Source organism: Trachurus trachurus (assembly GCF_905171665.1).
Source record: "Trachurus trachurus genome assembly, chromosome: 16".
Lineage (NCBI taxonomy): Eukaryota > Metazoa > Chordata > Actinopteri > Carangiformes > Carangidae > Trachurus > Trachurus trachurus.
Genome location: NC_139902.1, coordinates 17113332 through 17235524, shown reverse-complemented (window position 1 = coordinate 17235524; position 122193 = coordinate 17113332). Strand labels below are relative to the sequence as shown.

Sequence of the window (122193 nt, the reverse complement as noted above, 5' to 3'; positions counted from 1 at the left end):
GATGTCTTTTGACATTAAATGATTTCTAATGCAAGGTCATCATCCTTTTCACCTTGCATTTTGTAATGCATGACTCAAACAAATGCAAAAAAAATGTATTTGCGAAATAAAAGGAAATTTTCCTTAAACTTTGTTCTGGGTTCTTTGTAATGGTTATTTTAATGACGCCATGTAACTTGATGAAATCATGTGAGGTGTGGTCTTGGATAAAGCAGATGGCAAATTGATGCATTTAGACATCTGTATCAACTGCCATGAAGAAAAAACAGTCTCTTGTGTTATGTGCTGTCTTTATATAATCAGCTAAGATATTCACCTCTATGATATGCTGTTTCTTATCATATAATCTGACCAGTGCCGGCAAGAAAGAGTCTGAGTCACCAATTAATGATGAATTTCACATATTTTTTTTGAAATTGATGTAAACTTAGGGAGTTTTCAGTTTTCCTGTGTTTACATTGTTAATGGACAGATTATATCTGTATTATATACAGATGTATCACGCCTGCCTGGTTCCAAACTAAGTCCCTCTTCCTATTAAACACCACCATTAATTGAAAGAAGCTGTTGGTCAGATTCCTTTATTTAGATCAAATAAAACCTGAAAAACTACTTTAAACCTAAAACTTTGAATATCCCTGCAATATAAATCCTGCTATGTTTCTATTTTAAATGCAAAAACTGAATTTGCCAGAGCAACATCATGGCTGTCCTGTGTAGCTGAAATGTGCACTCATCTCAGAGATCGCTGCACCCTGCAGCTCGCTGCTTTGTTCACCTGTTTTTAAACAGTCCCCACCACTCAAGTCTCTGTAGACTACAGCTGTGACAAAGAGTGTGACAGGAAGGATCAGAAAGGCAGTTGCATGGTCTTTTATTCAAAGACAGATCCATTTGAAACAAATGTTGTCTTGGTGACTCTTCCTGGCTACTCTCTCTTTCTTCTCAGTAAAGCTGTGAACTCCTGACACCTGCTGGTTCACGAAGGCCACTTCTCCCTGACAAATACAGTGAGGCACCTTGATGGTGCTTTTGTTTGTGGGGGAGGAGGATGGGCCTTTTTTCCACAGAAGCTTCTGTAGAAAGTAGCCTAGGTTACTTTCGATTTTAGTTGAGCAATCGACCACAGACAATAGTGCCGTGTTCAGGAATTATCGGAGTTTTAGCAATTGCCAATTGCAATTGTTTACAACCCCCTAAAATGTGTTTGTCGAAAATCACAGATGAATATTATTTGGAGTGTTGGACATGATTAAAACTCCCTTATGTTCAAATTGGCCTCTAAAGGAAGAAAAGTTCCTGAAATCAAGGGCCTCGGGTCTCTCAGTGTAAATACACGCAAAATTAAGCGGAAACAGCTGCGATATTGTTATTGTTATTTATATTGTTAATATTAATGTTAATGTTAACGTGCACTATTTATCCAGCCAGGGGGAAAAAATCATAATCAGTCAGACGTGAAGTAGGAGTTGTCAGATGAAGTGAGTGCTCTCAAGTGGTTCCCAAGTCAAACATCCACTCCGCGTGACGTGAACGCAGCATCACATTCCACCGCAGCACGGGGGGCGAAGGGGCGGTTATTTCCTCGCAATTTCCAGTCAAGGACGGGAGAAAAAAATATATCAAAGTAGAAGTGAGCCTGCACAGAAATAAACTGGAGTGGAAACCTGTATCGTGAGCATTGTGAGTAACCCTTTGAAGACTTCAGCTATCCTTCGCCGACATTGTCCATCTTTTGTTGCATTTTCATTAGCCCTGCCGTTTGGTTGTTGTGACGTTTACGTCGTTTATTGTTCTGGTTCTCACCCATAAAGAAATCATAACAAACGTAACATCTGTGCTAGTTTTGACTCGTGTTAACCAGTTGGGTAGGCTATGTATGATGTGGGCTAAATGACCTGTTTGTTTGCTGTGAGTGAAATTTGTGGCCTAAAATTAGTAGCGAATCAGTCGCGAGCGCCGCGGAACCTCTGGGAAATTTGAAAAGCTAAACTAATCAATTGACTTTTATCGGCTGGCGTCGATAGAGATATGTGGACAGGATTAAGGTAAAAGTGGTGTCTGGTTAAGCATCTTTAAACACGAATGATAGGGATTAGGATTGAAGCAAGGCTCACGGAAGGCTAAGAGGAACTGAACCACATCGAAGGAGAAACAGGCTTCACTTCCTATTGAATCTACTCCTGGCTGGGTGTTTGAATGTAAAAGTGTTGTTGATTTGTATCTTCAATGAAGCACAACCATTGCTTTTTCAATTTTACTATTTATTTATCGTGGCGGCCGTACACACAGCACGTGAATCTAAACAATGTTCATCAATTTTCGATATTTACCGGAAGGCAGTATTGTCATGTGACCACATTGACGTCACATCGTGTGGTGTTGTATATTTGTGGTATCCGCCTGCGTCTTGAAAACCATCGCTGTTTTCATTTCAGGTTAACTTTTCACACGACTGCTCCTTTTTTATTTTCTATTGTGCAGCTGATCCAAACCAGAGATGAACACCGAGAAGACTGATTTCTTGACCGGGGATGTGGGACCCCCTCCTCCTTACCTCCCTGGACAGGCAGCATATCCTCCTCCCTATGATATGAACATGGCAGGTCCAGCTATGTTTGGAGGCCCTGCTCCTGGTCCAGCAATGTTTGGAGGCCCTGCTCCTGGTCCAGCTATGTTTGGAGGCCCTGCTCCAGGTCCAGCTATGTTTGGAGGCCCTGCTCCAGGTCCAGCTATGTTTGGAGGCCCTGCTCCTGGTGGTCTCCCTTTCCCTCCACCGACTGCCTTTGCACCAGGTGTTGCTGGAGCCTTTGGGACCCCCATGAGCCCCCAAGGCGGTGTAGGATATGGTGCCAATCCATCTACCACACCATATTCTCCACCCACTACCACACCATATTCCCCACCCAACCTGGGCCCCACTGGGGATTTAAGCCGTTAGTATTTCTAATATTTTTGGCATTTGATCTTATGTGGAATACGAGTCGAAGGATAATTCAATCAGTCTAATGCTACTGGTTGGTGTCATTTCAGATGATACCTACCCCAACCAGGATGACCCGCCCGCCTTCAATGACAATGAAGACTTCGGTTTTGGATTGGATTACAAGCACATAAGAACAGCCTTTATCCGAAAGGTACGGAAACAGAGTGGTTAGAGGAAAAGGTGAAACTATATATGCAGTGAGTTACATAGGTGTAAGAGCCCTTTAAATTTGCTATATTAAAAAATCCACGGTTTTTACATGCATAGGGATTTCCATCTAGAATGTGTGTGATTTTATTGTCTTAAAAAAAATACAATTTACATCAAGATCATTCTCGGCAAGTCAACATACTTGCCCCCAGATTTCATTACATCGAGCTTTCAGCATGTCCTGCTGACAAATAAGCAGACAACATAAAATAAATACCCTATTATTTGACCTTCTTGGTACAGTTATCACTGAAGTAAATTATTACAACTTGAGATATACCTTTAAAAAAATTATCTGTGTCTGTTGCCTCACACTCTTCATTCCAGGTATTCTTGGTGTTAACTGCTCAACTGCTGGTGACATTTGCCTTTGTGGCTGTTTTCACCTTTGTGGAAGAAGTCAAGCGGTTTGTCCTGGTGAATTACTGGACCTACTTGGTGTCCTATGCTGTGTTCTTTGTGTCCGTGTGTGTGATCAGCTGCTGTGGAGATCTTCGCCGAAGACATCCTTGGAACCTGGTTGCATTGGTAAGCCAGCTCACACTTTGTTTTTGTTTTTCCCCAAATGCTAAGCAGAGTTATAGCTTAGAAAGTACTATGCTATCTCATAGAGAATATTGTTGTCATTAGGATATTTACAAACGTTTTATATTCTTTTTCATTCTAAAAACCTAAAAAAGATTGAGCCTCAAAAATCTGTGTTGTAACCAGAAAGTGGCTTGCCATATGTGTACCTTGAAATCTCACTTTGCCCAAACATGTGCTACAGTGCTGATGTATTACTGTATGCATGTCTTGTTTTTAGTCTGTCCTGACTCTCAGCATGTCCTACATGGTGGGAATGGTTGCCAGCTTCCATGAGACTGAGTCGGTGATCATGGCAGTGGGCATCACAGCATTTGTCTGCTTCGCAGTGGTCCTCTTCTCTATGCAGGTCTGTATCTGCTCATTCCCTGTATGTGTGCCGTATTCTCTGATCACACCATGATTTGGAGGTAACCATAATGTCACATTGGCTTTTTCCTACAGACCAAGTACGACTTCACTTCCTGTCATGGCGTGCTTTTCGTATGTTTAATTGTCCTGATCTTCGTCGGCATCCTCTGCATCTTCATCCGTGACAGAATTCTGCACATTGTCTATGCCGGACTAGGAGCGTTGCTCTTCACCTGTGTAAGTCCTTGGACAAACTGTTTTCTCCCTCCTTTACTGTACGATGATAATGGTAGCAGTGAATATTATCAGTGTGATTCTGACACCCACGCATAGAAAAATCTGTGGATTTGATGGGGGTTGAGGTTTCAAATCAGACCCATCGCTCCTGTTGGGACTCGATAGAACAGGATGTTTGTGATTGAAGGCTGTAACAGCTGCATCAGTGGTTTTTCACTGAGTTTGGATGATTTGTGTAAAACCAGACTTTCAGTTTTAAACACCGTACAGTAGGAAACCCAGGTAAAAACTGCACAGACAGCTCTTTCTATAGTGCTCATCATCACGCCTAGTAATACACTGAAGGTGGCCTGTGGGCTGCGTCTTTTTTCAAGCTGTGTGGCAGCGTTGTATACAAAAACATATCAAAATGTGCATAACAGGCTAATAAAACAAAACACTTTATGAGGTGACATGTTACCTGAAAGAAAGTTAAAAAAAAAGATATAAAATTAGATTTGCTTTTATATAAACTTTAAAGTAAAACTAAGTAGGCTGTTGGTCATATGTTTTCTCTGACTACCTAAATCATTCTCTACAATAAATATCATGGAAATTACACCTGCAGAGATTTTCAGTTCCAGCTCCACAGCATTGAAAATTCTGTTTAAAACATTCAGCAGCAATGTGCTTTTCAAAACAATGTTTGATCAATGTTGAACATCCACACATTTACAGCAGTTTACATTTTGGCTACTTTCTGCCCACAAAATGGTCACTGTGTAACCATGTGTAAACATGTTTCTGGAAACACAAACTGCTGTTTTCAAGCTTAATCTTTGACTGCTAGAAGGACCACAAATTGAATTCCATTCTTCTCGACTGTATTATAAGGCCGAGATGTTACCCATTATGTAGAAACCTGGACAAACAAAACAAATATGTTAACTAAACTAATTTGAGTAACGCACCCCTCGAAGTGGAGACCACGTGACAAAATCAGATACTGGTTGGTTTTCTTCACAGTAGACTGATCATGATTTTTGTCTGTATTGCAGTTCTTGGCGGTCGACACACAGATGCTGCTTGGCAACAAGGAACTGGCCCTTAGCCCAGAAGAATACGTCTTTGCTGCTCTTACTCTCTACACAGATATCATCAACGTCTTCCTTTATATTCTTGCCATCGTTGGAAGAGCAAGGGGAGGCTGAGCTGATAGAAGTTCTGATTCTTGTATAAAAAAGAAAAGTGGATTCCCATAACCTTGATCTTTTTTTATTTTATTTTGTCTTGTAGTTTGTGTTAATCACATAGATCAAGATTGCTTTGCTTCACCCTGTGAAAATGTTTTTTATGATAATATATGGTGTCTATGTTGTAGTTTGGGGCTTTTATGAGGTGTATGTCCTGTGGTACAAAACTTCATCTTGGTTTGGAAAAAGGTTTCTTGCTACAAGGAAATTGACAAAACAGAACTCAAAGTCCACTTCTATGCTTTTTTCTTACAGGCCTTTCACCTGTATTACACAGTCTTCATCAGAAGCTTATTAAATGCAAGCCTGATGGCTGTTAGGATTTCATCCATTTCACCTTTAGAGCTTCTTATCCAGGCTGGCTGCTTCAGCGGAGTAGAGTTTAAAGGTGAGGGACAGTAAGTGGACCTTGAGTGGGGATCATCTTGTCAAACAACTGATTCCAGGGTCAAGAATGAACTTTAATGCTTAGCCAATAAAGTCATCAGACTTGTGAATGGCCAAAAAGTGCAGTGGATGAAATGACAACTACTGAGCTTGAATGTCAACAGGCTTGTGTCTATGACAACCAAACAAAGACGATTGGAAAAAAGTGCACTTTGAGTTCAAATTGAGATTTTTGTTAAACTATTATTTCCAGTGTAATGAAAACATTTTAATATGTAAATATAAAGGTCATTTTCAAAACCTGTCTTTTTTTATGAAGTGATAGAATCTTGACAGTGTCGCATCCCGGCAGAGAATTCTGTTTTGTTGTGATTTGATACGATTCTGTCAGCATCCAGAAACTTTTTAGGTGTTTGTGGCTCAGCTGTGAAACTGGGAGCCTCAGAATGGACCTGGAGGAAACCATTCGTGCCTTGCTGTCAAACAATGATCAACTCAGGCAGCAAAATGATCACTTGAGGTCCATGCTAAGTGTAGTCAAGGAAAACATAGACCTGAGAGCCAGGATGCAGAGCTTCGGCAACAGTACACTAGAGGAGTTACCAGGTATTGTTTTTCTTTACCACTAGGTGGCAGCTATGGTGCAGTGCCAAAGATGTGTAATTCACAGGAGCTAGAATTGGGTGTAAAAACATAATTTTGAGCTTTATGAGCTGAGATCGATGTTGTATTTGTGGATGCCTTTGTTTTAAAGTAATGTTTGCATTTTATAATGTGATTTCCACAGATGCATGTACAAGCGCAAGCAGCCTTTTACAGATCCATCTTTATGTAATTGCAGCTTTTCATAACACTGGACTAGAGAAATAAACAACCTTAAATTGTTTCCTAGCAACACAATTCCAAAGAAATATTAGATCTCCAACAGTGTATCTTTGTAAAGATGAAATTTTACATTTTCTACCTAGTTTGTATGTTTCTAATCATACACACATGAAGGTGGGTTGTGAGCAAGCAGCAATTTCTATATTTAAACTGGATATTGTAACCAAAACAAATTATCCTCAAGTTCTATGTTGAATAAAATATAAGACTTTTACCGATGTAAATAAATATTCAAATCATACTGTTAGTGGGAGACATTTTTTTCAACATAGTCATGCTATTTTCAATATCCTACAGTGCATTTAGTATGGTAAAGGTATAGGAATAGGTATATTTTCTTTTACTTGCTCATAGGATCTTTTATTTCATGAGTAGCCTGCCTTAAGGATTTATACAATTGGGATTACTGTATCGCATTTTCAGTTATCAGAAATAATTCTAATCTCTACAGAGCATATTTCAAAACCCAACTTGCAACGTGCTCAACACAAGGGAGCAGATTAACATCAATAAGCTATACAAACTTCTCTGATGAAATTGTGACACAAGACATGAAAATGGTCAACAATTGATGAAATAATGAGTAAAAAATAGAATTGAAAAAAGTCCTGACAAAGGTGTTTTAATAAGAGAAAAAAAAATATCCTTGATTTTCTGTGTCTTCTCTGTTTTGAAGCTGTGGTTTTGTGACATTTGCCACAAGATCTCAAAGTATGTAGAGACAAGCAATGTGACCAAAAGACCAGAAACCAGAAATGTAGCAAGGACAAGTTCCATGGTCCTCCATCAAAGTAATCAATAATGGGTGTATGGGTTAAACAGATGTGTCTGTGTCATGATATGCAGTAGCCTAAATGATGAGTAGCCTATAATGTCTGGTTGTTCTTGTCATCAGTTTGCTCACCATCAGGGAGAAAACCATCCAGTCTGTGGCAACCCACCATTGATGAGACACACTTTAGAAAAGACCTGCAACAAACCAAAGTCCAGCGTGAGCACCGAACCTCATCTCCTGTCGACTTCAAGTCTTTTGTACAAAACTCGGTGCACGCGGACACAATAAGTGAGAAAGAAGAATCTCAGAGTACCCAGAGTGATCTTTCTCAAGAGGGCAAACGTGAGTTATGCCCTACATACATGCATGGAGACACATTTGAAACGCCATAGTTGTGTTGTTTATGAATATTTACTTGAGTTAAATTATTTAATTGCACTTCCAGACAGGCTGCTGGGAGAGATTGCCTACCAGCTGGATGGGAGGATTCTGTCTCATGTCTTCCAGGGCCATAAGAGGCTCTACGGTTTCACATTACTCAACATACCAGACAAGATCATAGAGGTAAGAAAGCTCTCATTGATATCTGAGGCATTTAAAAGACAGCCTTTGTTTACATTTGGAGCCTACTTGTGGACAGTCCGAGAAAAAAGTTGTTGTTTTTTTGACATTGATGATCAAATCTGAACAAAACTTCAACTGTAACTTGTCCCATCATTAGCTGATTGAGGAAAACAATACAGACCATAACTTAGAGACTCCCAAACCAATCTTCCTGTCTTATAGGTCAGCACACATCCACTGACCGGGCAGGTGGATGATGGCTATCGGTTTCATCTCACGCAGAGGTACACTGACCTCATGGAGCAGTTGAAGCAGATCGGCTACAGAATAACTCTTCACCCTCATTTCACTGAATTTATTGTCAACACTTATGGGATCCTGAAGGAAAGGCCTGCTGAGAACAGCACGCAAGCAAGAGACTACAATAATTCAGACTACCTGAAAAACCTGATAGTGACCACAGCACCCAGAAAACTTCAGAAGGACATGCTGCTTGTACTCACCTGCCTCTGCCATGTGGCCAAGAGGGATAGAAAGCCTATTCTTCTCTCCAAGTGACTGCATTTAAAGACATATTGATTCATTTTACAAGCTATCATATTGGAAATAAACATTTTCATGGTGAATGATGTGGCACATTTGTGTTGCTGTGTAGAGTGAGAACAAGAGTGTGAACTTTCACTTTTGCTCACGTTCCCAATCCCTATTGAACTGATGTAGAAAGAAACCATGGACCACTTCTTACTGTAATATAGGCCTACTCATATATCTAAGTCATGTAGCTACACACATACATCGTACATACATACATACGTACGTACATACGTACATACATACATACATACATACATACATACATACATATATATATATGAACTGATTTCCATGTCCAGTTTTGTCTCTTGCTCTTATGTACTCAACTGAAAAGTGACTTCCCTTTTCCAGAGAATACACTTTCCTAGAAAAGAGAAATGTATTTCACCCTTAAAATACAGTAGATATCAGAACTTTAGAGCACAAATGTACATGTTTGTGATAAGATAGTACGATTATCTCTTTCCTTTTTCTTTGCCATTTTCTTATCTATTTTATTTATTTATTTATTTGGATTGGATGCACTATGACACATTAACACCATCCTCAGTCTCTTATTCACTCTTTATATTCAATATTCCAGCGAAGGATAATTTCACACTCTGTGGAAGAAATCATACTGATGCCTGCTAAGCATATGATGTATGGTGTGTCCCACATTGTGGATCATGAGGTACAGCACCATGAGTGAATTTCTCATGGACTTATGGTAATCACTGATTTAAATGCCTTTTTGTCTCAGTACGCGTTGAACAATTCAGAGGCCTGGGACCAGGCTGTTATGGGCCATTTGGAAAAATGCTGTTGAATAATGACGAGTCTGATGTGACTCAGTCCTTCATGGTTGAATTGCTACAAAGAAACCACTACTGAGGGAAGCCAACAAGAAGAGGGGAACTGCATGGGGAAAGAAGCACAAGCAATGCCAACCACCATGTTTTTATGGTATCTGCTAGTATCTGCACAAGTGTTTTGTTTGTTTGTTTGTTTGTTTTACAGTGAAACATGCAGGAGGAAGTGTGGTCCTGTGGAGGTGACCCACAGCTTATGAAACAAGAAGCAGAGTGAGTGCTGCATCAGATGACCTGACCACCACGTTTAGCTGACCGAGATGACCTGTGATTAGTTGCGCTACAGCCAACAAAAACTGCTTCGACCTGTAAACTGTTGGCAAGTCTTTCCAGCTGACTACCTAATTAACCTGACAGACATGATACATTATTTTGTTTACCATAACCCTGTGTTATTATACAGTTTTGATGCCTTGAACATTGTTTTACAATGTATGAAATTGTAAAAAACAAACAAACAAAAAAAACAACAACATTGAATTAGAAGGGGTGTGCAAACATTTGATAGGCTGCATGCTCCATAGCTTGCTCCACAATGTTCTTGATATTTCACTGTTATCATGCAGGGCATATCTTGTCACCACAAACTGCCCCTATATTGATAATAAACTCCAATTGCATCTTATTTGCAAGAGATGAATGAGAACATATTGCCAAAACAAATGTAAATGGGCTTAATGTAAACATTGGCTATTCATTGTTTGCATCCATGATAATGTGACATGAAGTAGCCTAAACCAATCCAAAACTGATGGGGGGTGGGGTATTTTATCCAAATTGTTTTCAACGGTGCTATTTGGTAGAAGGTTTCCACAAATAATTACTTGCTTAGTTGAGTAAGTAAAAAAAAAAAAAAAAAAAAAACAGAAACAACAACTGAACAAATACCTGCTATCAGTAGTTTCAACAGAGCTAAGGTCGCCGGTCGCCGCAGGTATGGAAACATGTTGGACGGGCTCGACTCGACACCATGACAACGCCGTGGGGGCGTGGCTTAATAATGCCAGTATGATAACGCCGAGGAGGATTGCAGGGTGGGCTTGTACTACTACTGATCCGGTTATTTATTATTTCAAGACCAAAAAAACGTTCGGTTTCATATGAACATGTGACATACAAGAGAACAGATGCAATGAATATATTAGTATGGTGCTCGTTGTTGCATGTGTTCATCGGACGTGTTGCCCCGGTTTACATACTAAGGTAAGACCGTTGGCACTAACCACGTTAGCAGAGTGTGGTAAGCAGCTAGCTACGCAGCCAGCCGGGCAGTTGACAGCCTTCATGTGTGATGATAAAACAGCGTGTGCATAGACTGCAGAGTAGAGAATGTACAAACCGTGGGAGTTCATTGAACAAATGCTGCAAATGACACGTCGACGTGGCACGCTCATTCACACCGACGTTCATGTAAAGTCTTTCTTTTTCATTAATGAAAGGGCTAGCTTAGCATACCTGGGCACGGACGTTAGGAGTGCCCGTACCTGGACCTGCACGGTACCTACCTACCTGTATGAGTATCGACCATAGACTGTATAGGTATCGACTGGACACACACAGCGATACAGACAAACCTACTTCCCCTGACAACCAAAGCTTTCGTGATGATAGGCTATTTTGAATGGGGTCTCTTCATCTTAGTGTTTTGATTTTTTCCAACTTCCTGGTTGTGTTGTGTGAATGACTTTATGTGAAGCATTAGAGACCATTGACTCAAATGGAGGGGGCACTTGAATGCAACACACTGACAAAAGGGCAAATTAACTCTAAAAAAGACTTTACGGCGTTATTTGTTACAGTACAAAACTGTATAAAACGTCAACACCAAGGTAGTATCCACCTACTTGAATTGATGAACCACAGTCTGTAAATGTATTCAAGTTGCGATATTAGAAGTACAAGATTGAAGCTATTTCAACTTATCTTTATTTTTGACACACCCAGTGACTGGGCATGGTATAATTACTACGTAAATGCACATAAAGGTGTGTTATAGGCGCTTTTCATTTTAGTCCTGTGTTACCACAGTGGTTAGCGACACGGTGCAGATGGTGACAGCAGGATTATACACACAGTGTTTTTCTCTTTGCCTCCCTTAAAAGTGATCATGGTGCATTGCATAAGCCCACAGTAAGCCAGACTGATCTTCCCACTGCCTCTTAACTATTGCATTCATGCTAACACAGCTCTAAATTTCCTCATGTTTCCACAACTGCATGTACAGGCAAGTTAGTGTGAGATAAAAACCAGTTGTTCTGACAATGCTCACTGTGAACGGGTTGCAAGAACGCAGCCAAGTCCTAACCTTTTGATCTCTTCCCCTTGTCTTAGTGCCCAGTGGAGCCTATGAGGGAGAAACTTTCCACAGAACTCGTCTCCTGATCGGTGCTTAGAGAAGGGGCAGAGGCATGGCCCTGCGGGAGTCTCCCTTTCCCAATGACTTTGTTGCAGGCCTCCATGCTGTGGGATGGGCATTCATCTTCCCTTGTTTCTGGTTTCTTGATCGCCTCATTGCTGTGTGGAAGCCCACCACCTTGGAGCAAAAGGAACAGAAATGCTTCCTCTTCGGCCTCAAGGTCTTTTTCGGTACCATTGTCTTCTTTGTTCTTTTTCTCATTGCATCCCCCTTTGCCCTCCTGGGCTTTCTGCTCTGGGCTCCTCTTCAAGCCTGCCGCAGACCATTTTGCTACCACAAAGCAGCACCGTCCTCACCAGAGAAGGAGACACACAAGGGCTTTGAGCTAGAAGGAAAAGCTACGTTTGGTTTTGCCACAGCCAATCTGTGTCTTTTGCCTGATTCCTTGGCTCGCTTTAACAACCTGGGGCACACCCAGCTGAGGGCTGCCACAATTGGTCAGCGCATTGTGCAAGGTGTGTGTCGACCGCACATCCGCATCTTTGTCGACTCCCCCAGCAGCTGTGGTACTCTCAGCCCCTCCAACAGCATACTCCCCACTGCTCACACAGCCACGTATGGGGCAACAGATAGACAGGCCCAGCCCCCAGCAAGTAACGATTCAGACATAGCCCAAGGAAATGTTTCAATCCAAAACTCCAACAGCAGAGTGGTTTGTGTGCCCTGTGATGATACAGAGGAGTCCTCCTCATCAGAGTCACCCTCTCTCAATTCCTACCAGAACGTCAACCAGCCGGGGCGAACAAGTCACCGGAGAGCTCCTCGACCGTTGTTCTCCCACGGTCTCCGCCGACAGGATGATGACCCCTTGGAGGTGTCATCACTGTTTCCAGCCAATGTGGATATACTGTGCCTACAGGAGGTGTTTGATAAGAGGGCTGCATGGAAACTCACCCAAACACTAAAACCCATTTTTGGACACATCTTGTATGACATTGGTGTGTATGCCTGCCAACCACCATGCAGATGCTCCTCTTTCAAGTTCATGAACAGTGGTCTGTTCCTCGCCAGTCGGTTCCCATTGCTCGAGGCCCAGTACCACCTTTTTCCCAACGGTATTGGGGAAGATGCTCTGGCTGCTAAGGGCCTACTTTGTGCTAAGGTACCTATCATAATATCATGAATTAAACCACTGTTACTCACCAATGTTATCTTTTTTGATTTGCAGAATTCATAATAGTTTTTCAGCATTGTGTAAAATAGACATAATGTGCAAAGTGTGATACAATGATGATTGTTTTTATATATACATATTTTTTTAGGTGCTAATTGGAAAGAATCAGAAACAGAAGAAATTGGTTGGCTATTTTAACTGCACACACCTCCATGCACCAGAGGGCAAGTGACTTTTTATGATATGAGTTGTGACATGATTAACTTTTATTTAAATGGGGAAACATGTTTATTATTTTGTTTTTGCTTTCTGTGTTTTCTTCTCAGATGATGCTGAAATTCGCTGTGAGCAGTTGACCATGGTGACCACTTGGATTGGTGAATTTCAAACTGTCAACAGAAAGCCTGATGAGGAGGTTGTTTTCGATGTGCTCTGTGGTGATTTAAACTTTGACAACTGCTCACCAAGTATGTCTGCATGTCTTATACCGTTCTATTTTTTTGTTAATATTTTTTCCTGAAAGCATCTCCATTGTTTCTCCACACAGTTTTTTATTGAAGTCCTCATAAATGTATGTTTTTATTTATCTAGATGACCGCTTGGAACAGAATCACTGCCTGTTTGATCTATACACAGATCCTTGCAGGGCAGGGCCTGGCATAGAGAAGCCCTGGGTCATTGGTTTGTAATATAACATTAAAGTAGAACATTAAAAGAGAGTAAATTGTGCATATTTAGATTATATGTTGACATTAATAGACTATTACTATGGTTTGCCTCCAAAGGAACTCTACTAGAGCAGCCTCCGTTGTATGAAGATGACATCATTACACCGGAAAACCTTCAAAGGTACACTCATTTTCATTGTCGTCAACACAGCACCATTAACAGAACCTCAGTCACTAAAATGACATGTAGATCAGCTCTGTGTTGTTGTTTTTTTGTTTCCATGTAGAACTCTGGAAACAGAAGAGCTGAGGAAGAAGTATATCTCTCACCCTGTTCCTGAACACGGCCAACCATTAGAATACCCTGACCCCGACCAGCCATGGGTTGGAAGACGACTCGACTACATCCTGTACTGCAAAAGCTCCATTTCAAAACACTGCCGAACAGTATGTATCCTCTGTGTGTTTTTTCTTTCAGTTTGCTGTCCTCTCGGATGCATCTTTCTCATTGAAGTTATGAGTCAGTCAGTACTTATACAACAGTTCTTAAAATACAAGCTTCATGGAAGAAGAAGACACATCACTTTAACTACATGCTCTTTTTCTCTCAATCTAGGAAATCGAAGAGGTGACCTTTATAACGCAACTGGCTGGCCTTGCAGACCATATTCCTGTGGGCTTGAGGCTGAATGTTATCATGGACTCTGACTGTGCTCAAAACGAATGAGGATTGATGTGGGCAAAGCTTCAAGTTCAAACAAAGGGAACAAAATGTACAAAAATGTACATTGCTCTGAATGTGTTATCTCAATGACAGTATCCTGACCAATTAGATTATACCTCAGGTGTAATTAAATTGATTTTTTGACATTTTATAATGTATACACAATGTATACAATTTTATGCAAGTATTGCTCAGGGACCAGATGTATTGCTTTTGTAAAACAATATATTTTTAAGATTTTTCATTTTGAAATATTTCATACAGAAATAAATGCAAAGAATGAATTTTACATCTTGTATCTCGCTTGCAATTTGTGATCAGTTCAGAAGGTGCATAATTTACCCATCCGATAAACATGAGAGAGTGTAATTTTTACTTCACTATTATTCAGTCACTCACTAGGTACTTTGCAGATTCAGATTTAGAGTATAAGATGTAACCAACAAATAAATTATCTTGTATTATTGTACTGTAGAAAATGTAAGGCAGGACTCTTATTACTACATTGACTGAATCATATTTCAACTGATAAAGAGGTTTATGTTTAACCTCCATAAAGCAGTATCATCAGACCAAGGCAAAGTCTAAATCACAGGGCAATTTACTGTATGTGCCTTGTAAAATGCAGTGCACTGATTTTTAAGGTCAATTACTTCTGTAACCGATAGGGTGTGCTCCTCCTTTTATTTCAGGCAAAGTCCAGAGACCAACAAAGAAGCCGAGCGAGCCAATCAGAAGCCGAGAACGAGGGTCGCTTCCTGTTTTTAGTTTAAGCCCTTGACAGACGCGTGCGTTAGCCCTTAAGACCAAAACAGATGAGATACACATGTTGAAATCATGAGTTTCCTCAACCGTTGTACGAAACTGGTGTCACCGGTGTTTAAAAGAAGCATTTTACTCGAACAAACCGGTGTTTTCAGAGGCGCCTGTTCGAGTCCCAGAGCTCACTGTCACAGCCCTTGTGCATCACCCCGACTGGTTACTCCGAGTTCAGCCTCATGTCAGCGGCGTCCTCGAGGTTTCAGCGGTCACACAGACACAGTAAGATGTTATTCAGATGTGTGTTGTGAAAGCAGTAGTTCACAGAGAGGTACCGGCCTGTCTCAGGAGGAATCACATGAGGAGATGGACAGCAGGAGCAGAGCCCCGAGTCAAAGTGAGTAGGTGCTTTGTTGTCACCAATATCAGTCAACAAACGAGACAATGCCTAGAGCTACGATAAAATAGTTTTCCATTGTTTTCTGCCATTATATAGATAAAGTTATGATGATAATGAAAAAGGTTTTTAGTTAATCACTGAGTGTTTTGCAGCTGCAACTACTGATCATGATTAGACTACTACTACCATTCCCCCCCTCCAATTCCTCAGTTAATTGTTAAGAGTTGAAATTCATCAGTCACAATTTCCCAGTAAGAGGCGACTTCTTTAAACTATATTTTTCCCCAACCAACAATAGCATCTTGAAAATATATCAAGTGCAGATCAATTCACTAGTATTTCCAGATTAAGGAGTCATGAGAATCAATTCAATGGAAACCGTTGAGCCACATTTATACTTGAATGATGTCAGACAAAATGTTTCCTTCTCTTTTTCTTCAGGATTCCCAGAGACCTTCACTCTAGATGTGCTTGTGTCTCTGCTCCGCCAGGAAAATGCAGTGGACATCTGTGTGATTAAAGTCCCAGACCAGATCAAATATGCAGACTACTTCATCGTTGTCAGTGGTGTGTCATCGCGACATCTCCGTGCGATGGCACTCTATGCTATCAAAGTGGTAAGTAACTAATGCTCATACTCTTTGTCATGTTAATAAGTGTAAACTGAGCTTGTTTTTAAAATGTCCACAAATGTGCTTTTCCCACAGTACAAGTTTCTGAAGAAAGACAATGATCCAAATGTGAAGATAGAGGGAAAGGATACAGAGGACTGGATGTGTATCGACTTTGGTAAGCAAAGTCTATAGTGTCCACTTTTATTTAGATACAGTGGCGTTTGTTATGAATGCCACGGGGGTTTGCTGACACATTGACCTCAATTGCTATGAAATAGATTCAATTTAAACTCTAGACAAATAGTCTAGTACGAAGAGGGGGGTATCATGCACCCCCCGGAAATATACTTCTAACCAGTGTTTCTAGATTGGAAAAAATGTGTAGAAAATGATGAGCTATGTTAAAAAGTTGTCAGAATGTCCCATGTATCATTTTTATGCAAATTAGTGCCGCCATTATCGAAAAAACCTAATTTCACTATATCTCAGCCAATACTGCAGATATCTGAACAAATAAGGTGTCTAGACCCATGTTTTGGGGGTCAGAGATCACAATAAAACTATTCATAAAGTGATCACATGTTGGTGCCATGCTAGTAAGCAAACCTAACCCTTTTACCAATTACAAGACGCCAATATTGGAGATACCAAATAAGGTGTCTAGACAGAGGTTGTTGTGTGTTTAACCAAGGTTTATTTGGATCAAACATCACAATAGAACTCTTCTTGATGTGACCACTCTTCTCTTTCCCATGCCAGATAAACAGTCAAGTAAATGGTTCTCCAATATGCATCACTCATCATCGTTTTCACTGAAATCATCAGAGTTAAACTCATCCTCTCCTTCCTCTTTCTCCTCCTCTTCCTGTTCATGCTCTCCAGTGTTATGGGGATCAACCAGTGAAGTTGGTAGGATCGGACCACAGGACCACACCGGTTTCAACACTCCTTCATCAGTCTTCATCCATCCCTGCCCCTCATCATAGGGTTTTGGTTTTTCCAGAATAGGTTCATCAGCTCGCTTGTACAAGGCGACACGGTAGTTCACACGTCGGGCATGTGGCTTCAGAGCAGAGTGGCATGGAGGAAGGCGAGCCAGGTCAACCTTAGACTTGCAAGTGAATTAATTGTCCTCCCCCACCATGTTGCGTAGCAACTTGGCACGGACAACATCCACTGAAGACTAGAGTTGTCTGAATACGTGAAACCTGGGATTCTTCTTCAAGGGCCCCAACTTCCTTCTCCCTTTGATGGCACTGGTACAGTCTTCTCCACTGAACACATAGAACCCAAGAAGAGTGGTGCGGTGGTCTTCTCCCAGGGATTCTGCAATACTACTACTGCCTGGCTTCTGGTGCACCTGTCCCCACTGATGTTGAGATGGACGTGTTACAGTACGAGCAGAAGCTGTGGGCAAGGCTGCTAAAGCTGACTTCATCAGACCCCTACAGTGTGAAGATCCAGGAAGCTTCTCAACATCTGCAAAACACTTGCCCGTTTCAGGACAATAAAGGAATTTACTTACTTATCTCTGAGCTTGCAGAATCCCTGGGAGAAGACCACCACGCCACTCTTCTTGGGTTCTATGTGTTCATATCAGTGGAGAAGACTGTACCAGTGCCATGTATATATTTTTGGCTTTTTCATGCCTGCCATGCATGTCAGTACAGTTAAGAGAGACAGGAAATAGGGAGGCAGAGAGGGGGGGAATGACATGCAGGAAAGGGCCGTCCGATGTGGGATTCAAACCAGGGCCGCCTGCACGAGGACTATAGCCTCAATATATGGGGCGCCTGCTTAACCCACTGCGCCACTCGACGCCCCGGAAGGTGGGGCCCTTGAAGAAGAATCCCCAATTTCACGTATTCAGACAACTCAGTGACTGCTAGAGTGTCAAGCCTGAGATGCTGAGGCAGTTGGAGCAATTCACCTGTCTGATGTCTGGACAGAGTTGTGAGTCTTCAGTGGATGTTGTCCCTGCCAAGTTGCTACGCAACATGGTGGGGGAGGACAAGAAACTCACTTGCAAGTCTAAGGTTGACCTGGTTCGCCTTCCTCCATGCCACTCTGCTCTGAAGCCACATGCCCGACGTGTGAACTACCGTGTCGCCTTGTACAAGCGAGCTGATGAACCTATTCTGGAAAAACCAAAACCCTATGATGAGGGGCAGGGATGGATGAAGACTGATGAAGGAGTGTTGAAACCGGTGTGGTCCTGTGGTCCGATCCTACCAACTTCACTGGTTGATCCCCATGACACTGGAGAGCATGAACAGGAAGAGGAGGAGAAAGAGGAAGGAGAGGATGAGTTTAACTCTGATGATTTCAGTGAAAACGATGATGAGTGATGCATATTGGAGAACCATTTACTTGACTGTTTATCTGGCATGGGAAAGAGAAGAGTGGTCACATCAAGAAGAGTTCTATTATGATGTTTGATCCAAATAAACCTTGGTTAAACACACAACAACCTCTGTCTAGACACCTTATTTGGTATCTCCAATATTGGCGTCTTGTAATTGGTAAAAGGGTTAGGTTTGCTTACTAGCATGGCACCAACATGTGATCACTTTATGAATAGTTTTATTGTGATCTCTGACCCTCAAAACATGGGTCTAGACACCTTATTTGTTCAGATATCTGCAATATTGGCTGAGATATAGTGAAATTAGGTTTTTTCGATAATGGCGGCACTAATTTGCATAAAAATGATACATGGGACATTCTGACAACTTTTTAACATAGCTCATCATTTTCTACACATTTTTTCCAATCTAGAAACACTGGTTAGAAGTATATTTCCGGGGGGTGCATGATACCCCCCTCTTCGTACTAGACTAAAAAGTCTAGTCTTGTTATGTGGTTTTCAACATTTTGATTCGTTCAATTATCAGGATCATTTTTGGAGTAAATCACCCTCTTTCTCTGCTTTTGTTTGAGACATTGGTCTGTGGTGCGTTGTCATTGTTTTCTACTGCACCTCTCTCTGACCCAATGTGTCGGAGGACAAGGCAGCGGTTTACAAGTTATTGATTCTAGTCTCTGTTTACCTCACCACAGGTAATATGGTCGTTCACTTCATGCTGCCAGAGACCAGAGATGTGTATGAACTAGAGAAACTGTGGACTCTCCGCAACTATGATGAGCAGCTGAGCAGCATACCTGCTGAGAAGCTACCAGAAGACTTCATATATGATGCTGACATGACAAAGTGACAAAACAAGACAAATCATCCATTCTGTTCACAGACTTTACTATTTCACTATAATGTTGGATTCATCCTTTCCTATCCCTGTGAGTAAATGTACTACACTTTATCGATGGAAAACAGGATTGATATGCAATAGCTCTGTTGTAGGAATTGCTGCCTCATCTATTGTATACACCTATTTTTTCATCATTGATAATACGTTATTTGTATATTGTTTGTTTTTTGAGTCTGCTAAAGAGAAAAATGTTTCAACAAATTATGATCGTTAAAAAATAAATTATTTTAAAATTGTTCTATTTATTTACTTGTACAGTGAATTTTATGCACATTTAGTGGAAAGTGAGTACATACAGTAATTGCTCTGGCAAGTTGAAAGAAAAGCATGTGAATGTGTTAATTATCAACAGGTGAACTTTCTGATGTGGTGATTTTATATGACAATGATGTAATTAAAGCAGAAGTAAGCGGAATTTTTGTGTTAATATAAGTCTTAAATAGTTATATCTTCCGACGGCAATCATTTACATAGAGTGTTTGGTCCGAAACACGGGTCTGTCAGTCACTCTGCTCTGCTGTAAGCCGAGGAGAAAACTTCTTGTATACTTCCTTGTATCCTACAAGCTTTATCCAATGAGGAGAGAGAACGGCATGAAGGGCTGTGTGTGCAGCCAAGGGATGCGCGTGAATGTGGTGACATAGGGACGAGGACCAATAGATCCATGACGAGGGCGGGGACTGCTAACTCCGTCGGCTGACAAGACGTTACCCAAAACGACCGGATCGCTTAATTATGCTTTAACAAATATGGCTATAGTCTCTATAAACCACATTCAAATGTCTCAAGTGGAGCATATTATCTATTTGTCTATAAATTAGTGGCAACTACTAGGAGTTGCGCACAGATATATTTTTATTAACTATAAATGTACCTTTATTTATATTGATACTGTCATTGGGATACAGGGTCTCATTTGTAAGAGACCTGTTTTTGAGGTTCGCTCTAGATACAGTGGCATGCAAAAGTTTGGGCACCCCTGTTTAAAATTTCTGTTAATGTGAACAGTTAAGCAAGTGGGAGATGCAATGAAAAGGCATAAAGTTACAGATGACCTTTCCCTTTACATTTTTTTTATTTTTTATTTTTTTTTAATCTTTTACATTTTCAAAATGACAGAAAAGGAAAAGGGTCTGCAGCAAAGGTTTGTGCACCCTGCATAGTTAGTACTGTACGTAGAACTAACCTCTAAATTTGTAGAAAACTAAAATAATACACTGATATGGCTTAAACTATTGCAAGTTTGCAATGCATGTTTACCTTTACCTTCAACTAACTTTACCTTTTGGAGATCATTTAATCTTCCACTTGCTTAACTGTTCACATTAACAGAAATTTTGAACAGGGGTGCCCAAACGTTTGCATGCCACTGTATCTAGAGCAAACCTCAGAAACAGGTCTCTCTTATAAATGAGACCCTGTGTCCCAATGACACTGTGTGTGAGAACTTCTGCTGCAGTCTGCTTGCAGTCCCCGCAAATAACGTTCAGTCCCAGAGTATTGAAAATGAACCTCATTAACCTTTGAGCCAAAAAGCACAGTTGCAAAAACACACATAGTACACAGTAAACATCAATTGTAGTTAAAGACACCTTTCCACATAAATGCAGTGGAACCAAAGAATAAACCATTTTACATGACTCACTGAGTATTTTGCTGTCTGCAAAAAATGATGGTTTTAAAAAAAGTGAATAAATGATTGTGTGGGATTATCAAAACCTTTATTCCAGACAAGTGAAAAGATTGTTGCTCCCAAGAAAATGGAAGTTATTGGCCAAGTTGTCATTCGCTCAGCACTTAGGTGGGCCAAAAGTTCAGTCGTGAATTGGTAACACACTGGTAGGTCGGTTAGCACTTGTGTAACTCAAAGAGGCTCTACAGTCTATAGTTTAAAAATATACATTTTCTCTTATCCAAATACCTGGAGCATTTTTGTGGGGAATCGGAAACACCACACACACAACCCTCATAACGTCCTGCGTCCTGGAGTGACCATTCTGTGTCATTGACTTGCTGAAGTCATGCTGGATCAGAACATTAGCTAAATGTAAAAATGTAATGAAGCAGAAGACGCCCACACACAGTCTGGTGTCACCTGGTGTTTGAGCGTTTTTGTGCCTGTTGATAGAAGTGTTTATACCTACTTTGTCCGAAAATGAAGAATGTTACTTTCATTAATGTTCAGCACATGGATGAACAGGCTTGTGAATATCCGTGGCTTCAGATAACAGAAGGTCCAGCAGGAAACCCATCAAAAGTCCACTGAAACGTAACAATGAGGATTTGAAATTGTTGGTCATACTTAAATATTTTAGAATTTAACCAAGGGGAGACTGTCAAATGAACATTTTAATAGTATCACTTCCATGTTGTTTACAGATAATGATGAGATATTGTACAAAACTAATTGATGCAACCATTTGCTAAGCCTTTTGGACTTGTTATGCCATGTAGGACATGTATGGGTTAATATACTGTATGATGGAGACTGCAAGGCAACAACAGAGAGGTTAGGTAACTTTTGGAAAAAGCCGTAAACAAGCATTTGCCTAAGGTGGCACAAAATGGATGGTTTGTTTTTTCTTGTACTAATACCCAGAATGCAGAAAGTGTGGACTAGTGAAGAGGAGAGGATTTATTCATAAAACTCAACCGAGTCTTCCAGCTTTGATCCTCTGCTCTCTGTGCTATTAGCAGTACAAAACAAGTACAAATGAGTATTTACAGTAGGTACATGTATTTTTCTCTTGATCCGGATGATGATGATCAGATGTGAAACCCAAGTGGTTCTGTAATTTAATTTAGGAAGCTGTCCCTCACCTTTCAGAAAGGTACTGTGTCAGCTGATACGTTCTCAAATGATTATTCAGAAGTTCACAGTTATTTATCAAGTAAAACACCAATGACACTAAAACTAAACTAAAGACAACTTTTTATTGTTCCAAGCAAGTCGCTCGTGTTTGAAAGAGGAGTTGACTGCTGTAGAGTCATGATATTCTTCACTGGATATCCAATTGATCTCTTATTTGGATTGTGTTTTATAGCTTTGGCTTCCAGGTAATTTGAAACATTCTTGTTGTGACTAATTTGGAATAGATGGAGTATCAGTGGGATAGATAGATTTATCTATCAAAATCATTTTATTTTAAAAGCAAACACTTTTTGCAGGAAAAAATATGACTTTTTTCATACAACATCTGGATATTAAGTGTATAAAACCGAAAGTTTACCAATCTTTTAGTTCCTCGTTTGTTAAGTGCTTTTCCTGCACAGACTGTGCCACTGCCCTGGAACCAGAGTTCTGCCACGACTGACATACGAAACAACAGCTCCAGTCTACTGTCAAATTTCAGAAGTAGAGTGCTCTTTAAAGAAAATGGTTGTCATCAAAGTCATTTTACCATTTAGAGGATGAAAGCCTTCTATCAACTGCAACTGAAATTTTACAGATTTGTTCAATTTGCTGCCCTCTCTTGTATGGTCTGTACTTTGGAGCTTTGCTCAAAATGGTCCAGTTATTGTCTTAAGACAACCATGTGTCAGTCAGCATTAGTTCAAGCAGAGTTGCAGCTCCACTGTTTTGCAGTCAAGTCTATTGGAGACATGATAAGTGAGGTATAACAAAAACAGATTTGCCTTTGATGAAATCTGATGGAGAAAAAAAAAGCAAAACAAACAACAACAACAAAAACCCACAGACACTATCATGTGATAACAAGGTAGCTACTTTTTATTTCATTTCTAACAATATATATTTCAGAGTATCCATGCATAACTCTGCATATCTCTTTAAAGTCAATCATCATCTTTCCAAACACCCAGGGCATCAGGACATTTTTCAAATTAATGTGAAAACAGCAGACCATCATCAACCACTTCCACTTGCGCATCATTGGTTTTAATGAAACTTGTTATGCTGGTTAGGACTCTTAAGTGGTCTCTCTAAATTAATAAAGGTTTTGACTTTCTGCTTGAACATTTCTTTTTGAACAAATGGGCAAAATATGCTGTGATCAAGTATTATCTTCTCTATCCTCCAAATAAATGTTGAAAAGACGATAATCCAACTGGCATGAATCAATTCTGTGTGCCTCTGTAAGATGATATGTAATTAAACCTGTTGATCAAGTAAATCTGTTACACACTTAATTTTATATATTAAAATAGTCAACATTTTCACAAATTTAATATTGTAAAAAGAAAAAAAAAAAGCAGTCCTACAGTATGTTTCATTGCATGTGATTCAGCAGTAAACATAAGGATAAGAGTTTTTTTTTATGCCCTACATGTTTAGGCTTTAGTATCTCCATTTATTTCACTGCCTTGCCTTTCAAGGACTACTAACCTACTGAAGAAAAGGAAATTTCTCAGGAGTGCCCTAAAAGTGAAAGAAATGACCCTCCCTCCCCACACGACACACACTATAAAACGGGCGAATGTTGGGAATCTGACAGACGTGTCTTCACCAGAGAGAAAACCGACAACAGCAGTGTCACGTTATAATGTAAGCCAATTTTTTTGTCACTTTTTTGATTGAAATCTGACTTTTCCTTTTAAAGTCAGTGAGTATTTGCACGGCGTTTGTAGTTTACAAACTTCTAGCTTTGATTTCTGATTTGACACAGTGACCTTACTGGATAATTATAGTTTATTTTGACTAATATTTTTTTTCTGTGATCCAGGACTCGCGCCGCTGCTGGGATGCTGCTGGGTATGTTTGCTCTCTGCCTGCTGTCTTGTATTCATTCTGGCATAAATGCATATCCAGCCAAGCCTGCCAATCCCCGGGAAGGTGCACCACCTGAAGAGCTCGCCAAATATTATTCTGCACTAAGACACTACATCAACCTCATCACAAGACAGAGGTAAGTTCTTAAAATTGCATAAAATTCTCAGAAATGTTAAAGTCAACATACATGCAAAGGTGTACTGATGTGTTGCTTGTCTATTTTATGCACAGGTATGGGAAAAGAGACACTCCAGATACTGTGTTTTCAGATGTATTGGTGCGGGAGAGCACAGAGAGTATTCCAGGACCTAACTATGTGAGGTAACTGTTTTCAAAACTAGGCTGGCTTGTACACATCTGTAAAGCTGCTTCCTGCATTAATATCAGCTTCATTTTTTTCCCTACTTATTTACATTTTCTGTCATTTTTATGCAATATAACCCATGATAGAAATGTAAAGATACTTGAAAAATACTATAATCAATATTATTTAGTAATAATTAATGTAGATTAATTCTTGTGAAGCTGTTAAGCTGATGATGTCCAGTTATTCACACCATGTCAGAGAAGTGTTGACTATAGCTACTTCATAAGGTTGTAGTAAGTGGTGGGTGTTCCTCTTGTACCTGTATGTATATAAGTACAAAAGTACAAAACACACTTTTTACTGACTTATGTTACAGATATGATGGGGTGTCACTGTGGTGATGCTGTTGGAGCTGTCACATCGAGGCTGACTAATTCAAAGCTGGTGCCATGTGTGTTAGGATACTGAAATGAATTAAACTTTTGTTGCATGGAATAAACATTGCATAATGCACCTACTTTCGTCTGTATTCCCATCATTTCATAAAGTATCGAGCAGTACTATCTAGCCACTGTTGTATCTCTATTTGCTGTGCAATGTCTTGTGTTTCCTGAGCAACAGTGCTCTCTACTGGTGCACTGACATCAAAACATTTTGAGAATTTTTAAATTGGGAGAAATACCCTATAATCCATGTCTGCTGCTAATATTCAATTTAGGCAGGAGAAAAAAACAAAAAACTAATCATAAATTGTGTAGGCTACACTACAGTGTAGCATTTACTTGTTAGAGCAAACCTACTGCGGTGTACCTACACTCTGCCTGAAAACAGATTAACAGTTTAATCCCATCAAGTGACCTGGATACATCAAAAGCGAATCACATAACATTGAAAATTTGCCTGACTCGGTTGTGACACCTGGTCCAAGCTACTGGTCCAGTAAAACTATGCCAGCTGGCAAAACTGGTTCTCTTTGAAGAGGCTTCATTGCAGCTGAATTACTTGATTTGGTGAATGGGGTAATGCTTCATTTTGTCCTTCTGATGTGTGGTAAAAATGAAATTACTTATTGGACAGATGTGGGAATATTATTGGTGTCATTGACAGCTGCAACATCTACAGCATGTCTTCTTTATGTGGTAAGTGTAGTCAAAAAGTTTAATATTTAAATATCTGCATGCACAATATAGCCTCTTATGTTTTGCTCCATAAACAGTGAATGGGAAATCATATTAATCAATTAAATCCAAATATTTTTTAATTTAAGACGATTGGATATGTATTCTGAAATTGGCTGCAGTGAGCAGTCAACTCAATATTGCAATGTTATAGGCGACAGTCTACAAACAAAAGGAGCAAAGAGGTTTTTTTTTTTTAAGTGTGGGGCTAATTGATTGGATGGGGAAACAATAACTACATAAAGGCAGTTTACCTCGACATAGCTTCTAGTCTAGACTCCTGGTATTCAATATTGGAGTAGTGTTTACAGTAAATTACATGGGTGGGTAGCAGTGCAGGAATTCACCAGGCTAGATATAACTTGTACGGCATTGGATGTCATTAGCAGCACGGCACAATCTGTGTGGACGGGGGGGAACCGAGGGAAGGGACGCAGGGCAAGAAGGCAAGGCAAGCCTCACTGGAAATGCACTAACAAGTTACTACTATTGCGCAAGTGGTCTGCGAAACTTTGAAATGAAGGGAACCACGACAGCGTGACCGGATGATAGCTACTGATTAAATTAGGTAAAGTATCATTAAATACTTCCCTCCAGACGGGTTAAGCGACTGTCTCATCACGGGACCCCTATGGTTTCTCTCTCGGCTCTCACTACTGGACCAGCAGCGGCTATAACCGCGGCTAGCTGGTTTGGAGCCACATGATATTACACTGTTAGCTGCTAACTGGCTAAAGACCGGACTTGTGACCGACTCTACCTTTCTAGTACCACGTTACACGAAAACACGAACGAGTGGAGTTGTTGTTGTTGTTTTCACAGACTCGACTGTTAGTTTGAGGTAACATTATTAGGTGACAGTCTGAAATGTGTCTTACACGTGTTAAGCGCACGCTAGTGTTTGAGAAGGAGTCATTAGCATTGCTAACTTGCCCTAACGAGCCATCTAACCCAGCGGCGGCTCACACTAACTTGTAACGGGACAGGCAGCGGTGGATTTACCGATAACGGACCGTGACGTGTTGTAGCTGCAGTGTAATTGATTTTTAAAATGTCCAGTCGTTGTGTATTAACACTTAAGTGTCGATTCAGCGCTGCTAATTAGCTGCCAGTGGCTAGTGTATTCATATTAGCTGAGGTAGTTCATGTCGGAGGTGCAGCTTCAGCAGCTTAACAAGTGTCACACTCGCTGCAGTGCGAGCGTGTTGGTGTTGAAAATACTAGTTTTGGTTGGAAGTTGTTGTAACTTTGTGACTTTTGTTAACGTTATAAGTACGAGTCGTTACGGACCTATCCACGAGCACCGAGCCGCTCACCTCCCACTGTGGGCTGGCTGCCCCTCCTCACGTGTCTCTGTAGTACGGGACGGGTGGGTGGAGGAGGAGGCGGTGTCCTGCGTGCTCATGGTCCCATCTGAGCCCCATTCAACACGACCGTCTTTAAATCCCCGAGGACTGTGAATGAAGTGGCTCATACTCTTTATCTTGTATCTTCTTGAAACTTTAGTGTCACTTAGTTTGTTGTTGCCTTATAGGTCAGACTTTTAGTTTACATGTAAGTAATGCCTCGTCGTGCTAGGTTATGTCATGAATCTGATGCCATACATTGATGTTGCCCCAAATATAAAACGTTATGAGACAAATGCACATAATGCACATAAGTCTTCTAATGTCCTGTTTTTGCCTGACCAAAAGTTCAAATAACCCAAAAATATATTGCATTTTTACACCATCACCAGCAAGGCATGGACAGGCTTAGTAACATCTAGGCTATACACCTTCTTTTTACAGTCTATGCTATACACCTGTCCAAGATATGTAAAAAAAAAAAAAAAAAAAAAAAAAATCAGATTCAGAAATTGCTTTAATATTCCAGCATTATTTTAAAGTCAGCATTATTCCTTTATTGTTAGGAATATTTAGTATATGAAACACCATTAATTGTTCTTGATGTATTCCAGCATTTTGAAACATACATGTGTATTAATTGTCCGCATACAGATGAAATGTCCCATGTAGGTACAGGTACAGCTTCAGCTTCAGCTTCGGAGCTTTTAACATTTTTAAATCCATAGAGCACTATTAATACCGAGTCACACTGAGTCACACTCTTTAGGAGTTTGATATGACATGGTGCCAATTGCTATGATTGTCTTGTACATTTGGAGAACCAGAAAGTCTGCGCCCTGAACAGGAAATTCCTGGCCAATGAAGGCCCCCCTGGGGTAGAGAGGAGCTTACGTACCAGCGTGTGGTGATTTTATCAGGACCCAAGAGGCCTTTGGCTGTCTGGGACAATTCAATACTAAGTAATGTGATTTGTTTCCCTCCCCTTTCTCTTTAGCCCGGAGGAACCAGATGAGTGTTTTGTAGAAAACGTGTGGCTCCGTGTCGGAGTGCTGCACTGATGATTTGAACATAGCTCGTAGGTGAGTTTATGCCATTCATGGTCTTCCTTTTGGCTCAATCTGATCATCTGTCTGTTTGCTGTCTTTGTTGACATGAACTACAATGCTTCATTTATGATGTTTATACAGTTTAATGTGTGGTGGTCTGTACTTGTTTGTCCACCTACCTATGAGGCAGGGGCAGATCTGTTTTTGCCTCACTCTGTTGGGACACTGTGTTTGTACAGTCCCAGTCCCAGGGGCCTCCCTGTGTGTGGTTGGCACAACCTTTAGCCTGACAGATGGGAGACCCATTTTCATTCAATAGCTTTCTTTGTCATCCCCTTAATTCATAAATGCTCATTGCTCACTGTATTAACATGTGCAGAAACACTGAGACATTTTTTCTGTGCTATTTCTCATGCATCATCATTCCCATGAGCTCTACAGAAATACATATTGGCAAATGTCTCTCTTTTGACATGGCTTGTGGGGATTTTAGTGAACGTTATACTGACTTGAGCAGGTTTCCTACCTTCTGCAGCACTCCAGTTGCACTGGTTTCTATAAGCGGGCAGTTGGGTGGCTTTTGACCGTGCTAGAGAGTTTCAACGTCCTGAGCTGAGGAATAATAATCATGACTGTGGCCAATGCAAAGTCTGGCTCAGGTAAGCTGTCACAGACAAAGTTCTTTTGCACAGGACTGTTATAATGCTGTGTGCAAATTTTTTTTTATAGTTGACATTCAATTAACATTTGAAGAAACGGTGCGTATTGCCCAGAGATAGTTGTGTGGGTGTGTTTGCTGCTGCCTCTGAATATTCACATTTGTCCCCTACGTGAAATAAAGCAGAATCACATATTACAAAACAGACAAATGTTGTACTAGTTTGTTTTATAGTGGCTACATTCATTTTTAAGGATATCCTGTCAGACCTTAATTTTTTTGTCTACTTAAGTACAAACTGTCTGACAAAAACTGATGAAGACAAATGGTTTGCTTATTGCTCTCAGGGTGTATGATAAATCCTATTTTAATGGACAGATAAGTACTGGAAATTATAAAATGATGCATTAATTTTGTTGTGTCAAATTGACTGGTTAATAATAGCTAGTTTGGCATTAGTGTCTTGCTACGTGCTTTCAGTCCCTACAAGGCAGACCTATTAGTAGAATAATTCCTTTGTGACTCATGGAAATGAGGGACGTTCTCAGTGAATTGGCCCATTGACTGACAGTCCACTTATTGTTCTTGCCTTATAAGCTCTTATTATAGTCACACTGTTTTGTTGTTTTTTTCCATCTGTCTTTTCATTGGCTCAGAATTTTAATTATTACTGGCAATAAGCTTTGTGTGTCACAGACAGTTTTGCCTGTATTCACAAAGCAGCGTCGTTGGAATTTATTTTTTAAAATTTAGACCAATTTTGACGTGCACTCTTTTTCCTCTTCAGTAATGCAGCAGGTACTAGACAACCTTAAAGACCTGCCATCAGGAGGAGCCAAAGATATTGACCTCATCTTCCTCAAAGGCATCATGGAGAGTCCCATCGTCCGCTCCCTTGCCAAGGTAACACCCTGCAGCTACACACAGATATGCATGCATGCATACACAGAGCGGTAATCTCATTAGCTGGTCATCAAGCTCTAGCTATAGTAGAGAGGAGGAGCAAATGTAGTAAGTGTCACGTGTCCCTCCAGAGGATGGTTAACTCTTCCTGACAGTTAGACCAAATGGAGCTCACCAACCTATTTTAAATCCTGAAGCACAATTTGCAATGCTTTTTGAGCAAGGATGTGTATCTGTAAACAAACTGTGTCTTGTAATGTTATACCTCATGACATGTCATGAACTAATCTTGCTTGCTGTGTGCCCACTTTTCCGGTGTCAAGGTTAAATTACACGCAGGAAATATCTCACATTTAGGGCGCAGTGTAACGCTTCCCATCATTAGAAGAACAAACAAGCATCAAATGTACTATGAGCATGGTCGCACAGTACAACTCCTGTAGTTATTGAACAATTGAATGGAAGCATAACATTCAAAAGGTTTTTTTTTTATTGTTAAAATAGACAGCAAATGTATCTTTTAACCTCAGTTAAAGTGTAAAAATTTTGTCATGCTAAAAGAAGATGACAGCATGACGAATGAATGGCTTACATAACAGGAAAAAAATCTCCAATGCAGATTGAGGTCATCAGGTTCAACTACTGCATCTATAAATAGAATGATTTCTATAGAAAACCTGTCACAAAGGCAAGCTCTTGTCCTAATTTCTAGCAAACATAGCTCCGCTCTCCTTAGATACTAGAAAATTTCCTGGTAGATGGAACCACATTTAATTTCTAATGTTTAACTGTTCATTTCCTTTTTCTGCCTCTGTATCTCAGTGATAGTTTGATGAAGAATATTGCCGTTTTGATGGCATCTCACTGTAACTTGATGTGTGTGAGCACAAGAGAAACGTTAGAGACAATATAGTGTTTTATCAGAGGAGATGGAACAATATGTCATTATGTATTAACTCTGAGATGCACAATTAGCAACACAGAACGACGTATGTAATTACTGCTCTCATCTGTCTACCAATTAGGGCTTTTTGGTTAAACTAGTTCAAAGAAGAGTTCTTTTTTTTCTTATTTCTTTGCCTTGCTATTTTGTTCATGTGTAGGTGGGTCAATTAAGCTTGTGACAGAGATATTTTTCATATTTCCAATGTCCAAACAATAATAAAAATGTAATGAATTGCAGTCGCTGGGATGGTAGCTGTCTTAAGAAAAGCAAATACAGTATATTTGAAGGGAATAGACTGAATGGACAAAATATCCTGTGAATAGGGTTTGTGAAAGGCTCAGCACCAGAGCTGTTTTACTAAAACAACAAAAAAATACTAAGCCAAAAATGTAGATGTGGTTGTTCTGATCCCTGAAAACCATGACATTCTGCAACATTTCTTTCCTCAAATTGGTAAAAGAAAAAAGAAATCCCTTTTTATTGGCACAAATATCTTTCAACAGAGTTCTTGTGTTTTCTGTGTAGGCTCATGAGCGTCTTGAGGAAGTGAAGTTACAAGCTGTGCGGGACAATAATGTTCAGCTGGTCACAGAGATCCTGGATTCCCTCAACAACCTGCCAGAAAAAGATGCTGTCGCTGCAGAGCTTGCCAAAATCCTTCAGGAGCCTCACTTTAAGGTATCTTAGGCCTCGTTCCTCTGGTACACAATTGTTGCTGGGTTCAAATGGGGATGAATAGACCGGAGATTTATAGGATGAATGGTCGAGCTTGTGTTTTGTGTGTGTGTGGGAATGGGATGTTTGAGCTTTTTACTCCAACCATTGCCTAATTTTCTCTGAAGTGCCTGTTAAACAGCTCTTTTTCTTTGTCGCCCTTTATATTCTCGACCACTTGCTAGCTGCAGCATGGGAGGGTGGGGGTGTATTTCCTCGGGCCAATAGCAGGCTGAGTTATGTGAGTAAAGTGAGGGGGAGAAGGCCGTGTCACCTTCTCTTTCAGTAAATCCTCACATTTGCTGATGCAGTTAGTGGTTTCTGACTAATGCTAACTCTATGTTGAGGCTGCAACGGGTAAGAAAAAATATGGTTCATCTTCTTTATTTAATAGTTAATCCTGTCAATGCAGGCATGGGAATGTCTTTTTAGAAAGGGTTGTGTCAAAGGAATGTGTACAGCCAAGTGATTGATGCTTTTACGTTTTGATGTTTTAGTGTTAAATGCCTGTTGCAATGCCTGCCACTGTAGCTTTTTGTATTCTCGTAGAAGCTACCACATAGTAGCACAATCGCAGCTGTGATTGCTGTCTTTTTTTCAGAAAAAGATGTTGAAAATGTACTTGAAGCTACAGAGATTGTGAGCTAGATGTATTTTTCATTTCTCTCTCTCTCTCTCTCTCTCTCTCTCTCTCTCTCTCTCTCTCTCTCTCTCTCTCTCTCTCTTCCTCCAATCTTTCTGTCTCAGTCTTTGATAGAGGCTCATGACAAAGTGGCTGCAAAGTGCTATGAAATGCCCCACACTGCAGTGAACAGCGATGCTGTGATGACCAGCTCACTCATGCCAGCTGATGCTGTCAGGATGATTGGCATCCAGAAGAAAGCTGGGGAGCCCCTGGTAAGTCTTTCAGGCATGTACACCGACCACAACTCGAGGTAACATGAACTACTCCTGTAAAGCTGTGAAGCACTTAACACCTCCTCTTTTATTGACCATCAGTGAGAACAGTGAGACAGTTTCATGTAATCTCTCAAGACGAGTGAGTCCTTTTACTGCAGCTACACTGACCAACCCATGAAATTGGCCTCCGTAGTGATTTCTGAAGTGCGGACGTATGAAACTGAATGAGTGCTACTCTCTTTCAGGGAGTGACGTTCCGTGTGGAGCAAGGAGAAATGGTGATCGCACGGATCCTGCACGGCAGCTCGATTGACAGGCAGGGCATGCTGCACGCCGGGGACATAATCCGCGAGGTGAACGGTCGCGAGGTCGGCAGCAACCCCCATGAACTCCAGGAGCTGCTGAGGGACTGCAGTGGGAGCATCACACTCAAAGTCCTGCCAAGCTACAAAGACACACCGGCACCGCCACAGGTGAGGAAGGGAGGGAGATGCTGCAAATGATGTTTCCTGTTTTAGCATCTCAGAATATTTTTTTCTTTACATCTGCTCATGTAACATTTCTTGAAATCACAGCTGTAAATGCACAGGGATACAGCGGCAGTGATGGGTATGTGGTGGTGCACTGGAGGCTGGTCAGGGGTTATACTGTACCTGTCAGGGATTGGGCGAGGGCTGCCTGACCTGGCCGATCTTAGAATGCCAGGCTTCTGAAAATGGAGCCCGCTGAGGGTCTATTAATATCACTCCACACTATCTGGGACATACAGCACACTATTCACTGGAGCCCCCCCCCCCCTCTCCCCTCTCCTCTTCTTCTTACTGTAACAGGCACACACAGCAGCTGATACTGAGGAGCAGTATGTGGGGTTATGTCAGACACTGACCTTTGTGCCTGGGAGGATCGGATGACCTCATTCTACTGTTTACTTATGTATTTGTTGGGTTTCAGTCACGGTTGAAGATTTGACTTGTGAATTATGCCACCAAAGCGGGAAAAAAACATGCTTGTGATAAATCTATCAGCGACCCTGAAAAATTAAAATCTCCTTGACTGCTCTGTCTGATCTGATCTCATGAGTGAATCTTTAATAGTTGCAAGGAAAATGTTCAAAACAGAGGAAGCACAACCAACTCTCTAAGAACTACTTAATTTAATTTGAGTGTTTAGTAAAAACAAAAGTGGGCATGCACTCAACAGTTTTAAATAAGAGGTATATCATTAGTTTATTCTACAGCCATGTTACTGGCTCTAAGACGTGTCATTGTTGTATTTGCTCTTGGTGTGACTGAACTCTCTGATTTCTTGTTCACACCCTAAAACTGTAGGTTTATCTGAAGCCACACTTCAACTATAACCCGACCACAGACAACCTGATCCCTTGTAAAGAGGCTGGTCTGGCCTTCTCCAAGGGAGAGATTCTCCATGTAGTAAACAAGCAGGACCCCAACTGGTGGCAGGTGAGCTCCGTGGTGGTGAACAACAGCGCTACTTTGACCAGAGCAGCATGGCTGGTTGGGAGCTGTATATGAGGTATTATCGTCTCTCAACTATTCTGATTTCCATTCAGGCACGCAAAGTTGTCGGTGGAGCCACTGGCCTCATCCCCAGTCAGTTCCTGGAGGAGAAGAGGAAAGCTTTTGTGAGAAGAGACTGGGACGCTTCTGGTAGTGGTCAGTACAAATTGTGCTCTGTCCTTCACGCCATGATAACCAGTTACTCTTATTTGTTTTATCGTGATAGTCAAACATCTCTTGGCTTTAGCACCACCTTGTGGTGACCTGACACTCTCTGTATGTGGCTCAGGGATGCTCTGTGGAACTCGAACTGCAAAGAAAAAGAAGAAAAAGATGATGTACCTCACTGCCAAGAACGCTGGTGGGTGTCACTTCTTGTTATCCTTTGTACATACAAGAGATTTTAACAGTGTGGAGAAACACAGAACTAATTCAGCCCCTTGTCTTGCTTTGAACAGAGTTTGACCGTTTTGAGCTGCAGATCTATGAGGAGGTAGCAAAGATGCCACCGTTCCAGAGGAAAACGCTTGTTTTGATTGGAGCCCAGGGAGTTGGCAGACGCAGCCTGAAGAACAGACTTATTCTCTTGAATCCTCTGAGATATGGAACCACTGTACCCTGTGAGTGTGCGAGACAGACAGCCGAGGCAGTTCAATTGTCTTTACTCGGACTAGATTTCCTGCCAGGGCGCATGTCACACCTTTCCCCCCCTTTTCACCTTCAGTCACGTCACGGCATCCCCGAGAAGAGGAGAAAGATGGACAGAACTACTGTTTTGTAACAAGGGAAGAGATGGAGAAGGACATCAAGGAGAGCCGGTACCTGGAGCACGGCGAGTACGATGGCAACCTTTATGGCACCAAGATCGATTCGATCCATGAAGTGGTGGCTATGGGTCGCACCTGCATCCTGGACGTCAACCCTCAGGTTAATTTCAGGCACGCACACTCAGTGTGTAGATTTTCTTTCCCCTCAAGCTTTGGTTGTGACAATCTGTTTTTTGTTCAGGCTCTGAAAGTGTTGAAGACTGCTGAGTTTATACCATTCGTGGTGTTTATTGCTGCTCCTGAGCTGGACACACTAAGAGCTATGCACAAAGCTGTAGTAGATGCTGGACTTACTACCAAACTACTCACAGTAAGTTTTGTGTGGATTTAAAGGGGAACTATGCAGGATTTGTAGATGAACTATGCTACATTTTACCTTAATTAAACAGCTTTGGAGTAACCTGTAATCTCTTGTTTATGAAAGATTAAACTACATAAATATACACGTTGTAATATATATATAATGTTATCTATCGCTCTATTGATTTTCTCAAAGGCTTTGTTGTAAACAAATGCACATGGCCAGGAGGAGGGTTAGCAAAACAGCGGAAAAGCGACCGGACTTGCATAGTTCCTCTTTAAGCTTCTCTGAATACATATTGGTTATAATGGGAGTTGCTTATAAGTGGTTGATGCCTCCATTATTGTAATGATCTGAATCTCTCTCTGTACTAGGAGAACGATTTGAAGAAGACTGTGGACGAGAGCGCAAGGATCCGCCGGGCGTACAGCCACTACTTTGATCTGACTATTGTCAATGACAATCTGGACAAGGCCTTTGACAAGCTGCAGGAGGCGGTGGAGCGATTATTCGTAGAGCCACAGTGGGTTCCAGTCAGCTGGGTCTACTGATGCTTGACCCCCGCTGGATGGATGGAGCTGTTCAGAGCTGCTGGGCCTGGGATGAATGGGGACACAACCCTGTACTGCACACAAACAAAACGTTTTGGACATCAGCCCTGTGTGAATTTGGGTCTTGCACAAAGCTGCATCAGAGTCACCTTGATCTGAATTGCCAGATTCCTTAAGAGCACACTATGCAACTGACAACACACAGGAAGTGTACTTATTGGCAAAAAAAACATTTTTTTAAACTAAGCTTTCTATTGAAATGGATCATAAGAGATTACTGGCCTGTGTGTCAGGATGTTTTAAAAAACAAAAGCAGCTTTTGCCATGTCCTGTTATTTTAATTTTACATCTGTATGTAAGATAGGTAACGTGTATTTATTCTACAAAAACAAGGAGGGCTTGCTCATTGAAAAGGACAATACCTCAGTGTTACAGTTTACAGTGCTTCTGCCTCCAGTACGTCATCTCATTTGTCACTAAGAACCTGTCGTCATTCACGTAGAGTAGTGTCATTTTTTGAGACCTTATGAAGGTTACGTCTAGGCCCTGGCGTCTTTGCAGTTTAACCTTAATAAAAGGAACATGTCATGCCAGTCACTGTTTGATGTTGTACAGGAAGAAGAGTAATACTGTAGTGTTTACCATTATCTCTCTTTCACTCAAGCACAACAAACATTAATTATGTTGATTGATTGTCAGACATTTGGATCATGTATGTGTTATGGACTGTTAGACCAGTTGACACGGTGCTGTTTGTTTGTCTGGAAGAAAGAAAAAAAAAAAAAACTTTCCACAGCAGGGTACTGCATCTCAGTGAACCATCCCTTTTGATGTGATATTACTAAAAACAACTTAACTGTTTTAAATAAAGTTCATATTTACTTATAAAAGGTATATTTTACAAGATTTCAGATGTATTTTCAGATGTAAAATAAATAACTGGTGTTTTCTAATGATCTGCTTTGGTTTTGTTTTTTTCTCCTGGCAGAATCACTCAGTGAACATGTTGAGTATGTGTAGATGAGCAGGAAAAGAAAGAAATTGTCCCAACAACCATAGTTTTTTTTTTTTTTTTTAGCACCATAGACATTAATATACAAGAAGGATACAAATAAAAAGGTGAAACAACTTCCAACACCATTAACTATGTTTCCTAACAGGGTCAAAATATAAAAGATGAACTTAGACAAAAGCTGAAAGACGTGTGCAATCAAACGGCATGACGTTTGAATATTCAACAACTAATTTGTTCAAGTGCTTCAGAATGAGGTTTGTGGTTGGCATGTTAAAAACACCTTCAGAGAACAGTGTCTTTGGAGCAGTTTTGTGTGGACGTGTCAGAAAATTTCAACTAGTGGTTATTTGATCTAACAAAACATAATGGTGGAAAGGCCATTAAGACTGAAGTACACAGATCTCCTTTAGCTTAATAATTGGTGTTTATCTTACAAACCAGAGCCACTGAGAACTTATGGACAATCGCCAATTATTTACTGAATAATCTAAAATATAGACATTTTAAAAATCAATCTTTCTTTCCCTATAAAATTACAAATCTATCAAAAATGTCCCTTACAAACTCCCAACAGCTTAAAAAGTTTGTAAGTCGAGTTGCTTATCAAAATCTGCAATGACTTTTCAATGATCCATGATTATCAGTTCACTGACAATTTTTTTTTGGTTCTACACTGGTACATGAATGTATGAAATCAACCGAGAGTAAAATGCCATAGGGTCTTGACATAAAGAAAAAAAAACAGCTGATAAATAAAACCAAACATACACATGGTCCCCTTTACCACACTCCAGTGTGGTATTTAAAGTTTCTAGCTGATATAAAGACATCTTTGGTTCAAGCTCAGGGAGCCAATGAGGCCAGACCTCTGATGGCTATACACAGCACCAGAGGAAGGTTTCCTGGCTTTTGCTTTATCTCCATCTTCACTGTGTCCTCGTCTCTCTTCAGGGACACATTACAGGAAGCAAACATTTGTTCAGCCTTTTCGTAAACGTCCCCCGTAAGTGCAGTCAGACGACATTCTCCTTTCCCAGATACCATCTGCACCTGGAGTTGGTGAGATAGACAGTCAACAGAAAGCTCAACGATGCATCACTTCAGATTAAAAAAAAGAAACATTTAGTAAAATCTGACTTTACTGACCAGTAGCTCCATTGTCTGTAAGACTGTGGGGCTACAGCACATCCCCAAGACACCAAGACAACTACTGGTCATCTCTGCAAAGACAAAAGACCCAGAAACAGGAAAACACAACTGAATAAAATGAGCTTTCCGGTACATTGTGCACACAGTGGGAACTATACAACTCCACATCATTTTCCACCCAAGTTTAAAATTATGAATATTTTCGCAGATTGAAGACATTTAGCAGTATTTCACTGAACGCTGCACACAGCACGGCTTTTCTCACCGTCCAAGGCGCTGCTGACGAGGTTCAGGGCTGTGAGGACTGACGTGGACCGGTCCGTCTGCTCTGACTCCACAAGCCCCAGAATTGTTTGGATATTCTGTTTTTGAGACTCTGTCGTTGTAACATCAGGTCGGACGGGAGTCTCACCCAGGCACATCTGTTCCAGCTGAGACAGAGGAAGACACCCATATTTAAAAACCAGCACAAAAAGTTCACAACTCAAATCCACCATCGAGGCCTCTTCTCTGTCCGTATCCTTACCGTATCCTGGAGTGCACTGACTGCTGTTTGGTCCTGCATTATGTCTGTGAGCTGCTGGAGCAGAGAAGACCTGGTGGCAACAGGAAGAGACGACAGCAGCTGGAAGTGCTCATTGAGTTGCTCCAGGTCTGGTCGTGGATAGAACAACAACAAAAAAACATCTTTATCATTCTCTCCAAAGACAGAAACCATGCGCCATGCAGCAGGTCAGTAAAACCTAAGACTGAACCAGATGTGGGAATAAAATAAAATAAAAAACTACCCCAACACCAAATAACCACTTAAATTCTTCAAATTGCTTGACATAATCCGTTCACAGCACATGTTCACAAACACACATGTTTATCACACTACTCTGATAAGACAGAGATGGCCTCCACCCTCTCAAGGCCCTTTATGGCCTAACACACATTTACTGAGCATGTCATCAACAATGACCCCGAGTCACATGTTTTATAGCTGCAGAAAGAAAACAGTAATGTACCTTGTCGAAGACGACTACTGTGAGAGTCAAGACCTCCTGAGACACCCGACAGCTGAGCACCGCCGTCTACTTCAAAACCTCCAGTGGTGTCTGACATTAGACACAACTCTGAGGAACAAACAGCATGTTACTTTACTAATAACAACAGATTCTAATTAAGGTTCATCATTTGTTCTGATCAAATCTACAGAGTACATAATAACTTCTCACCAAAGGATCCATTGTGTTTGATCTCCAGCTCTATGAGGGAATAGGCAAGGGTGGTATTGATGGGAATCTCCATGGTAACGTTACTGTCTAAACTCAGGCTCCCATTCTCTTTCAGTGAAACCTGCAGAAACAACAACAATAAAGCACATATTTGAGATCAAACATACCAATGTCAGCACCTGGTGGCCAGTTTTAAAGAAAATATGCACTTTAAACAATAACCTGCTGCTAATACATTGTACATTTATGGATTTTTTTGTTTTGAGGTGCGTCTCATCTGTCTACTGTATTACTAGACACGAGCAGTAAATTAGTTTTCAGCCTCAGAATAATCGAGCAAAGGCGTCTATCTAGACTGAACAATTTACAACTATTGACAAAACCACCCAGCTTTACTACAGCTGGCAAACGGTACCAACTATATAGAGCTCCACATATTTAAGTTTCATGGAGAACTGAAATCACATTCTGAGCTAGAAGAGGAAATATAAAACAGCTTTTAGGGAATGTAGGCACTAGGCTGATCAAAAAAGAGGAAATTATTATTTCATTCATACTCACTTCTCAAATATCACATAGCAGCAAGTGGCTGAATTCTCACAACCATGTAGAATATTATGACAATGAGTGTTTCAATGCTACTACTCTACCTTAGAGCTTGTGGGGCTACAGAGGCTGAGTTGTCCTCCACACTGCCCAGCCTGCTGCACCTCCTCTATGACCGAACAGGGTGTTGTGGTCCAAATTCGCTCCTTCACGATCCCAAACACTCGCTTGTTCTTCTCCTTTGTCTGCTGGATCAGAGAGTGGGACATGTCCAGCACCCTGAGACAGTGAAATTACAAAAACATCAGTCAGTGTTTAAGACCAATTCTTAAGGTTTGATAGTGACTTTCTGATGAAAAAGAAAAAGACTATATATGACACGAATACAGACTAGTAAATCTGATGACTACGATTTTTTTTTAACAAAAACAAATTACATGTGAGCATATTAAAGTTCAACTGAGCCTTGTGTTTTGAGTGCAACTTTATGAGTGGTCAAAGATCACTGCTGCTGTTTGCACATCTCTAACAGAGTGCTGTTTCTGCAGTTTTTTTTAAATTTTCTATTATTGTCAGACAGAGTCTGTTTCAAAACAGACAGCACAGTGGATACAGGTTGGGCACTAACCTGCCTTTGGAGTCTTTCAGCAACTTCTTCACATTCACTTCCTCTTTCTTCAAACTACCAAAGGACGACTGGAGTTTTGAAGTGTCTTTTCCCTCCAGGTTCACGTTGGAGTGGACAAAACTTGCATCTAAGTTTCCCTGAAGGCTGTCACTGTATGTCCCGTTAAATTTGATGAAGTCTGACTCTTTGTTCTCTGTGGACAGGGAAACATTCACAGTACTGATATAGATATTTAGCAGGGGGCACTATGCAAATGAAGACGGCTGGTGCATGTATAGACTAGTACACAGGGCTTTGGTATCTACCTGGAGTTATAGTGGTGTCTCCTACGAGAAGATCACTGAAGTGGAAATCAGTGGGAAAGTACTTGGACCTTTGCCAGAACCAGAAACGTCTGCGCTTCACCACCACCACCGTCAGGATGTCTATGGTGTCATTCAGGCTGGACACCGGGATCAAGAGACCTCCACGGTCCACCTCCTCCACAAAGTTTTTGGTGGCTGTGGCAAACATCCCCGAGCTGGATCAAACCTATGAGGAAGATAATACTATTAATGATAATAGTGGTATTAATAATTATAATGATAGTAATAGTAAAAGTGAAAACTTGTTTGACTAGAGATGGCAGTACCATTTAAATACCACACCCCATCAGGGTTATCTGACCTCAAACAATCTTTTTCACCATCCTTTTCTTTTTTTAAAAACTTCACTATAACAATAACACAACAAAAACTTCTTCCATTTTATATCCTTTCTTTCAAGAAAGCATATCAAGCTAAACAAAGCTTAAAGAAGCAGCTTGTCGCGCGCACAGCTCTGCACAGCGGCTAACATGCTAACTTAGTAGTAGCATCAGCAAACGCATCACTTTTAACTTACGACACTTCACCTGCTCGTAAACTGAAGTCAAACAAATGCAGAGGCTGCAGTTTGTTTCCACCGGAGCTCCTGTTGTCAGTAAAGCACCAGACACAAAGTTTGTCCTTGTGCAGAGACTCTCAGCAGCACAGACAAGTCAACAGCGGCGCTGCTCAGACCGGGGAGGCTTCCTCTGTTTTTGTTACTCTGAGGCTCCGCCCCTCCAGCTGCGGAGAGGACACTGTCAGAACACATCAATAACACATCAATAACACATCAGTTACACATCAGTAACATTCATGATAGTACATTTATATATATATATTACTTATTTATAGTCTGAATTCCCCTTACAAGTTAGTGTGAATCTGAAAACCAAAAGTCAAACAGATTTAATGTTTTTGTTCATTGCAGTGTTTTGTCTCAACTTGCTGTCAGACAGATGTGTGCATGTCAGTGATGAATTTGCACTGTAGGTATGTAAGGTATGTACACATACTGTAGCCTACTGGTGGTGGTGGTACACTGGTGGGCATTTATTGCCACCTAGTGGCTTGTTCACGTTGACCAGACATGACTGTGTTCATTAACAAAAGTTCATCTTCAGCAGTAATTTTACTTCTACAATCATGAGCGTCCCATCTGACACTTCTGGCCTACAGGATCTACCGTATGTTTACAGTCCTTCAATCACTGCTTACAAGTAGAGAGGATTCAACAAGAACCGGTTAATGCATCTGTGGGAAAAGAGTGAAAACAATAAAATGACATACAGCTCCCATGTCACAAAATCACCAAGCTGTAATTAGCGTAACAGTTGCCATAATGGGAGGAGCCAACAAAATCACACACTGTTCCCACGCCAAACCCAGTGGTTGATATTCTGTACATATAGCCATATACTGTATAGCTGCTTCATCAGATAATATTTGTGTAGAGTTGTGTATAATAAACAAGGCAATCACAGTGACTCTCCCAAGAGTAGAGAGCGGAAAGAACATAACTCAGCTTTTATTGTGTGTTCCTATTTCTACAATATATTGGCACTGAGAATAAGAATGGAGCTGCTGCCAGAGCACTGAATGAACTTCCTCCTCTTCTGGGGAAATGTGATTTAAAACTGACGATTCAGTTGTTTTTCTCTTTTCCTGTTGGTACATTTATGACCAAGTGGCTTATCTGACCAGTCAGCATCTACAGTCACTGACAAGTTGTAGCAGCACAGTTGCTGTCAGTGGTTTGAACAAACAGCTCCCCAAAAAACACTTACACAAAAAGAAAGCATCAGAGATTTTATTTGAGCTCATGGAGCATCGTTCCGGACACTTTTTGGTCCCAAAGCCCAGGGTCCGTACAGACAATGATGCGATGGATAAAGTGAAAAAAAGAAGGGAAAAAAAAAGGCTGGATTGGACGTTTGCTACTGCTGCTCATTGTTGCACAAATCGTTCACACTGTCATAGCAAAAAGCATGTTGTGAGACAGAAAGAAAAAAATCAGTGGACTATACATCATGTGAACAACTTAAGAATTCAATACAAAACATAATCTTTTAAAAACATATTAGAGATGCAACAAAAATAAATTAACCAATATGAGTACAACCAGTAAGGCATCAGGCAGGTACAGAATAAATATTAGATGTATACACTTAATCAATGGCATATCAAGGCTAGTTTATCTCAGAGGTAGAGAATGTCCATGATAAGACGACAGCTAAAGTGACCGGTTGTTCAGCAAATCTTAAACAAGAGTAGACCAGTAATGAAAAGCATCTAGTCGTTTGCTGACACCAAATATTTTTTTTCCTTTTCTCAGTTTCAGTTGTACAGTGTAACATTAGAGGTGGAAACATGGGCAAAAGTTACTGAAATCGATCAACATTCTCATAATAATACGCTTGCATAAACATGTTTACACAACTCAGATAAGCACTTGCTATTAAGGCAATAACTTTGATGAACTGCAATAAAGAAGACAGTACTGAATGTGGACGGCGAGACTGGGGCGCGGACGTCACCAGAACCAGCCTGGATCACGGTAGAGGCTGTGCGGGTTGAGATGTGTGTGTGTGTGATGTGTAGTTCGGGGGGGGGGCGGTCACCACAGCGTAGGAAAATCTATGTGGGTGAAGCCGGGGTCCTTCCTCAGCTCCCAGTACGTGTTGTTGCTCACCCAGGTTTCGTCCTTCAACTTCCTGAGGAGACCGAGAAAAAAACAGACAGTAATGAATACGGTGAAAGACAGGAGAGAGTGTGGAGAAACTGAACCTATGCCACAGTTGACTGCTGCCGCGACAAGCTGCAAGCGAGGCTATTAGGGGCTGAGATAGGCTCACTTGATAAGTCACTTCCTTAGTGGGGAGCAGATAAATCTGGGTACTTGGGTTACCTAAAAAATTTAGGTTGATGTGTTTCGTTGTTGTCCTCCAGGACTCGCCGTCTTTCTCTCTGCATCTGTTCAATCCTCTGTTTCTGCTCCTCTGCAGCCTCCGAGTTCCCCTCCTCCAGCAGTCTGCAGGCCAGACACAGACACATTCATTATACAAACAGAGCCAAACATTCATCCTCAATATTCAATTTTAATCTTCATTTAGGATTTTTTGGCTCTAAGATAACTTAATTATGGATAAACACAAACACATAAGTCAGGATACTGAAGGGCTAGAGGTAGCCTAGTGATGTTTGTTTTTTTGTTTTTCACTTTGGTGCCAAAGTGAAGAGAGTGCTTCATATTTCTGTGGCAGCAGCGTGCAGTTTAGACTGAGACTTTTAAACCTTAAAAATGTGAGCTAAAATTAGTTTGATGGCTCTGAAAGCCTCTGCAGCTTCTTTCTATTCTTACCATGAGTATCAACGCGCCTATTTTGGGGCTATTTTTGATCACTGGATACGGTGTACATTTTTCAAGACAGCCTGTCAAGACCGTGACTAAGATGCATGATGTAAGATTATAAAAGATGTGCTGCTTAAGTATTCACTGGGCTGTTTTTATATCAATTTTCTTCTATAACATTCTTGTAGAACTCTCACACTTTTCACCATAACAGAGCTTTTTTTTCGCGCTTTCTATTCAGTTTTTGCTCTTACCTTTGGTCTACACGTAGTCTGGTGTCTGTGGGCGGTAGCAGCAGCTTCAGAGATGGGTCCAACTCATTCAGCTCAATTGCGAACTTTGTAAAACCGTAGTACTGCTCATGGTCTACTGGCATTGCATCTGAATTACAAACAAATGACACCCGCTGCCTTAGCTGCTGTAACAGGGAGAGCATACATTATAAAACAGGTAGAGACTTGTCATACTTGCTCTCCAGATGCATGTGGCTGCAGGCGGGTCTCCACAGAAAACTGCTTCGTGCCACTTTCCAAAAAGTTTGCGGACGACCTTCCCTTTCTGGTCGGTGATAGTTCCCTCCACCTCATTCACACTTGAGTTCCAGTATTTGGCCTGGTAAGACAATTGATGAGTTGAAGAGCAACATAACACTCAACAGTGGGTGTGTGCTTGTCTCAAAGCATTTAACCGTCTCCTCTCAGTGAAGACTTCCATAAATCACGCTGAGGAGTTCCTGCTGGCTTGCAGGTGGAGAGCACCATCTGCGTATAGACGGGGTTTATGTACTCACGTAGGAACTATGGCACTAACTGTGGCGATGGTTGACTTATGTACAGTATATGGAAATATGCCTTTTCACTGCTCAGAGGTTATTTCGATCAAGCCTCCTGGGCTCACAGAGGGATGTCTAACAACACAAGCACAACACAAACGAGAGAAAGAGCTATGGCCATATCACTGTGGCTTATAAATCAATGTATTCTACAGTTTACAAGTGGAGACTTGACTGTAAATGATGCACAGGTGTGACATCAATCTTAAAGACTTAGACTTTGTGCTACCTATGTTTTCACCCTCATATTTCCAGAGCCACACTGGTTGTTGTTAGTGAAATATACATGGACAAAGTTAGTGCAAAATGGTTGTTAGAGGTGGTGCGGGTCAGACTAAATTGATTTTGTCTTTTTGCATGTGAGCCTCACCTTAACAAAAGTGATCTTGCACTGGCAAATATCGCTGCTGGAGTTTCTGATGCAGATCTCTCCGTAGTGCTCAATCCAGCGCTGTCCACTGAGAATGTTGTGGATGCAGGACGTCACCTTGTTCCACTCATAGTGATCTCCAGATCTAGAGAAAAAGATCAATTTTAAAAGTGCTCCGTTTGCCTGTAGACGTGGCTTTTAATTGACATACAGTACTCATTGGTTTGTGCAGTCTGTGAATGTGTGTGTATGTGCATAAGGTAGAGACTCACTCTGGCAGAGTTACATGAGTGGTACCCACAGGAACAATCTCCATTGACTTGCCCCAGAACTTGTTCTTACACCTCACGTCTGCATAAATCAGAGGAAAGCATCGCACACATTAAAATTCAACCTAGACAACCGGCTCCCATTGTAATATTTACAATTAATTCATATATTCCTCTACCTTGCCAGAACACAAAGTTTTTTGACTCCACATGGCAAGCTGAGATAGGTGGGTGGTGGCTGACCTGCCATTGTAAAGGGAAACAAAGAGAAGCTTTAGTACATCAATTTAAATAATGCTTTCAATGAATTGTTATCAGAATACTGAGGTTGTAGGCACAGATATTGGGTTTCATGCATACTTGCTCTGCAACAAATCGAAAGCCTTTATCTGGCCGGTCACATTCATACGTCTCTCCCAAGAGAGGGTTGAAAGGCTTTCCCCCAGTTCTGTAGTAGCTGGATGCATAGCCCGATACGACAAACGTAGCTATGTACACCTATACAAAGATGAAACAATTGTTAGTGATGCTTTATTCACATTTGAGGTAGAACAAAAAGCATAAATGAGACTTAGAAATTAGCTTGTGAAAACCTTGAGGATTTAAAATAAGCTTCGAGGCTCGCAGAACACAGTATCACAGCGGTGTCAGATATTATTGGTTCATAATGAATGTCAAATCCCATTTCGATTCTGAGCAGTTTCAATTTCCATTTTCCATTTTACTGTAATGAGCGAGGTATCTGTCTGAGTACGCCTCCGACTGCTGCACTGAGTCCAGAGATCACTGAACTACTCCCACGTCATAACGGACGGCCACAGACTGGTGATGACACTGACTTCAACTGCTTTTCAGTAGCACATTTACACACACTGTGCATGTTTGTCCTTTATTACAGGGAAACTCCACAGGCAGATCTCCCACACAAAAATGAACAAGTGTAAGCTCATGAACCGCATCGCTCCAAAGTCTGTAAGTGCAAATGAGAGCAGTGAGTACGACACGGAAAGAAATGTATGTTTCTCACAGAGAAATCATTTTATAAGCAGGGCTAGCAAATACTGCTGCTGTCAAGCAATAGGTAATTACTAGCTCTCAAAACAGCGCTTGATATTCTGCTGCACACACTCTGTTAAATTGATAGAGCTTCCAGGCCTCTGGTATTGTTATTAGAGAAGAGTGTGATTAGCTGACAGGACTCTAGTGTATATGTGCTAGATATGAAGCCAAAGGGAGGGGAAACAACTGACCCGATTCTATCCAAAGTGAGAAAAATAACAATTTAAAATGTAAACTGGTAAGTCTCAGATGTGCTATTAAAACTTTTTCAAACTTAGACGCCGCTCACACACTCAACAGCCAAAGGTGAAATTGCCATCTCACCATACGTTCAAAAGGATCCTGGGTAATAGCAGCTCTGTCTAGCAGCTCGCTGTACTCCAGCTCTTCACACAGTCTCTGCAGGGTGTTGAGAGGCTCATTAAGCTGCACAGGCATGGCCACTTTGGACAAGTCCTTGCCGATGTTGTTCCTGAGGATGTTCCACAGGCTGATGGTGCTGTTGTTGGGACTGGGAGACGGCAGACAGGATCTACGCTGACACAGGACAGTGCCTTCTTCTACAGACCCTGGGAACAGATGTGGTATGAGGTCAGGTGAGACACTGACAGCTCTCTGTGTACTAGTGAAGAAGCGAAGCCTGAATGACATTTGTAATCTGGGCGAGGCAATTATTGTAGCGCTTTGTTCCACATTTTACCTGAGATTGGTCTCTCACTTTCTGTCCCATTGCTGAAGTTATCCATGGAAATGTTGTCACTGATGTCACTGATGTATGAATCATCCTCTGACGCCTGAAAAAAAAAATCCAAACTTTAGCTATTAGATAAAAAGATACATTTTTAATACCACCTGCAGCAAGGAAGAGGGCAGGTCTCTTTCAACATCCTGTCATGTCAAACTGCAGATCTGAGGCGCAGGAGATGAATGGTCCCTTAGGACCTGGTGACAAATTTGCACCTCGACTTGCTGTATTTTTAGATGAAAGTAATTAACTTCCATTTTCACATTGCTTCCGCTCCAGCTGCTATCTTACAGTAGTTGTGTGAACACTGAAGGAAGAGGAGACCGAAGCAACAAAGAGAAGACGAGTTTCATGGCACGCATCATGAAAACTTAGACTGAAGACTGTAAGATGCCTCCTATCATCATGTTGTTGAGGTGAAAAGCATGATTTTCTCTCTGTAGTAAACAATACACTGAATTCTCATAATAGAGACAGAACTGATGAAACACTGTGTGAGAGGCAATAAATTAATTAATTAATAAAGAACCTGTGGTGATAATTTACTTTTAGACCCAGCTGCCCTGATTCATTTCTCTCTCTGTTGCATCATGCTGGTCTTCTCATCAAAAAACAGTTGCAAGAGCAGAGCTGGTAATAACATTTTGGTTGTGAACAAGAATAATCACTCCACACATTACCAGTCGTGATGGTTTAGTTAGTTTAGTTTTATTATGGATCCCCATTAGCCCACACCTTGGTGAGGACTGTTCTTCCTGGGGTCCAGCCACTCATACACAACAAATCAAAGCATAATATAATAATGGTACCATTACACAGCCCTAAACGTCAATGTTGAAAGTTTAATACCGCTGAGTAAAACACACCTCGGAGCGGTTTGTTGATGGAAACAACTTAACACCTAGCCTATACACTTACCTCATTTTCAGAGGAGCTAGCAGACAGCAGAACTTCCTGTGCATCAAAGAACTCAGACAAAGACTCTGCTATCGAAGCTCTGCTCTCATTGGACACTTGGTGCACAAGGGGACGGGATTCATCTGCAGAGTCCTGTTTCTAGAAGACAAAATGTCCACAGCTATAATTAAGAAGAAGAAAAGGGCGACGTCACTGTAGCCAGGGAGGGTGGGATAATCACGGGGTGTTTGAGGTTACAACGTGACCACAGTGAGGAGATAATGAAGGTTCCTCAACACAAAAATGTGTTTTAAGTTATATATTGAAAAACAGTCATCTGTAATACAATACAGTGAATCACCTTGTGTAGTGAATGTAACTGAAGCATGAACCTGAGGTTTCCTCTAGAAACAGCAATCGGCGATGTGGTGAACTAATAATATTCACTGCAATACAACAGGCTTTCAGTTTCATGGAGGTGTATCTATATTTTAGACTCTGTTGTTTAAACCCACAGTGACATATTCATGCGTACCATCATTTGAAATCCAGATACTGGCTAAATGATGAGCCTCTAAAATGTTTGTGTACAGTAAAGGAAGAATTCAGATATAGATACAGACTCATTTATAATATAATATAAATAAAGTACTGTATCAATCCAATGCATTACTAGAGACTGTATCACAATATATTACTGTATTAATCATTGAGAGGCAGTCTGACATGCAAGTTTGCAGTGTGCAATATCGCAAACTCTCTGGCAAAGCTGAGGTTGCTCACATACAACAAGATGCACATTTAGAATGGATTTAAACATTTGCATAATTATCCATAAAAAAAAAATTAAAAAAAAACAAATAAACATGCAACCAGTTAGAAAGACAGAGGATTTTACACACATGAAAGAGAGCACGGCCGTCTATCCTGTTTCAGCAGGAGATTATCTCAGAGACAGCGCATTAGTTTTACGCTGCGTGTTAAACACATTTCTAGGGAGACAATTAAGCAGATCAGCTCACTCGCTGGTCAGCAAATCTGATTAGGTGAGCAAAGAGCTTCTTTTAGGAGACAATCGTGTGGCAGTCTTCCTCTGAGCCGTGTGCATGTGTGTGTATGTGTGTGAGCTTAACCACAGGACTGAGAGGAAGCACTTTGTCATTGAAAAGATTAACTTATTCCCCAGGAAGCGAGAGTTTCCTGGCAAGTGTGTGGTAAAGAAACTTTTGTTGACTTTTTATAATAGTCACTGTCATCGTAACACAGAGTGAGTCGAGTGAGGGGGTGAGAGGAGCGCAACATTTGTTGAATCTGGAAGAGGAGAGGGAAAGGACAGCTCATTCATTCTGTGGCAAATTCTAAACCGTGTGGGATGAAAAAAAAAAAGAAGAAGATGGAGATAATAATAATCATCATGTTGGTAGGGGGAGGGAGGGAGTATAGTCACTGCATTCCTGCACCCACCTGCACAGGGGCAGTGAGATTTATTAGTGTGGGCTCTACGATGTGGGACTCAGCATGAATCTTGCACAGGCGCTCTCTCAGCTCAGAGTTCTGGGCTAAAGCCTGGAAAAACAATCAGTGTAAACATGGTTTAAAGCACACACCCAACCAGTACTGAAAGCTGAATTGAATTCCTTGTTTTAAGTCATTTACCTTTATGTGTTATCACAACAGACATCAGACAGGAAGCCCTAAACTACATTACTCACCCCGTGCCAACCCTGTGTGAGGTGGAGTAGGTAGAGGCTGAGTAAGGTAAAAAACCTGACACCCAGCAGGGTATTTAAAGAGAGAGAAATGTGTTGGCGTAAGAGAGCACAGGAGTTGTAATGTGTGGCGAAAGATGTCAGCATGACAATGTGTGTAGAAAAAGGCAGAAGATAGAAAGCGGCTCCTGGTGGGAGGCAGCGGCCGCTGGATACATGACTGTTGAGGATGATTTCGTTCAGGTATACACACGTCACACCGGCAGCGAGTGATTCCTCTAAAAGGCTCATCAATGTGTCAAGCCTGATGAGTGGCATGAGGGCAGCGTGTTGTGATGTATTGCTACTGGCTGAGTAAGATTCCCGTGTCTGCACATGAGCACTCGCTGTTCCACGTACCGCTGCCAGTGCGTTCTTCAAGCCGACGACCTGCGGCGAGGTAGGAGGACACGTTTCGTGGTCCAGAGATTGCTTTAATCTCTCTCTCTCAGATGTTAGAGAACTCAAGGCTGACTTCATGGTCACATGCACTGTGGAAAGAAGAAGAACAGTTTGCATCCACTACAAATAAATAAAATGGAGCAGAAGCGAAATTTCGATCATCTCATATTACTTGGCAAGCTCTGTTTGATGACATTTCACCACGCACTTCATAATCGCTGTTTAAGAAGCCACATAAATGAAAATGCTGGCAATATTAATGCATCACTGTAGTGCATTAGGCCCATGACACATCCTTAGCTTCATAATTTTCAAGGTACATAGATTTTGGCGATTTGAACACCAGCAGCATTGACAGCTATCCCCCGGAGCTTCTTGAAAATCATGATACCATTATGCAAAACACAAATCATCCTCATTATTCCGAGTCAAGCATCAGGTAGCTGATTATAAATTTCAGTGAAGGGTAGCAGGAAACTTAATCAGACCCTTGTGGGGCAACACTGTGTTTACAAAGTAGATCTTCCAAGCTTTGTGGTTTAGAGAGCAAGAAATCTCTCGCTTTTAGTAACAGCTAGGGGGAAATGCTGATTGGAAACAACATCAAAATTCTAATGAATAAAAACTGAGGGAGTTTATCAGTAATTAACAGATGCTGTGGCTGCACCATTGTCACTTCTGTTTGTTCAAAACAACAACACTGCACCAGCCCTATCTTACTTACAAATAAAAATGCAGCCAGGCAGATTCATGGGCTTTAAACAGGGCATCTGAGAAATGATTGAGTTGCTCTCAGTTTAAAAAAAAAAATCTTTAGTCTCCTGAATTTATCTGAGATACTCATCAAAATCAACCCACTGATTCAAAATAATTGACTTACAGTTGGTGGCAACACGGCAGAAGTCCTCCTGCAGCTTGGCCACATCAAAAGCAGAATCCAGTGATTCGGGGTCGGTCTTGTCATTGCCGAGAGCAGCGGTGGAGAGGTTGGGGTTAGATGCGTGAAGGCGGACGGAGCCAGAGGAGATGCAGCTGGGAACCTGAAGTAACACAGGAGGAATACAACTTAAAGGGGCTGTCACTTAAAAAGGATTAAACACGATCACTCTTCAATATCATGTTTTTTTTGTACCTGCAGAGTTGTTTTTACGTCTTTGTTGTAGTTTTTAGTGCGCCATTTCCTTGGAAGTCTCTTATCCTTCTTGGGGCTGTCAAATGTAGATGCCTGGAGAACAATAAATACAGCTTCATAGAACGTGTTGTTGTTAAGGTGCTGCTGTATATTTAGTACCAAATGACTCAGGGGCAACAAAAATGATTGGTGGAGGGAAATGCGAAGAAAAGAGACAAAACATTGCATAAAAGAACTGTTTTCCTGGGGTTGATTCATTTAAAGATGTTTTCCTTGGACTTGGTCTGCATGTAAAGGTGAATGGGATCACAAGCAGAGCGCTTACATGCAGGGCTTGAATAGATGGAGCTGAATAGGTACGATGGAGGACTTCCATACTCTGAAGCAGGTGGTTGAGCTCCAGCAGGTAGGCTTCACACACAGACAAGTCTGTTGAGAGGAGGAAAAAAGACTGTACAGTCAGTCAGTGACTCCACAAGATAGAGGTTAGTTTACAACGAGCATCCACAGGCTTAAGATGAAGATCCTAAGAACTTTTGCCAAGACATGGGTCTTTGCTTTCGCCCCCTTATGCAACAGAGAGCACGGCTACACTAACTAAACCTGAACGTCATCAACACTACCTGGGTCAGAAAGATGAGAAGGTGAGTTAACCGGAACGAGGGATCAAGTTGTATCACCCTAGACTTGAGGAAACATTTGATGATCATGGAGACGAAGGACGGTTGTATCATGGTGTCTGTGTGGTTTTAATGAATGATCAATTGGCCTTGGCAGCTCAAGTGGAAACTAGAGTCACTCTCATCACTTAAATTACTGTCGGTAACAAAGCTCGGTTAAAAGACAGGTTTAAGGTTTGTCTGCCTTGATGAGCTCATACAACTAACCACTTTAAATGCTAAGCCCCAGCTTGGACTGTGTTTCAGCAGTGGAAACAGAAAACAGAAACTTTTGGGCCCCTGAATGTAAAATTCAACGAGGAGCCAAACTGTGTGTACAAATGTATCAATGTTTTTTTTTCCAAACTCTCTGCTTCATAACTCTCATATGCGATTGACGGAGGAAACGTTGACATCAGCTGTACATCAACAGTGAAAACTGAGACACACAGTGTATCAATAATCAACAGCCTCCTCAGTTACAAAGCTTCGCCTGCCAATCTAAACTGTTTATATATCAGAGAGAGAGAAATGTATTCATGAGAAGTGACAGCATCAGACAAATGTACAAAGTTGAAAAAGATGAACTCAAAGGTTAAATCTCTTACTGATTCTGAATAGAGCTCAACCTTCATAAACACTGAACAGTTCTTCAACCTCTCAGCCTCCATACAGATTTATGTTTATTGATGAGTTTTCTTTCTTTTTTTTCAAACCAAACTATGCAAATAAAATTTTTCTGTAGCACACGCTTTTTTTTATACATACAGTATAAATAAAAATGTAAATGCAAAATTCAGCCAAACTTTAACCAGTGGTTTTAGTAAGCTGGACACGACCTCAGCCAACGCAGGTCTTAGTATTCTATCGTCTTGCTATAAACACAGGAATCAGGGTTTGAGGCCTCACAAAATGATATAAAATCACAAAAGGAAGTGAGTTGTGCATGAATGATAGTCTGGCTCTGGTGTCTCACCTTTGGAGCACTTGTCCATGTCGTCAGATGACTGGAGCCAGGCCGTTACCTTGGCCTGACTGTTGCAGCTTTGAGGAAAGGCTCCTACAGAGTTCACTGTGGACTGCCTTCGTAGAGACATGCACTGTAATCGAAAATCAGGCCCAAAGGTCAGATCAATAACAGAAGTCCGGCCTTTGTAACATTCCCGAGTAGGTGGGCTTTGACTTCAATTATTACTAATCATTCAACAATGATAATCATTAGCAGAGAGGCAGAAGACAGCATTTACTTATGTTTGTAATTACATTTAGTCACACACTTTTGTCAAAAGTGACTGAGTAGTGAAGGATAACCTTAAAGTTTCAGTGCAGTTGGTTTAAATACTGTGTGTGTGCTACATCTGTTCAATAAATGCCTGACCACGTGGTGTGTTGTGTAGTGGGCAAGTATACCTTTCTGATAGAGGCACTCTCAGCCATGCTGGGGGAGCTGGGGGAGGGGTAGTGTGGGTAGTAGAAGGACTTCTCGCTAGGGTACATGGCAATCTCATTTTGCCGATAGAGCCGATGGTGGCGCAGCTTGGACACCCATTCATCAAACAGCTCCTGTGATTTAATCTGCGGAACAGACACCACGATCAGAGGTCAACACAAGGACACGCAAGGTGGAGGAGGTGAGTCCAGGTACAGTACGAGCAGTAATGCCCTCCCACCCACCCACATGTACAAGGCATGAGGTCATTTTAAAGTCATTTTCATGTAGGCATCCATCTGTTCCAGGAACCAAAAGGGAATAATCAGAATAATCCATGTTTTAACTCTCTTCCTGTAAAACAGTGGGGGGCAATGGCTTATATTCATTAGCCTTGTGGTTTACCTTCAGGTGATAGATGTTTTCCTCGGCATCAAGATCGATGCACTTGGCTTTCTTCTTAATGGCCATGACAGAGAGACCCACGTCAATGCAGCCATGCAGTTTCCCTTTCTCAATCTGCACATCAACGTCAACACATGATGTTGTAAAATGCATTAGACAGGACCTCATGCAAATGCAACAGAGTTTTTAAATACATTGTGTTTATAGCAGCACTAACAGTCCTTTGGTTGCTCAGCCTTCAACAGGCAGCGTTTCTGAATGAGTGTGTAATGAACATGTTATTATGTGAGATTGGCAGGTAAAATGCACCCTGCGATTCCTATCACTGATTAGGAGATGGTGAAGGGAATGAAGGTCTTTTGTGTTTACAAGACAGACAGTTATTCTAGGAAAGACAGACAGCAGTACAACAAGAGTGTTACAAAAGACAAAATGTGTCCTTTTCAATCTTCTGTAACTGACAGGCCATGGAGTATTCAGCCAGCAGGCTTTTCTACTCACATCAGCGCTACACTTGCCATACTTCAGGATGCCTTTGTCCAGGAAGAAGTATCTCTGCAGGGACAAAGAAGGACAGTGATGCAGCTGGGATAATATGCAACACCCCCGACAGCAAGTCTGATGTCACTGTTATGACTCTGATCATGACATAGCCAGCGTCTTGTTAATGTCTCTGCAGAGAGATGTTTGTCATCGTAGGCTCTTGTCTTCCTTTATTCCTCTTCCCCTCACTCTGCTGCAGCCTTCCTCCTCCACCCTCTCTCTCTTTCCCAAATTCATGGTGCTCTCACTGTACGTCCCTAGAGTCCAGACTGTTGAAAGCACAGAAAGCCTTGCCTCTAGGCACAGAAAGCTCTGCCTCTAGGTTTAAGTAAGTCAATACTAAATGAATACAGGTCTATTAACTGACAGACCATCAGCTAATGCCTCTGAGAGGAACACCAAGACATGTAGACAGTATCATCCCAGTGAAAGCTTTTAGACAGAGTGTGAAGAGGCTCTGACTCAAGTCACATGTGACTCCTGCTGGTGAAATCATCCAGTGCGTAAGATGATTCAATTAGTTTAAAACAAAAAAAAGGAGTCATGTCAGCAGATTTTTTTTTTGGGGGGGGGGGATGAGGAACCTAGAAAGCATGTGTTAAAACCGGTAAATGGAAATGGAGTTGTCAAGTATGTCTAAAAATACGACATGAGGTCCATCACTCTGAGAGATGAGTAAGTGTAATGAGGCGTGTGTTGTTGGATTATACCTTATGCCATCCCTTCATGGGCCACTTTCTCCTCTTCAGCATGTAGCCCTCCTGTTTCTGGGGCTCCAGGACGTTGCCGAAACCTCCACGCAGGCCCTCCACTATTTCCCAGCTGTCCTGTGGGCGTAGATGGTAGCGAGCGACGAGATGTTAGACCAGACTGACAGCCGTTAACAAACAACTCAATTTGCGCGCGCACGGTGCAGATTAAAGTTGCCGCGAAGGTTTGGTTGATATGAATTAAATGAATCGACCACCCAGCAGAGTCAAGGTCACAGTCAAAAGCATATTGTAGTTTTGTGTAGATTTCCAGCCTGTTTTCCATTCAGTGTCAGTCAGTCAGTGAGAGGCTGTGTCAGATGAGTACGTAGTTTCACTGATGAGGAAAAACGCAGCCTCAAGTGTGATGTTTCGCAAACTACTTTCACCTCATGGTCCCATTTACAAAATTAGCTTACCTGTCTAACCTCGCTCTTCACAATAATCATTTCCTGACTGAGATTAGAACGCTCAGGTCCAAATCCCCTGCAAATACAAGGATTAAGATGATATTTCATCACAGACTAATCCACGTGGGCCTGTCGTGTACTTTAGCTGTGAGATTTCCAGGAAGCAGCACAAACAATATAAACAGAGGGTTTTGTAATATCTTTGTGGACTCTGTAGCGGCTCATGACACTTTTAGTTGATATTAGGTGTTTCAGCGATTAGTGAATTGATCAGTCATTGAGTAAACAGAAAATTTGGTCAAAAATTGTGATGGATTGTTTCACTTTACACATAAAAGATTAGTTGTTACTTGTCATAACCTGTAGCTTGTGAATATAATTACATCATATCTTTTTTGGCTCTAAATAAAGCGTCCAAAAGTCTGACGTCTGTGATGGATGTTCTTTCCCTGAGCTTAGAGACAGTGCACACATTTTTAAACTGGGTGTGTGTTTAATTTGAAAATGCAGGGACGGTCAACCCCGCCCTCCACCCCCCCAATCCAAAGGGAGGGGAAATGTGCTATAGTGGCTATACATGGTGTAGCAGCACTATCACGTGATGCACACAGGACAAAAAACAAAAAAAACAGACATTTTCCCACACATACTCATAAAAAGCAGCAACAGTAATAAACGTGTGCAGCATCACAAACATCCCATTACAAACATCAGAAATCAATAAAGATCGGAGGGCAGAGAAAAGATATAATTTCATACCATTTATGTGCGCAGACGGGAAAGCAGCTCATGCAGAGGAAGTCTCTAAAGTACACACTCTTTGCCGGAGAGGACTCTAACATGAGAGCTCAAGGGGCTTTTTCAGATGGAGTTGAATACTGGAGTGAAAGAAACTATTGAGTTACACTGAGAAACATGAAGGAGTCAGTGTTTTTGGAGCCTGACCCATATTAGGGGCTGAAAGTCAGACTACACTGTGCTGCTTCAATTTTGAGCACATTTTTATAATTTATTGACAGTTTCACAGTGAAGAAACAGAGGAGACAACATTAAGGAACTGCAATAATTAGTTGTTAGAGTCATTTATGAAGCACAAATATGAAATATTCTCCTGTTCCTGCAAAATAAATATGAGGCTTTGCTTCTTTCCTCTGTTTCATAAACTGAATATGTGAATGTACTGGGGCTTTGTACTGTTTGTGCTGAAGGAACAAATAAAAGATTGGATATTGTGATGGGAATACTTCACTGTTTCCTCACTTTGTAATTAATCACTGACTAAAAGATGTGATAGATTGACTGATAATGACAATATTCATTAGGGTGCAGCTTCTGCTGATGCAGTATTTTAGGACTGTACCTTCAACTTCATTACGCCGTCCTACAGGGACAAAAAGCCAAGCACAAATAATCACGTCACATCTGTCCAGAGGGACTCTGGGTTCTTGGCAGAGGTTTGAAGTGACTCTGTGTTTGTTAGCTCAGTGTGTCCCTGGCTGTTCCAGTGTATAACAGCTCTGGCTAAACAAACTGTATCAGTCAGAGAGGCTGACTGCTGGAAGGTGAGGCCGTCTAAAATAAACCCTTGTATCTGAAGGGGGTGGGGGGTGGAGAGGGCGCGGCTTGTGGGCTGCTCTTTCACTCTCCCTGAGCGCTCGTCAGAGCTCTCTGACACACTCACACACTGAGTCATTGTCACACGCTGCCCGGGCTCTTTTCTTCAAGGTCAAGAGACACTCTTCACAGAGACATAAAAGACTGTACGCACAGGGATGAATATAAAAGAACTGTAAGTCAAGTAATTAAGAAAATGTGAAGATTAGAAACGGACAGAAACAAGGAGGTTCTGTTCAAATCCACCAACAGTACCTGTGATATTTAAGGTGCTGGTGGGCTGAGTTTTTTTTACACATTGAGGACATACACTGATCAGGCGTAACATTATGACCACTGACAGTTGAAGTGAATAACTCTTCATTGTGGTGCCTGTTACAGTTATGAGGCAGCAAGTGAACATTTTGTCCTCAAAGTGTATGTGTTTGAAGCAGGAAAAATGGGCAAGTGGGTTTGAGAAGGGCCAAATTGTGATGGCCAGATGATTGGGTCAGAGCATCTCAAAAACGCAGCTCTTGTGGGGTGTTTGTGGTCTGCAGTGGTCAGTATCTATCAGAAGTGGCTCAAAGAAGGAACAGTGGTGAACCAGCCACAGGGTCATGGGCCGCCAAGGCTCACTGATACAGGCGGGGAGCGAAGTCTGGCCCGTGTGGTCCGATCCAACGGATGAGCTTCAAATTGCTGAAAAAGTTATTGCTGGTTCTGATAGAAAGGTGTCAGAATATACATGCATCGCAGTTTGTTGTGTATTTGGCAGCAAGTGCAGGTGGTCAGAGCTTGATCGGTGTAGAGTCGAGCTGTTTCTCCATGCTTCCAGTCTTTATGCTGAGCTAAATCATGTCTCTTGGCTCCAATTTCATATTAACTGTACAGGCATGAGAGTTGTATCGATCTCTTCATCCATCTCTTGGTGCAATCTGGTGAATAAATGTATTTCCCCCAAACTATTATAATGCACTGATATGTTTTCTTCAGCTGAAATCACCTGCTGAAGTTCAAAGGGAAACTGCTCTGCAGACTATTGGATTTTTATATCTTAATAAAATTTTATGTAAATCCTCTTAGCTCCTCAGATTTATGCTATTTGAAGTGTGAAACACACTGTGGGGTACAGAAACAAAACATCACTTTAGTTTATTAGACTGAACCACATGACGTTTTTACTGGGATTTAAAACCAAGAACTTGACTCGGTTTCTCTTGAGGAAATGTTAATTCACCTTTAATTGCTGTTACAAAACTGAGGTCTAAGCACGGCCGAGGTTTAAGAGCATCTTAATTTATTTATACGCTTGTTCAAAAGTTTAGTTTTTTTTCTTTTCTTATGAAAACACTCTTTCTCTTTGCTGTTACGCTAAAGTGGTGGAGCATTAGCGTCTGTGTGTCCTGTGGGCAGAGCTGGAGTGAAACTTTATTACAGTCATTTCCATACTGAAAAGCTGTTGTGGGCAATGAAAAATTAATGAGTCTGTTGACCACAGATAAATGCCCAAAGCAAATGCAACAACAGATTGCTCTTCATGCTAACACCCTCACTAATTTAGGTGTGAGGAAACTGAGGTTGAGTTTCAGTTATTGAGCTGTCTCTAAATTGTTGATGGAAACAGATAAAGTCTCTCTCAAGTTGTCAACTTTTGGACTTTGTTGACAAATTAATGCAAAGAGAAGTTCAGATGTGCCTGATTCTTCAGACTTGGCTTTACAAAGAGATAAATAAACCCTTGCTAGAAAGCCTGAGAAACCCACAGGATCTATTAGTAGAAAGTTGTTTTTAGGCATTTAGTGCCAGGTTATTGTCCTCCCATGACATGAGAAACCCCTGAGGGCTGGTTGATATTTGCAATTCAGAAACAAGTTAATGAGAAAAAAACAAACTTTCTTCTTTCTGCATGTGAAACAGCATGGAAATGGCCTGCGAGCGTAACATGACCACAGAGCCTTATTTGACCAGAGAACAGAGCATGATGGAGTGGCCGGATGTTTCCCAGTGACGTGCGACAGTGTCTTCAGCTGGTGTGAGTTACCTGTCTGCTGTCATGTTTGGACGAGGAGCTGCTGTTGCTGCGAGACAGGGAGGAGATCTTCTGTGACATGGCTGAGCTGCGCTCCTCAGAGCCCATTTTGCTGGAGACGGGCCGGCGCAGGCTACGGCTGGAGAGGCAGGAACATTCCTCGTCTGAGCAGAGATAAAGAGAGGATGGGGTCACAGGGAGAGAGAAGGAGAAGAGAAAGATGGCTTTAATAGGCGAGCCCTCTAAAAGCCTCTGAGCTCTGTCTCACTGAAAAATGCATTAGGTTATTTGGAGTGATTCGTTTTTCCATCTTGGCGTAGCAGACATATGGGATGTAATGAGCAAAGCGGCACGGACGAGTTCTCGACATATGCAAACGAAACTGACAGACAAGACTGGAAGACATAAATTGGTCTGCAAGTGAAGAGACCTCAGATTTAAATCATTCATACCTCGGCTTCACACAGTGATGGACTGTTGCTGTTTAAGGATATGGCTCTAAAACACCCACTGGAACCACATACTGTACGCTGAGCAATGTTGAAAAGACATGGACCCTTAAGTAGCAATAACACATAGCAAAAACTAGCACAGAGAACAGCTCTTTCGAAGTTCACTGAAGGAAAAGTAAAGGACTGTAGACTCCACAACTATAAAGCTGTTAAATTGTTTTATAGTCCCTAACAACTGATCAATTAATTGGTGCACAGAAAATTAATTACCCACACGGATTAAAAGTCTAAGTCATTCCTAAATGCAAAGTAGGCTACTTATAAAACGACATACTTGAACATGTAACAAAGTGCTCAGGGGAAGTGTTATCTTTATTTTTCAAACAAAACAATTAGTTGATTAATTGAAATTGAAGCAAAGCGATTAATTCCAAGATATACAGTGGCCTAATGTTTATAATGTTTAATCTCTAATAGAAATAATATAGCTCAAGCTCATAAAAACGTAAGTAAGAGTACTGAGTTACTTTCCATTACTCATCTAAACTTGAGTAGATACTCAGCTCCTCCTCTGGTGGGATTTTAACCCATGGTTCAGTATTTGAGAATACGATGCTGAGTGGCGGCTGCTCCCACTCCTCACACTGTTTTCGAGATGGGGGAATGAAAGGCAAGTGTCACATGTAAAGATGCCGCGTGATGTGAGATGAACAGTGAAACCTAATATCATCACTTCAGCAGAGTGTGAAAATAATTGGGCTTCTTAGGAAAACAGAAACCCCTCAGTCAACTGCCACACTTCACACAGTCTAATTAACATTATGTGGCTGGCCTACCACGTCAGCACATGAGGCCACATTTTGCTAATGCTTTGTGAGTGGCAGTTTGTCATGGTATGGAAAGCTGACTAACTAACAACCGCAAGTGTTTGTGTAAATCGCACCCGTCCACATGGGAACAAGCAGCAGGTCGTTAGTTTAGCTTTACTGAGAATGCACATCAGTACTGAGTTTTAGGACCATTAGGTCTGACTTTACTAATATGTGAGCATCTGTGAGAATCTCAGGCAAGACAGCTCATGATTATATTTGGATGGTTTAAATGTCTTTTAATCACAGCAGTGTCCATTAAAAAAATGGTTTGGGTAAAATTAACACAATTAAGTATTAAGTATTGATGATACAGTATTAATTGTTCATTAGACATTTTATTTAGTTGTACAGAATATTTTTCCCATATATATTTCCCATATATATATATATATATATTATAGAGATCAACCTATTATTCTTTTAAAAGAATGTTAAATTATTAATATCATTATAATTTTTGCAGCAGTAAAAAATTTGACTGAAACTTTAACTAGCAATATTATAATACAATATAATATAATTGTAAAATGTCAAAATCCAAGTTTTCGATGACAGCGGAGTAACCTGCATCCACTGATGATGTGACGTCATTGAAAGCTCAGGGGAAATCCCCATGTTGAGATTTTACCTTTTGTCAAAACTTTTTTTTTTCTACCGACCAGCCCTGCAAAACGCATCTCCTCCCATCGTCGACACGCCACGTGTTGACTACCACTTTGAAGCCGCGGCAAGGTTAATCATATTACCTGCTCTGCATCCGCAAGCTTTGTGCTGCATAATGGCCACAGCCTCTTGTGTTGGACAGACAAAAGCATGGTCATCTGAAACCACCGTCCTCGGGCCAAGCCTGCACCACCTCTCAGTGTGTGGACCACAGGCCGCGGTTTAGACTGACAGAGCTCGACACCCAAACTGCAGCCACAACAACCAGATGAAAATGGCAGGAACCACGTGAGGAGGTTCCCGGCAGCAGGATGCACATCTTGCACATCTCAATTATTGCAGCATACAGTATATGTGACAGAAACATACTCAGCTATGGACAACCACAATTTATGACACACTTAATGTAATCTATCTATGTATCTATCAATCTACAGTAGCGCAGCTCTGCCTCTCCATTGCCTATGATTTATTCATCCACTTTCCACAGATCGCACCAGCTATATGCAGGTCTGCCACGCTGTCACCCTTCGGGGCACCCTTTCATCTGATACAACAACACCACTTCTCAGGCTTTCATCACGGTGACAGCGACATTAGATGTGAGAGCTCCAGTAATTACCCTTTCCTACAGAGGAGCACATGCTCATTAATGGCAATGAAGAAATGCAGTAAGTGCAATGAAACTATCAAATTACACAGGAGCCGTGTTAGGGATTAAGGTTACTGTTGTATGGATTTTTACTTCACTGAACAGTGGTTGCTGTCATTTACAGACTGAGAATCAGAAATGAAGTGACACAAAAGACATACAGTGACTGCGGTAAGTGGCTGTGGCTCATGCAAAAGAGCAGAGCAACGATGCCCGAGACCACAGCCTGGTAAACAGGGGGATGCTGACAGGCTGTGAGTGCTGAGTGTGTTTGTCCAGTGTGCCGGGCCAAAGAAACAGAGGGGATCACATGGACACTGGTAGCTAGTGGGAACAAAAGATAAACATGGGCCACAGGGAAAGTTGCAGTGCCATCAAGACGGCCTCCTTTTTATGTGCAAGTGCATTGGTACAAAAAGGGACAAGTACATCTAGTTTTAAGGCCATGCTTACCCTGTAATCTCTTTGTTTGGAATCGATATACTATATGCAACCTTTGTCTACACTTCTCGCCGAACTGTAGACAAAAGGTTAAATGGTCCTTGTGAAGAGGTGACTGACTCAATTGAATATTCCTGTAAAGTGTGGGTGAGTGCCTCCCACAGCTGTTCTATAATGAGAAACCAGCATGATAACCTGGAGTGGCTGAGCTGATTTCTTCACTCAGCAGCAGCAGCAGCTTCGTCTTACTGTAGGACAACCAGAGAACCTCCATCCTACTCAGGGACTGCAGGCACAAAGGCCAGGTCCAAAATGTGAGTGAAATGTAGGCCTATATGGCCCAATATCAGTCCAAAGATTTGATCCAGACAACTCTGGGTAGTGGGTAGTTCAATTCATGATTCCCAGGTGATGACTTTGCAGATGCCCTGAATCATCCTTTGGCGCCACCAACAACCACAATTAATCTCATCAAGTACTTTATTTAATGACCTACTATTTGCAAATCTGGTGGTGTAACCATCAGCATCAGCTACACTGTACTAACACAATAAATTTAGAGCTAATTGTTCTGGGGGAGTTTTTATGCAACCTATGCTGCAACCAACAATAATACTGTTTTATCTGACAGATTGTAATCAAACTGTCTGTAAAATGCCAGAAAGTAGTAACAGTGCTCATTTCTAAAGGATTTTTGAAAAACAGTAAAATACTGACTCACCAGGATCATCAGGGATTAATCATAATACCACAGTAACAAAAAAACAAAAACAAAAATAAAACAAACATATGGTCTAGTTGGGCAAAATGTGTTTGCCTAAATGACTCCACTTCACCTGCTGCTGAGATTTCTACCTTTTAGAGCTCCGTTATGCAACATAAACTTTATCTTTGTTCTTCTAAAATGTACTAGAAAACTGTCAGCAAATCCCATGTCAGTTATAGATCTCGGCTGAAGTTATAGATGCCTAATGTCCTTTTAAGCTGCGCTAACCGAATTGACAGAAGCTGAAAGCCCTCTATTACATTCTGCAGTTCATGTTGCAGATGTTCCTCTGACCATCCACTGTCTCCAGTGTCTGCCAAAGGGACTGACAGGCCTAACAGGCTTTAAGGCATCATTAGGACGTGACTCACCAGAATAAATGCCTCATGGTCGAACCCCTGCAGAGAAGCTTTCTCAGGAAATAGAGTCATGTTTGCAAAAATGATAGCACTTAAGCTTCTATTGGCAGCTGCTGTGCTTCACTAATTCAAAGACGTTGGGTGGGAACCGAGCGTAAAACTCACTCCCACTGCTCCGACATCTACTGTATGAAGTGAACTCACTTCAGGAGAGACAGAGTACTGGTGGTGGAGTTAGTGAGATAGTCTGCCTGAAGCTGCTCTAGAGGTGAAAAATGAGCCATCTTTAAATATAAAGAGAATATTGACTTTTACCAAGCTGATAAGATGATATTTAGATAACCTTTCTTCTACCTCTCTCTCTCTCGCTCTCTCTTTCTCACACACTCATTCCTCATGCATTTATACTTCACAACTGCATGTCATTAACTTTGAATCTTCTCCATTCTTTAGTCTGTGCTTCTCTCTCTCCGTCCTTACTCTGCAGGTACAGTATCTCTGACTCTGCAGCTGCAGGTTCTCTGCTACTTAACACTCCACTCAATAACATTACCACTTTTATATTCAACACTGTGATTATTATCATTACAACAACCATTCAGGCCGTGCGTAAATTGTTCCTATTATCTCTGTCTCTCCCTCTCCTCTCTCAGCCATTTCTCCCTTCTCAACCCAACAGACTGAGGCAGACGGCCGCAGACTCTGAGTCTGGTTCAGTCGGAGGTTCTTCCTGTTAAAAGGGAGTTCCTCCTCTCCATGGCCACTAAGTGCTTGCTCATGGTGGGAGCTGTCGCCCTATGATAGTGTAAAGTCTCCCTCTGTAAAGTACAGTGGGTTAGGGTTGAGATAATGGACAATGGGCTTCAAAAGACATACTTTCCCATCCACATCATAAATAAAACTGGAAACACACAGCGGTTCAAACTATCTCTTAAATAACATTTCATATGCAAATCCCAGCTGGGAGAGTTGAATTATTTTCATATAAAAAGCACTTGCTCTTCATGTTTATGAAATAGCCTTTGTTTATGTATAAAGCAAACAAAGCCGAAGGAAGGGCTGTAAATGAAAAATAATAATGTCATCTATAAATAAAATAATGGCTTTTCAGCTTGAAGAGAAACTAAACTGATTCTCTTGACAGGCAGGCGAAACAGAATTATCCAGATAGAAGAAAATCAATGCTGATTTAAAATGGCTCCAACAGGCAAAAACCGCTCTAAGGTTTTTTATTTAAGCTCTGGAACAATCAGCCTAAACCCAACAAAACAAATAGCCCCTTCATCTGCTACACACCTAACATGGTGCTGTGGTAACCACCTTATCTGTGCAGTCCACCAGCCACTCACTGACAGCTCATTCCTCTCAGCGCAGAGCTCCTCAGCAACAGACCAAACTCTGGTGAGGACAGTAGAAAGCGATTTACTCTGCCTCTAATAAAATCCATCCATCAACTGAATAAACCTGAATATGAACCCAGCCTTGCTTAATTTTTGATTGGCTTTAATTTTCCCATGAAGGATAACATCACCAGATGCCGGTTTTATGTGAGCTCATCACTAGCAAGCTGCCAGGACCCTCTTGTTATCCTGCATGTTCTTCTTCTTCTTCTTCTTCTTCTGAGGAAATACTTCCCATGCGCAAAAAATCACCAAACTTTGCACAAAGGTCCAGTCCCATGCTCAACTCCGAGGACATGTCAATATTCCTCAGTACAAATTATTAAGTCCATCTCTCTGTTGTTGTTTTTTTTAAACAACAACAACAATCTTTTTTTAATAAAACAATTATTAAATCCATCCCCTCCCACAATCTTTGCTCAATTGACATTGAATTGACTCAAACTTGCTAGACAGCATCTTCAGACTGTCCTACACAAACAATCCAGACAGACCCAAACACCAAAAATTGAGCCTACAGTGCATCAAAATGTTTGACTGTAAACGGCATTGTAAACATATTTTCAATGTTCATAAAAAAATGACAAAATTTTGTCATGGTAGATGATGTTTGGAAAATATCACAATTTTATCTAAAAAACTGAATTTCTCTCTCACTCTCATGCGAACAATTGGAGTCAATGCAAAAATGTGATATTTATACATCAGTTTTTCACTTATGGAGCCAATAAATCATTGTTAAAAACAAATTACCAACATCTCCATAGATGCAATTGTGTATTTTCGGACTTTTGTCTTAATAACTGAATTTTTGACAGCTGTTTAAAATCTGCCTTTACACACTGCTGTCTTGCACACAGGTGACTGTGATTTGTGAAGCTACATGTGACATTTCCACTTTTCAATTAGCTCAGTGAGATAGAGGATGGTTGTTGGTGTTGAAGATTGTGACTTCAAGCCTCAGCTCGTGCAACATTTCCATATGAAAATCTACCCATACGTACACAAAGGTCCAGTCCCATGCCAGATGTCCTCAACTGGAAACACAAGACAATAGTCCTGATGGCGGTGCTACAGCACGCATCTAAATTTCAAAACTTTGAAAATTCATAACAAATGAAGCATATGTGCTACAGCTTTGGAACTTTCACTTTCAAATTGCCTCATTTTGCCTAAAATTGTCCGGCCCTGACCATTGCTGTAATTCTTCTTCTTGTTCTTCTTCTTCTGCTTCTTCAGAAACAACACAACCATTAAGAAAACAAGAACATTTTCTGATTGCTGCCACACACTGGGCTCTCCTTTGCTGCATCAAGTTACCACGTTAATAACAGTAATTGTATTATGTAGACTTACGCTGCTTGGATGATGCCTTTTAGTCTTTGTTATCTCATTACTGAAATGTAGAACAACTTTTTCTTGGAGAGAAAGAATAGGGGAAAAGGAGAGAGAGAAAAGGATATTGTGATGTAAGAGCGCCAAGGGGAGCAGGAAAAATCAGCAGAAAACTATCTCTTAATATTTGGGCCCCAATGAAATAGATTGTAACAATGAGAGTATTGTGGTTTAATGCTGCAATATACCTGCTTTTTATTGCTCATATTTCTTTATTTTGACAGCCATAACAAGCTGATGCTATTTCAATGAGGAGTGAAATTCAACCTCTTTAAATGATTTAGTGCAATGCAATATGAACATATTGTGACAATGGGTGAAATATGTGTTAAATAAGATAAAAACCACTCTCATATCTTAAATAAACAAGATATTAAGTGTAATCAAGTGAGCTTCACAAGGCAGGATGAATGGATTTTTTAACACTGAATAGAGCCAGACTATAGCTGTCTGCCTGCTAAGCTCAGATAAGATAAGCCAACTGCTCACTGTAGTTTCACATCAGCCATACAAACATACCAGTAGTCTCCATCATCTCATCTTGCACCCTCTGCAAATGTCAAAAGGGCTTTTCCTTAAAATGTCAAACCATATGATTGTAAAATAATTTCCAACTGTCAATCATTCTTTAAATACCTTTTCTAATTTTCCATAGACTAAAAGCACTTGAGAAAAAGAGTTATTTTGTAAAATTTATTTCACTGCCTAATGGGAAGCAGTCATCTAAATTGCTCTGCAGCAAACAGGGAGGACTGGGCATTCAATCACTCTCTCATCAGTGGTTCCGCTTTCTTCTCAGGATGTAAAATTCATAACATGGTGATCACACCATACGCTAGCATAAGAATAGTAAGAGAAGTCTGAATCTGAAATCTGAATGCAGTATGTCTTTGATTGTGTCATTCAATGCTGATGTGACGTGAGTCTTTTGGATAAGATTCGTCAAGAGGCCGCAATCAATCGAAGAGCTGAGAGCAACACTGCTGCCTCAGTTTGAATCAGCCTCTTATCCCAGTCTGAAGAGTTATGATACTGAGTAGAACATGGACAAGTGCACAGAGAATAGTAAAGTCCTGAAAGTCTCTCTCTTTTCCCCTGTGAAACGATGTCACTTCAGTCTGCTGGAGTAATGAATTGCCTTCTCCATGCCTCTGCATCTACCCTGTATTCTTTCCCAAAAAGACAGTGCCAGAGAGTAGGGCAAAATGAAAAAAATAAATAAAAAATAAAAAACACTTCTTAAATCCAACTCAAGAATCAGGTCACCACAGGAGAATCAGTCTTAAAATACATTCCTCAAGCTGTATCATAGGTCAGCATGGCAGCACCCAGCAAATGATGAGCCCAGAGGACTGACACAGAGACAAAACTGGCTTCATCCCAATATGAGATCTATTATTCATTAGTACATCTCTTGACCAAGCTGGGAACTGTTTGCCAGCCCACGTTAGCGTGCATGTGTGTGTGTGTGTACATGTGGCCACACCTTCTCTGAAAGAGAAGCACAGATGGTAACGCCTGCTCCTGATCTGCTTAAGGCGGCATGGTGAAAGGTTGCCAAGGCCAGAAGGGAGCCTCTCCAAAAAACAGGCTTGTGCTACTGAGCTTGCACTGCTATCTGTAATCTTACAATTTCAACAGTATGAAACAGAACTCAAAAGCTCTCTCTGCTCATCATATTCACACACAGAGAGAAATTGTTCGCAGTTATGACCGTAATGATAGAAAGAACGACAGATCAAGTCCCCTCTCACAAACTTCCTGCAGCGTGAAACGTCTTTTCATTCATGTCTTCTCCTCTCTGACATGTGACGGGGTCTGTGTCACTCTCTCTCTCTCTCCCCGACGCCACAACACATCCTGTTAATCAACCACATCCTCAACACACTCCCTTTCCTCCTACACCTCCATCCTCCATCTCTCGTTCACTTGTCTGCTCTGAGTGCGGCAGAGGTCCTCTGCTTTGTTACAGTCACAGTGTGGGGGAGCCCGAAAGCCTCATAACTCAACACCAGCTCATTAGGACGCAGCTACTCACCGACAAAAGAATGAGGGAGGGAAAAAAAGAATGGATGTGCTAAACTTTATGGTACAAAGTGCTCTTCACTATGTGTCACATGGAACTACGTGTGTGTGTGTGTGTGTGTGTGTGCGTGTGTGACAGTACGATCCAGCTGTTGCTTCCCCCAAATGAAAGATTACAGCGCTTGTGACTGTGAACTGTTACTCTGATTAGGATGCAATGGCAGCAGCATCCTCTCCTCTACTCTTGCATAAATTCAAAAACACTGACCCATAGTTGTGGATAATGACCTGGAGGACATCCATGTCATTGTTAGCATGCTGATCTTGTCTTCTAACAATGCACAGAGTGAAAGAAATGGACCTTAAAAGAAAGAAAGAAAAAGAAATCACAAAAAGCAGAAGGAGCATCTGCACTGCCACAAGCAATCTCTACGTCCTTTGAGTGCAGATATATTTAGACATGGCATTGTCTTCCATTACCCTCCATTTATGAACAGACAGAGATGAACTGGCTGAGTGAGAGGAGTTACCAAATCTCATGAGATATACTCCATGCCTGAACTCTTGACAGCAACATCAGTAAAGCATTCCTTACTGACTGGCCAGCATAAATCCTTCTGTGTTATAAGAGAACACAGCACATAGACTAGCGCAAACTATTGTCCCCTTACAACAAAGGGTTGGGAGCCTAGACAAAGCTGCACTGAGTTTCCATCTCTCAAAAGCTTGTGTTTTTTGTGGTTTGACAGCAGCCGTGCTTTATTTGTGCAGTGTCTGTTGTTAAACTGAGGTGTTAAACATCACCCACAGATCTTGGGGTTGGGGTTTATTGTTTATCGTATAGGAGTCGAGTCGGTACACCCACCAACACCTTTTCTTTTCTTTTTTTTTTACCACCTTGACCAAATCATCTAACAAAATTCTGCACTGGACTGACATTATGGATGAAATGTGCAAAAGATATTTGAGAGAGAACGTACTTTTCTTTTTATTCATGCTGATGCACTGAAATGATGAGCTATAGGCCATCAGCAAGACTAAAACCCCTACAGCCACGCTAGCAGCTCTGTGAGACTGGACTTTGGCACAGTGTTGCTTTGGGATAAACACAGCTTTAATCAGCATGCTGCTGATGCTCAGTGTGTCAATGCTAACATTCTGGTGTTTATTTACTATTTGAGTACTATTGAGTCGAGCCTGTAAGCAAGCAAAGAATTGACACTGAACTTGTTATTCAGTAGAGTCGAACTGAAGTATACTTAAGGTGTTTAAATTTTGACAGTAGTAGCTTCCAGACACTGAAACTTCTCCTCCAAGGACCATGATAACTGCAGCAAAATTTAACAGCAATCCAGTCTTATTGCAGTCAGGATATTCCACTCTAAACCATAAATGTCAGCCTCCTACACAAAAAGTCATTAGGGTTCATCCTCTGGAGACCATGAATGTCTACAAATAAATTTCATGGCATTCCATTCGATAGCTGCTGAGATAGTTCAGCCTGGACATCGCTATCCCTAGAGCCATGCTTAAAAATACTAGTACTGTATGCACTGTATGCAGATCATTTATCATATGTTGCATAAAAACACATGTCATCTTTAGAACATAATCCTAAATACACATCCAGCAATGCAAGAGTTGGGAGTATGTAAACTTACAAAGATTTTAGGGGGCACAACTTTGTTATTTCTGTATGTGGCACTGGCAAACTGCTTTGGTTTTTTAATCAGACCAAAAAGGGGTCATGGTCAAAATCTATTAACCACAGCTAATAAGGACACTATAGCTAATGGAGTAAGACATTAAGAAAAAAATATGGTGGTTGAGACAGGGGCTCAACCTGTTGAGAAAGTGACTTTCAACTAAATATCTGAAATTGATTAACATAAAGTTTCATATATGTGACTGTAAATTTGTTGACTTAATAATGAATTATTGTAAATAGGTTAATGATAAGAAAGAAAAACCCATCAATGATAAATTGAAACTATTATTTTCAGACAGAAAACTACATTATTTAAGCACATCAGAGCTTCCATCCTTTAAGATGGTTAAGATTGGGGCGGTGCGTGGCGCAGTGGGTAGAGCGGCCGCCCCATGTAGAGGCTACAGTCCTCGCCGCAGGCGTCCCCGGTTCGAATCCCGCGTCGGGCAGACCTTTCCTGCGTGTCATTCCCCCTCTCTCTGCCTCCCCATTTCCTGTCTATCTCTACTGTCATCACTATCGAATAAAGGCAAAAAGCCGAAAAATATATACTTAAAAAAAAAAAAAAGATGGTTAAGATTATTAATAATTTAATCCTACAAACCAAGAGAATGACCACAGATGCATGGAGAAGTATAAGAATCATGTCTTTGCTCATGGAGTGCGCTATTGTTTTTAAGTTAAAAGTATCTGCAAGTGCAGCTGTCGTTAAAATTTCATGTTGATATCTGGCCGCCTCCGAGGGAGGTAGAAAATCAACCCTGCAGCCTGATTCAGGTTCTCTAGCTCCTGGAGGAGGAGGCAGATAACAAGAGCAGCAGCCTGCCATTAATACATGCCAAAACACCTACTAACGATTTAATTGAAAAACAATCGGATAAGGAAAACTATGTAATTTATATATTTTTTAAAAAGACTGTACTTCTGATCTTATTTATCAAATACAATTGAAACACTTTTGTTGGTGATTTTGTCCTTTCTATCACATGACAATAAACAACTCTTGGTGTCTTTTTTACTAAAATGTTTTCAGATTATATTGTACACCTCGAACCACACACAGACCACCTGTTTATATCCACAACTAAATGAATCATTTATGGAGACCCACTGCTCACGCAAAAAGAGGCAAAACCTGCCCTTTGCATGAGGTACTCACAACAGCTGCTCCATTTATCCTCTTCCTGTTTTATACACCTGCAGCCAAAAGGGTAGGCTATTTCTTATTTTCAGCACAGGCCGAGGAACAGTACTATACATGTTTCAATACATCATTTGGATGCAGATGATTTAAACTTTTATATTTATAGCTCTACTCTTCAGACTCAGCACAAAATGACATGATTGATGAATGCACTGGGTTCTAATAGATCATTTGTTGTGCACATTCGCGTAAAGATTTGTCTTAATGCCAGGGCAAAACTGAAATCACTGTGGAGGTGACCTTATGCAATGCAATGCCCCGCTGCTGCTTTGACTACATGGCTTGCACAGACACAGATGTTTCTCTTCCCTGCTGCTGCATTCCACAAATTGTATTGATTCCTCTCCCTCACAGTAGCTCTCTGTTTGACTGCAATCACCGATTTGGGTGTGATAGGAACGAGAAAAAAAAACCCAGGAGCTGCAAGAGTGACAAATAGACCACCAAACAAGCCACCATCCTACGCACAACTCCCAAAAGAACTGAGACTGTGCCGTCTAAGTCCAAAAATTACAGCTACTCTCCATGAGTAATATTTTAGCAAACAAAAACAGATAGGACTCATCCAGCTCTTTGAGGATTACAATTGACATATGACTGGAAAGCTTCTGCAATGAGTATGAGAACGACTGTTATCGTGTGTGTGTGTGTGTTGGATGCTGAGCTCAAACCCTGATTAAATCTGTGTTCACTATCACACACACCTACATCCTCTCAGCGTGAGCGATGCAGCCACTTAGAAAGGCACATTATTCATAGTTTTGGCCTCTGACTGGGTTACAGTGCTGGCTCTCCCCTGCTGTGGCAGAGACCTATGGTACATTAGCGCTATACAGTAGCTACAGCAGGCAGAAGAAAAACCCTCCACAACTTGCCTTCACTTGTCTGGAAGAGTAAGGCAATAAGAGGGGCTCAGAGTTACCATGGAGACTGAATGAATCTAGTGGTGTTTATCCTCTGAATCACATGTACAGTATCATACCTGAATAAGAGCTCAGCCAGGCATCTAACTCAGGGGTTAAAGTTTTTTTTTTTTTTTTTTTTTTTTTTTTACTGTTGGCTTGTTTCACTTTGGGGCTTTACAAGTGCTACTGGAGAGGTTTTATAGCTCTCTGTGTAATGAAATGTTTCAGTGTCATCAGACCTCCAAAAGCTTCAACACCGAACTTTAAAAGCACTTTACATATTGAACTGAGACGATGCTGCTGTTAAATGATGACAAGTCTTGTTTTGCGGTCATAAAATAAAGAATTTCAACTATCTAAAAGGAAAAATGAAAAAGAAACGCACTCACCTTGACAGTTACAGATGTGACTTCCAGGTTTTGAAAGCTGGACAGCTCAGAGCTTAGTCGGTGCACAAATATTTTTGCGTAAAAGCAGAGAAGAGAACACAGACGGAGAAAAAAAAACCCAAAAAACCACACACACACTTAAAATTACAGCCTGGACCAAACAGCCTGCCTACTCCAGTCTGACATGCACACACACGTAGGCTACCAGCCGCACTCTCTCAACAGCATCAGTTTCCCCAACCGCTGCGCGCAGGGAGGAGGGAGGAAGGGAGGAGGGAAGAGGAGGAGAGGAGGAGGAGGAGGAGGAGGAGGAGGTGGTGGTGGTACGTGAATGGCTGAAGTCAACTCCAATTAAAATGCAGAACAGCAGCCCTGCGTCACCTGACAGGGGCGGAGTTTGTGTCACTGACAGCGTCCTTTCCGTGACGTATTAGCGGAGGACCCCCACCCCCTCACTAAAAAAAAGCAAGGACAAACCACGGAAGACACAGTCAAACTCATCACTTTGCAAGTCAGTCATTTAATTATGGATCCTTTTTAATTATCGCGTGATTATTGCTAATGTATTTCAATCTTACTTTTATTTGACTTTCATAAATAACAAGGAGAATTAATAATATTATACGTCATAACCAACATAACTACTGTGTTGGAGGGTAAAATGAGGTCGAAATCACCTAAATGACCAGATAACTCAACGTCAGAAACAAGGGATGAACTTGGAGGGGGGTTGGTGCTTAAAATGATCATATGTCGCCACCTGCTGGACAAATAGCTCAGTCACAGGTTCTCAGTTGTAACATGAGAATTATGAAATACATGTCGGTCTAATCAAAAACTTCTTCTGAAACAATTGTAATTATAAAAAAAATGAGCATTAGCATAATGACTAAGTGACTAAGCAGGTTTGAACATTTACGTGACAATGGCAAAAGAAAAAAAAAGGAGGTTTGATCAGCAGCAACAACAACAAAAATGATGAGAACAACAAAAGCACAATCATCTGCATTGCCCTTTAGAAGCTGCCTCATTAGAAATAACCTCACAACTTGAGACTGTGTCTGCAATATTCAGCAGGAAAATTGCACTGGTCCATTTTGCTGTGTGGGCCATTATTATAGGATTTTTTTTCTTTCTTTCTGAGTCTGAATGAAAAGGTGTTACATCACTCAAGGTTGCAGGCTTGCTGCTCAAGGACTTACTGTCACACAAAAAAACCCTTTCACAGCGAGTCAGCCTGACTGCAACAGATTACGTGTGAGAAGGCATTTTGTCCTTTCACACTGGTGGAGCTGAGACCGTCTCAGCACCTACAGTACAACAGGGGGAGGAGAGGCAGATTCCACAACACAGGCAGCACAATGCTTTGTGCAACTCTGTCACATTTATTTAGAGGGAGGGATTATCAACTGCATACAAATGTTCATTAGAAAGGTTATAGTACATACAGTACAGACCACAATTTTCCTCTGTGCAGCATTATGAATTTACTGCTGCAGAATATTCCTTTTGTGTGAGCCCTGAAGACTTTGAAGGCTCTTTCTTTTCTTGCAATCAGCTGCACCTTATGGGAGCCTTATATAAGTCTATTACTGTAAAACATATCCAACGCTTTAATAAATGTTGTAAATGAAAATGTGAAGAAGCAAAAAGCAAATTAACATGAAAATGAACACAATGTTTGGCCCAACAGTTTACTTACAAAATCCTGAGCAAGAAGCAAATTGAATAGAACAAATTTTATGCTTTACAAGTGTGCTGAAATTTTTAAAATAAATAATTCAGACTTTAATATTCAGGCTGCCAAGAAAATGTATTTCTCTTTTATTTTAAGCTGCTTTGAGTTGCTTCATTGTGTGAATGATGAAGGGCTATAACCTTCTCTTCTGAATTTGACCAATCTAATTTTTCAACCTGTGTCTTTTAACAGAATGTCGGTCACGTGATGTATTTTTTTTTCTGAATGTCAGACATTTGAATTTTCTATATGGGATTGTAAATCCTAAAACAAAAACAAACAATAAACCCTTCAATTATGTTTCACAAGTTTATGCTTAAGATGACACCAAACGTTTTAATAGAGGCTACGTCAAACCACATAAAACAGCAGATTACGACTTTATTGTACAATATTGCAGAAATTGTTTAAACTTCAATATTAAGTTGTAGCCACTGGTAAAAGTATTTAAATTATACTTTGTTCTTGCATAGATGAGGTCATGAGGTCATCCGTGGAGGTAGTAGCAGTTGATCCCATAGAAGTTGTGTTTTTTCCCAGTAACTACATTGTCCCGCAGGTCCACAGCAGCACGAATGACAGAGCTGTTAAAGTTGCGATGAACTTTTGATTTACTGAATGAATTTTGAAGGTCCAGGAGGCTGAGCGCAGCATTTTCTCTACCTGTAGACCCAACTCCGTCCACAGGGTGAACACCAGGGAGGACTGGAGGCCTGAGCAGGATGCCGGGGCTGGAGATACCGTGTGACGGTTCTCTGACCTCTGGTAGTTTTTCCTGCTGTGAAGCAGCTCTTGATATTAACACAGGATGTGAGTCAATATCTGCTAGGTTTTTGGGAAAAGCTGACTGACTGTGACTAGATGAGTTTACTTTATAGTACTGCCTTTTGCGGTTCGGTTCATCACAGAGATCAATCGGGCTTTTCTCTCCCTGGGAAAGTGGGCGGTTGTTCAGGTCCCGGGGTTGCTCTGTGTCTGTTATCCAGGCAGAGTTAGCCTCTTGGCTGCTCTGTGACATAGATACTTGCATGAGACTTTCATCAAACTGGACTTGCCTGCTGCTCCCTCTCCTCCTGTGCTCCCGCACAAGGCTTTTGCCCTCAGTTTGTTGTTTGTGTGAGACCTCCTGGGACAGCTCAGTGCCCCGTGCTTCAGTGGAGCTGGTGCTGTTCTTTGATTGACTGTAGCCCTTTGGATTTAAATCCGCCTCATTATGCTTAGCTGTGATCTCCTGTGGCCCACGTTGGTTTATAGTAGCTGTAGCAGTGCCTTGCTTTGGAGGTGAAGATGGATTTTTGTGTTGAGCAGCAGAGGGACTACAGGTGCTCCTCCCCACACAGCTCCCCTGTCTTCCTCTGCATCCCTGTTTAGGTTCAGAGGGAACAAACAAAGGATTAGACCTTTTTGTCTGTGGGGGAAAGAGCTCATTAGGATCAGTGCTGCATACTGTACATGTTGCTGGAATAGAAGGTTGTTTGCAAGTATTTTACCAGGGGTGCAATATGTGAGTTCATCCCAGTTTGGTCACTTACTCTTTCCTTGAAGTCGTCTATTCTGAAATTATTTGCCGGCCCAGATCCTTACAAAAATAGCAAATGTTAATTCCAGATTATTAGATTATTATTTATTTATAATCACATTAAACAAATCACTGGACTATTTATGACTTTGCAAAATGATTCCAGTCTTCCTATCTTCGAATACCAAAATACTCTTGCATGTGTTTCGCCAGTGTACTGCAAATAATACTAACAGTATTGAGACATCATTACCTGCGTAGTGTATTTGGTAAGAGGTGGCCCATTGTGTCTTCTCCAACATGTTGCTTGGCCGCAAATCCCAGTCATGAAGTTTAGGGTTGGTCATCACTGTCTTTGGAGGACTGTGGGACAACACTTGGTTCTCTCCTTGAAGAGGCTCTATGTGCTGGAAGACATTGTTGAAAGGTTAAACTATGTTTTGGTTCACTGTAGTGACAATGTCCAGACCTGATCCACATGATATGTACCTTGAAATAAGTTCAGTTGTGATTTTGTACAATACAAATAAGATATACTCGACTTTACTCTCACCATCTCTGGCTTTTCTGGAGAGTGGAAGGATGGGAACATTGCAAATCGGGAAATGTGGGATGAATAAGGATGTTCCTTTGGAAAAGCAGCTTTTATCATTTTCTCCCTGTTTTAGGCACAAGGAAATTAAACAAAGACAAAGTGAATCATATGAATGAAGGAAACATGGGGCAATTGAATGCAAACAGGGAGCCTTGTAGAAAGTAAACAGCCCATTGGGCTCAAGCACTCACGCTATATTTATATCAGTTGGTTTTGGTATCCTGAGAAAAGAAACAAGATATTTATTATTTTGTATCTCCACTGAGGAATGGATTTCTGTTGGATCTGTTAGAACTGTGTTAGAACTGCAATGTTTTCTGTACGATGAATCAATGACTATACTCACAACTGGTCGTTCAGACGAACTTTACTTTTCTTTTTGCCAGTTTTGCTATGGAGCCGTTCACTGGTGATATGTCTATCAAAATAAAGTAACATTTGACGTTTCATTTTAATACTGCGTCCATGCTTTTAATTTCTTTGGAAAATATTTCTAAACTCACTCAGGTATGATGGCACCTCCATAGCCACAGTTATACCAGCCATGTAAATCAGGTGGGATGCTGTGGTTTAGTAGAGACTTGGGCTCCATCTGGCTGCCAGAGCTCTGAGTCAGAATAAAGGAGGGCGAAGGGACGACAAATATCATATGAGGACAAAAATGCAAGAAATAAAGCCTAATCCATGGTGACACGTTGTTTGCTAATGTTTCATTGTTTTATAATGATTCCTAATTCACAACAATCTACAGTATCATGAATCAAATCTGCCCTATATGAGTGATACATTTTAGCCTAGCAAAGACGGATAAGATGTTTCATCAGACATGTCTTTACTGTCACACAACCAACCTGATTCATAGAATAAGTACCATGGTGAGTAAATGAATCACACCTAGTATTAGCCTATATCTTGAGCTATAGAATAGAAATAAGAATACACTTAAATATCAAACTAATCCAGAGAAGTTTTGTTTACCCTCCTGATGCAGAAAGCGTGAGCAGTCAACTCGGTCCAGACGGATAAGAGTGAAAATGTTGAAGGCTTCGTTGACCGTATGAATAGGACTCCCTTGTTTTGGCTTGTGAGATGGGTTTGAGCTTGTGGGACAGCCAGAGTGACGGTGTTACACGAAACAATATAGGATCAGAGTGAGTGAAACCCAATCCAGCCCACAGCACACAGCACATTGTGTGTGTAAGCAGAGGTGTGGCTTAGAAAACGTCGTAGTATAACACAACTACTCATTTTGTCTATATTGTGGAGGCTTGCCATCCAGAGATAAAGATGTTCTGCTTATGTCAGTATTTTCATATCCAGTGGGCAATCAGTGCTCACTGCTGCACGTCATCAAGCGTTGGTCTGATAATATTACATGTTCACACTTTGGTGACCTGCATGGGGTGGAAAGAAAGCCGAGCAGGCTGCAACCAGCACACGCGGACACCAGATACGAGCCGTGTGCCAGTGGTGTTTGGTTACAGGAATCATGTTTCAATGTCTCCATTCCTATGTAACATAGAAGTAGCTCTGCATCTGGCCTGTGTGCCTTAGACACATGAAGAGACACAACTTGTTCAAAGAAACTTTCCAGGCAAATCTAGAGGATAATTTCTACCTGTGAGTTGTCATGTTCTTGTCTCGATTTAGAAATTGCGTGCTTATTATGTGGAACATCTTCTTCTAGGATTAAGTAGCCAGCTAGACGTGCGCTGTCCATGGTGCTGTCGTTACTTTCTTCCTTGTCTCTGGGGAAAAGAGCCATCTCTGCTCTAGACTACACATCAAACTCTGATGAAAGTTAAAATGACTAAGAGCGACCGTAATGAAAAGGAGTTCTCCTTTTTGAAGAAAAAAAAAGAAAAGCTGTCTATGATGAGACTTAAAAATGAGTAACCTCATTGTGTCAGTCATAGTGAGTGAAATAATAGTAAATTAAAACATTAAAACAAGCCCTGGCTTTGTCCAGGGACCCCAGGAAGCCTGTTAGTCTGATAGTAAATGCTATTGAATCAAATCAATTATATGCACTGTTAAATATAAACTCACATTAAATCCCTGACTCCTCTTAATAAGGTCAGTATAATATCAAATAGTCATGAGGAAATTCAAGTAAAAATGTCTTAAAGTATTACTTATTATGAGTTTACACCCAAGAAGGGACTAGAGGACTACATTCACAGCTGACTCAGCAGATTCTGCTTCAAATGCTGCTATAAGTCCCAGTTGGTGCACGAGGTACCCAACACTTAAAACCAGTGAGGGGAGGACAATGGGTGAAAAAAAGAACTACAAAAATCCCTTGGGTGAAATGACCAGAACTGATGCTAAACTAACTTCAGCAGAAAATAATGTGTTCATCCCATTGATCAAAAAGTATGAGGTCTTTAAAAAAGGACAGCACATGATCTCCCTCCCATTCTTCAAAACATCAGAAACCTGAAAACTGCAGCTAAATCCCAGTTTTCAATCAGCGCACAGCTGAGACTTCTAATCAATGCAGCTGTCTTTCCTTGGCTTTTCAAGCAGCAAACCTTGCCTTTTTTGTTGACCCTCACAAGACCCATATTCTGCATTCTGCTTTTTAATTGGGATTCCCAAGAGACCTTGTCCAAAGTCTCAGCAAAACACCCAAGTCCTATCAAGCAGGCTAAGCTAAGTCCAGTAACCAATTACCCTGCTCTGCCCCAGCGGAACAGCCGCTCTTCGGATTACATTTCCTTCTGCTGCATTATAAATGCGCCACAGCCTGCAGTGATTTCCCTAATATTAAGTTATTGTGCAGATTCAGGTTGATGCTTAATGCCGTCAGAGTTGCACAAGCAAACAAGAACTCAACTTAATCTCTGGTTATTGTTGCCTCATCGATAACCTCAGAAATGTGGGGAAATTAATTCATCCCTTCTCTGGAGAAAAAATATGTGACATGGGTTATTTTCTCCATCCATGTTGCAAATTGCCAGTTTAACCCCATGGGTCAGAAACCTGCCAGAGGCCCGAATATCAGCTTTGTGCACCAACGACCCCAGAAACCAACTACTACTCCCAAAGTACTATTTGGCCTCAGCTAGAGATTTGCTGCATTACTTTCCATTTTGTAAATAGATTTGTAATACTTTTATTTTGGAAGACTCACCAACATATTATAATACAGTATAAACTGAGACTTAATGAACAGTTCGAATTAGATGTTGTATTTCAGCAAATCTTCATAATGAAATGCCCCTTCCCCACAACAACCAAAAACAATTTGTGAGAGGATTTTCTGGTGGTTGTGGTTTGGTTACATTTGCTTGAAAACAACCATCCAAGGGTACAGGGGTCTGAGGGTACAAAGAGTCTCGCTCTTTGTACCCTCGACCATAAGATACCATCCTGATGCCGTCATGCCTGCATTGCCCATCTGACAATCTGCCCTCGCCTTGCTGCCAGAGCATGAGCTTCCTGATAGAGTGGAGACACAGAGAGGCTCATGCTGTTTCTTTCATGTGAGCTGCGAATGAAAGAATAAAAGATGAACCTGTGAACCTGCACCTCAAAGCACACAGCTCTGGAAAATCTTTCATTAATTTCATGTTTCAAAAAAACACACACATGTCACAACCACAGAAGTACCCACAAGTGAGTAGGTATTTGTACATGTTCTTGTGTGTGAATATGGTGAGTGAATGTGTGGGAAGGTGAGTGTGAGGAGGGAGGTAGGAGTAAAGAAGAAACAGTATTGTCATGTTATAATCACAAGGCCACTTGACTCTGAGGTAACGCACAGATGTGTTTATCTCTAATGGGAACTACTTTAATACAGATCACATTCATGTGACTTCTTTTGATATTAAGACATGAAGAGTCGTTTTTCCTCATGCAACATAAGGCAACAATCTATACGGGAACAGATCTATAATAATTTTTCCTTGGCTGTTTTCATTCTCTGTCCATCTATTCAGACCTGTTCTGTGCCCTTGAGTTACTCACAAGGCAAGTTAATGTGTTAGTTGGTCCATGTGTCTACCTTGGAAGAGCAAGCCTTTCAGCCTATATATGCACCTATAGCTGTCATTGTATGTATGTACTACACCTTACCCGAGTATATTATGCCTATTGCACATTATACATACATACATTCAGAATAATGCGCCTTGTCTGTGCGTTTTTACGTGGAAATGAAAAAAATTCGTAGTCGATTTGAGTGGAGCCGTGCACAGCGTGTCTCTGGTGGTATAGAATAAAGAGAGCGAGTGAATAGTCTACCCTTGGTTTTTTTTTTTCAATTTTAATAAGGAGAATAAATAGGCGTATATAGTATAGCCTAGAAATCCCCAGGGACGCTGTTCAATCTCACTTGACTGACAGTTGCAGCTCGTTTCTCAGGCGTCATCAGTCCGGTCTCAGATACTCTGAATCCATGTGAGCACTTCTGCTCCCAGTGTTTCAGGGAAGAGCGCGCGATGGACTTGCTCCTGTGGGGCGACTGAATTCATGTTTTGAGGACATCACTTCTCTGAGAAGCTCGGCTCTATAGCCGCCTTAGCACCCCTCCTCCTCCTCCCCCTCGTCCTCCTCGTCGTCCTCCTCCTCCTCTCCTCCTCTAACTCTTGTTCTATTACACTTGAGTGTCTCACTTGGTCCTCACAGCAGCTTTCACCATGACAACGTTTGACTTCTCGGATGTGGAGGCGTTTTTGGACTGCCATCCGGATCTCTTCGAGGAGTATCTCGTTCGGAAGGCGAAATGTGATCAGGTGAGCAGGTGGTTGAAGGAGCATCAGCCGTCGAAGGTGTCCACGGCCGAGGAGAAGCGCGGCGCTGCCATGGACCCGCTCTGGCCGACCAACCCAGACGGGCTCCGGCGCAGATCGTCCCACATGGAGCTGCGGAGGAACTTCGCCCGGTCCAAAGCCACCACCGCACACCGCACCTACGACGAGCATGTGAGCCTGAGCCAACACGAGTCCCAGTCCAGCATGAGGCGCCGTGCGCTCCTGCGTAAAGCCAGCTCCTTGCCTCCGACTACCGCGCACATCCTGAGCGCCTTGCTGGAGTCCCGGGTCAATGTGCCCCAGTACGCGTCCAGCGCCATCGACTACAAATACAGACTCAAGGAAACCAACGAGAGGGAGTTTTTCCTGGAGTTAGTGAAGGATATCTCCAATGATCTGGAAATGACGAACCTGAGTTATAAGATCCTGATCAATGTGTGCATCCTGGTGGATGCGGACAGGTGTTCGCTCTTCCTTGTCGAGGGACCCGCGCACAAGAGGACACTGGTGTCCAAATTCTTTGATGTGCACTCAGGCACCACAGTCAGACCATCCTCCAGCACACTGAACTCCAATGAGGTGCAGGTGCCGTGGGGAAAGGGTATCATTGGATATGTGGCAGAGCATGGAGAAACTGTAAACATCTCAAATGCATATGAGGTAAATCTGCACATTATAAGTATATGTACATCTTCTTATGCTCAGATAAGAGTGAGTGGAGCTATCAGTGTATGACCCATGTGGAAATCAAATCTGTTTTTTTCCCATCATAAATAGCAAGTCCTTTTTTCAAAGGTGCTCTGTTGGTCACATATTCTCAAATGTTCTAAAAGCATAGTACACATTAAATCAGTTGTGTCAAACCTAATGCTGCTGCCAGGGGATACTGGGCAGTACTGGGAACAGTGTCCCATCCCTCTGGGCTAAAAACTTCAGCGCATGACTGTTTGTTCAACTTGAAGAAATGGGAGAAAAGACACTGCATAATTACCTCAATTATATCACAACATAAAAAGTTCACTCTATAGTAGTCAAAGAAAAAGGGGGAAGGAAAGCAAGCGTTATAATTCTCACTGCTTCCCACAAGCTAGACCTCGTCTTATATGCTACCAGTTGCTCACCACATCATTATAACATGGCCCTGGGCTGCTGGGGAGGCTAAGGCAACACAATGATGCGGACCCCCACCACCCCACCACCCCCCTGAGGTCTATTACCGCAATAGTGTAGATACAGTATGTGTCGGGGGGTATTATAGTTTTCTGCTTATAGTAAAAACAAGAGGCCTCCTGCAGAGCCGTGAATTTCCACAATCGAGACTCTACTGCGCCAGAGCTATTTTATTCCAAGTGGCAGATTGCAGGAATGCTTATGGTCAAATGTGTTGTGAGTGTTTGGATGGGATTACAGATGTGAAATATATGTCTATAATGTGCTATCTGCTATCTACCCACTATTCCAGGATCACCGCTTCAGTGATGAGATAGACAAGTTAACAGGCTACAAGACTCAGACCATCCTGTGCATGGCCATCTGTAACAGTGATGGGGAAGTCATAGGTGTTGTACAAGCCATCAACAAAAACCCCATGGGCACCCCGTTTACTGAGGATGATGAGAAGGTGAGGTTTTACTGTGTTTCCCTGCTGAAAAGAACAGAATTACATCTATCACATTCATGTTGAAAGGGGGTTGTTCTCACATTCACGTATTATATTGGCCATTTATCACATTCAGTATTATTGTAGTTAGTCTGACCATTAAGGGCATTTTGGACATGGAGTTAAAATTGGATTCTTGGATTCCTCTGCCGCCACCACACACACTTATTGCACAGAAGTGCTGGGGCCATGCAGCTGAAAACACAGTTGGTACTTTGAATCTTTTTAATAGCTGCAGAGACGGGCAAAGTGTTCCCTTGGAAGTAAAATACCAGCAAAAGTGAGGAGGTCAACCTCTTACTCAAGTGTTGGAGCATTAAATATGTCTGCCTGTGCAATATATACACACACTTTAAGAAACACATTTTGAGCGGATACGTTTTCAATTGCTCCCTGAGCGATTCCCTTGAAATGGGTTCACTAGAATCTGAATGTATTACAGCTTCATTTATGGCTCCACAGCTTATGAGTACAATTTCATTCCCTCCACTTTGTTGATGAGCAGATAATATATTGTGCTGTGAAAAGTGTTGGCTTCTTGTTTAAGTGCGTAGCGAGGAGATTAAATAGGCTAAAGTGCACCTTTTGACTCACCTCGGGTGAATATATAATAATAGTAGTAAAGAGAACAATCCAGGAAACCAAATACACAGAGATGCTGGTGCAGCACATATTTGTAGTTTGTAGAAATCATTAGTTCACTTAGTTCTGGCTGAGTCTACAGTTGCGCTGAGACGCAACAGTTTGTCCACAAGGTGGCAGGGTAAAGTTGTGGAACTGTATTTATTCTGAATTCATAGTTTGTTCTCTGATGTACACTTCAAAGAATTCAAGTTTGTAGTCACTGCTGCATTATTTTAGGACGCAGCATGAAATATAGCTAAATCAAAGCAACTTCTGAGTCTGTACCTTTGAGCAACAATGAACATAGAAAACACAACCATCTCCATCTCTCATCTTCTTTAGACATTGTAAGGCCTTTGATGTCTTACTAAATACAGTCTTTCTCTTAATCGATACACAATTAACAGTGAATCTACAATTCTCTACCTTTTTGTTTAACATCCAAATACCAAACATTAGAGATCACGCGTGCCTCTAACCGCTGTTGTGTACTTTTCACTCAGGTGCTGCAGATGTATCTACCATTCTGTGGGATATCGATTTCCAATGCCAAGCTGTTTTCAGAGTCTCGCAAAGAGTATGAAAGGAGCAGGGTGAGGAGCTGTAAATTATACAGTTATAAAAAGATGTTTATTTGTCTCAGAGGCGCTAGTGGGTTAGCATCCACATTGCAGTCTTAAAAATCTTTAATTACAAAACAAAACAAAAAAAAAATTAAAATTCACTATAGCATATCTTACACTATCTATCCATCAGTTTTTAATGAATATAAACAGAGAAGGGTTTCACACAAAACCCTTGTAATGCATCCTTCAAGAACATGGCTTTATCATAAACATTTCATCACTGAATAGCCTAGATGAGATTAGTGTCCTTGCTCGCTGCCTCAGGCTCTGTTGGAGGTGGTCAATGACCTGTTCGAGGAGCAGACCGACCTGGAGAAGATTGTCAGGAAGATTATGCAGCGAGCGCTGACCCTCCTACAATGTGAACGCTGCTCTGTGCTTCTCCTGGAAGACATCGACTCACCGGTGAGAGATCTGGCTCTTAATCCAAAATCCTCATGCAAAGCTCTCCCCCTCTTTGTTTTGCTGAATGTACGAGATATTGTACATGTCTTTTGTTATAGGTTGTTAAGTTCTCCAAGACGTTTGAACTCATGTCTCCCTTGTGCAACATGGACCGTGACATCAGGTGAAATACTTTATGAGAATCAGGTCGTTCATTATTTACCTGAATAGACACAAATAGCTGTGGGGAGCATTCACATAACATCTTGAATATTCCAGCAAAAAGTGAACTCGCTCAATATTAACTGCTGTTCTGGTGGATGTTTAACTGCCTGGATCTGACTATTGTTTCCTGTCTGTGTTATTGGCCACATCAGCATGGAAAAGCTATCTTGTTCCGATTGGCTGATCAATAACAGCATCGCTGAGCTGGTGGCCTCCACAGGACTGCCTGTTAACATCAGCGACGTGTGTCAGGACCCACGCTTTGATGCCGAGGTGTGGACATATAACTCTCTTGGCTAAACCACATAGTGGTACTAGACACAGACAAGACACACACACACACACACACAGTGATTCTGTCCAGTTAACACTGAAGCTTTTACCTAAAATTCACTCAAAGAAAAGAAATTCAGGCCTATAAATGTTTCAACATGAACTTTTCCCAGTCATCCATAATCACCGTGTCCTCTCTTTACAGGCAGATCAGGCCTCAGGGTTTCACATCAGATCAGTGCTGTGTGTCCCGATCTGGAATCGAACTCACCAGATAATTGGTAGGTCGACCAGAAAAAAAAATCAATTTGACTTTAGTGGAAACCGTTGTTGATGCTGTCGTCACTTTTGTGTGTGTGGTTTCTACAGGAGTCGCACAAATTCTGAACCGACTCGACAGGAAGACTTTTAATGATGCAGATCAGAGACTGTTTGAGGTTAATTACTATAAACTTCAATTACATTTTGCACTACTGAGCTTCATGTTTTATTGTACTGGATCATGTTACATGTTTTTGTTCCTTCAGTGTGTGTTTTTTTTTGTCTATTTCTTTCATATGAGTGCAGGCATTTGTGATATTCTGCGGACTGGGAATCAACAACACTATGATGTACAATCAGGTTAAGAAGACTTGGGCCAAGCAATCTGTAGCACTGGATGTAAGCATAGCAGCACGTTCATAAAACTACATCTTTTCTCAACCACCGACAGAAAAACCAAACAAAAACAAATTTCTTTACATTTAAAAAAAAAAAAAATTACACAGTTTTTCACTTTTCCCATTTTTTAACTCCTTTGAAAATATGATATAATAATAAAGCAGGCAAAAAATAAGATTTTACAGATGAATACACAAGTTCCTTACCAGTCACTTCTTCAAACCCTAAGAGCACACCATGAGTATTTTAATTCAGTCTTTTATCTATATAAAGCTTCAGATCAAGCTATTTCTGCAAAAGACCTATAGGCAGGTGCATATAAAATTAAAAAATCCCAGTCATGAGTGTAGTGTCACTGATTAATGCTAATCGTTACCGAGGCTCTTCATGTTCATGAGTGTCTCCGTCTGTGTTCTGCTCCACTGTCCGGTATCTAACCTGAGTGGTTACATTATCCTCAGCAAACACCGTTCTGCTCCTCGGCTATAAATATTTCAGCTGCTTTCAATAGTTCATGATAAATACATGTGCCAGTCTGCTCACCTCTCATCAAAGGCAACACACACTCCTGAATTTCTGTCGCATAATCTTACAACTGACAGATCTTTCTTTCCGTCAAGAGACAGAAAAAGTAGCAGTCATCTGTTAAAAAAAGATCATCTAAGATAAGAAGGAAATACAGATTGCATCAAAATTGATCAACTTTTGGTCTCTCACTATTTTTTTTAATGATTTCTGCTTTTTCAGATGTTGTCCTACCACGCAACCTGCTCCAAAGTAGAAGTTGACAGACTCAAGGTAACCCTCAATGGTGAAGAACACTGAGTCATGGATTCACATTATAACCACATAACTTTATGAAATGTACATAATCTGATGCCTGTCTGTGGGTGAAGTTGTTCACAAAGTATTTTCCTTCCTTTGCTGGCACTGTGTGATTGACAGCTCTGTCCTCTCCCCCCCCAAGGCAGCCAAGATCCCCCTGAGCAGTGAGTTGGGCATTGATGAGTTTCACTTCAACGACTTCTCTTTGGACAATGACGCCATGATTACAGCATCCCTCCGAATGTTTCTGGAACTTGGTGTTGTGCAAAAGTTTAAAATTGACTATGAGGTGAGGTTCCTGTCATGTGTGTTAAGTCAGGCACTAGTCTACAGTGTGCGTGTATGTTTACATACCACCTGTATGTGTCTTCTTGTAGGTTTTGTGCCGTTGGCTTCTGACTGTGAGGAAAAACTATCGGACTGTGGCGTATCATAACTGGAGGCATGCTTTCAATGTGTCCCAGTGCATGTTTGTCATGATCACAGTAAGTCTCAGGACACGGCCAGTCAAGTCAGCTTAATGTGTATTGCAACTTTATTCCAACCAACTGGACTGTTTTAGTGAACATCCCAAAAGTTTCAAAGATACGAAAAATGTTAGGATGAATTTTAGGGAAATGCTTAAAATGATGCACCAGAAATCTCAGATATTTCCATTAAATCAAAAACTGGGTCCTGGGTTTAAATATTTAATTCAGTGTAAACATTGTGGTTCTTCAACGAAGAGCTGGAAAACACTGATACAGAATACATACCGTATATACAAGCTGACAGACAGTGCAGCGCAAGGTTTATATATACGCAGAGGAAAGAGGAAGTTATTAAAATAACAGTTGCTATCGATTCCCCAAAATTGGCAGATTTAAAATCAAAATAAAGCAGCTTGATATTTATCTACATTTTCTCTCATACCAGAGTTTTAGGTCACATGATGCCCCCTTCACCCTCTCACCTTTTATTTTAGTTTGAAAAAATCTAGCAAAGCCAAAACACAAACTTCAATAAACACATTTTTTACTCCTATCAAAAAATTTCCTACCCGATCCTGTTCTATCAAATGACAATAGGTAATAATAAGAAAAAATCAGCATAGTGACTGGATAAGAAGATGTGTATTTGTTTTGTTTTTGGCAGACATCCAGTTTCCAGGATGTCCTGTCAGATGCAGAGACACTGGCCCTGATGGTGGGCTGTCTGTGCCATGACCTGGACCACAGAGGCACCAACAATGCATTTCAAGCCAAGTGAGTGACTCTGGCCTGAAGTATGACGATAAACATAGGTCCGCAGGTGATGGAAAAAGTTTCACTACTCCTACTTTTTCCTGCAGGACAGGTTCTGCTCTGGCTTTGCTCTATGGGACATCGGCCACACTGGAGCATCATCACTTCAACCACGCAGTCATGATCCTACAAAGCGAGGTCAGGAGCAACAAGTATTTACTGGAATTTGAATTTGGTGTGATACAACAAGACTTGCTCTGAAATTCAATTTAAATGGATATTTGGATTTTTTAAATTTTATTTTATTATTGATAGAACCATGGCCTAGATACACTACTTTTTAAAATATCAGCGAGTGAGGAAAAACAAAACAAAAAAGAAGGCAAAGGTTACAGAAATAACAGTCAAGTCAAATTATAGGCCAATGGCAAGTAGGAATCTCTGTATGCTATCACAAGGATTAACATATGATATTTCTCATTAGAATAAACCTTCTTTCAATGTCCTAAACCTAACATATTTGCAGTTTCCACCATCTTACTTTTTAAGTGGTAGGCCTAGCCACAGTAAGAACTACCAAATGACTGTAATGTCTTAACTTTATTCTTTCACATATTCCCTCCACATAACTGACATGAACATCCTAATGGTGGACTTGCTAACATCTATCCTTAGCATGCCCAAATAACACACATCTTAACAAGAAATTAACATAAAATAACACAAACACAAACATAGCTACTACCACAAAAGCTGATTTAAAACAAGTTGACCATACATGACTACTGAGGTCTTTTTGGAAATATGCTACATGACTCAGAGCACTGCACTCTTCTCTATTGATTTCTTTTAGCAGAGGACAGAGAGAGTCTATAGTCTATAGCTAATTAACATTGCTAACAGGAGCTTTATTTGACAGTGAGCGATGACTTTACCAATGCTTTGGCTTAGGGGATGCATTTTCGCCACTATCCCAGGTTATTTTTGTGTATGTGGCTGCTGTATACTGTTGCATTTTTTTCCCCAGGGTCACAATATCTTTGCAAGCCTCTGCTCAAAAGAGTACAGCAACATGATGCAACTACTGAAGCAGGCTATTCTCTCCACAGACCTTACTTTGCACTTTGAGTAAGTGATCGTCCTTGTGAAGTCGATAGCAAGATTATATGATACATTTTTTAATGCATTTTTTGTATTAGTTTTATAAAGTTCTATTTTATACCAAGTGCTTGTGTGGTTTTAACATTTTTTTGGTGTCCTTGACTGTCTCTCTTCCTTGTCAGGCGCAGAAACAAATTTTTCGAGTGTGTTCTGTCTGGAGAATTCAGCTGGACAGATGAGGGACACAGAGAAGTTCTCAGGTTTGATCTGTTTTGTAAAAATGTTCTGTGCCAAAAAAAAATCTCTTTAAAGGTGAAGAGCAAAATAAGTTACTAAAAATTAGCCTTGATGTCATCCACAGGTCTATGCTGATGACAGCATGTGATCTGGGTGCAGTGACACGTCCTTGGAAGATATCCAAACAGGTGAGAGTTTCTCACCCCTGTGATTTCTTGTTTAGGGCCTGGAAATGTAAAAAAGACAAGCTCTGTCTGGTTGAAATGGACTTGTTTGCATAGTCTACGCTTTTTATAGTGGCAGTCTGAGGCTCCAGAAATGTGTTTGTCTTCCCTTCCTTCCCCAAAATAAATGCTTTGATACCAGTTTCCCTGTGGCTCTCAACCATGATTGTATTACGAGAAAGTTCAATAGGCTTAGAAAATGTATTCATCAGTTTTCTCTTTGGTCAGAAATACCTCTGAGATTGTGTCAAAAAAAACAAAACAAGACTTAGCCTACTTAAAAAAAAAAGTCCTTCCTGTCCTCCCTTGAGTGCCCAATGTGGCGAGACTTCTCTAAAGCTTTCAAAATAAACTTCAGTTTAACCAATATGGTCTTTCAGGAAGTGTTTGATTTATGTAGGTTTATTTGCAAAACTCAAAGAGGTTTGTGGTGTTTTTAAGCTATTTTGCCACAGTTGTATTTTCTGAATCTCTGGTGGTTAGTCAATAAGTAGTATGAACTATCATCAGAATGACCACTTCTATGGAAGTGATTCCAAAATAGTGCTGGTATAACCAATGCTATACTACTTTAAGTTAATGTTGAGCAAAAATATAACAAAATGGATGTACCCCCCAACTCTGAGCCTACGCTTTATTATCAAAATGTTACATTATGTTTTAGCAAGATCATGAATGAATAATAGTGGTCTATGTTGCTGTCCCAAGGTTGCAGAGCTGGTGACGAGCGAATTCTTTGAGCAAGGTGACAGGGAGAGGTCTGAGCTTAAGTTGACCCCAGCAGTAAGTTAGCCAGCTTCTCTACTTCTATACTTTACTGTGAGTTTTCTGCAGCACACATACTTCTATCTCACATATATCAGCATATACCGACTACCTTTTTCTGGGAAATGATTTTGACAGTTGTTGTTGGCCATGGATAACAGAAGCTTTTCAACTTCCTGCAGGCCATATTTGATCGTAATCGCAAAGATGAGCTACCTGCCTTACAGCTGGACTGGATAGATGGGATCTGTAAACCACTTTATGAGGTAGGAAACCCTCAGTGTAGACATAAACCTTTAATGTTAAGGTGTTATTCAGAGTTTAAATCAACCATACCCTCCTCTGTGTCTCACAGGCACTGCTAAAGCTAAACAGGAAGTTGCAGCCGATGGTCGATGGGATTGATGCCAATCGAAGGAAATGGCAGGAACTCTGTTTGTCCTATCAGCAAGCAGGCGGAGTCTCAATGTCCGATCAGAGTAATGACTCAGATCTGAATCTGGAGTCCCAGGACAATGCAGAAGCCAGTCACCACCAAGAGTCCACACAGACTGTGAAGCCAGTGGAAAACGCCAAGTTTGGATCAAAGTCTAAGTGCAATCTGAAGTGCAGAGCGAACAGAGATTCCTGTGATGACCAACCAGCAACAGCTGGCAACACGACATCAGCAGGAAAGAAGTAAAGCAAGCCAAGCGTTAGGGGTCATACATTAATGTGATATTCTAGCACATGCACTACCCCAAATGATTTTTAAAAATCTGGGTTAATTTAATCAGTTTTCATCTGCTGAGCATATTGCTTCTCCAAAGTGTCACTGTGGTTAAACTCAGGAGGGGGAATAAACCCGTTTATCAAACTCTAAAGGGCAGTTTCACCAACATACCCCCACACCAACCCAAACACCAACCCACCAACTTTTCCACCCATTGTATACCTACCTACCTACCTACTTAGATAAGAATGAGTGTATACCTTTGAAACCAAAGAGGGCCACTTATTACTGTAATATTTTGAATGGGAACTGCCTCAAAAACACAATCCCATTGGAATGCCTTTACAAAACAAAAAGGAATCACTGTGATTTCTGTCTGTCACATAGATTGCCATCATGAATGTAGACCAGAGCCTTGATCTTGTTCCTCAATGTTGTCTTACCTCAGTTGCAAATCTTTGCATGATATTGTATTTTAGTGTTTGCAGGTGATCCAAGCCTTCAGTCGTCAACTTGTTTTGTGAGCTGCATGTTTGTATCATGTGTGCATAGCCTCTTAACTCCAAATGAAAACATGGGGGAATACAAATGAGGGGATAGTTTACTTAGTTGACTTGTTTATACTAATTATAGACAGACACAGATATATAGAAATATTGACAGGCATTTGTATCGAATGGCCAATCTACTTTCTCTTTACTTGTGCCAGTGACTCCATGACTACTGTATGTATTGGCTGAGCAAAGTTTGGCTAATATCATTGTTCAGTGTATATTTCAGAACTGTGCACAGCACCAACAGCATTTCCGTAAAAACATCCATGAGTTTCTCTCTCCTTGGGTAGGAAGGAGTGCAGGAGTGTAACTCTCTGAAAACTGAGCTATAGAGGTCCTCAGTATTGTACAGTGTATAAAATAATGTAAAATTGCCTACAGTTCACATAAAGCAGAATGTGTATATAATTTATGTAACCATTAGTTTCTGTTAGAGATTTGTAATCCGGACAGCATGCTGTACATGTTAAACTGCATGTATCATGTTTGGTGTTGACACTGGACATTATCTTGATGCCTTTGACTGCCCTATGAGATTCTCTTTGCATGAAATTACTGTAAGGGAAATATGTGTAACGTGTTGTTACGTAAGTATTGTTGCTGCTTTATTGTTGTTGAAAAGAGATAAAGATTTCTATTTTCGATCACAGACTATAACAAAATAATACATTCATTATTTTTCATACACTTGACTCTATATTTATGCAAGATGTAGAATTGGCATTTTCTCCTGCTATTTATACACTGTCTGCTAAAAATACATTCTTAGACAAGAAAGTGTCACATTTCAGATAAAAGGGAGCAAATTTCCTCTGGTTGGTTTTGTGAATAAAATGCTGTGGCATCAACACTGATGTTTCGTGGTGTTTTTTGTTTTATTTTATTTTTTGTTGTATGTATTACAGTCAAGTCTGTGATACACATACTGATACAGGTGAGGCAAATGAAATACACTGGGATTTCAATCCACAACGGTGTGAATACACAATATACAGCTGTAATTGACAAAATAAATACATGAATAAATATGATAATTACACATGAAGCTACAGAAGCATGAAACAGCATTTTAATGGTGATGGACACACATAAGCTCAGATGTGGATATACATGTACTTTGATTCAACAATACACCAACTCCTACATATGTCATAATGTCAATATTTTATTTCTTGTGTCCCCATGGGTGGAGCCACTCGGATAGCAGTGACAGTTTACATGCACTTTGAAAGATGATGAATGAAGATGTATAGGCAGGAAGTCTGTGAAACACTTGTAGGCCTACTTACAGAACCAGCAAGCATCTCAGTAGATATTAGATAATATATCTAATGTCTAATTTCAGTATCTGTAAGGCAATTTGCCTGTTTTTAATGTAATTTACTTATTATCACAAATTGTATCTTTAAGTTGATGTAGAATGGAAGTGTTGCACAGCTGACATGTTTGTGTCAAACTTGGTTTTCAAGCTTTTTGTGACTGAATCACATAAAGTATTTGCACTTGTGATGCCCTGCAACCCAGTGATTGCACCATCTAGTTGGACTAGCTGGAGAACACTGGAGTGCACAACAAAACAATCTTTCTAACCCTTTCTATTAGTCAGTACGCAAAAAAAAATGGTTAACTAGCACTTTCCAAATCATCTCATTACAGATCTAAATGAACAAAGCTCATTTGTGAATAAAATATTACCAGTGAGAAAAACACTCGTGACCTGAAAAGTGATGTTAAAGGTTAACTCATCCACGATGCAGAGAGTCCAACAAAACACAGCCCTGGCTGCAGAGAGCATATTGTAGAGGGAATCTTTACATATTCATACAGTCTCTTTTAAATCCTGTTATTCATCTGTGGAGAGCGTTTGATGTTGATTTTAATAAGGCAGCGAGGTGAGGCAACAGTAGCTGCAGCAGAAGTGTGTAAAACTCAGTGCAGCTCGACGCGCATGCAGCCGCCAGCTGCTGAGCCATAGCCAGAGCCGGGCCTTAATCTATAATTTAACATGGATTGAGTTTATTCTCCTCAGGGTCGTTGATCAGGGGAAAGCCGGATGGAGAGAGGTGGGAGAGCCTTCCAACCTCATTTTTGATACAGGGTCTATGGTCTTTGATCTCTCTCCCTCCCTCTCTTTCTGTTCTCTGCTGTTTTCTCCTTTACACACAGACACAATATCTTTTACTCCTGTGCAGCCTGACATACTGTACTATATGTACAGTCTGACAAACAGATGCAGAGCACTAAAAGACGGGGTGAAATACATACACCCTGGAGAGACGTGTGAGATGTTTAATAACCTCTAAGATATTCACACCTAGTTTGTATCCTGAGTCATTTCTTATGAGACAGGGGCTGAGAATAGAAACCAAACAACCCACGTTAACCTCTGAGAATGAGTTACAGTGGAGGCATTAAACACCGTGTGTGTAAACATAATCACAGTAATGAGATCGCTCTGTAAATCTAGAGGAAATGTCCTCTATCCATTTTTAGAAACTAAATTGTGGAAAGCAAAGCCATGCAAATGTAATAGTGTGAAGTAGACTATAAATATTAATATACACTCAATACTAATGGTAATGTACCAGCGATAGCTTTGTTTGCCTCATGATTATTTATTTTATTATGTGCATATATTTTTAATGATACAACACTGAAACTCTATTATGAGTTGTTTTGTTTTTTTAGAAGATAACTCTGCACGTGCAATGCTTGTATTGATCATGCAAGCAAACTTAAAAGAAGGGATATCCTATTTTTATCCAAAAATGTACTTTTGCAGTTTTGACCTTAGAGACAGTAATTGACAATATAGTATAACCTAAAACCTCACTTGGAGTGGCTGTTCTGACGTCCAGTTCTTCAACTGCCCACTTGAGTGTGGCCCATCAACTCAGATGTTGAATGTCCAAACAATTTTGTCACAACAACAGCTAATTTCTGTCATTACAATTTTACTTGGATGATTTTTTATGAAACACATTTTGTTGAATTTTATTAAAGGTGTACAGAAAAGAAAATTGAATTTGAGCCCACTTTGGGTCATAAAATTAATGTGATAACTCATCTTTCAGACGTTGTAGGTCAAACTTTGTGCAAAATTCTATTTTTGAGTAAATCCGGGATGAAAGTGTGTATTTTTTTTTTCGCATTGGATAATGCAGGCGCACGGATTATACGTCAGCCTGTACACGATTCACCAGCCACTGGTATTGGATCCGTCATCCGTCATTCAAACGTCTGAGACACGCACACACACACGGAGCTCGGGCTCGCCCCAAGCTTTGAATATCCCGCCCGCTCGATAACGACCAATCAAATTCATTTTCCTCACTCGGGTAAACTCGTGTTGCAGCTCGTGACAACTCGGCGCGACAAACAGGACAAACGGCCATTTCTGTACACCTTTAAGGTTTAAAGCAGAAGTGAGTGGTCCGGTCGTTTTCGCTAATGCTGCGTTCCAGGCAGGCTTTCGAAATCGTAAATTACAGCTTCAAGTCACAACTTACGACTTTGTAGCGTTTCAGGCAACCCACTCGTGTTTTTCCGACCTGTTTTACAGGTGAAAGTCACTATAACGGCCACTCGTAACTTCCGACCGGTGAACTCGTACCAGATCAAACTGGTACCACTTCACGGTCGAAAAAATACGAGTTTCCTTGAACGCACCATAACAGTCCTCGTCGCTACGTCACCACATTCACGGCGTTCCTTGGCTGCACACACAGCCCTGCATGCCGTTCTCTCTCCTCATTGGATAAAAACTGTAGGATACGATAAATGTTTTCTCTTCGGCTCAGAGCAGAGCAGAGTGACTGAGAGACCCGTGTTTCAGTCCAAACACTCTATGTAAGTGATTGCTGTCGGAAGATATAACTATTTAAGACTTATATTAACACAAATATATCACTCACTTCTGCTTTAAGACAGGTAAGGGTTGGGGTCAAATATACTGCCAAGATGGTGACTGTGGAGCTGCCCACCCTGAGCTTCGAAATTGCTGCAAAATTGAAACCTCCTGAACAAATTTTAACACCCATTTGGTGCCTGTTGTAAAGCGTTTAACCTCACATTTGATTTTGCTGTAAGAAAAATGTGTACATAATATGTTATAATATAATATATAATATGTTTCATCCAAATCATCCACACAGGCTATAAGGACAACATGAAACTTTATTCTTCAGCTGCAACCACCAGACTCCATGTGTTAGCTATGGGTGGATTATTGGGTAATTTCCAATCCTATGATGGGGATCCACCATGGATCAAATTGTCAGTTATTTGCAATAAACTATATACACTAAGATGTGTAGGTTGTTGGTCTGAAACAAGCCAGAACCAAGTGGGTCTTTCAATCATAGCTCCAGTGACAGGAGGCTTAACCACTGTACCATCATCGTGGGACCCAGATGGTGTTTTGAGGAGTCAAGACTAAATGGAGGAAAGAAGTGAGGAACACAGTGTCTCTATGACGTACGGTGAGTTTTAACCTTGTGATTTACTGTGGACGTGAGCAGAGCTGCTCTTCATCTCTCTGTGCTGAACGAAAATCACGAGCATCCTAAAAACAAACCTTTGAACATTTATGGCTTGTCATTATTTCACTGTTGTCCAGAACAGATGCTCACGGCTGATTATTCTGACAAAATAGATCAAGATGTATTGAAGTGTTTAACCTCTGAACCTGCAGTCACTGTAGTCAGTCAACGACACCTGCATTGATGAGGGTTATGAGAGATGAAAGATGTCTGTAACGCAACAAAGATGAAAACATATCTCTCTTCCTCTGACTTAGCATAGCATTCACTTGTGTGGATGAGGCTTGTGTTGATTCCCCAACTGCCGAGGGCGGTTTTCAAAATCAAGGATTCATGCGGCCTGCAAGTACAACGGGAGAAAACACATCTCATTTGAAGTTGCTCTCCCTTTGCAGTTACATGACAGTGCCACAGGAATCAGTGGAGACCGGTGCGTGTTTTCTCTTTTGCCATTTACTGCACTTCCTTGTCTGGCTGTCTGTCATAATCAAAGCATCCTCAGTGTTATGACATGTAGATGAATAATTGATTCATGCAGGCGGCTCACTGGTTATGCAATAGAAGACCCACTGAATCCTCAGACAGGACTGCAAAGACAGAAATGTTACAGCAGCTTTTTAAATATTTGTTTAAATAACCAGAGTGTATCACCTGTTCTGGATTGTAAAATATATTGGCAACAATGGAGGTATTTTAAGAAATCAATGGGACATCTGTGAGAGGTTGATTGGAACTGAATTAAATTAAATTAAATTAAGTTTAGTCTGTATTTATTATTATTTATGTCATATAACCCCAGTAAATAGATATGAATTTGAGAAAGTTTGGATTTTTATAAAATGCATAATTTACTAGTTGACTACTTAAATGCCAAAATGAGTTGTTTCATGTCTGAAAATTAATCTGCAATTCTCTTCCATTAATTCTTTGTGTGTATTTGATGATTTTTGCATATGTAACACTGTGCAACTGAATATCATTGGAGTTCAACTGACATTTAAAGGCATTACTGCAGGCACTGGCACCCTTCATTATTTTCTTGTTTATTATCCAAGAAATAACATAATTAGCACCAAAACTTAGTTAGCAGAATTACTGACAGAGAGATTATTATTGTTAGTTGCAGCCTGAATTTGTCATATTTTAAAACTGAAATGAGTAAAGTTATCTAACTCCAGCTGGGTTATTTCATCTACCTAACTGCAGGGTTATGAAATGTTTTACCCATTATGGGTTATTTATAAAGGCAAAGGTTGAAAACAATAAACTGAGCAACAATGACAGTGTTTTTGAAAGTTTATGAACTCGATGCTTGGAGTGGTGACACAGTTTGTAAATAGCTACGGTATTTCTGAATATACAGTATTTTTCAGAACTGCTGCTACTTGACATTTTGTTCAGTTTTGCCTCCCCCAAGTGGTGGATAAAAGCACTGACATCACGGAGGGGCTAAGGGGAAGAGCATCAATCCACATATAGAAATCAAGTCAAATGAGAAAATTAAAATCATAAAGATTTTCATGTAAATAGCAGTTTCATAAGTTCTTAAGTTCAAGCAGCTGAGTGCTCCCTACAATACAACTGAACTGAACTGAACTGAACTGAACTGAACTGCAGAGTTAACAACAGTAGAATTAGATGATAAAGTGGGACAAGAGAGAAGAGAGAGAGAGAGAGAGAGAGCGAGGGAGAGAGAGAGGGTGGAGCATGTGCTCTTGACCAATGCCATGGACATTACGGGGGGAAAAAAGGCAGGGGGGAGGGACCTTGAGAAGTCCCTGGTCCTGCTGACAGCTGGGACCGCCCCCTCCCTGATGACAGGCCAGAGCTGGATTCCTTCAATGAAAAGCCCTTTGAATGTTGGCAGGATCTCCCCTGGTCTGGCTGAATGGCTGTCAGCTCTGTCAGGGTGATGGACGGGCGGTGTTTCACCCCCGATAGAAACAAGCCCCCCCCCCCCAGCCAGCCTCTAACTCTCAGAGAGCAGGACCTCTGCCAGTCAACTTCTAACCTCTCCTCGAGCAGATGGAAACAACCACAATGAGACGGAGCAGTGTAAATGTGATGCAAAGTCAGCCAATAATTACTAGTTACAGAAGCAAAAAACGGATCCTGCTCAGTTCAGAGTTAGTTAGATGAAGGAGGATGATGTTTTCCTGGATTTCCTTTTTTTTATGTTTTAACTTTCAGAAGGTCGTGAGAACATACTGTAACTGTGGGTACACATCGCCCTCATTTCTGCATGACTAAAGTCAAGGAGTAAATCAAGGTGCAAAGATAAACTTCTGAGATACTGTTGTCGATTCTCCCACAGGCAATCAAAAAAAAAAAGAACAAAGACATTTTCTTGAATACTGATTTTTTTTTATACAAAGTTTTTACTCAAAGCATGAGAAAATTGTGAGAAAATGTAATGTACAAGTACTATTATCAGTTTGTGTTGCTCAGTCTTCGGTGTTTGCCTGTGAGGAGAAATTAATAAACACTGCAAACATGTAGCTACACCAAACTCAAATCCCAGCAGCTCGGTCAGGGCAGCAGTATTTCTCTTTTCTCTCTTTTTATGCCTCTCGCAGAATACACAGAATACATCAGCTCAACTGTAGTTGTTTACACTGACTCCAACTTCGCCCTGCAGCTCCACGCCATGAATCACTGCTCACCACCTTCGAAGCAGGCCTTCACACTGAGGTGGTCCCTCACAGCAGAGAGGCAGCGCTGGGTTTGGGTGGGCATCCAGCCAGCTTTGACCTTCCAACATGTGAACTCGAGCATGAAATCACTGCCCACACACAAGTCTCAGTGACCTGTCATCTTCTCTTCTCTCCAACCAAAATGTTACTCTTACATATTCTGTGCAACTGTAGCTCCATAGTAATTGATTTGTGTTGACATCCATGTTGCTGGTTGGGCCGCTGCCTTGGTCTCGACTCATATTTGTCCCAGCGAGCTTTGGATGGATTTCCATGACATTCGTCATCTGACCTTGAAGGGCCTGTGACTTTTCCTCCAGTGACACCATGAGGTTGATATTTGTGGTTTTTCTTAGGATTATATTTTGGTAATTTTGTCTTCACCTGACAGTTAAAATGCATATCAAATACCATGTGTTAAATTTACCTAAATCTTCAACAAATCTTAACATAGATGTCATTAATATTAACACATAGGTTATTTGTGAATTACAATGATTTAAGTAGATTGTGGCTTTTAGCTTCTAGCTTAGCTCTTGTTTTACTTATACTAGGTCTGCTAACAGGAGATGAGACAACTCTAGACGCACATAGGCTTAAATATTAGAAGCACTAGCCTGTACATAGTTACATGTAGCTAGCAGTCATCTTACCACTTACCTTAGACTTATTTGCAGATAAAATTAAATATATTTTTCCAGATAGATCTTTTTCACAGGAGACGCTGTGGTTTGTCAAAGGAGGAAAAGCACAGGTGTAATTGGGGTCATTAAAAACAACTGAATTATATTTAGGTGGGCAAGCTCCAGGGTCATGGTGTTATACACACTGGCTCACTGTCACAGAATTACTGGGACACTTCATGGAGCCGTTAATCAGCTGCTCTTTTCCCACCATGACAGGTCAAAACGTCTGCAGTGAAAAAGGACCATTGATTCTGAGTAGCCTACTCTCGGCTGGCTTCTCTATTTCTGAAAAAAAAAGAAGAAGAAACTCTAACAGGAGTTCTGCAGTATTTCAAAACTGAAATTCAGTCTATAAACTCCACAGAAATGGCTTCTTAGGTTTTCCACATGACTTAATGAACACAGAAATCGTAATTCGTGGCAAAACTTGCTTTAAGCCTCCACCATTCAAACGTCATATTTGACACCACAGAGCACAGATTTCTCTGTGGTTTGGGGATTATCTTGTGACGGTAATTTGTACTCTTGAAAAATTCAGGTTTGGCCAGGGCTTGTCCACAAAATGTGTTTTTGCTTTGCCTCTGTGGGCAGCTGTGGCACTTTAATCACTCTGCACCAAGGTGACCATGAAACACTCTGGGACCCAGTGCAACATTAGCCTTCATCCTTTAACTCTTTATAAAATATACACATGTCCATATATTTTGCCTTGTTGGTCCCTCATGCAAATGATTTATGTTTTGTGCTTGTCAGGAGTATTTGGTAGACGATACAGTGTGAGTTAGACATTGCTGTTTTTTTTGTTTTTATTAACTATTGATTTTTAATTTTGTTTATTTCTTAAATGGGTTAGAAATGTTTAATTTATGTTAAAGTGCAATATGTAGTTTTCTCCACAGGGAATTTATAGTAAATATGTGACAGTCAGTAATGGACGGAAAAGACCATACATTAAATAGGGATAAACATGATATTTTTGAGCACTCTTAAAATGCAGCCACACATTTTCCCTCACTTACACATAAATTTGTCTAAGCCCTTTCACATCATGAACATTGACTCAGCTCCCTGGTGGGAGGGAATCTGGAGGTCTGAGAAACTCAAGACCTCATGGCGACACACCACTCAGCCATCATAAGCACTTAAGGTCTTTTCAAAACACTGCAGCGATGTTTACTATTGGCTCCGTGCGAACAAAAGCTGAGCCCTGGTGTCTCAGCACTAACAAGGCCCTTCTGAGAGCGAGAGGGGAAATATAAGCCGGCCTGTGCTTTCCACTTCATTTCCTGGCTGGTAAGAGCCTGTTTCCTGTGCATCAGCCTAAACATGGCATTTCACCGGAGGTACTCTGCCACTTGTCCCCATGAGTTCACCCCCCCTCCTCCTCCATTTTTGACTCTCAGCTGCAAACAATTTATTTTCGAGACGCAGTGAGTAACAGTTTCCAGATTAGCCCCTGATAGGATTCAAATTGAAAATGACATTTTGGAGGATGGTCAATGTAAATCAGCTTCATGTTTTGTCAGGCGCAGGCAATGATTCAAACCAAGGGAGTGGTTGTGGTTTTTCAGTCCTCTATACCAATGTGTGGAAAACAAGCTATGGAAACAAATTTTCACACCCAGCAACTATTTCATGGAGAATATAAAACTGTCCACTCGAGGAAGAGCTGTCTTGCCTACAGACAGAGGTGGCTTTGATTTAGATGATGTCAGACTTGTGTGCTGCAAATGTGGGACAAATTTTATGTTTTTTTCCTTTTGAATGAAAAATGATGAAGGGTTTGACATTTAGGGATGATGTAGAAGAAAGGTATCACAAAGATCTCGGCCAGTTCAGGTTGAGTATGTCGTCTGACTGTGTTGGAAGACAAAGCTGTTCGTAGCTGAATGTTCACGCTTAAAGGCAGGGTAATGGAGCCTGTCATGGAGAGTGACGAGATCATTTTTAAACATACCGCTGGGTCCAAAAGACTTTTGCAACTAAGTTTTCTTTTTCTTTTTTTTTCTTTCTTTTTTTACATATATTTATTTATGTTTATATAACTATTATATATAATATATTTGTATAGCCTATATACTTTTTTGTTTTGCATATAAAGATAAAAGCTGTACAGTGTTTTCTGATCTGTAGAGCTGTTTTAAGTTAGATTAACAATTTAAAGAGAGTGTAAAATGGGAAGGTAAGAAACTAACAACTAGCTCACTTCTGCAGACCTGTCCAGTCCCCTTTAATTGTACAGATATAAAAGTGGTTATTAATATCCTCATCTAACTCTCTGAAAAAAAAGTGTCTCAATACAATGCTAACATACTGGTCAAACTTCTGTTAATGTCTGTTTTACTTTCAGTGTAACTTTCATATGAGTTCAGCTGCAGCCATGTGGTCAGGAATCACTTTCTAGCACAAAACATACAAGTTAGTGCATTTTTCCAACTACCAACCTTTTTAAATTGTATTTTCAACTGAACGTGATCAAAAACAAATACACATTTTCAAGCCTTATACTTCAGTATCTAACACCAAATCTAGACTCTTCACTGTGTGAATAGTCTATCAGCTGCTGTGACCTGTCTCCATCAATTATCCAGATTTCACCACAGTGTGCTCTGAGCCTTTGTTCAGAGTTTGCAGGGTAATTACTGGCAGGACCTGCTTAAAGCTGTTATTTTCCAGATGGCATGCAGGCAAGACTGTGGAGCTGGTAAGTCCCACCATGTGCTGACACTGGACCCTATATAGTGAGCACTTAGCCTTCAGATGGCATGGAGCTGCTATAGGCCTGGCTGAGCTGAAGTGGGTCATGGTCAAAGTGCTTTTGGCTGAGGAAGAAAAGCCTCTGATTCCCAGGATCCAAAAAGCAAATGCTCTATATTTGAGGGGGAAAAGTCTTGCGTCCAGACCCGTGCAGATCAGACACCGGCTTTGATTGCAGATGGGCCAGCTTCCTGCAGCCAGAGGCGAGAGGCGGGGGTGCAGGGTTTAAGAGTTTGAATCCTGATTGGATGTGGAGCAGAACTAAAGTTGAAAGCGTACAGATGTGAGAGAGAGAGAAAGAGCACAAGGTCAACAGACTGGATTCGGTGGTTTGTGGAACTGCACTTGATAAGAGTCGACAGTCAGCAGCTGCACAGTGACAAGGAGATTTTCCAAGGCAAAGGTCTTTGCACCACTCGAGGCTGAGACACTGCTCAGCTGTCTATTTGCTGAAAAGTGCACTGGGAGTCAGGCTATTGTTATAGCTCTCATATTTAGGTGATGAACACAGCACATAGAAGAGGTTACTATAAATCCATCTGTATCCATGCGTGTGCCTTATCAATCTTCTCATCAAACGTAAGCTAACCAACATATTTCACAAAGTGCTAAATTTTTCCTTTGAGGCAGCTCTATTGATGAGTTTGTATGGTCACTGAGAATTCAAATGAAAGCTTTGACTTCGCCCCTTCCCATCAAGTTGAGCCACATCAAGGGGAGAGTTCCTAGTCTGGGTTGACTGACTGGGTGGTGATAGGCAGCTGTGAAAGGGAACACTTAACATTGAGAGAAACTGAGATGGAAGGGGATGTGTGACAAAGACCCACAAGAAAGCAAACAATCCCCTTTGTAGACAACAGCAGTCATCCATCAAAAGTCTGTAACTGTGAGTGTTTGCCTCAAATTACATTACAAAAATCATGATTATGATCATCGCCCATTACAAAAATGTCACTTTTAGGGCAAAGCAACATTCGACTCTTCAGACAAAATAAAAAAAAATCGTTAAGATGATAACAATTTGGGATTCTTGGGTTCTTGTTTATTAAGCGTTGCCTGTTAGCTACCAGAATTGGAGATATAAGATGAATTTCATAATATTCAAAGGAATTAATACGTGAACATTGTCTCTGTAGAAGCCTTAGACACATTCCTCCATTTCCCTCTGAAACGACTTAATTTACCTTTAATCCAGTTTAACTCTGCCCCAAGTCAACTTGTTGCAGCAGCCACCAAACTCAGAAGAACAAAACATTTGCACAGAGAAAGGAAAGAAAAGTCAAGAGAGTGGCAAACTGAGGAACGGGGTGAATAGTGTTTATAGGTTCAAAGGCGATCTTTATCCGTTCAACTCTTATCCATTCACTTGGTGCCACATCAGCCCCCAGGGAAATAGGAGTTTCTTGTCATTGGCGCTATTCATCTGTCAATCAGACCGTCACAGGATCCTATGGGCTCCATGTTGTGGAGCGGGAACTCCCAGCCAAGAGGGACATGGGTGAAGTCAGCACCTGTTTAGACTGGCAACAAAACCACCACCAGTGTCTGAGCAGTAATGAAGCTGCATCATCTTCTGTGGCCCGGCTGATCCTCACATTTCACTCACTTGTCCGTGTTCCACTTGTATGATAAATTAATTGATTTGTTTTTTCAATGCCATAAGATCGACAGCACCACAGATTCAAATCTCTGGCACTACAGCTACATCTCAGAGAGTACGATTAGGACTCTCCATAAAGACATTGTGGTGGAGATCAGCTGTTTCCTAGACATCATGTTCTTCAGATGCTACATGTTGGCTAGAAAGCACACAGTTTCACTCCAGGCCATATCTGTGATATATCATTATGACCTTCAGCAACACATGCGGCTACTACAAATGACTAACATATGGCACATGCATATGGAAGAACTTTGCTGGAATATGACCAGCCCTTAAGAACTTAAATATAATGCTATTTTTTCAAAGTAGTAGACTTGTTCGTTTCTAGTTTCAGAATAAAAAAATAAAAAAGACATGTGTCACTTGCTTACAGAGTATTCAACAGTAACCCGATTGTTTTTGTTTCTTGCAAATTACTTTATGTGGCTTTGGTGATTAGTGACAATAACAACAATTAGAGTGATTTTAACTTATTGTTGAGTTGATGACTGCCTGTGAACTAAATTGCCTCTCGCAGACTTCAAAGCTAAGTTTTTTCTCCTCTAACTCCGCAACAGAAAATCCCGACTTAAAGTCTACTGTCTGACTTTTTTCAGAGCTTTCAACTCGATCCAAGCCTTCAGTTGTCAGATGCATCTGTTGTGAGCTCAGTAGCTGTTGATATTTTACACATACCACTTCCAGTTGGTGTTGGGTAAAAGGCTGCACTTCCTGTTATCCGAAATCGTTTGAGAAAACAATTCCAACTCACAATCCTAGAAAATCTGTTACTTCAGACACAAACATTGTTCTCTCAAATCTTTTAAACTATACATGTAGTGAAAACACACACACTAGACATATTCCTATACTGTATTAACTTCCAGTAACTCTATCAACACAAAGCATGTAACTACTCCCCTCCAGCCCTCTATGCCAGAACAAGGTATAGAATAACATGGGGAAAAGCATCTCAGGACACGATAAGTGCTCCGAAACACGAGACAGATTTCCGCAAGCAAACCCAGGTGGTCTGCTGTCCTGTGTCCTCATGAAAAGACGCTTTTTTTTTTTTTTTTTTTTACACACACAGAGGACATAAGCTGCCCTAGAGCCTGTCACACCAGAGCCAGGTGTTTTCACTATGTGTGACTCTGAATATGATCTGAAGACAGTGAGGAGCTGATGAAGGCGCAGTAAGTCATCTCAGCATGTCATACTGCTGTCCCGGCTATGGCTGTAATATGTGGGGATGATCACTGAGAAAATATGCAGTCAATCAATCAATCAATCAATCAGCAGTGATGATGTAAATCACTTTCTCTCTGGACGGGCCATCTACATTACTGTTACACTGAACACTGCACCCCATACAACTGGATTAACACTGGCTAAGAATAACAGGGCCAGCTTGAATGTCCTCGTGCTGGCTGTAACCCTAGAGCCTCTGGGTGGTACTGAGGGAACGCCAGGGGCCCTCCACGTGAAAAGGGGTCCAGTCAGGCTTGGCCTGAGTCACACAGACCACTACTCTCTCCATCCACAGCCCCTCACAGCAGGAACCAGCCATCTGGACTCATTTCTGCTCTGACAGGGTGGCTCTCAAGGCCCATCTGTATGAGGGCTACACTCACCGTGGGCCCCAGGAATGTGCCTGTCTAGGCGGAGACTGAGTAGATTTAGGGGATGGCGGCACAACGCGATATATCTTTTCACTGTGCACTCTGGAACATGTCATTTCATCAACATCTGTATTTCATTTTAGTGCCCTGGTCAATCTTAGGTTGAGTCCATTTTAGGCACAAAAAAAGGCTTCAAATCACTTCATTATTGCCTGTTGTTGAGTTGTTTAAGCTAGAAATATACAAAAAACAAAACGTTTTTTTCAAACATCTGAAATATTCCCTTAATTCCCTTAAAATCAATGATTAAAAAAACAAAATCACTTAAAGTTAAGGATGTAGAAATTACAGCAATTATTGTTTGTTTGTTTGTTTTTATGTTTGCCTTGTTGTGTTACTAAGCTGAAATAACCTGCTTCCTCAGGTTTGGTTATGAGAACCCAAAATGATCCATAATGAAGCAAAGTAGTAAATCCAGACAGGACCTCGCTGCATTACTGCCATTCCCTCACCTACAACGACAACTCAACCCTATTAGCTGTTTGGTTACTATGGAAACTAGTACTAAAACGGCAAAAGAGCTGATGGGATGGGGTCAGAGGGCAACAGCATGCAGGACGTAGCAGCCATGGCAGATAACTAGCATGTGACTTGCCTTGGTTTTTGAATCTATACGCATACCCAAACCCAAACAGATAAAGATGTAGTTGCTGTGTCTTCATACACAATTTATAAGTTGTAACTAACAGCATTATTGACGGTTAATACATAATACAGTTCATCTGTCTTGCTCTTTTTCCCTCTCTCTCTCTCCATACACACACACACACACACACACACACACACACACACACACACACACACACACACACACACACACACACACACACACACACACACACACACACACACACACACACACATATATATATTTATATATACTTATAGACATAATTTGGTGTGGAAAGAGATGCCAATTTGAAGTGAGAACTGCTGTGAGCAAAGAAAGAAAGTGGTGTTTAGTTGTTGAGAAAATCTTCAACATAGTGTTAATAATTAATCACAGATGAAAACAAGCTTTATCAATAGAGAATCTGCTATTTCTTAGAATCAAACAATAGTCACCATATACTTGAACTTCCCTCTGCACATGGGAGGAACATGGAGCACATGTGGCAGGTCCAAATGGCCAAACATTGATTTGCAACCTGCACAGGACCTGTGTCCCGTCCCCACTGAGACTGTGATCAATGAGCTTCTTTTTCTGAGGACGATACACCCCACATTCATCTTCTGTGCAGACATCTCACTGAAGCCTTTCCACTGAAACCACTTTTAATCACATCCCCAGGGCCTCCCCAGTGTTTTCTTGCTGGATATGAATCTGAGGTATTAATTCTCAGGACTGTGAAAGATCACCATGTGCTGCAGTTACTAGTGTAGGTAAACATGTATCTGTGTTACCGTCCTGTAATGTTGCTATGGCACTCCATATGCGCTCAGTGTTACATAATGCTGCCTTGAGGATGAAATAGAATAAGAGACAACAGAGCATCAGTGGCACTTTCGACGTGAATCCACCTTCTGGCGCACAAGCTTTTGTTCTGCTGCCTTTTGCTGTGAGCTTTCCTGCATAAATCCACTCCCCGTAGTTAAACAGGGGAGCAGGAGCACGGAGCTTGTGGTGGCCTGCTGAAGCTGCAGGTCCAGTATGAGCAAGCAGCGTCTCCCTGTGGTGAGTTACAGAACAGTTGTGAAATAACTGGTGGAAGAAAAAGGTAAACTTGGTAAAATGGGAGGGTCTGTTAGTAGTGCTTTTCAGGCCAATCAGCAGCTTTGGAGTTTCTCATTGGCTGAATGGGAGCTGTCAATCAAATCCTCTGGGGGCTGTTTCTCTGGGAGCTCCTCAGTGTGGTGTAGGAGGTTGTGGAGAAAAGATCTTCTCCCTGAAAACCATATTGTAGCAGGAGTATTGACAGCTCTTCCATTTAATTAAATTAATTTAATTAAATGGAAGAGCTGTAATTTAATTAAAGTACCATTGTTTGGTTTAGTTTAGTTTAGTTTAGTTTAGTTTATTTATTTATTTCATTCATTGATCGAGCATAAAAACAAAAAATAAAATAAACAATGACAATACTGTAACTCTTGAATGAAAGGGGGCAGAAAGAAGCAAACTTATATTGTCTACCCCTTGTTACAAAGAATGAATTCACAAATTAGATAGGAGCTACATCCAAGCAAAGAAAAAATGGAAGTAGAAGAAGAAAAACATCAACAAACAACGTTTACAACAAAAGTGACATAAAATAAATTGAACGGCTGCAGCCCAGCCAGCTACTCATCATCTTAGTACATTTCTATTAAGTGTTGACATGCTACATGCAGTATAGACACACATATATGAATTTACTATCACATGAATTGTGAAAATACTAAAGAACACTTTAGTAAGAAAAAGTAATGCCAGCAGCAACTCTCAGTAAAAGTAAAGGTTCTCAGTATTGCAGAATTGCCCCATTCTGGGAAATAATATTTTCATTATAGATATTTTGAATGTGGTTACTGATGCATAAAATGTCTTTTTTAATATTATCATAGTGGACTTGATTTAACTGACTCGTGTATGTAAGTAAATTGTAACTGCAATGACAAACTAAATGTAGCCAAGAAAAAAATGTGTTGTAGCAAGTACTAACACATTAAGATCATAATTTATATATTATATAAATTATAATATAATATAATATGATATAAATGGTGATGCATCTAATACCAAAAGGTGATCCTATGATTATATTTTATAATTTATGTTTTGTTGTGTTTTATTTATTTATTTTTATTACTATTATAATGGCATTTGTTTGTTTACTTTTTGGATTCACTTGAATCTGTTTACAATCTGGAGAGCTTTGCTGTTTTTTGTTTTGTTTGTTTGTTTCTTGTTGCAGCCTCCAAATGAATGTTCCGCCTCCATGTTTGCCTCCACTGACAACGATCCAAGAGATCAAAGCATAAAACATTTGTGCCAGTCTTTAATGCCAGCGAGGATGTGCCAAGCGCACACGGTCCCCTGCCATACCCAGCTGACGCCCATGGGTGGCAGGGCTGTTCCGGACCACTGGACGGGGAGGGGTGGGAGTGTGGGGGGACGGCCGAGCGGACTCCTCTCTGATTGGTCGGCGGCGTGCGCGTCCCCGTCGTCTCCTCCCGGTTTTCCTGGCATGACCTTTTCCCTTGGCAACCACTTCCTCCGAGCATCCACGGCCATCTTTAATCTGAAGTCATTCATGAAAAAGTTGTTTCGCTCATGTAAACAAGACGAACGACACATTTTGCGCACAAAGCGGCATCGCCAGGCGCTGTGTGCATGTGTAGTTTCCAGCGACAGGCTCCACAGCAGAGCAGAGCACAGCGGAGCACAGCGGAGCGGAGCAGCAGGCTGTCCGCCGAGATTAAGTAAACACCGAGAGCGTACGTGCATATTGTTCATTATAGCGCGCTGTGCATCACACAGACACGTTTTCACTCCTGTTTACAAGCTGCTGTCTGCACAATATACTCCTAACTAACAGTATGAGTGAATAGCACACGTGTGTAGGTAGTAACGTGTTGCGTTTTACTGGAGTAGTGGTGTGATGTGGAAACAAAACAGCAGGTGGAGCGCTGTATTAAGCCTACGGATCATTGTCTGAAGGGCACAGCTGAGCACTAACCACTGCCAATGTTCTTGTAGTGCTAAATAATCCTGTGGGTAGAGTGGTTATTTTCTGAAGCCAGTGTGGAGTTTTAAAAAACAAAATAGACACTTTTGTGTTGTGTTTTCGTGTTGTATGTGAATGGGCAGACGGTAGAGCAGGCTGGTTGTTATCCATTTCCTGCTTCTGTTCCATGGCAGGATGAGAAAGAAGCAGACTGCCAAGCAGAGGAAGACTGAGGAGACCACAGTTGTCCAGGAGTTTGTGGTTGAAAAAATAATCCGCCGTAGGGTCTCTAATGGGAGAGTGGAGTACTTTCTGAAGTGGAAAGGCTTCACAGAGTGAGTGATGTTGCAGAATCAAACAAATATGTGTTTTACAATTTACTTCTTCTTTTTTGTTCTTCTTTTTTTGTTTCTGCATGATTATTAAAGTGTGTCACGTTTACAGTGCAGAAAACACGTGGGAGCCTCAGGACAATCTGGACTGTCCTGAGCTAATTGAAGAGTTCCTGAGAAACATGCATTTGTCAGGGGGAAATGAGGAAGAGCAAAATGAACAGGAGTTTGTTCCCAAAGAAGAAATGACAGAGCAGGAGACGGAAATTGTGAGTATGTGGGAGCAGCAGTGCTGGCATGTCTGGAGATGTAGTTGTTTCCATGTTATTTACAGAAGATCTGCACCTAAATCTGTAAAAAAAAAGGGGGGGGGGGGATCCCATTATTACATCATACTTACTGTAACATAGTGCAGTGCATCAGACCATGATGGCAGACTGTGTTCCTAATTTTAACAGTTGTAATGCTGAATGAGGCTAAATGGCATGTGAATGTGGTTAGTTTCACAATACCCATGAAAGTGAAAGTAGTTTAGTTTCCCTTTTTCACATGGGGAGACACACACAGCTAATGAAGTCTGTCTTCAAACGCGGATGTCATCTTTTCTCCTGACTGCTGAACCTTTGTCCTTTTTGTCTCTCTCTCTCTCTCTCTGCCTCCTGTATGCAGTCTCAGCGGCAGGCTCACACTTTGCAGAGCGACAGCGACGTCCTCAAGCCAAATGATGAGCAGCCAGACGCACCCACTAACCTCAGCACTTACCTCGAGCCTGAATGCATCATCGGCTCCACAGACCGACAGGGAGAGCTCATGTTCCTCGTCAAATGGTAACTGCACCGCTTCCCTTTTTTCTCTGTCCTTGAACGAAAGCCAGGGGTTGGGTAAATGTTTGCCTGACGGTAAAAGTCGCACTTGTTCAAACCTCATGTTCAGACTGTGGCAAAGATGACAAAGCAGGAGGCGTTAGGTTTTACGAGGGGTGTTACATCTTGTTGTTGTTGGTATAAAATTGTCAAACATGTAATGTGGATATATCATTTACTAAGGAGGCTCAGTTATGACAACACTGCTATTGACAACACTGCTATTGACAACCCAGTGAAAACATTTCCTGGGTTAGTTGTTTATGGAGTACTAAATCGTACTAAAACACGTTCAAACATGTCTTGTATGGTCATAACAGGATGTTTAACGGCAGATTGCAGCTTTAAAATCTGCATGTCACGGGAAGTGAAACACACCCTGTGAAAACAGTTCCATAATGTAGTCTAGGGTTTTGATCTCATTTTGGACTTGGAAACTATAGAAAGTTCACAGAAATGTAGCATCACAAAAAGATGTGGATATGTAGCATGTATACAGTGTCTAAAAGCCAAACATGGCAAGAAGTCCTTTAACCAGTGCAGCTGAATACATGCATGCAAACATTTCTTATGAATGTCTATAATGTATGTAAAAGTATTTCTGCTCATTGTCAAAAAAAGATATGATTGCAATTGGATGACTTTGCTGCATTGTAGCAGCAGTGTTTTCTGCCCGAGAAAACATCTAACTTGTTACTCATCCAGTGCTTAAAGAGGAACTATGCAGGATTTGTAGCTTAACTAAGCTACATTTTTACCTTAATTAGAGTGGGAATTGGAGTGATGGTTTAATAAATGGCTTAACTTGTTCCAAGGGAGCATGGAGGCTCTCTGCCTTCCACGTGCGTGTCACTTATTGCGTCTCTTGGCTGAAAAACAACCGCCCTGATGTCCCAGCACTCGTCTCTCGCTCTATTGATTGCTTTCTCGCTGGCTTTGTTGTAAACAAATGCACATGGTCAGGACAAGGGTTAACAAAACAGCGGAAAAGTGACCGGACTTACATAGTTCCTCTTTAAACTAACAGGACCCCACTAACCAGCTATGCATTATGGGAACTCTAAGATCTAGTGCTTGGGAGCTTGATCGTTACAAGAGGCTTAATGTCAATAGAAACTGTCCTCTGCTGTCCCCAGACTTTGTGGAAATTGAATACTAAATAGCTGCTTAGTCCCTTTAAGTGAGAATAACTGGCAGGAATCAGCTTCCACCCAAACATCTTGCATACCGTACATTAAAAGTAGGAGACAGCCTTTTTTAAAAATGTTTTCCTTCTGCTGTTTGTTTCCCCGCAGGAAGAACTCTGATGACGTGGCCCTACTGCCGGCCCGCGAAGCCAGCGCCAGGTGTCCCCAGGTAGTCATCGACTTCTACGAGCAGAAGCTGACCTGGCACTGCGGAGACGAGGAGCAGTGAAGTGTGTGTGTGTGTGTGTGTGTGTGTGTGTGTGTGTGTGTGTGTGTGTACGGAGAAAAACTGGTAAACAGCTGCGCTCTCACCTAAAGCTTAGTTTAACCTCCAACGTGTGTCCTCCTTCAGCTGACATTAGAGGCACACTGTGAAAATTACATCCCGCAGCAGGTGGAGCTCCAGACTCTGGTGGGAGCGAGCGCCTCAGCGGAGATGGATTTTAAGGGCTCTCAGTCCCGTGGTGCTCAGTAAAGGTCACTGTGCCTTTTTTTTTGTGGAGGCTGCGATGGAGAGCAAAACTAACCTTTGCGTGGAGCAGCTGATTTGAGGTCAGACTAACCTGTAGCAGCTTTGGTCTTGTGTCATCATGTAGCTGACACAATCACTGTGGACATGTGTTTTGTTTTTAAGATTTATTGTTATATCGTAGTTTGTTACATATAGTCCTGTTTAGCCACAAGGATCTCCCACTGGGGGAGGCCTTTGACTGTTTAGTGTGTGATTTATATCTGGTATAGCAACACTGTTTGGGACATAAGTGCTGTCCAACCTGTACCTCCAGTCCATCTAGATTTTGGTTAGAGCTGAAGATTGTAGACATGTTGGTGGAACGTTTGTTCTTTGAACCTGTATTGTGCGAGGTGTGTCTCTGTATGACCCTTGTGGTTGATGTTAAGTATTTTGAAATGTTGCCCACCTTAAATTTCCCCAATCAGCTGCTACCGACCAAATGTTGTCTTTCTCATCTGTATTGAATTATAACTTTTTTTCCTTCTTTTTAAAAAAAAAAGACAATTATTTGGTGCTTTTACACAAAATGAGGTCCTTGAATAATTTCTCAATAAAAACGTAATGTATTAAGTAAATCAATAAGATTTACACACATTTGAAAAAAAATGTTTTGTGCACCTAACAATGGCAAATACGATTGTTACTGTAAATGTAGCACTTTAAATATGAGACTGTCCATTATGGAGGACATTGTCTTCCAATAGTTATACTGGCTTACGTATGTCCTGACTCGACATATCTCCCATGACTGTTATGGGACACTCAGCTGAACCTTCAACCTCCTAAAACACACCTGCTACTGAACTACTATAATAACTGTTGACCATGGATCTGTGAAGTCTCTGTGAATAAAAGAAACCTTTTTGTGACACTATTGATCCTTGTTTTGTTTTGTTTCTTAACCTTTAGATATTTTTCACATCAAATCAAGAGGTAGGAACATCACTTCAAGAAATGATGAGCTCTGGGTTTGGTATTCGCTGATCTTAAAGTGGGGAGGAGCTAATCTCAGTCTTGTGACTTTATTTTGAAACCTTTGTTCATGGACAGTAAAACTGGAAATAAAAGGCACCGGCTTAACGCTAAGTGCAGCAGTACCTGGCTTCACTCCTGGGATTGAGATTCAGGAAATTTGAATTATGAGAGAACAAGCTGAAAACTTTGTGAGTCAGGTAGGTCTGCAATTATAAATAAATATACTGTATATAAATCTGGTAGTTTACAAAGTTTGATATGTAATCTAAGGTGGACCTGTAAAATGCTACAAATTGCATTCAGAAACTTTGAATCCTTATACAGCCTTGACTGACAGCAAGCTTTCAAGTTTTCATTCTGAGCAATTCAGGATATTTGGTGGGATTTTCCAATCCTGACTTTAGTCATATTGGTCATAGCACTTCCTCTATCCGACAATAAAAACTTCCCCTTTTTTCTATAACTGTTCAGTGTTTCAGTGGCTGTCCTGTCTTCTCCATGCAGCAGGTCGTCAGTGTCTGGGTGCGGGACCCGCGGATACAAAAGAATGACTTCTGGCATGCCTTCATAGACTATGAGATTTGTTTACATGTAAGTAAAATGATAACCGGAAGTTGTTTTAATTGTTTCTCTGCATTTAAACGGTGGATCTTACTGTATTACTGTATGTGTGTGTGTGCTGCTGTAGACTGACAGCGTGTGCTTCACCAAGAAGATCTCAAGTGTGAGAAGGAGGTACAGTGAGTTTGTATGGCTCAGGCAAAAACTACAAGCAAATTCACTGCTGATGTAAGTATTGTAAAAAAAAAAAAAAAAAAATCTTTTAGGGAAAATTAAAACACATTTAGGCTACTTTAAAATCTCATGTTGAAATGAATTTGCTCAGTGGTTCCTGTTTTGTGTCTCTTTGCAGGGTCCAGTTACCAGTGCTGCCCCCCAAAAATCCTTTCTTCAGCCTGAACAACGCCCGACAGATCACTGAACGGATGAAAGGTCTCCAGAAGTTTTTGGAACAGTAAGAGTGACCTCATAGATCAATATGCTTGTGAACTTTGATATACTACAAACACACTTAACAAAACTGGTGAATCAGAGTTTCCATAAACACCAGCTGGCCACGTGACTGCTGTTTCCACATCACCAATACACAAAATGAAAGATAATGTTTACAGGAATTTTAATTTGTTTATTATTGGTTTATTACAGGATTGTCCAGAGCCCTCTGCTGCTGTCGGACAGCTGCTTGCACCTTTTCCTGCAATCGGGCCTCAGTGTGTCTAAGATAGAGGCCTGTGCTGCGGGAAGGACTCACTACTCTGTGGCGCAGGCCGTCCAGAGCTGCGGCCTGAGAAGATTCCACTATGACGAAGATCTGCAAAAGGACCTGAGCATGTGCTGCCCGTGTGACTCTGACTCAGACAGGTACTCTAATGTCATACTTTCTGCCTCGATCCCTAAAATAATGACACTGAATTTACTGAATTTACACACTATTTCCTAATTCCTGTTCTTGTTGCTCCAGCTCAGAGTGTCGAGATCCAGAGCCTCGGACGAAAGGTTTGCCGATTAACAAGGCACAGAGCTGCGCTTCACTCGACCTCATGGGAACCAGCCAGGAGGAAACCCTCAGCTCCTTGTTTGGTTCTATATGAAAACGTTTTTTGTTGGAGTCCATATACACCTACACCCCATACAACCTTGTGGATGTGTGATGAGGAAAGTCGCCTGTTACCCCCTCATATTGTCAATTTTTCCTCTAAATTATTATGCTCTAATTTAGGCTTGTTAGTTTGTAACCTGTACAGTAAACACATATCAAACCAATCCATAGTGTTGTTTACCAGTTATGTTGTGTCTGCACAGCTATAGAGTGGTTGCAACAATTTGCCTGAAGATGGCAGTGTTGTTGCATCCATCTATTTGTACCTGCTGTATCTGTCTGCTTAATAAACACACTTAAAGCATCATGGATTCATCTATAATGTGAAACAGGACAGATATGTGCAGATAACAATGTGATATCTTAAGCAGTGACAGGGTAAAGTCTCCCTGTGGCTGAACGTCCCCTCTTAATAAAGTGTACGGTGTGGCAAGCTTGTCATCCGGCGGCCACTGCAGTGCTTAGCAGTGTGACATGTGTAATAGGGTCTCTGCAGAGTTTTCAGACAGCCCCCTTGTCAGGTGCAGTGGCTGCTAGGGAAGTCCTGTGGGACGCCAATGGACTCGCTCCTGTCTGAGAGGGCCACCACGTAGACGGGGTTACACTGCTCCCCGTTGAACAAAATGCCAGCTGCACTGACAAGCCACCTTTTCTATCTGTCACTTTCACTTTGTATGTGTGCGAGTCTTTTCACCACAGTCACAAATCTGTGTGTGTGTGTGAGTTGTGAACACACGAGCTCCCACAGTGAGCAGCAAGAGGTAATGACCACAAAAACAGAGTGACGGCAAAGTCACATATCTGCACAGTTAATTAGATTAGCTTTGTCTCAGTGTAGCCGCTGTGATATTCATTATAAATTCAGAACGAGAGCGGACAAAAGGCGTCTGTTGGGGGTGGAGGGGGTGGGGGCATGGAGATGATGTCACCTTAGACCTGCACTGCTCTGAGCAGCAGAACAATTTGGACAGTAGGAAAGCCCACACAGTCAAACTGAAGAGGGAGAGGGGGGGTGGGTATGTGGGGGAATGGGGGGGGTGTCTCTCCTGGAGATGTGTGGGTGTGTATGTGAGCTCATGCGCATCCTCGTATGTTAATGCAGTAAATGCATATGTCTTCTTTGTCAGTGCTTAATGATGTAGGACAGCATTACCCTGCACCTTCAAACACGTGCACCGAGGCTGTCAGTGCTGCAGATGTTTGCTTTGGGAGGACATTCAGAAGGGTTTATACCTCTAATATTACATCCAGGGGAAAAAAAGGGTTGAAGTGAGCGTACTACACACATGTGTGCAGTATAGTGGTGTTGGAACAATTTCCTTCACTTATGTGGTTTCATTAGGGTCTTGTAGAAAGTTTCACTCTGTGATGGATAATTTCATCAGTCTGTTGTGTCATAAAAAAAAACAAGTAAAAATTGATCCATTCAGTTCAAACTTTGCTACAATGATATTGTATGTGTCGCAAACATTGCCAGACTAACTGTTTAGTCACCTTGACAGATGTGTCTATGCAAAAGGTGCTCTGTGGGTATTTTATAATCAGATCCAGACATTTAAACCTAATAGCCTGTGTAGACACTTGAGTATTGTTGAGTCTGTTGTTTGTGCCTTATGGTTTAGTGCTTGTTAACGGGTCATTGTATCAGTGAAGTGTTGTTTGCTGCTCACAGTCATTACATTGCTGGTTTTAGTCCGACTTGTCCAGCAGTATTGACTCCTGTTTTAATGGTCTGTGACTCTTGTCCACTGGCTGTTAACCTTGAGCCGCCGTAGCCTGGCCTGTCAGTGCTGCTCTGCTATGCTGCTGCCATGACAACACTGACACATTCAAACCCATCAGATCGATTGGCTAACAACTCCCTGTTCCCTGTTGTGTGACCCCAAAGATGTCAGATGGAGTGAAAACACTGGGACCAAGTAAAATCGGTCTGATTTCGGAATTAAATTTTGCTGGACATGACAAATATTTCCACAAAGGCTCAGTTTAATCTAATTAGCATGCCTATTGTTTGACGCATAAAACAGTAGAGGATAAGATAAAGGAAGATAGCCCCTCTGGGATGTGCCCATCTGCCTGCCACCATGTCAGCATGTCTTTCTGCCACGACAGCTCAAATAAACTCCACCTCATGTTTGTGATCTCATGCTTGACTTATGATTCCCTCTGTTGTGTAATTAACACAGAATCACCAAAAGCAAAAGCAAAAGCAAAAAAAAAAAAATCCACTTTTATGTGGTGAAAAGAGCCTAATTGTCACACTGAATTGTAAAAATATGAAACCCCAATCAGGGCTCTTCTGCTGAGCCAAAAACAAATGGAAGTATTGAGGGAGATATGCTCCAGTGGAGGCAAATTACAGATAAATCAGAGGCGGCTAATGCATTTTAAGTGCCACATTATACAGAATCCATTAGTAGCGAGAAGTTCAGCACCACTTGAGATATTAAATCTCAGCGACTGCAACTCTGTAAAAAACCAGGATGAGTCGATATCAGAGAAGCCCAGCTGCACTGCCAATAGATACGGGATGAGACCCTTAAGGGATGATGCCAGACTTATACATCAACAACAGTCATATGATAACAGCACAGGCTGGTGGTGTTAAACAGCAAAACAATCACATTCACTATAGGGCAGATGAGAAGGAGCAAAGTAAATGATCTGAATGTCTGGGATTAATTGAATTGTTAATAACATACGCCTCAGCTCAGAGCTTTTTTCAAGGTCTCTCACTTTTCATGCCAATACTGAGCTCTGATTTACTGAGGGCCACAAAAATTCCACAACCTCAGGGCCAAAAAAGGGATTTTTCAGATGTTACATCCGTCCTTGTAGGTGTGTGTGCCTTCTCAAAAGTCAAACACATCCCTGCACCTGCTTCAATCTGATGAAAAAGACTTTTTATCCCCTCAAGGCCGAAACATTTTTCTGTCACTAAATCGTCACAGATGGAAATAAGCCGAATTAAGAGCTATCCATCATTTATCAAACCCAACAGCCCAGATACCTCTTCTCCGTTCTGCATGGCTTATACCTATGCTATTTCCTCCCTCCACATGCTGTCGCCTCTTCGTGCATGGATGTAGCAATTAACTATGGGAAGGGGAGTGATCGCTGTAGCAGGGCGAGCAACAGCTTCTCTGCTCCTGGAATCTGGGCCGATCAGTGTTAAAGCAGCTCCTCTGCCTGGCTGGCACACATGAGCCTGAGGGGGAGAAAGAGGAAGTTGAGATCACTGCTTAATAATTTCCTGAAATAATATGGTGTGTAAAATCAGACATGTTCCCTCTGGAGCGTGCTGCGGAAAACAGATGGATCAGAGGGAAGGGCCTTGTGTTAAGATAACATTTCTGTATTTACTGTGCATAGTCACATATATTCTCATTAATCCCTGCAAGAGCAAGTTTCTTTATAAGAAGGGGTGTAGGCTACATATTTTACAAATAAGAGCCCTAATGGCTGTAATAATCTCCGACGATAGTTTAAGAACTCTGAAATAAAATATGAGTGTTGTGAGATACCTTCAGTGTCCATGATGCCTTTTGCTCATCCTTATATGAATTTGTGTCTTGGCACAGGGGAACGGCCCCTTGGTGTGTCACAAGATCATGTGTGAATAACAACCCCTCCAGACTAATGTCTTGTTAGGGATGAGGAACGAGTACGGGGGGAGTTCTTCGGTCAGATCCTGCTCAGTGAATGGAGAGATGACTGCTGGTGGCAGCGAGAGGACGACAGAGGGTGGAGAAACAAGGGGAAGGGAAAAAAATGGAAGGGTAGAGGGCACCGTCTCTTGAGGCCTCTGTGCTTCGCTGCCAGTGTGTGTAAATCAGCAGGCAGCTCACGGCTGCAATGAGGTAGAAAATAAAAAAAACATAAAAATGTCCAAGTGAAATAAGAGGCAAGGAGGAATCTTTTATGATGAGCCTAAATTCTCCTTACTCTGCAGTAGATCCAGTGGCCGGCTCAGCTTGTCTTCTCCAGACACCGTCCATCATCTAAGCGTCTGCATATAGCCACAAATTACTCAAATTACCCCACCTGCTATTCATTTAATACATATGTAATGAGTATCCTAAATTCACATGATTATCATTCATGGTATGTTAATAGGCCTATGTCAAACTCATTAATATTCACGTGAAACAATGTGAACTGCCAAACCACAAAGTCTCAACTTCTGCAGATCTGGTTTAATACACATAAAGTCCTGAGAAGAAGTTCACCACCATGTTAAACTTTGGGTATCGAACATACATCGTCATCGGAGCATTCTTGACCTTTGGGAACAGAAGTCAAATATTTACTTAGGCTACCTCTTACTTACTTCTTCAGCAAATACTGGTTTGTTAGATGCCATCATGTGCTTCAAGTGGAATTCCCCCATAAAGCTTTGACATTTGATTAGTTTGCTTTGGAAATGTTATTGTTTCACAATGAAAGATTTCTTGTTGAATTCTTGGCTCTACTCAATAGAGAAAGAGCCTTAACGGTCAAAGTGAAAGTGAAATTACAAACTATATTGTTTGTCTAAGTATTTGCTCATCTTAACAATCAATGGCAGCTCACATAGTCAAATGTAATTTACCTGTGGATTCAAGGGGTTTCAGTTAAGTGTAGTATCAGTACAGCTGCATACTGGAGGCTTCTCAAAACCACTCTCGGAGAGAAAATGTGATCGAAAATTCAAAGGGAGCTGGATATATAGCACATTTAATGGACAGAGGTAATTCAAAGTACTTTAGAAAATGTCATATAGTGTGCGGCTCTCTGCCTTTTTGTGAGGAAGCTGATCCTGGTTTCAAAGTCTGCTTGAATTGAGTATCATATTGCTGCAGGGACAACAATTATGTAACTGCCTCAACTCCTGCAGCAACAGTTACAAACACCACAGTACAAATGCTGGTCATGTTTTTCAGGCAGTTCATGGTCAGTCAGCAGCAGCTGTCAGCAGGATAATGTTACCCACCCACCCACACTTACAGCAGATTTTTAAAGTAATGTTGGTTATAGCTATGTGAAATGTAGCCACATCATCTGTGACCAAACTGCAAAGGTGTCTATCAAAACTGTAAACTAGTTGAAATAAATACACTGTGTTATGTAAATTTGAAAATCTGCTGCCTTTGTGCCAAGATTAATTATTATGCATGAATACATATATATACATATACAATACAATGCATGTACAGTAAGGGAAACTCCCAGGAGAGGAGGTGCTAACAGATGTAAACAGATTTAATTTCTGCTTTTAACCCTCTTGAAAGAAAAAGAAAAATCTACAGACCCAGTGAAGACTCTGTTTCAGCCTTGAAGGCCTGGCACACCGTCACTTAATCATCAACAACACCATCAAAATGTGCATTATTTGCATTTTGTTGCAGGTTGTTCACCATCAGTTAATTACTTCTCATTCACTGTGTTGTAAAGTAACTGATATTCACATTAAAAAGCTTATTTTAACAAAGCACCAACATGCAATGTAGCATCACCAACTACTGATCTTGCAAATGTTGTGTAAACACTGTTGAATATTACCCAATGCCAATATGTGAAAAGCAAACAAATACAATTTGTATTCAAGCTCAATCTTTGTCATGATATATTATGTTAATTGTCATTAACATTAAAACAAACAAACCCACACAGCTATTCTGTACACACCAGATCTAACAATTACCCTTTAGAGACTCCATGTCATCATTTACTGCCCATAAATCAAAAGGACCCCGTAATTTGAAGAGCAAAGTGTTGCATAGCCAAACTTAACAGCTTCTGTATTTTTGAACATATCTGGTAACCTTTGCAGATAACTTTACTGAACTTTGATCACATTATATTCAGATTTGAACGTTGTCATTTTTTTCTTTTCATCTTACAATTACTTTTTAGTTTAGTTTTAGTAGGTCACATAACTGTACCTGTTTTTGTGTTTTGTTTTTTTCATTGCAGTATCAAACCTGCGATGACCGGTACAAGAAGCTAATGTTACTGTTACGTAATGTTAATCTACCAGAAGAAAAAAAAGAAGAAGATCCAGACAACTCAGCGATGGCTTAACAGGTAAACGAATGAATCAGCAGCAGGGCCACAACTCACCACACCAGCTGGTGAGTTTTGAATCAGCCCCTTAAAGCCCCTCTGACACAGCAACAACATCCCAACACTGTGTGAGTACCCCAAACAACCCAGAATTATGTATATACTGACCACTAAATCAGGTTATGTATACATATGTCACTAAATCAGGTTAACTTGGCAGGACCCATGCTTGGCCACATACCGAAGCTGACACTAAATGGGAGTGATGGCAGCGATCTGCAATCCAGTGACTCAGTTAGCTCAGCAAGCTCTTGTAACTTAACCCTCACGCCTTTACTTCCTCTGTCAGGGTGCTGTCTTGCAAAAAAGCTGCTATATTATGAGCTGACATCGAGATGGGACCTCAACCTGAATGTGGGGTCGTTACAACCACGGGCATCTGACCCCGTGGGGAGGTAAAAGAGGAGGGGAGAAGGTGAGAGAGGGATGATCAGTATGCACAGAATTGGCAGGCAATCGGTCGCAGCGAGGTGTCAGCTGTACGGCGTGGAGAAGGCTGTAATTACAGTTAGAGCATCTCTCGCATCTCTGACCTTCCCTGATTACAAACTATCCTCCCAGACCATCCAGGGTCATTATTCACCTCGCTAACTAGTAGAGTAAATCAGTGGCAGAGCGCTGTCCTGATATTAGAGCCACAGCCAGAGAGTAAACAGGGCCAGAGTAGAGAGGCTGCAGCCTTATAAATAATCTGTGAGGAGATGGAGTAGGAGCAAGGCGTGGGAGATGTTTATAGCAGGTGGACAAACACCTGTCACTTTGATAAGCCTGATTTATCCTAACTGACATGTCAGCACATAGCTCTAGTCTGCCTGACAGCACCGACCACCAACCCCACAGACAGTGAAGCATGCAGCAGCTATAGTGAGGGAGATGACAAAATATCTGTGCAGCAAAAATGGCCTCATCGGTTTAAAATATCAGCGTAGGAGTTCAAAGTTTGTCTTTGAGGTGCATGATGGAGCCACATTTGAAGTATTTAAGGTTTTTGGAGCTGCTTGTGTTTCCTCTCTGGGTTGTGAGAGACACATCAATGTCTGCAGCTCCCATCAGGCAGTTAAAAAAACACACACACACACAAAAAACGAAAGAACAGACACATGTGAGAGAAGTGGGTGTGGTGCCGTCTCGACCCATATTTACAGGCCCGCCTCTAACCCTTTCCTGCAGCTCTAAATATTACACATCACATGTCGAAAATAAAAGTGAAAGATCTCATTCAGATTTAAATCAAATTCCAGAAATGTGAATTTTCAAAGCAGCTTCTTTTTGCTTTCACTTTAGACACACACTGTGTCTCCTCACAATGTCATAAGCCATGTGAGGAAACCTTAATTTGTCAGCCACCGTGAGTTATGTTAACAGAAACTGACCTCAATTAAGAGTGACTTGCATTTAAAAAGTGTCTATTTCAGATTTTAAGATTTAGACCAGGGGGGAGAGGCTTTAATGGAATGCTGACAGTGGGCCAGTTGGAGAGGTAATACATTTCCCGCAAAATGCCAGGGGATACCACATAAATAAGGCAGTGTTATTCCTGACAGAAACTCTCTATGAAGCTGCGGTGTGATCTACAGCCCAGTGACCTGGTTAAAGAGCAGCAGAAACAGCTGACAGCTTGATCAAGATTACCTCTCTAAAGTGGTATAGATCAAGTATTTAGCCTTCTTACCAACCCCAGGGGTAATGGTATGAAATGATGATGGTACATTATATTTCATAACAAAGATGAACAGGTATCACTGGGATGTTTGTGTACTGATGTACCTTGGGGGGTTATTTACCCAGAGGGCATGTATGAAAAGTGGAAAGACGACAAAGTACTGTGTCTAAAAAGCAAAAACAAAGATTTTATAGTCGGTTGGATAATCAGAAAAGATTCCATGCATGAGCTCTGAGCCATCAGT

At 41.2% G+C, this 122193-nt stretch overlaps 10 protein-coding genes across 20 annotated transcripts; 7 read left to right on the top strand and 3 right to left on the bottom strand.

The window, feature by feature from the left end:
- Window positions 1-1528: 1528 nt before the first annotated feature.
- Window positions 1529-7114, top strand: grinab (glutamate receptor, ionotropic, N-methyl D-aspartate-associated protein 1b (glutamate binding)). 4 transcript variants are annotated; one of them, XM_083988848.1, is made up of 8 exons: window positions 1529-1683; window positions 2485-2636; window positions 2727-2936; window positions 3034-3137; window positions 3524-3724; window positions 4002-4130; window positions 4226-4369; window positions 5407-7114. In XM_083988848.1, the coding sequence occupies exons 2-8, from the start codon at window positions 2501-2503 to the stop codon at window positions 5557-5559; spliced, it is 1077 nt and encodes a 358-aa protein (XP_083844974.1). In that variant the 5' UTR covers window positions 1529-1683; window positions 2485-2500; the 3' UTR covers window positions 5560-7114. The 4 variants fall into 4 exon arrangements, with proteins under 4 accessions (XP_083844974.1, XP_083844973.1, XP_083844972.1 ...); XM_083988847.1 differs by having other exon boundaries at window positions 2697-2936; XM_083988846.1 differs by having other exon boundaries at window positions 2485-2696.
- Window positions 7115-10667: 3553 nt separating this feature from the next.
- On the top strand, window positions 10668-14762 carry smpd5 (sphingomyelin phosphodiesterase 5). Its single transcript, XM_083989410.1, has 8 exons — window positions 10668-10860; window positions 11989-13175; window positions 13336-13411; window positions 13514-13654; window positions 13779-13868; window positions 13973-14036; window positions 14143-14302; window positions 14472-14762. Exons 2-8 carry the CDS (start codon window positions 12066-12068, stop codon window positions 14580-14582), a joined length of 1752 nt encoding a protein of 583 aa, XP_083845536.1. The 5' UTR covers window positions 10668-10860; window positions 11989-12065; the 3' UTR covers window positions 14583-14762.
- A 590-nt stretch (window positions 14763-15352) lies between these two features.
- malsu1 (mitochondrial assembly of ribosomal large subunit 1) lies at window positions 15353-19802 on the top strand. The gene is made up of 4 exons (XM_083988869.1): window positions 15353-15735; window positions 16180-16355; window positions 16446-16527; window positions 19413-19802. Exons 1-4 carry the CDS (start codon window positions 15417-15419, stop codon window positions 19565-19567), a joined length of 732 nt encoding a protein of 243 aa, XP_083844995.1. The 5' UTR covers window positions 15353-15416; the 3' UTR covers window positions 19568-19802.
- Window positions 19803-26243: 6441 nt separating this feature from the next.
- Window positions 26244-36394, top strand: pals2a (protein associated with LIN7 2, MAGUK p55 family member a). Of its 3 annotated transcripts, none has more exons than XM_083989676.1 (14): window positions 26244-26400; window positions 28176-28260; window positions 28763-28886; window positions 29673-29788; window positions 31260-31412; window positions 32196-32345; window positions 32594-32821; window positions 33677-33808; window positions 33919-34021; window positions 34155-34226; window positions 34324-34485; window positions 34590-34792; window positions 34874-35002; window positions 35368-36394. In XM_083989676.1, exons 3-14 carry the CDS (start codon window positions 28856-28858, stop codon window positions 35542-35544), a joined length of 1656 nt encoding a protein of 551 aa, XP_083845802.1. In that variant the 5' UTR covers window positions 26244-26400; window positions 28176-28260; window positions 28763-28855; the 3' UTR covers window positions 35545-36394. The 3 variants fall into 3 exon arrangements, with proteins under 3 accessions (XP_083845802.1, XP_083845803.1, XP_083845804.1); XM_083989677.1 differs by having other exon boundaries at window positions 28745-28886; XM_083989678.1 differs by lacking the exon at window positions 28763-28886.
- A 230-nt stretch (window positions 36395-36624) lies between these two features.
- Window positions 36625-41147, bottom strand: gsdmeb (gasdermin Eb). 2 transcript variants are annotated; one of them, XM_083988979.1, is made up of 10 exons: window positions 40985-41147; window positions 40408-40633; window positions 40103-40295; window positions 39579-39753; window positions 38929-39049; window positions 38719-38826; window positions 38235-38362; window positions 37974-38139; window positions 37706-37779; window positions 36625-37609 (listed from the first exon to the last, which is right to left on the bottom strand). In XM_083988979.1, the coding sequence occupies exons 2-10, from the start codon at window positions 40613-40615 to the stop codon at window positions 37403-37405; spliced, it is 1380 nt and encodes a 459-aa protein (XP_083845105.1). In that variant the 5' UTR covers window positions 40616-40633; window positions 40985-41147; the 3' UTR covers window positions 36625-37402. The 2 variants fall into 2 exon arrangements, with proteins under 2 accessions (XP_083845105.1, XP_083845106.1); XM_083988980.1 differs by having other exon boundaries at window positions 40995-41092.
- A 1248-nt stretch (window positions 41148-42395) lies between these two features.
- Window positions 42396-72498, bottom strand: osbpl3b (oxysterol binding protein-like 3b). The gene is made up of 23 exons (XM_083988920.1): window positions 72304-72498; window positions 59085-59236; window positions 54999-55115; window positions 54247-54300; window positions 53746-53859; window positions 53322-53486; window positions 52888-53011; window positions 51578-51681; window positions 51253-51345; window positions 51001-51160; window positions 50079-50209; window positions 49435-49536; window positions 47992-48129; window positions 47029-47122; window positions 46653-46897; window positions 45630-45767; window positions 45449-45512; window positions 45273-45351; window positions 45001-45145; window positions 44266-44410; window positions 44053-44179; window positions 43355-43477; window positions 42396-43160 (listed from the first exon to the last, which is right to left on the bottom strand). The coding sequence occupies exons 2-23, from the start codon at window positions 59178-59180 to the stop codon at window positions 43064-43066; spliced, it is 2655 nt and encodes an 884-aa protein (XP_083845046.1). The 5' UTR covers window positions 59181-59236; window positions 72304-72498; the 3' UTR covers window positions 42396-43063.
- A 2030-nt stretch (window positions 72499-74528) lies between these two features.
- spmip4 (sperm microtubule inner protein 4) lies at window positions 74529-76804 on the bottom strand (the record flags this gene model as incomplete). Its single annotated transcript, XM_083990291.1, has 5 exons — window positions 74529-75404; window positions 76114-76219; window positions 76347-76376; window positions 76502-76573; window positions 76659-76804. 5 exons carry the CDS (start codon window positions 76802-76804, stop codon window positions 74529-74531), a joined length of 1230 nt encoding a protein of 409 aa, XP_083846417.1.
- Window positions 76805-80798: 3994 nt separating this feature from the next.
- On the top strand, window positions 80799-90421 carry pde11al (phosphodiesterase 11a, like; the record flags this gene model as incomplete). The annotated part of the gene is made up of 20 exons (XM_083990290.1): window positions 80799-81572; window positions 82375-82533; window positions 83700-83789; window positions 84087-84227; window positions 84326-84390; window positions 84584-84704; window positions 84910-84985; window positions 85074-85141; window positions 85272-85364; window positions 86112-86162; window positions 86332-86478; window positions 86567-86674; window positions 87324-87433; window positions 87520-87610; window positions 88440-88540; window positions 88696-88773; window positions 88875-88938; window positions 89683-89757; window positions 89922-90005; window positions 90095-90421. 20 exons carry the CDS (start codon window positions 80799-80801, stop codon window positions 90419-90421), a joined length of 2823 nt encoding a protein of 940 aa, XP_083846416.1.
- Window positions 90422-108188: 17767 nt separating this feature from the next.
- On the top strand, window positions 108189-112413 carry cbx3b (chromobox homolog 3b). Of its 2 annotated transcripts, none has more exons than XM_083989131.1 (5): window positions 108189-108405; window positions 108845-108985; window positions 109095-109251; window positions 109652-109809; window positions 111141-112413. In XM_083989131.1, exons 1-5 carry the CDS (start codon window positions 108317-108319, stop codon window positions 111259-111261), a joined length of 666 nt encoding a protein of 221 aa, XP_083845257.1. In that variant the 5' UTR covers window positions 108189-108316; the 3' UTR covers window positions 111262-112413. The 2 variants fall into 2 exon arrangements, with proteins under 2 accessions (XP_083845257.1, XP_083845258.1); XM_083989132.1 differs by having other exon boundaries at window positions 108190-108420.
- Window positions 112414-112620: 207 nt separating this feature from the next.
- snx10b (sorting nexin 10b) lies at window positions 112621-114478 on the top strand. Of its 4 annotated transcripts, none has more exons than XM_083989272.1 (6): window positions 112621-112718; window positions 113026-113112; window positions 113210-113310; window positions 113435-113536; window positions 113728-113943; window positions 114049-114478. In XM_083989272.1, the coding sequence occupies exons 1-6, from the start codon at window positions 112686-112688 to the stop codon at window positions 114089-114091; spliced, it is 582 nt and encodes a 193-aa protein (XP_083845398.1). In that variant the 5' UTR covers window positions 112621-112685; the 3' UTR covers window positions 114092-114478. The 4 variants fall into 4 exon arrangements, with proteins under 4 accessions (XP_083845398.1, XP_083845395.1, XP_083845396.1 ...); XM_083989269.1 differs by having other exon boundaries at window positions 114044-114478; XM_083989270.1 differs by having other exon boundaries at window positions 112647-112709; window positions 114044-114478.
- The last annotated feature ends 7715 nt before the right edge of the window (window positions 114479-122193 follow it).

Coding starts and splice junctions, on each gene's coding strand:
- osbpl3b (XM_083988920.1), bottom strand. CDS start 59,180: ATGGGCTCTGAGGAGCGCAGCTCAGCCATGTCACAGAAGATCTCCTCC. Junction 53,487..53,745: donor AAAACATCTATCACCTGAAG/GTAAACCACAAG, acceptor TCTGTTCCGCAG/ATTAAATCACAGGAGCTGTT. Junction 48,130..49,434: donor ATCTCACTGCCCCTGTGCAG/GTGGGTGCAGGA, acceptor TTTGTCTTCTAG/AAACAGGACTCTGCAGATGA.
- malsu1 (XM_083988869.1), top strand. CDS start 15,417: ATGAGTTTCCTCAACCGTTGTACGAAACTGGTGTCACCGGTGTTTAAA. Junction 15,736..16,179: donor GAGCAGAGCCCCGAGTCAAA/GTGAGTAGGTGC, acceptor CTTTTTCTTCAG/GATTCCCAGAGACCTTCACT. Junction 16,356..16,445: donor CACTCTATGCTATCAAAGTG/GTAAGTAACTAA, acceptor CTTTTCCCACAG/TACAAGTTTCTGAAGAAAGA.
- pals2a (XM_083989676.1), top strand. CDS start 28,856: ATGACTGTGGCCAATGCAAAGTCTGGCTCAG. Junction 28,887..29,672: donor CAATGCAAAGTCTGGCTCAG/GTAAGCTGTCAC, acceptor TTTCCTCTTCAG/TAATGCAGCAGGTACTAGAC. Junction 29,789..31,259: donor TCGTCCGCTCCCTTGCCAAG/GTAACACCCTGC, acceptor TTTTCTGTGTAG/GCTCATGAGCGTCTTGAGGA.
- grinab (XM_083988845.1), top strand. CDS start 2,501: ATGAACACCGAGAAGACTGATTTCTTGACCGGGGATGTGGGACCCCCT. Junction 3,725..4,001: donor CTTGGAACCTGGTTGCATTG/GTAAGCCAGCTC, acceptor TCTTGTTTTTAG/TCTGTCCTGACTCTCAGCAT. Junction 4,131..4,225: donor TGGTCCTCTTCTCTATGCAG/GTCTGTATCTGC, acceptor TTTTTCCTACAG/ACCAAGTACGACTTCACTTC.
- snx10b (XM_083989269.1), top strand. CDS start 112,686: ATGAGAGAACAAGCTGAAAACTTTGTGAGTCAG. Junction 112,719..113,025: donor CTGAAAACTTTGTGAGTCAG/GTAGGTCTGCAA, acceptor TTCTCCATGCAG/CAGGTCGTCAGTGTCTGGGT. Junction 113,944..114,043: donor TGTGACTCTGACTCAGACAG/GTACTCTAATGT, acceptor TTGTTGCTCCAG/CTCAGAGTGTCGAGATCCAG.
- cbx3b (XM_083989131.1), top strand. CDS start 108,317: ATGTGTAGTTTCCAGCGACAGGCTCCACAGCAGAGCAGAGCACAGCGG. Junction 108,406..108,844: donor AGGCTGTCCGCCGAGATTAA/GTAAACACCGAG, acceptor GTTCCATGGCAG/GATGAGAAAGAAGCAGACTG. Junction 109,810..111,140: donor CTCATGTTCCTCGTCAAATG/GTAACTGCACCG, acceptor GTTTCCCCGCAG/GAAGAACTCTGATGACGTGG.
- smpd5 (XM_083989410.1), top strand. CDS start 12,066: ATGGCCCTGCGGGAGTCTCCCTTTCCCAATGACTTTGTTGCAGGCCTC. Junction 13,655..13,778: donor CTTTGACAACTGCTCACCAA/GTATGTCTGCAT, acceptor TTATTTATCTAG/ATGACCGCTTGGAACAGAAT. Junction 13,869..13,972: donor AGAGAAGCCCTGGGTCATTG/GTTTGTAATATA, acceptor TTGCCTCCAAAG/GAACTCTACTAGAGCAGCCT.
- gsdmeb (XM_083988979.1), bottom strand. CDS start 40,615: ATGTTTGCCACAGCCACCAAAAACTTTGTGGAGGAGGTGGACCGTGGA. Junction 38,140..38,234: donor TCAGTGCACTCCAGGATACG/GTAAGGATACGG, acceptor CCTCTGTCTCAG/CTGGAACAGATGTGCCTGGG. Junction 37,780..37,973: donor CGTCAGCAGCGCCTTGGACG/GTGAGAAAAGCC, acceptor TTGTCTTTGCAG/AGATGACCAGTAGTTGTCTT.